At 45.7% G+C, this 124,858-nt stretch overlaps 5 protein-coding genes, 2 long non-coding RNA genes, 8 other non-coding genes and 2 pseudogenes across 21 annotated transcripts in view; 10 read left to right on the top strand and 7 right to left on the bottom strand.

Annotated features, from left to right (window-relative positions):
• ZFP57 (ZFP57 zinc finger protein) overlaps window positions 1-11,004 on the top strand; it is an 18,556-nt gene extending 7,552 nt beyond the window's left edge. For both annotated transcript variants that reach the window (XM_024764283.1, XM_024764282.1), the window contains exons 3-6: window positions 6,460-6,963; window positions 7,423-7,549; window positions 8,022-8,102; window positions 9,162-11,004. In XM_024764283.1, the coding sequence (XP_024620051.1) occupies window positions 6,619-6,963; window positions 7,423-7,549; window positions 8,022-8,102; window positions 9,162-10,396 (1,788 nt within the window). In that variant the 5' untranslated portion in view covers window positions 6,460-6,618 and the 3' untranslated portion in view covers window positions 10,397-11,004. The remainder of the gene's footprint in view (window positions 1-6,459; window positions 6,964-7,422; window positions 7,550-8,021; window positions 8,103-9,161) is intronic.
• On the top strand, window positions 185-257 carry TRNAE-CUC (transfer RNA glutamic acid (anticodon CUC)). The gene has a single exon. It is a non-coding gene; the product is annotated as a tRNA-Glu (tRNA).
• Window positions 11,005-11,015: 11 nt separating the features above from the next.
• Window positions 11,016-20,888, bottom strand: MOG (myelin oligodendrocyte glycoprotein). 4 transcript variants are annotated; one of them, XM_024764289.1, is made up of 8 exons: window positions 20,807-20,888; window positions 19,306-19,653; window positions 15,415-15,528; window positions 14,070-14,090; window positions 13,723-13,743; window positions 12,058-12,174; window positions 11,739-11,757; window positions 11,016-11,132 (listed from the first exon to the last, which is right to left on the bottom strand). In XM_024764289.1, the coding sequence occupies exons 1-8, from the start codon at window positions 20,886-20,888 to the stop codon at window positions 11,024-11,026; spliced, it is 831 nt and encodes a 276-aa protein (XP_024620057.1). In that variant the 3' UTR covers window positions 11,016-11,023. The 4 variants fall into 4 exon arrangements, with proteins under 4 accessions (XP_024620057.1, XP_024620059.1, XP_024620060.1 ...); XM_024764291.1 differs by lacking the exon at window positions 12,058-12,174; XM_024764292.1 differs by lacking the exons at window positions 11,016-11,132; window positions 12,058-12,174 and adding an exon at window positions 11,386-11,399 and having other exon boundaries at window positions 11,737-11,757.
• Window positions 20,889-37,395: 16,507 nt separating this feature from the next.
• GABBR1 (gamma-aminobutyric acid type B receptor subunit 1) lies at window positions 37,396-62,491 on the top strand. Of its 2 annotated transcripts, XM_024764332.1 has the most exons (21): window positions 37,396-37,595; window positions 38,357-38,542; window positions 39,928-39,948; window positions 41,425-41,585; window positions 44,869-45,003; window positions 45,373-45,543; window positions 46,605-46,706; window positions 47,290-47,355; window positions 47,798-47,989; window positions 51,994-52,236; window positions 52,861-52,924; window positions 54,195-54,272; window positions 55,619-55,769; window positions 56,265-56,397; window positions 57,712-57,828; window positions 57,925-58,032; window positions 58,426-58,519; window positions 59,168-59,295; window positions 59,869-59,997; window positions 60,200-60,343; window positions 61,043-62,491. In XM_024764332.1, the coding sequence occupies exons 1-21, from the start codon at window positions 37,574-37,576 to the stop codon at window positions 61,214-61,216; spliced, it is 2,619 nt and encodes an 872-aa protein (XP_024620100.1). In that variant the 5' UTR covers window positions 37,396-37,573; the 3' UTR covers window positions 61,217-62,491. The 2 variants fall into 2 exon arrangements, with proteins under 2 accessions (XP_024620100.1, XP_024620101.1); XM_024764333.1 differs by lacking the exon at window positions 38,357-38,542 and having other exon boundaries at window positions 37,409-37,595.
• A 7,749-nt stretch (window positions 62,492-70,240) lies between these two features.
• On the bottom strand, window positions 70,241-71,965 carry LOC112412593 (uncharacterized). Its single transcript, XR_003005835.1, has 3 exons — window positions 71,879-71,965; window positions 70,931-71,244; window positions 70,241-70,599 (listed from the first exon to the last, which is right to left on the bottom strand). It is a non-coding gene; the product is annotated as an uncharacterized LOC112412593 (long non-coding RNA).
• A 214-nt stretch (window positions 71,966-72,179) lies between these two features.
• Window positions 72,180-84,242, top strand: LOC112412587 (zinc finger protein 311-like). The gene is made up of 4 exons (XM_024764328.1): window positions 72,180-72,261; window positions 79,440-79,515; window positions 82,977-83,068; window positions 84,163-84,242. Exons 1-4 carry the CDS (start codon window positions 72,229-72,231, stop codon window positions 84,187-84,189), a joined length of 228 nt encoding a protein of 75 aa, XP_024620096.1. The 5' UTR covers window positions 72,180-72,228; the 3' UTR covers window positions 84,190-84,242.
• Window positions 84,243-86,428: 2,186 nt separating this feature from the next.
• Window positions 86,429-88,466, top strand: ZNF311 (zinc finger protein 311). Its single transcript, XM_024764336.1, has 2 exons — window positions 86,429-86,552; window positions 86,890-88,466. The coding sequence occupies exons 1-2, from the start codon at window positions 86,429-86,431 to the stop codon at window positions 88,464-88,466; spliced, it is 1,701 nt and encodes a 566-aa protein (XP_024620104.1).
• Window positions 88,467-93,020: 4,554 nt separating this feature from the next.
• On the top strand, window positions 93,021-94,448 carry LOC112412552 (translation machinery-associated protein 7 pseudogene; annotated as a pseudogene). Its single transcript, XR_003005829.1, has 3 exons — window positions 93,021-93,045; window positions 93,782-93,858; window positions 94,087-94,448. The product of XR_003005829.1 is annotated as a translation machinery-associated protein 7 pseudogene (transcript).
• TRNAL-AAG (transfer RNA leucine (anticodon AAG)) lies at window positions 93,517-93,598 on the bottom strand. Its single transcript has one exon. It is a non-coding gene; the product is annotated as a tRNA-Leu (tRNA).
• A 542-nt stretch (window positions 94,449-94,990) lies between the features above and the next one.
• Window positions 94,991-96,499, bottom strand: LOC112412592 (uncharacterized). Its single transcript, XR_003005834.1, has 2 exons — window positions 96,371-96,499; window positions 94,991-95,243 (listed from the first exon to the last, which is right to left on the bottom strand). It is a non-coding gene; the product is annotated as an uncharacterized LOC112412592 (long non-coding RNA).
• A 3,073-nt stretch (window positions 96,500-99,572) lies between these two features.
• TRNAE-CUC (transfer RNA glutamic acid (anticodon CUC)) lies at window positions 99,573-99,644 on the bottom strand. The gene has a single exon. It is a non-coding gene; the product is annotated as a tRNA-Glu (tRNA).
• Window positions 99,645-110,921: 11,277 nt separating this feature from the next.
• TRNAM-CAU (transfer RNA methionine (anticodon CAU)) lies at window positions 110,922-110,994 on the top strand. Its single transcript has one exon. It is a non-coding gene; the product is annotated as a tRNA-Met (tRNA).
• A 5,283-nt stretch (window positions 110,995-116,277) lies between these two features.
• TRNAM-CAU (transfer RNA methionine (anticodon CAU)) lies at window positions 116,278-116,350 on the bottom strand. Its single transcript has one exon. It is a non-coding gene; the product is annotated as a tRNA-Met (tRNA).
• Window positions 116,351-117,197: 847 nt separating this feature from the next.
• Window positions 117,198-117,279, top strand: TRNAL-AAG (transfer RNA leucine (anticodon AAG)). Its single transcript has one exon. It is a non-coding gene; the product is annotated as a tRNA-Leu (tRNA).
• A 3,728-nt stretch (window positions 117,280-121,007) lies between these two features.
• Window positions 121,008-121,079, top strand: TRNAQ-CUG (transfer RNA glutamine (anticodon CUG)). Its single transcript has one exon. It is a non-coding gene; the product is annotated as a tRNA-Gln (tRNA).
• Window positions 121,080-121,520: 441 nt separating this feature from the next.
• Window positions 121,521-121,635, bottom strand: TRNAL-CAA (transfer RNA leucine (anticodon CAA)). Its single transcript has 2 exons — window positions 121,598-121,635; window positions 121,521-121,566 (listed from the first exon to the last, which is right to left on the bottom strand). It is a non-coding gene; the product is annotated as a tRNA-Leu (tRNA).
• Window positions 121,636-122,317: 682 nt separating this feature from the next.
• On the top strand, window positions 122,318-122,736 carry LOC112412595 (ubiquitin-like protein FUBI pseudogene; annotated as a pseudogene).
• The last annotated feature ends 2,122 nt before the right edge of the window (window positions 122,737-124,858 follow it).

Genomic DNA, 124,858 nt, shown 5'->3' on the forward strand with positions numbered 1-124,858 from the left:
AAAGACTTAGAAATTCAAATCAATAGGGTAATGATACAGCCTTTGAGTTGAGTGGGATTGAAAAGTAACCTAATATATAACTGTTGGTAATTGTTTACCATGAAGATATTCACTGCTAGACCATCCTTTTGACCTATAAATGTACTCAAATCTCTCCCATCTAAATAAGCTACTATGTGGGAATTCCCTGATGGTCCAGTGGTTAAGACTCTGTGCTCTCACTGCTGAGGGCCCAGGTTCAATCCCTGGTCAGGGAAAAATCCCACAAACTGAGCAGTGCAGCCAAAAAAATTTTAAAAAAGAATAAATAAGCTACTATGCTATTTCTTTGCACTCCTTTAAAGCCAAGTCCCTTAGTCTATACCAGCTCCCTGCATTCTAGTTTCAGTGCCCATCAATCCACCAAATCCCTTTTTACGGAGTCATCAGCAGAGAGCTCCGTGTGGCTAAATCCAATGGCCAGTTAAGGGTGGAACGAAAAGGAGAAGGTGCCAACAACAGAAGACCTGCTAGGCATTTGGCAGCAAGAGGGATCAACAGTTCAAGTGTAAGAACGCATGGCACAGAAAACAAGAGGCCAAGGAAGGGTAACATTCCTTAGAATTTGGAGATCAGTCGAGGGAACCAATGGAACCCATTTAAGGAACTGGAGTAGGGTACCAAAGGAATAAGATAAACAAACAGTAATAAGACTCAGGATAAAACACAAGAATAGGAATAGAAGCACTGACAAATCCAGGACGTAGAACTATTGAGTTGGGTTCCGCTAGGGATGGGACAAGTCTGAGTCTTAGGCTGAGTTGAACCAATAGTGGAGGGTTAAGAAAGTCCAAAATAGAAACAGAGCTTATCAGGTCACAGGGGCAGGAGACAAAGCAGATAATTACTATAACCCTCATACTGAGTCTGTTACATGAGATAAGAATTTGAACTCATTAAAGCATGGCTGATATTATCTTTAACCATGGAAGTCATAGCGGCTTGAAAATTGAGCCTCAGGATATAAGGTGTACAAGGTTGGTGTGTTGTTTTAAATAGAACTAATTATAAAGTCTGTCATTGGAGTAGCACTACAAATTACAGTAAGGTTGAACAGGAGTACATTTTATCCTTCAAGGGGGATGGTAAGCAGATCAGCAAGGCCATTTAGCATATAGGCAAATGAAAGGCAAACCATTGCTGTGTTTTCTGGGAGGCCAAACACATGGCACAGATTAGTTTCAAGGGGCACAATGGTATGGATGGAGAAGGCTGGGCTAGAATAACAGCACTGTACCCTCCAGTGTCAACAGTGGTGAGGCACCACTGATAGCCCTTGAGGGGCTCAAAGAGCCAATGAAGTCCATCTGTCAGGAGCACATGAGGACAATGGCCCTTGCTATGTGGCCTCCCTCATCGTAAGACAAGTCAACTTTTGGCAGTAATTGCAAGTCCAAATCAGAAACTGGGTCCTTTACTTTGTGCCCAGTCTATGATGGTGAATGTCTTGCCATGTCTAGTATGATGATCGACTCAGGCAGCAATGGGGACTGTCTTCAAAAAACATGTTTCCATCAGCAGCTTGATTCCAGTCAATTCCATCAGCAACCAGGCTCTTCTTGTGGGCATTCACCTGAGTGACTCAGATGGTTAGATAAGCAGTTATGGTTTATTTCCACAGTTTGCAGCTCCAAAGACAGATGTCTCACCAGTCTAGTTTTTCAAGTGGCATACCACATAGGTAGGCAACAGCACAAGAGTCAGTAAAATTATAGGAAGGTTGATCAAAGAGGTTATTGGCGAGAGCTATGAAGTGGCCTTGTGTTCTGCCCACCAAGAGGAGCGACAGCATCCATTTTTGGCTCTGCATCACTGGCAATGAGGTTGAATGGCTGCATCAGCCAGGGACAGTGCTGGGTTTCAGCCTAGCCAAACCACAGTGAACCAGGGCCAGGCATTTAGGGGAATCTCTGTGAACTGAGAGCCCCATGGAACCAGCAGCTTTGCTTCAGTTGGCAGAGTAGGGGTTAAAGTTATTCCCAGAGGGATATCTGCCACTTTTCCATGTAAAGTAGAGAGGTTGAAGCCAGGCCACATCCTTAAATATACCATTTCCAAGTGAGGATTATTGGGTCCTTCCCACTTTGTTAGAAGTTGAGTCCAAGTTGACCTACCCCCAAATGTGAGCATTAAACTAGAGTGTCACAAGGCCTCCATGGGTCAGGTGTTTAGTTTCGATAGGAGCCCAGTAGCAAGCTGATGCTGCTTTTCAAGATGAGTGTACCCAGTAACCATGTTAGGAAGGTGGCAGGTCCAGAACCCTAAGGGGTGCCACTGAGCACAGGCTGCCTCCATCACCATCTCCACCAGACTACTGTCTCCATCTGACCCTGTGGGAGCCTCCTGAGCCCACCCACATGAATGGTCTGTCCACAAGGGCAGATCACAGGGTCAGGTACCTTGGGAACACTAAGAGATTTAAAACCTGCATCTGCCAGCCATCCAGTACTAACCATGGATCCAAGACTCCAGTGTACAGACTTGAAAGCAGGGGGTCTGGTTTCCTGTCCCAGTACAGCCAGATGTGGGCTTTGGCAAGGCTCAACATCTCTGAGCCTGTTTCCTCATCTGTGAAGACAGAATAACAAATTCCTACCTCACAAGATGTTTGTGAGGATTTAATGGAGGCTATGTTTACAAGCTTTTTTTTTTTGTAAATTGCAAAACCCCGTGCCAATGTGAAATATAAAATATGATCATAGGGGCTTCCCTGGTGGCGCAGTGGTTGAGAGTCTTCCTGCCGATGCAGGGGACACAGGTTTGTGCCCCGGTCCAGGAAGATCCCACATGCCGCGGAGCAGCTGGGCCTGTGAGCCATGGCCGCTGAGCCTGCGGGTCCGGAGCCTGTGCTCCGCAGCGGGAGAGGCCACAACAGTGAGAGGCCCGCATACCACAAAAAAAAAAAAAAAAAAGTATGATCATGATACAAAATGGTATATGGTAAATGCTAATTAAGTGGAAAGGAAATAAATGTGATTTCCGTTGAGCTGATTTAAAAAAAAAAAAAAAAGGCATTACTGATAAAGGTCAAATTGGGTTTGGGTAAGTGGCCAAGGTAAGTAGAACTTGACCTGAACATATCCTCTCTGGTCCCCTACCTCTGTCTGCTGTCACCATTTAAGTCACAGTGGTTTGCCTTCACTTTTCTTTCTTTCCCTCTTTTTTAAATTAATTTATTTTATTTTATTTATTTATGGCTGCATTGGGTCTTCCTTGCTGCTTACAAGCTTTCTCTAGTTGCAGCAAGCAGGGGCTTCTCTTCCTTGTGGTGCCTTCTCTTGTTGCAGAGCACGGGCTCTAGGCACGTGGGCTTCAATAGTTGTGGCGCACAGGCTCAGTAGCTGTGGCTCACGGGCTCAGTAGTTGTGGCTTGTGGGCTCTAGAGCACAGGCTCAATAGTCGTGGCCCCCGGGCTTAGTTGTTCCGTGGCATGTGGGATCTTCCTGGACCACAGCTCGAACCCCTGTGCCCTGCATTGGCAGGCGGATTCTTAACCACTGTGCCACCAGTGCAGTCCTGACTTTGCTTTTTTTTTTTTGCGGTACGCGGGTCTCTCACCGTTGTGGCCTCTCCCGTTGTGGAGCTGAGGCTCCGGACGCGCAGGCTCAGCGGCCATGGCTCACGGGCCCAGCCGCTCCGCGGCACTTGGGATCTTCCCGGACCGGGGCACGAACCCGCGACCCCTGCATCGGCAGGCGGACTCTCAACCACTGCGCCACCAGAAACCCCTGCTTTGCTTTTTTAAGGTGCTTTGTGCCTCCAAGTCTCTTTCTGGGAGCGCGTAAAGGTCTCATTTTTCTCCTTTGGGCTCTAGGTGATGGTGGTTGGTGATTATGTGTTTTAATCAGAGGTAATTTAATCCTTTTTACCCCCCAAGACTAAATTAAGACTGGGAATGAGATCCGAGCGCTAGGTGGGACCAGCGGCTGCAATTGGTAGGAGGAATGGGCTAGTGAGGCGGGGCGAGTCCTCTTCCTTTTAAGCTTCCTAGACTGTGAACTCTTGACCTTGGCGGGCCCACAAGCTTAACCCGGCAGGGTGCACGGTGGCCTTGCAGAAACCGGCGAGGAGAGCGAGGCCGGTGCCAGGCACTGGTGGGGCCGGGACGGGGTCTTGGGCAGCCGGTAAACGTGCGCTGGAGTGGAGCGGGCTCGCCGCTGGCCCCTCGGAAACCCTACGTCCCAAAGTCCCGGTCCTCGGCAGCGGCGGGTGAGTAGGACAGAGGGTAGTTGAGCTCGCGGTGGTGGAAGTTAGTGAAGGGTCTTTGTCCCGCAACCTTCCGCCCCTGACCTCGGCAGGCGAGGGGAGCATCGCGCCCCGCATCTTGGGGGAGCTTCCAACCCCTGGGGCCCATGGGGAAACCTGGGTTAGGGTATGGCCCAGGGCGCCGACCACTCCGGCCGCGTGGGGGACTCGGCGAAGAGGACGGGCTCCTGGCACGTGCTGAAAAAGTCGGGATCCCAGCAACGAAGTTTCGGGGCAGACAGGCACCGGGCAGTGCCGTCCCAGTCAACGGGACCAGTTCAGCGCACAGAAACCCCAACCAGTGGGTATTAACGAGCGTGCCACGCAGTGGTGAGCGAAACTCTCCGTCCCTGCCCGCGGGAGGCCCCGAGACCGGAGTGTGGGGCTGGGCGCGCAGTGACGGGAGGTACGCCCTGTGGGCTCGCGATCTGGTCCGGCAGAGCTGGGCAGGAGCTGCAAAGGGTCCTTGAGGACAGAGCAGAGACCCGAAGACCAAGACCGGGTGAGAAGGGCTAATGCCCGAGGGTCTTTTTGCTTGGCCGAAAGGCAGAAAACAATAGTGGCTGGAACACCACGGTGGGGGGAGGCGAGGGCGGACCCCACGAAGCCTGGCAGGTGTGGTGGGGATTTCGGTCGTTCTCAGAATTGCTATGGGAAACCATGGACGGGTTTGGGGTTAGAGAGAGATTGGGTGGACTCAGAGAACTGGAAAATGGCGACACATTCCCTGGAGGGATTTACATTCTGGAAGGGCAGGGACGGGCCGGGAACAGATAAACCGGTCTGCGCTGAAAGTCTGTTGAGTTATATCCAGCCTCTTTCCATCGCGGCCCAGCCGGCTTGAGCTCTGGGGCGTGTGGATGTAGAAAGTACTATCGAGATAAAAGTGCCAGAGGCAGGCAGCAGCTACCAGAAATGTCAGTCTCCATAGTCATGCTCCCTTCCCAAACCAGAGAACCAGCTTAGAATCTGGACCGAGGGCCTCAGGCTACCACCTGCAGCAAATGCTTTTTGAGAATGACTGACAGGGGTGGGTCTTTCCTGCGGGAGAACGGGAAAGCCAGGACCTTGAGGATACTATTACTGAGACTGTTTTGCAGTGTTACTTTCATTGTGTTTGGCTGGAGAGTAGGAGAATAATCCAGACCTGCCCCTCTCACGCAATGATTGTGGATGGTCTTGAAAGAAAGGAAGGGAGGGAGGGAAGGAGGGACTCAACTTCACCTCCCAGGAATGCACCTTTCCTGTCAGCTTTCTTTTTAGCTATCCCACTAACTCCATTGTTGAATGCCCTTTTCCTTGCTGGCATTTTCAATTCTACCACCTTTAAAGAAGTGAAAGGAAGAAAGTCAACAGGTTTTTATGTCTTCATTCTTTTCATTCCATCTGGAGGGAGGAGAAGCGGGGTGAGTGGCTGTCAGTAGGAGGAGGTGGGAGTTCAGCCACGTGTGGGCAGAGCAGGAACTTCCTGGGCTGGGCAGGCAGCCCAGCGCCGGGCTCCTTGGGAGCCCTGCAGAAGCATTTACTGTTGGGTTGTTACCATTATCATTCTTTTTTTTTTTTTTTGGCCATGCCTCAAGGCATGTGGGATCTTAGTTCCTGGACCAGGGATCAAACCTATGCCCCCTGCAGTGAGAGCTAAGACTCTTAACCACTGGACCACCAGGGAAGTCCCTCCATTATCATTCTTTACAAGTATCTGTATGTATTAAAAATCCACAGAATCGTATATTTTTGGGTCCTGGATGGGATCTTAGAGAGTCTCCTTTAATCTTACTTTCCAATAAAACCAGATCAGAATGAAGAAACTTGTACAAGGTGGTTTGTGACAGATCCAGGGCTGGTTACCTCAGGCACATGCTTTCTTTCCAGAATACCGTAATGTTGCTCTAGAGAGGGCTTTGGGACAGTGGAAATCATGTCCTCAGTGGTAGAGTCAAGGCTTTGAACACAAACTCTGCTGTGGACCGGGAGTATCCTTGAGCACATTACTTAGCATCTCTACTTTAGGTTCCTTAAAATGGGGTCATTAATTGTTACCTCATGGGGCAGTGCTGAGGGGTTTTAGGTACAAAGCAGGAGTTCAGTAACTCTTGGTGTTCCCTGACCAAATTAGGAAACTGCTGTTCCTCACTCACTCCCCCTCTTGCTGATATGATTTCTCTCTGACCTCAGGTTCCTAGAGGTGGGCACCAGCCAGCGGCTAGAAACAGGGTGAAGCAGAAGGCAGACGACGCCTTCCGAGCCCCAAGCTGGCATTACTGAACAGCGGCTGCTGAGCCGAGGGTGACCAGGTTCCTGAACTCTGTGGCCTAGGCTTGGAGAGAATCAAAGATGTTCTCAGCTGTGAAAGAGGAGAATTTGGACAGCAGGACAAAAAAGGAAGACAGCCCCCTGGAGCAGATACCTTTGCCACTGGAGGCCACATCAAACCCTGGGGCCTTTTCAAAGTCTCTCCATCTGCTCAGTCACTGGGAGGTAGATAGCCCCAGGAAGGAGCCCAGTCAGCCTTGGGGGCCAGACCAGGAGTGGATAAAGCTAGAAAGAGACATCAGGGAAGAGGTGGTGTTTGACCTGCTGAAGCCAATTGAACCTGTACAGAAGCTGCTCCCTCAGGTGGATGAGGAGGCCCTGCAGGAAGCTGTGAAGGGAGAATGCTGGTGGAAGGCATGGGTGAAGGTGAGGAGACCAAGCAAGAGACAGAGGGAGGGGCTGGGTCCTGGACTCCAGGAGCTCTTTCATCCATTATCCTGTCTACAGAACAAATGGAATCTCAAGAGTGTTCCAAGATAAACAGCACTCAGGAGAAGGGGTTTCAAGGACTTTTTTTCAGACTCCACACCACCCTGGCATCCTTCAAGGAGTCCTTGCTGAAATTCATCAGAGTGGCAGCCTTTTTCCTTTGCGTTCTTCCTACTTATATTCAGTATATACCCCTCCTTTCTCCCCCCACATTGTTCTTCCCTCCTCTCCATCCTTCCTTTCCTGTCTGTACATTAAAGTTGCTGGCTTTGTACTTGTCTTTTCCTATTTCTCCCTTCCTTCCATGTTTTTCTTTTTCTCTTAGTTGTCTGAATCTTGAGACTGGATGTCTGTCTGTCTATATACAGACTCTCTGAATCTCTCCTGTTCTTCCAGAAGCCAGTCACCTCTGAGGATGTGGCAGTGAATTTCAACCAGGAAGAGTGGGAATGTCTAGATGCCAGTCAGAGGGTCCTCTACCAGGACGTTATGTCAGAGACCTTCAGAAACCTGATGTCTGTGGGTAAGAGGCTGGGGTTCCTCACAAGCCCTCTGTCCCAGGCCTCTGGGACATCTTGTTTCCCTGGGCAGGTAGATCAGCTCACAATTAGCTTCACTGATCCTTGGTTCTATACGTTCCAGGTATGCAAGATCTGGGTTACTAGGCTCAGGGTGAAAGAAGAAATGAAAGCTTGCATGAAGGCAAAGATAAGGCTTGTGACATGATGATAATGTTCTCAAAAGTATACAAATCTGCCTATTCATCCAACTAGTATTTACTGAGTCACTCCTATTACATACCAGGCACTTTGTTAAGAGCTGGCCTTTTGTGTGTCTCCTCCCTGCACCTAAGTGTCCCAGATTATGGCTTTTAAACCAAAGATAAGGAAGAAGGTAGCCTGTTATCCCCATCAGGTGTGAAGGGGCCCGAGCCTGGGACTCCAACTCTTCCTCTCCTTCCCACTCCCCAGTCAGAATCTTTCTGTCTAATCCAGACCTGATCGCCAAGTTTGAACAAGAAGAGAAACAGTGGAGAGCAGGTCTCCGTCCCCCAAACGGAGAAGGCCTTCATTCAGGTAAGAATTGCAAAGGAGAGAGGAGGGTGAAAAGGACCCAGGACATGCCTTGGGAGGATGGAAATGACTAAGAGGATCGGGGTCTGCATACCCGTCCCGAGCCTGCATCCTTCCTGCCTGGTCAGACGTGGAGCTGGAAGAAACCTTGACATCATCTGCTCAAGTCCCCTGGCTTCAAGAAGATGAGTATCTAAAGCATTCAGGACAAATGAATATCTTCAGTTTCTAGAGATGGAGAGATTCCATGTCAGTTGCTTATGTCAGTGATACCGCCTTGATTAAAAAGTCCTTTCCGGGACTTCCCTGGTGGTCCAGTGGGTAAGACTCCATGCTCCCAATGCAGGGGGCCCGGGTTTGATCCCTGGGTGGGGAGCTAGATCCCACACGTGTGCCACAACTAAAAGATCCCATATGCTGCAACTAAGATCTGGCGCAGCCAAAATAAATAAGTAAATAATTTTTTTTTTTTTAGAGTCCTTTCCAAAAGAAAAGAAAGGGAAGGGAGATGAGCTTGATGCTGAGTTGGAGCAGGGGAGACTTGTTCTTAAAAGTAGAATAAGGACTTGAGAGAAATTTAAGTCTGAGCTGACCACACTCCTGGTTTGCCAGGACAGTCCTGGTTTATGCTTCTCATCCTAGCTTGATTGTTAATAGCACCTCCCGTCATTCAAGTGTCCCAATTTGCATGATATATTATGAGGTCACCTGTAGGTATCTGGGGTGTCTGGGAGTATGAACAAAATTGAAAATGAGAGGAATTAACACACATGGTAAATCAACTATACTTCAATTTAAAAAAAAAAAATGAAAGGAAATGGATTTCAAGAAATGTGGTTAAAATTTTGATCTCTGATATTTTTGGAAGATTCCAATTAAATTTTTATTTGCTTTTAATTGGAAAACCCCAAAGTTTATTCTTACCTCTGGTCTCTGAGGTCTAAGAGTGAGCGTGAATGTCAGGTGGGAGAGGGAAGGCAGAAAGAGGGGAAGTAGCTTGGACTGAGAGCTTGTGTTGGGGTTGTCATGGTGAATCTTGCTATTCTTCCTCATTCCCTACAGGAGGCAAGAGAGAGGAACTTCAAGAACAGAGTCAGAGTTTGGGAGATGAGGGAAATAGCGATGACAAGAAGGTCTCCCTTGCTTGCAGAAGAGCAGGCCCATCCTCTGCTCCAGCTGGGTCCCTGGACAGGACACCAGTGTTCCCAGCATCCTGGGCTGGGCCACCCTTTACCTGCCATACTTGTGGCAGATGCTTCAGCAAGCGCTCCAGCCTCTACAACCACCAGTTTGTTCACAGCTGCGGCCAGTGCGGGAAGTCCTTCCTGAACCCCAAGGACCTCAGCTACCACCGGCGCAAGCACCTTGGGGAGAGGCCCTTCTGCTGCTCACTCTGTGACAAGACCTACTGTGATGCTTCTGGACTGAGCCGTCACCGCCGTGTCCATCTGGGTTACCGGCCCCACTCGTGTCCCTTCTGTGGGAAGTGCTTTCGGGACCAGTCTGAGCTCAAACGCCACCAGAAGATACACCAAGGCCAAGAGCTGGGGGCTGGAAACCAGAAGCATATCCTGAAGATTCCAGACAACACAGCTGGATTCCAGGGGCTGGCAACTGCAAACAATGCACCAGTGGCCGGGACCCAAGGACCCTCATTTAAAACCACTGGTCCCGAGGCTCAGACCCAGCCATCTATAGACAGGAGCCCGGCACCTGCAACCAAGAACCAGGTAGTCACTGGGAAGGCTCAGCGCCCAGTCGTTACAACTGCAGAGCCTGTGACCAGGACCCAGGCAGCCAACACGAGAACCGCCTGCCTGGATACCAAGTCCAGCTCTCACCCAGGAAAGCCTTCAAGACTCAAGGTCTTCTCTTGCCCTCATTGTCCCTTGACTTTTAGCAAGAAAAGCTGTCTCTCCAGCCACCAGAAGGCCCACTTCACAGAGCAGTCCAACTGCTGCTTCCACTGTGGCAAGTCCTTCGCTTTATTCTCTGGGCTGGTCAGGCACCAGCAGACTCACTGGAAACAGAAGCTCTACTGTTGCCCCATCTGCGACGTCTGCTTTGGGGAGAAAGAGGACCTTCTGGGCCACTGGGGGGGCTACAGGGGCAAGGGGCTCTGCCTGGGCAGTCCCCATAAATGCTGGGCGATCCTGGGTCAGTCGCTTGGCTTCTTTCCCGATGCGCCCACTGTGGCAGGGGAGGAGATGGATCTTTCTCCTGGATCCATACCCTCAGGAGCGGGAAGGAAGGGAGGGGAGAAGGCAGCAGAGGAAAGAAAGCAGATAAGGCAGTGAAGGTCTTGGAATGTAAATAAATGGCCTTTCCACCCAAGGTCTTTCTCTGTTTGGTTTTCCTGAGGGCTAATCTCCAGGGTAAGGAGACTGGGGTAGAGGAAGAGAGAGGTGAAGGAATAATGAAGGAAATACAGAAAGGAAAAGGGACAAGAGGTGGCACATGGAAACTTGTAGTATTATTAATTAGCACCCAGCTTGTTTCTTTGTGTCTGACAGACCATCAAGTAGTAGTTGTTGAAGACAACAGTGGACACTCCAGTAGATATGAAGATGGGAGAAAAAAGATAAGTGGGGGAGAGAGTGTGAGGGACCCATCTGGGCCAGATGTAGAAGGGAGGCGTTTCAAAGCAGGTGTGTGGCCCAGTTCTCACCCCTTGCTCCCCTGGCGCCTCGGTAGGCTGCCTGGGGCAAGATGGAGCTCTGGCCAGTGTTTTGCGGGTTTCTCCCCATCTCCTGTTTTTGGTTAGGGCCCCCCATGTCCTCACTCTGCAGGTCACTTGGCGCTGTCTTGGATGTTTTGGACTTTTCCTGCTCCTTCCCAGCAGGGCTGAGATCTTGGAAGAAATGACCACCATTTGCAAAGTTGGTGTGCTATAATTTGCAGTGAGGAGGTTCCTGGTCTCCAGTTCATGGCAGAGACCCTCTTGTCTGTGTTACTCTGCAGCACAGGTGCCCTCTGATGGAGAGAAGAGCAGCTGCCTGGCTGTAACCAGAGAGGGCTTCCAGATGGAAGATAGACCAAGGAGTAGAAATATGTGGGCAGCATAAAGGGGGAGAGGAAGGAAGGAGCTGGGGAAAGGGAGAGACAAAGTAGATGACAGAAGAGAAGTTGATCCTATTTGGAATTCAGAGCGTTCCTGCAAGTGCAGATTGGAATGTCCCCACAGCAGAGAGGCCAGTGGGTGTGCAACTTGATGGATGTGACATCCCCGAGGACCAGTCTTTGGGCCAACCAGGCTCTTCTCCATCCTGCCAAGATGCGACATCATTCAGAAGGGGTTTCCTAGAAGGAGGAGAAAATGACTTGAAAAAGCTGTCAACAGTTTCTGTCATGAAACTGTCACACCAGGGAGAAGAAAGCCCTGTGGAGTCATCTGGCCTTGGAGGGGAGGCCCAGGGCAGCTGCTGTAGGGAGCAATTGAGAAAGGAGGCCAGCTGGAGTGGGATTCTTGCTTTGGAGCACGAAGGTGGAGGAGGAATCCTCCCTCCAGCCGGGCTCACCAGCCCTTCCTTTCCTTTGGGATTTTGATCCCTAAATAGCCCCCTCTTCCCCTTGCTGCTTTCCTTGTTTTTTTTTTTTTTTTTTGCTCTCAGCTTATAAGAAAGAGAAGAAAACTTACTTAGCTCCTCAAGAAACTGCCCTGAAAACAAAGAGAAATAGGTAATGAGTGGAAGATGACTAACTCCTCCCACATCCTCCCTGTGGAATTCATAGTCCCCCCCCACCTCCCTTTCCACTAAGGGACCCCACAGATCTCAGTAAGTGGCTCTCTTTATGGATTCTCTGAGGAGCCTGGAGTTGGCCATGTGGACAGAGCAGGAAGGAAATTCCAGCTCTGAATCTTGAGCCCTGGTTCCATCCACCCTCTTTATGTTTCTCACTCAGGGCTGGCTTGATCCCCTGCTGCCCAGTGGTCCTGTTTGCTGCCCCAGCACTGCACCTGCTAGTCGTCCGTGTAGCCAGTTGTAGCAGATGATCAAGGCCACCAGGGGTCCGAGAAATGGCACGATTACAAACAGGGTTATCTTCCAGCAGGGCACCCTCAGGAAGTGGGGATCTGAATCGTTTGCCACAGAACAAACAGGATTAACATGTGTTCCCCCTTGTGTCCCACCCACCCCTCTCCATTTATTATTGGATTTATTTTGGGTGGTGGAGGGGGTAGGTTCTTAACCTGGGTTCCAAAATAGTTTGTGGATAGAGTCCAGGGAGTTCATGAATTTGGATGAGAAAAGCATTCCATTTTTATTTTCACTAACTTCAAACTGAATTTAGCATTTTCTTACACTAAAAATGTAGCTAACAAACCAGTTATCGGCAGTACCTGTGACTTCATCACCAGTGGAAGCCACATTCCCTTCAGAGTTGTTGCAGAAATCTCAGAATACTGTTTATAAATATATTTTTTTTATATATATATTTTTTTATCAATATTTTGAAATCACCGAATTATTAGACCTGCTGCTACATTTTATTATTTAATGTATATTTTGTATTTAGTGTATATTATTTAATGTACATTTGTTACTTTATCACAAATTGGTTTATATTTCGAAAACTATTTCAAAACAATGGTTTTCTTTGTAATCCTGTGTGTTATATTTTATGTGTACAGTTCAAAACATTCTGGGAAGGGAGGGGTCCATGAGGCTTAACCAGATTGCCAAAGAGTACAAAAAGTTAAGACCTTTGTTTTTTTGAATCCTGTAAAACAAAGATCCTGTTCCTTCCCTTTGAGTTGCAGACTATGTGTGTTGTTTTTCCTGCACACTGATTAAATGCTAGCGTGGAGCCAGGGGCACCTCCAGCCTCAGGAGGAGAGGCTGTTCAGGAAGGCTGCTCAGAGCAGGGACCATCTTATAATTTCTGCAACATCCATTCAACAAATATTTGGGTGCCCTTCTATTGTAGGCATTGTCGTTAGGCACTGGACAACCTGCAGTGAACAAAAAGGACAGAGACCATGTCCTAGGGCCAACATTCTTTTTTTTTTTTTTTTTTTTTTTTTTTTTTTTGCTGCATGGCATTCAGGATCTTAGTTCTCCCACCAGGGATTGAACCCTCACCCCCTGCAGTGGAAGTGCAGAGTCTTAACCAGTGGACCACCAGGAAGTCCAGGCCAACATTCTAGTGGGGTTTGATGTCTTCACTCTTCCCCCAAGTCGCCTTCCCTGAGGAGTCACATGTAGTTACTCATTCTGTACTGTGAAAACTCATTCCTCTGTGAGTTGTCGATGATGTATATGTACTTTGTTCTCCAGTAATTTATGTATATGTATCACCTCCCCAACTAGACATCAAGTTGATGTGCAAAGGATCTGTTTACCTCCCTTTTGTAATTCCTAAAAAAAGAAGTAATGTACATAAAGTACTTGTAACTCCTAGAACGTTAACATTTGGGAAGCTGTTACAGTGCCAGGTACATGAAAGCGTAATGTAAGTGTTTGCTATTATCTAACCCATCCTAGGTGCAGATGATGACATTCAAAGAAAGAACAAGAGAGGGAGGAAACCAACCAGAAGCCAGGGGTCCTTACGTCCCCAGGTAACAGGAGCCGAGTGAAGCACCAAGCTGACCTGGGGGGCTGGGTACCCCAGGACTTACCAAAAGTCCGGTGGAGATTCTCTGAAAGAACAAATGCAAAGGGATTATTAGTATGGCACTCAAAACAATCTTTTCTCCTCTGAGCCTTTGTTATTTAGTCACTTTAAATTGTAAGTGATGCACGATGGAGGAAAGGAAGCTGTAGGATTTTACTTCTACTCTGGCTGAAGGCAGGGAAGAGGAATAAGACTCTATGACTGGTTATAGGAGTTTTAATAGTGAAGTTCCTGCCTGAAGGGAGCACAGGGTATTGGGACAGAGGCAGAGATGGTCTGAGAAAATGACCATTTCAGTTACACCAGAAGACCTGGAGGGAGGCATGGGGAGGGAAGGTGCCTGGAACTCACCCATCTCTGCTGGAAGTTTTCCTAAAATAGAAAAAGGCGACATTTTTAGTTCCAGCTCAGGCACTAGATGGGGCCCCTCCACACCCATTGCCTTGGGCCTTTGTGCAGGTTGTTTCTCAGTAGCCCATGAACACCCTTAGAGTGAGAAGAGCACCAGATTTGAAAGCAGGAGTTCAGGCTCATTCCCTGGCTATTGCCTGGTTTAAATATCGGGTTAAAGAAAGTGGAGAAGCTCAGTAGACAGCGATGTTCACCAATGCCCCCAACAAATCTAAGGTTTTATGACCGCCCCCACTGCTCTCTGCTCCTTTTCTTGCTGGTTCTCAGTTCACAATGTCACTCCACCCCGCTGGGTTGTCACTTAGGAAATCTAAAGCTACTTCGCATCTGAATGAGGAAGGAAGGAACTAAGTTTTTAGTTGAGCAGATGCTTCGCGACCGGCTCTGTACTAGATGCTTTACATAACATTATCCCCTTTAACCCTCCCATAACTTGTAGGAGGGAGGGTGTTATCGCTACTTGACTCAGACTAGGCAACTGAGGCTTGGAGAGTTCGTCATTGTCTGAACTGGATCTAAACCCAGGCTGGCCAACTCCACTGATCAGGTTCTTTCTGCTCAGCCATGTGGGCTGAAGACCTTTCTCATGTGGGAGAAGAGGTAACTGAGTAACTGGGATGAGGTCAAGGGAAGAGAAGATCCCACCAATATCCCCCCTCATATACTCCAAGCCCTCCTTGCTGCTTTATCCTCTTAAGAATGGGAGGGGAGGAGAATTGGAGGCCCTGCGGGCTTTGGCTTTGAGAACGCTTGGTGGCGGGGAGAAGTCTCAAAATGAAAGCTCTTGGGCACAAGAGAGGAGCTTCAGATGGTTGAACCCATGTCCTCAGTGTTGGATGGAAAAGGAGGAAACAACACCTACTATGTGGTAGGGACTTTTACTTACAGTATCTTTATTTAAACCTAGTAGCACAGACTTGCCTGATTCTGAAGCTCACACTCCCCCAGTTGCATGACCTGCTGTGTATGTTTCAGGGGCCAGAAGATAGGGGTTTAGGCCTGAGCTCTGCCACTTATAAGCTGTGCCAGCTTGAGTAAATCTCTGAACCACTCCAGGCCTCAGTTGCTTCCTCTCTAAAATGGGGCTATTATATATCAGCCCTACCTCATAGGGAAATGAAAGGCCCTATTATCTAAATGATATTTACATTTGGTAGGATGTAAAACTTGTCATTATGGAGTTCTGAACCCAGAAGTCCCTCAAAAATAAACGTTAGCTAACCAAGCTCCAAGAGACCAGGCACTTCAGGGAAGGGTCCCCAGCCAGCCACCCTCCAGCCTGTACCTCTGAGTCTGCGCTGCAGGCAGAGGAAGGCAAGGCCCACAGTGATCTGCAGCAAGAGCACAGGCAGAACCGCGATGAGCGCCAGCACTCCAGGGTTGATCCAGTAGAAGGGATCTGAAAGGCAGAACCGGGGGGCCCAGCACTGTGTCATCAACACCCAGCACAGTGCCCACGGCTCCATGAGTCAGGATCAAAGAAGATGACTCAGAACTAACACCTAAGCTTAGGTTTAAAGGAAAAGTAAGGGGTTATTTCTGGGAAGGGCCGGTGGTTTAGAATGACAGGAGTCGAGGCTGTGTACTGGGCCAGTCTTGGAGAGTTCTGAGCACCACTAAAGGGACTTAGAGCTGATCCTCAAGGTCACGGGGTACACTGAAGCATTTCATGCTGAGGAGTGACAAGATCTGATTTACTGACTGCAGGACTAGAGGAGGGGATCGAAGGCAGTCAATTAAGAGGCCATGGTAATGGTGAAAGTAAAACACATGAGCCTAGGACAGTGGTGGCGGTGTAGGAAGTCAAGGTGAACTTAAATAGGAAAAAAAATACGTATTTTCAGTAAACTTTAAGCTGAAATTTAGTGTTTCTTTCAATTATGTTTGTAGGCAACACTCCACAACAATATGAACAAAACCTGAGACTTTGTCATCCCTAAAAATCACAAATATTTTCATATCACGGTACAGAAATCTCAAAATATCACTTATGTTCCTTTTGAAATGACACTATTATTAGGGCCACCCCATATCTTACTTTAATATTTTGATAACTGTATTTCAGTACAAGTATGTTTTATGCATTTCAAATATCCTTCTGAGAAGGGGTTCATCGACTTTACCGGTCCGACAAAAGGGTGCATGACGCAAAGAAAAGTTAAGAACCTTTCTTCTGGAGCTTTTGAGAAAGTAAGATCCGCCGGATTTGGTAACTGAGCGGACATGGAGTAGGAAAGATAAAGAGACAGGGGATGACCTTTGGCTCTCTGGCGCCATCTATTGCCCATTCTCGAGTCGGCTCAGTGCCCCAAAGCTTTCCCTGTATAATCTCAATGTTCAGGGCCGGTCCTTGACGTCTTGTTCTCTGCGTTAGGGGGCTAGATAAAGATACTGCCATCAGGGTAGGCATTAAGTCACAGCAAACAACATCAAACTGGTTTCTTAGGTATAAATACCATCCTTCAAGCTGCGGTTTCAGGCTCTTGTCTGTTACTGTGTTCCCCAGGAGAAAACACAGCCAGCTCTACTTTCAAAGTTCTCATTGGAAGTTACCTGGAGCAACATGGTTTAACAATTACATATTTTAGTTCCTTTTTTTTTTTTTTTTTTTTTTTTTTTTTTTGTACACCTTTTATATTTTAACAAAGGGTTAGGATCACAAAAAGAGAGAAAAAGAGATATTATGAGACTTCTGATGTAAAGTGATATGAATGAAGTATATAGCATCACCTATGAAATATGCTTGACAAAATAAATCAAACCTGAATCTGATTGTTCATATCCTAATCTATAAGTTTACAGAAAATAAAAGGTACGGAACACTGTATTAAACAACATGGGAATGAAATCAGCAAAATCTAGATCGTGGGAAACTCTACAGGGCGAATGCCAGCCTGTGGATCTTGTTTGGGTTTACCAACTGTAAAAATATATTTATAAAACAATCATAAAAATGTGAACACAGACTGAGTATTGTTAAGAATTTTTGTTAAATTTTAAAGATGTAATAATAGTATTTTGGTTATGATTTTGTTTTGTTTTTGAGTTTTTCTATTTGAGACATACGGTTTTGAGGATTTAGCAATGACACGATAATGCTGCCTAGGATTTGCCGGAGGAATTCATCTGGGGAGGATGGTGATGAGTGGGGTCTAGTGAAACAGGTGGCCTGTCCTTGGGTCATAACTGTTGCAGTCAGGTGTTGGGAACTTGGAGGCTCATTATAATAATCTCTCTACTTCTGTATATATTTTAAAGTTTCATAATGAAGAGTTTAAAGAAAGTTTTACAGACAACTAGTAATGAAATCACAAAACTGACAAGAAAAATACAAAGTTGGAAGGAGAGATTAGAAACTCTTTAGAGAAAGAGGTGAGGTAATTACACCTGAAACTTGGCAATCACATAGTTACTGCATTTCAGTCCTAAATTTGTCTCAGCTTCCTCACGCTAGGTGGGTGGTCCATCATTAAACTCTCTTTTTTAAAAGACTCTTAGGCATGCAGATTATGAGAAAGGAGAAGTGGGTGGGAATGTGGAAATCCACCCAAAGGAAAACTTTCTCCCCGGGCAGTTCATTTGTTTGTTTGTTTGCTTGTTGGGGTGGGGTGGGGATGTACTGGGGGAGGCAGTTACTGAGCCAGGAAGCTACTGAACAGGAAGGAGGAAAATCGGAAAACTGGAGAGATCCTCACTATCAGACTTCCTTGCAGGTAAAAATCCCCCAGTGTAAACAGCTGTATGAAGAACATTCTGTGACACACAAAGCTGTTTTCACATCCCTGAGATCCGTCTCTAGAAATAGTGCTTTGTTATCCTGCATACAATGCCATCTTCTGGTCCCAGTACTGCAACAGTGGCCCTTGAGATACAAAAAAAAGTGATCAATTGTCTGATGTTTGCCCAGCAGGTGGGGAGGAGGGAAGGGAAATGACCTGAGGCCCAGGCCTCAGAATATTTTTGTTCCTCAGTTAAATAGCAATTAACTTTCAAATCTCCCCCTCCTTGTCCGAGTCTTAACCCCTCGCGGATAAAACAAAAAAATAAATTTCAAAGTCATCCCTCACATAAAGCGTACCACAGGGCTTCCCTGGTGGCGCAGTGGTTGAGAGTCCGCCTGCCGATGCAGGGCACACGGGTTCGTGCCCGGTCCGGGAAGATCCCACATGCCGCGGAGCGGCTGGGCCCGTGAGCCGTGGCCACTGAGCCTGTGCGTCCAGAGCCTGTGCTCCGCAACGGGAGAGGCCACAACAGTGAGAGGCCCGCGTACCGCAAAAAAACCCGACCAAACAAACAAACAAAACAAACATACCACAAATGAAATTCTGGAGAAAGAAAGAAGTGGAGGTAAAATCTGTAGGTAACATCTCTTTCTATGATTATATTCAGACATTAGTTCTACTTGTTTAATTCCTTGCAACTATGTTTACCAGGAATATATTGTTTAATAATGTTCCTCATCTAATAAAACACTACAAACACATCAACTGAGGAATTCACTGTAATAGGATTTGACCAGTTTGACTCCTTAGGAATAAGGCCCTTGTTTATAACAAATAAATGAAAAGACAATCCAAAGCAAAACAAGAAAGGAAAAGGTCCACTTGGATACTTTGATTATCTTTCAGATAAGTAATATTCCCCTCTAGTAGCACAAAATAACCACAAATGGATTATTTTGCTGCCTACATTTTTCATTTTTTCTATTTAAAAATTTTTAAAAGTTCTCTGTACGTACCCACAAATGTGCATGTTATATACACACTTTTATATAAATGGATAAATTTTTTGTTCCCTAGATTCTGTAGCTTGCTTTTATCACTCAACAATACCTTGTAAAATGCCTCCAAGCTGTCTGGAATGGCCCTACAACAATCTTTTAAATGGCTGCGTGATATTCACTGTATGGGTAACAGTGTTTACTCAGTCACTTCCCTACTCATGGGCACGGACTCTGATTCCGGCTTCCTTACATCATTACAGAATAATGATGTAACAGACAATGTGAGCATATGAATTCCCAGAGATACTGATGTGCGTATCTCTATGGAGTTAATTCCCAGGAATGAGCTGTTTGGGTTGAAGGATCTCATCTCAATTGAGAGAATGACTGAAGGCTCAAAGGGAGGTCCTGGCCACCCAACAGACAATACCTACTATTACAGACACTACTCACCTTCCACTTTCAATTCTATTGCTGCCTCCTCTTGGTAAGAATGATCTCGGAAGAAGCAGGTGAAACCTCCTTCATCTGAGAACCTTACATTCCGGATCCTGAGGGTCACCTTTCCCTCCCCAATAGTCTCCTTCAGCAGCTCCGTGCGGCCCCGGTATTCAGGCGCCTGCTCTTCATCTTGGTCCTTGCCATTTCGGTAGAGATGAACCACCCTGGAGAAGGGGGGTCGGTACCATCCCACCTCCATGCCTGTAGCGTTCTTTCCTGGAGATATGCGACAGGGCAATTCCGCTTCATCCCCCACCAGCACCCGGATGGGCTGCCCTGGTCCCATTACTCTGAACTGTCCTATCCAAGACACAAAATAAAAGAAACTGAGCATCAGAGGGAACCTTGACAAACAAACCCTTCATGGGAAGGGCTGCTTCTAAACAGGAAAAGAAGACACTTGATTTTTAAATAGAATTCTAGAGCCAGGGAGAAGCTCAATTTTTCTTAAAGGTCTCTGGTTATAGAGATACCGTGAGTTCCCTGGACAGAACATTCTAGCATGTGGTCATCCCAGCCTTTAGGTCCCACCTTGGAATGTGGTCCAGCATCTTGCAGTTTAACTGTTCCATGGGCCTCCCTGTTCAGTCTTGGCCAACTTGATCCTTCTTCTCCCCTTAGAGGTCTTGCTTTGGTCGTTCCTCCACCACCACCTCTCCATCACTTCTCAGCCCTCTGTATTTGTTCACACCCTGGTCCCAAATTCTTCTCCTCTGAGATCTTCCACCCTAGAGGTGGAGGATCTTCTTTCCTTCTTTCCTCCTTCTTCTTTTCCTCTGTATCTTCAGCCCTCTCTACAGCTCCTGGACCCTGCCCTGTACATGTTCCCAGTCTTTTTTCCTCTGTGGGATATATCTCCTTGTCAGCCTTGGAGCTACTAGAAGATGAAGCTAGTTTCTCCATTAGACCTGCAGCCATTTCCCGAGGGAGTATATGTTCTGAGCCTTCTCTGTTAGGCGGCTCCCTGAGATTGGGAATCTGTCTTCGGAGAGCAGGGATCCTCTGTAAAAACCTATTAGTGCCTGATAGTGTGAGACAGAACTCTCAAACATGATGAGACACTACAACTCAACCAACATTTATCATGATTTACCATGGGATAGGCACAACTAAGCATATTATATATACCTTACCTAATTGAACCCTGACAGCAACTCCAAGAGGCTGTTATTATGATATTCCCCGTTTGATAGGTGAGAAAGCAAAGTTGGAAAGATAGGTAAGACCAAGTTCAAGGAGAGCCCTGAGTTAAGGTCGCATGATGGATTTAGGTCTCCTTCTGAAGGCTGTAGGGAGGCACTGGTGGTATCTGAGGGGAACCATGTCAGCACATCTATGTATTGAAAAGGTAACTTGCATGGCAACTTGAGGGTGAGTTGAAGGAGGTGAGCCCAGGGAACTAGCCTTCCTGTTCTCAGGGTCTCCCCAGGGCAGGAATAAAGAGAAATCTTACCTGCAGAGCTGGAAGACAGCTGGAGGAGGAAGAGGAGGGAGGGGAGGCAGCTGGGCAGAAAGGAGCTCAAAAAACTGGCCATCTCCACTGTCAGTGGGGAAAGGGAGCCCCTGCAGCAGGGTCAGGCCAACAGAGGTGCGTGTCCCCACGGCTGAAGAAGCTCCAGGGGAGGATTGGGGAGGGCAGAGCTGCCCTGGCCCTGGTTCCTCCCCAGCAGAGTCGCAGCTGTGCTCCCAGGCACAGCCCCACGTTACCCTTGCCAGGCACTTACACAAAAGGGCTACAGAGCCAGGGGATGACCAGGGTTTGCCTTCTCCACCCCCTCAGAGCTACGGAGCAGAGGCTGCCTGGTACTAGGCCTTCCTCCCCCACTCTCTCCCGGTGGCCAGCCTTTGAGGGGGCTTCTAGGATCTGACCTGTTGGGATGGATCACTCACTGGCCCGCAGGCTACAGCTTGTCGGTGCAATCTGCAAGGTCCCTTCAATCCCTCTCCTCCAGGTATTACCCAAAAGATAGGGATCTGTGTTGGATTTTTAAAAAGGAAGGAACATTTAGACTTGGTTTCCTATTTCTGTGGTCTCATAACTGTCATTACTAGGGCATTCTTTCCTCTTGATGTCTGACCTTTCTCTCTCCCACCGCAAATCCAAACGCCCTTCCTTATGTTCAGATGTGTTGCTTGGACTTAGCTTCTCCCTCCCAAAGAATACATTTCAAAGAGTCACGGGGTTGGGACTTCCTTGGTGGCGCAGTGGATGAGACTCCATGCTCCCAATGCAGGGGGCCTGCGTTCGATCCCTGGTCAGAGAACTAGATCCCACATGCATACTGCAACTAAGAGTTCTCATGCCACAACTAAGGAGCCTGCCTGCCACAATTGGGACCTGGTGCAACCAAATATATATATATATATTAAAGTAATGCATTTAAAAAAATAATAAAGTCACAAGTCAAGTGTCAGGAGTTGATGGTCACCTGTGCTCCAAGAAGCAGGCATGAAGAAAGCAAGATCTGCAAAGTCAGCGGCTGTCAATCAATACAGGCACTGAGGACAGGTCAGCAGTCAGGACACAGCCCCCAGCCTGGGCATCGCTCTCCAATTTCCTCTGTCACAGGGGAAAGTGAGATCTGGGATGGGAATACGATCTTTCTCCTTATCCCCAGACTTGGCTGATCACTAAAGAGTGAGACCAGTATCAGCACCAAGTTTGAAAAATATATTTTCCAATCTTAAGGATGTCTCATCAAAAAAAAGTCAGGATGGACAATTTAAAGCCATGCTGTCCAATACTGTAATCACTAGTCACAAGTGCCCGTTTAAATTAAATAAAATTAAAAATTCAGTTCCTTGATTGCACTAGCCATGTTTCAAACGCTCAGTAGCACATATAGCTAGTGGTTACTGCATCGGACAGCACAAATATAGACCAGATCCATCACCACAAAAAATTACATTGGGCAGCACTGTTCAAGGGCTAGGAACAGAACAGGGACAGACATTTTCTGCTCTTGTCTGAGATGAGCATGAGGGGCTAGAAGGATGGACTCCAGTCAGCTGAGTCTGGAAGTGGTGTATTCTTTTTTTCTGCAAGGCGGCTGTAGTTTGGGCACAAGCAGGCTGGCTATTCTGAAGCCGTGAGGGTGAAAGTCAAGGTCTGGAGGGATGAATGAGGCGGGAAGAGGAGTCTCTGTGCTTGCCTGACTTCCTCTCACGTGGGGATTCTCTCCTTCTAGAACCTAACATATCCTGTGATGCTCTTCCTCCAAGATACAAGTTCAGGTTCAGGTAAGAAAGTTATGCACAAGATGCTTTCCTGGACAGGGTTTGGGGGTCATAAGGTGCTTGAATTTGTCTGGCACTCGTCCCGTTGTCAAAAGCTGGATAGGAGGGCTTCCCTCGTGGCGCAGTGGTTGAGAGTCCGCCTGCCAATGCAGGGGACACAGGTTCGTGCCCTGGTCCAGGAAGATCCCACATGCCGTGGAGCGGCTGGGCCCATGAGCCATGGCCGCTGAGCCTGCGCGTCCAGAGCCTGTGCTCCGCAATGGGGGAGGCCACAGCAGGGAGAGGCCCGCGTACCAAAAAAAAAAAAAAAAAAGCTGGATAGGAGATCAGGGTGGAGTGGAGGGTTAAAAGATCAGAGAGGGTCAGGAGCTAACCAACCAAAACCACTTATAACAACTACACCCCCTACCTCTGAAGAGCTCACCTCACTTGCCTCCACGTCCTCGACTGCCTCACATCTTTGGAAAGGGGGTGGATTTCTGGAGCTGGGGTGAGCAGTCCCTTGGATGACATGGTCTCTGGACAAGGGAAAGGGGCAGGGCTACCAGCAAAACAAAGCCAGTGGAGTTGCCATTTATAGAAATCTGGGTATAGGAACATCTGGGTTTTGCTGGGCATGGTGCATGGTGTGGACGTGTCTAACAACCCTGTGTTGTTGGTCAGGCTGGTCATTTCCTTCAGCTCTTAAAAGTTACTTTAGTTTTGTGTGGCGTATGTTATATGATCTTGCAAATATTCTTGGGTCGTTTCTTACTCTCCTCAGTAATTTCCATTTGATCTACACCTCTCACCAGGTCTGATAACAGGCCGTGTACACAGTAATGTATGCAAAGTGACATACTATAAATATGTTCATGTGTATATTAACACACTATCCGTATGTAAAATAGTAAACACTCAATAAATGGGAGCTTACCTAGATGTTACCCAATAGCAGTACTGCGTAAGCTTTTCCAGAGAATGTGTAAAATATATATCATGCCCTGTTCTGCTTCTTGTGTTCTTCTTGTGGTGTTTACTTAATAATGCATAATTCCATATTAATACATAATATAGCCCTCTTGAACTTTTGAAAATGGGTTCTTATTTATTTGTTTATTTGGGTGTTCATTTGCTTCTGTTTCCAAATCCAAAAGGTATAAAATGACATACTTTGAAAATCGCCCAGCCATCCTGGGCCAACTTGTTTTCTCTGAATCCTTCCACATATGTGCCACTAGAGGGAGCCCCACAAGAAAGTTTCTTCGTGTGAGAACTAATCTACCCTCCCTCCCTTTTTAACATAAATGGTAACAACAATTTATCTTGGAGACAATCTATATTAGTACCTAAAGAACATCCTTGTTATTTTACACAGCTACACAATATTTTATGGCATGAATGTATCATACTTATTTAACTAGTTTCCCAGGACATTTAGATTGTTTCAATTTTTAAAATATCAATTTTACTAGGTTAAATAAAAATGTATTCAATTAATTTACATCAATAAATATTTAACAGAAACGATGTGCGTCAAGCTTTATATTAGGCTCTGATTGTAAAAGTTTCAGTAAGATGAAGAAAAAAAGAATTAGTTTTTGGCCGCCCTGTGCTGCAGCTTGTGGGATCTTAGCTTCGCGAATCCCGGCCCCCTGCAGTGGAAGCCCGGAAAGCCAGGGAATTCCCAAGAATGTTCTTGCTTTCTTTGTGGTTTCACTCTTGACCTGTCATTGTGGCTTTGTTTTTGTTTTTGCTATTTAATATCACATTCCTTCAGGCAGTGGGATACTTAGGGGGGTGAATGCAGGCCTTCCCATGTGCCTGGGGTCCTGCCCCTCAACTTGGCAAGACAGGTATATATGTCTGACCCCACCTCTCCCCTGTGCCCAGGCTCCTGCTGGGAGAGGGCAGCACAGAGAGTGGCAATGGTCCCTGGGGGGAGTTGAAGGCAACTAAAAACCAGTCCTGGGGAGGCTGAGAAGTGAGATCAAGCTTGAACCTTGGCTCCAAGCCCTCAGCACATGTTGTATTACCCCATCAGACTTCACTGACAAAACACAAATTGAAAGAAAATTATTAAGAATTTCGAGATAGTGACACAGAGCATCATGGCCCAAACATAGTGTCCCTTCCTAAGCATGGGCCCTGTGTGACTGCCTGTCAAATGCCCATGAACTTCACTGCCTTCTACACAGGTGAAGTTGTTGGCTCAAAGCGCATGGGCAATTGCAGTTTTAATAAATGTTGATAAATTACCCAGCACAAAGTTGTATACTTCGTACAGGTGGACACACTATAGCTCTCAGCTTTCTCCTCTGTAAATGGGGGATACTGACACCCACCTCATTAGGGCTGTGAACACAATTACATGAATGACCCATGGGAACTGTGAATGGTACACTTACATTCTGTAAGTGCCGTTATTAGCTCTCATTTGCAGTGATTTTTCTTCTGGAACTCCCTCTAGTGGTATAAATCTCAGGAGGAAATTGATATTTTCTTTTCCACTTTTGTGGTCTTATTTTCATAGTATATGTGTATTTAAACTGGTCTGCAAAGTCCATGGAGACTCAATGACCGATAGGCTGTAAAATGTCTAATTTATATCTGTTTAGCCCCGTGTTTCATGGGTCTGCAGGAAAAATGAGAACACTGATCTGAATCAAGCTGATGCAGGTACCCAGCAAGTGAGTTCTTGTACCCAAAGGTTTACATTTTATCTATTAACATTTTCCCCCATTTTTGGTGTCTTTTTTGTTATTATTCTGAAATTTTTTCATTTTTCAAAAAGAAAAACATTCAGCTTGTTATGAATCAGGTGAGTCAAACACTTAAACTTACTTACCCGCGCCCCCCAATAAACAGGAATGAATTTGTGCTGATTTTGAGCAAAATGTTATGAGTTGTCCTATGGAAGAGGCATTAAACTGTTCTGCAGGTCCTCGTGGGGTAAAACAATTAGGTGCAAGTCCTCGAACGTAGATTTCAGTTCAATACAAAGGAGAATCTTCTCTCCATCAGAATCGTCCAGCCATGGCAGAGACTGAGGGAGCGAGCTTCCCATCCCCTGGACATCCAGCCAACATAGAATGGGAAGTTAGGCTAGGTAACTCTAAGGTTTTTCCCTAGCTATAAGACCCTACGAGAATATACATTTTCCTTTCTCGTCTTTTTTTCCCGCTCCTGCCGCCTCCTTACAATCTCCCCGACGCCTTCACTCTCCACCAACATTCCCTAAGGATCTTGCAGGGGAAGGCCCAGGAGGCGCTCCCAGTCTGCCCCGCAACAGCTGACGTACTCAACTTCCCGCCGATAATTGGTTGCCAGGAGCCCTTGGGGGCGGAGAATAAGGCGGTGACTACACATATTCAGGCAAAAGCGAGGCGCCTGCGGACCGTGCAGTGACATCCAGTTCCAAAGGGCAAACCTTTTCTTGCCCTTTCACTTCAGACCCACCGCCCTTGGTTACCTGCCTTCCTCCCCTGTCCGCTTCGTTCCTCTGCTTTTGTCCAGCCTGGATTATGGAGGCGTAAATGTTGCGGGGCGAATAGCTCAGGAGAGGGAAGACCCAGGTGGCCATTTTGGCATCTGGCCCAGTTCCTGAGAGCACCCACCAGTGATGGCCCTTCAGTCACTACAAGATTGCTCCGATAGAAGGAAAACACAGTGGTGGCCATTTTGGAGCTGGGCGACTGTCATTTTGGCCATCATCTTAAAGCCTGGCCCCTACAGCACCCCGCCGGCCCCCCAGCAGAGAAAACTATATGGAGAGAGAATTCTGTAGTATGGAAATCTTAAAGCTCTTTCAGGACTCCTTATATCCCTATTCCAGAATATGGCGGAACTGCGTCTCCATATATATATGGATATATATAATATGGATATATAATATATATAAATATATATATATATATATATATATATTTATATATATTATATATCCATATTATATATATACATATATATATGGAGACGCAGTTCCGCCATATTCTGGAATAGGGATATAAGGAGTCAATTTCAGCTCCATGCAGCTGATCGATAAACATGTCAGACTCCAGTTTACTGTCCTGTGGGAGGACTTGTTACCTTGGAAAGTAAAGAAACTTCCGTGTCTTTAACTGTATAATGGGGATTATGGGGTTGATGTGAGGATTGAATATAAGGTATGCAAAGTACTTAGGTCTGTGTCTGGCTCTCAAAAACCATAATAACACCTTTTGTGCAGGGCCTGGGCATAGAAAGTCAGGCCATGAGGGCAGGACTTTATCTTGTTTTCCCTGTATCCTCCTTGGCTAGAAGAGTGAGGAATACATAATAGAATAAGTTTGTGGAAAGAATGAATGGCAAACTGGAATCTTAACCTTCTGATCTCCAGCCTTTGTATTCTCCTTGCTTTGTAGTCTCCTCCCTTTCAGGCTGTGGGTTCCCCCTTCATGCACCTTCTTGCATTGTAATCCCTCTAGGTCAATATTTACACTCTTACTTGATCTAGATCACACCAACTTGTTAACTCAAAGGTTAGTTTGTTTTTTTGTGTGTGTGGTTGCACTGGGTCTTAGTTGAGACATGCGGGCTCCTTAGTTCTGGCATGCGAACTCTTAGTTGTGGCATGCATGTGGGATCTAGTTCCCTGACCAGGGATTGAACCCCGGGCCCTTAGCATTGGGAGCGCGGAGTCTTAACTACTGCACCACCAGGGAAGTTCCCAGAGGTTAGTATTTTTGACTTTTGACCTTGAATCCTGGATTAAGGGCTTTGTGTGATGAGGAACTTCAGGTGTCTGCTAGCCTGGAGGGAGCTATTTTGAGGGGTAGGGATGACAAATGATAAATGACTTTGGTTGATTTTCAGGGGCCAAAGGTGGTTTAGCCGGAGCCAGCATCTCCTCTCACTTCCCCCTCACCTTTCCCTTCTCTTAATGTTATTCCCCACGGCCACTTCTACTGCTTCCAAGACTCTCACAGGACCCAAGTCTTCCTCTCTGTGTCATCTTCCCTGCTGCTCCAGGAAAGGAAGACATTAGTTTTACCCACAGCAGCAATCCCATTTCTGTGTATATTTCAGGGGACATTGAGGCTTCTGGAGCCACAGCACCCAGCTGCTCAAGAATCCTTCAAGTGTCAGATGAGAAAACCGATGTCCAGATTTTTTAATCAATCAAGTTGACTCAAACTTAGTCTTTCTTGTTGAATGAGCTTTAGGACAGCCATTCTGACCAACGGGAGCAATTTGATTCCCATTTACCCTTGGTTCTCAGCAGCATTCCAAATGGTTGGTGTTGCCAAGTCATCTGATAAAGGAGGTATGTTAGGTATAGTTTTATCTCAGAAAAAAAAATGTTATAGAGGAGGAAAAAAAACTATTATGTTAATATCTTTGACTAGGATTTTTAATACGCTTCCTGAAACCGTTGATTCAGGTACTGACTTACTAACAAACCACAGAAGTTCAACCAGCTCAGTTAGTCTGGTGATGCTATTCCCTCAAAGAAGGACAAGGATTTTGAAAGGAGATGATAAACTATAAAGGGGACTGAGGCCTTAAAATTAGTGAGAGTGGAGCTGAATGTGGAGACATGTGTGTCTGGAGGTGGGCGGGGTGGGGGGGGTGGGGAATAGTCCTGGGTACAGTGGTTTTGTGTTGGGTATGGCTATACCTCTGGTGTGGCCTTGAGATATGATGGTGATTTCTATTAGCCCAGCACAGCTTTCTGCCTAACTGGGGTTAATCAGGTCTACACACTATTGTATTCAAATCAAGGCTAGGAAACTGCCAGAATTGAGACATTTCCTTTTTATTTCATACACTGTTTGATATAGTTTCACAGTGAGCATATGGCCTTTATAATTATGATTTTTTAAAAAGTTACAAAACAAACAAACCTGGAAAGTCTCCTTAGTTGGGAAAAATACTGTTTCTGGAGGGAATCTAAGGTTGCCTTGTAGCTAGTGCCATCTAGTGGTCAGGTTAAGTTATTGCTCTGAGGTTGGACACAAAGCTAGCGCTGGGAAGACACTGGGTGGAGTTCAGTCGGGATCTGCCCCAGTGAGAGTACTTAGTGGACGACATACCATAGTCGTTTGACAAAGTTGTACAGAGCTTATACTTACTGAAATATTAATGCATCAATGAACTCACATTTACTCAGGACTTAGAATCGAGAAAAATGGTTGTAGGTGCTCAGCCCATGCTAGTCGTGCTTCTATTTGGAGCCATTTCATCCTCCTTCCTGACCACCATCCTGCTCTTCCCACTTTAACCTCCAGTTTACTTTGTGCTTTTCCATCATGGGCCCCTAGAGTTAGAAGCTACATTGTTACCCTCAATCCCTTTAGTAACATGTTGGTAAGAAGCTAGCAAACTCAGGGATACTTGCTTGGTACATTCCTGCTATTTAAAAAGTTCCCCACAATAGCTTCAGTTGGGTTGGATTTAGGAAGGGAGACTTCAAAGGGCATTGGTTCTAGGATTTAGGACAGTGAGTACAGAAGGAAGATGAAAGAAGACACCCTGTCTTGCCTGCTGGCTGTTTTACAGCAACCAGGGACAAGAGGGTCACCTGTTCTCCTAAGGTCTACTGGGTCTTGGTCTCCCTCTTCTTTTTATTTGTCCCCCTCTTCTGTCCTACTTGTAATTATCAAGACAGAATGAAAGTTTGCTCCAGATACAGTTGGAAATTCTCCACCTTTGTCCCTATTTCACAGCAGGATCTTGGAATAAGACCAAGAAGGCTGATCTTTGGAAGGGCACTTCCTTAAGAGCAGCAGGAAAGGCAGCAGGACCATCTTTCTGGTAGCATCTTGCTGTACTAGTATACTGGTCTGACCTGGGCCACCATTAGAGCTGCCATGTGGGTGTAAACTTGTGCATGCACCAGAAATTATACCCATAATGCCATTAGAGGACTTGTGAGTGGTGGGAGATGAGCAGCGGTCCTGCCAGGCCTAATGCCGGTGAGGGAGCTTCAGTCTGCTAACCGTAAGGGCTACTGGGCAGTAAGGGAAGGGTACTGGGAAGCAAGGGAAGGATATGGGCATCCCAGCATTGTGGACAGCAAAACAACAGCACCTGCAAATAAGGCAAGTAAGTAGAGATATTGCTAAAAGGGAACATACAGAAAAACACTGGAGAAGTCTTCTTGGAGAGGGACCCTGCCTGTGTCCCCACCAAGCTCCCTGCTCTGTGGCAGGGTGAATCTACTCCTAACAGAAATCTTACCCACATAATGATTGCCCTGTCGGTTTTATCCACATTAGCAATGCTGATGTGCAGATAGCTCTCAGGGAGACAGACCCCTAGGTGCCTTGGGGATGCTTCCCACAGCTGGTCATCAGGATGAGCAGGGTCTTTAAAGTCAGATAAATGTTCACATCTTGGCTTATTATGTGTGAGACGTTGGGCAAGTTATTACATTTATTTGCGTTTCATTTTCTCCATTTACAAAATGGAAATAAAGATATCTATGTCAGAGAATGTTATAAGGAGCAAGTGAGACAATCCAAGTAAAGTACACAACCCCAAACTGTTTATAATAAATGCTATTGTTATGATCCTGTAACTCACAGAGTGGAAAGACCTAAACGCGTGGAGGGTGTATCACCATTATGGCCTGTGGAATAAAGTACCCATTTCACCAATAACTAGAAGGTCTTTGACAAACAACAAAGACCACCAAGAGGGTAATAGGCTTGGAAAATGGTGTGATAATTCTGTACAGTGGAGTGAATACTGATCTTTGAGTCAGAAGATGTTTTTATTGATTGATCTTTTATCAAACTTCTAACCAAATAGCAGGCACTGTGCAGCTCTTGTAGGAGGGAAAAAGTGGGCACCATAAGTCCCTGCCCTCATGGAGCTTAAGATCTGGTCAGGAAGGCAGATGTTAAGTAAATGATTCCACAATTAAGTTAATTACCAATGAGATACGTGCTTTGAATGATGAATACAGTGTGCCAAGAGAGCACCTAGCAGGATGGGGAGGGGGTTTAGGTTAGTCTGAGGAATTCAGGGAAGGCTTCCTTGAGGAGGTGATATTTAAGCTGTTAATGAAGTGAAGATGGTATGGGGTGGGGAGGTGGAGGAGGAGGAGGGCATCTCCAGGCAGAGGAGACTGGTGTCTCCTGAGTTGAAAGTACTGTATTTGAGCAGCTTAAAAAACGTAATCAGGCCAGCATGGCTGGAGCACCGTGAGTGAGGAGGGAGGACCTGAGACCTGGGTTTTTTGCCCAGCTCTGCTGTTTATTGCCTGTGTGACCTTGGGCAGGTCATTTAAACTTTCTGAGCAGCAGTTTTCTCATGTGACAAATGGAGATATTACCACACTGAAGCAGTTGAAAGGATTAAGAGAGATGTGAGTTCTTTGTAAATTATGCACCAATAAAGGTATTATGTTTCTGTGCTGATCTAAGTGCAATGAATACTGAAAGCATCTGAAGGTGTGGATGAGTCATGTTGGTTTTTAGAGTTTCAGAGTGATGGTTTGGAAGAATAGGGAAGAGTTAAAACTCAGCAGGTGTTTGTTTACTCTAGGTTGCTAAAAGCAGAGCTTGCTTCACAGCTGTTCTAGGCATTGCCTTCTGCTAGGATTTGAATGGTACATATGGTTCTCTGGACCAGGGAAGGACCCACCTGCCCCACTGTAATAGGGTCATGGTTTTCATATAGTGCCTTTATGGAGATCCTCAATGGTGTTTTTTTTTGTTTTTTGTTTTTGCGGTACGCGGGCCTCTTACTGTTGTGGCCTCTCCCGTTGCGAAGCACAGGCTCCAGACGCGCAGGCTCAGCGGCCATGGCTCACGGGCCCAGCCCCTCCGCGGCATGTGGGATTCCTCCCGGACCGGGGCACGAACCCGCGTCCCCTGCATCGGCAGGTGGACTCTCAACCACTGCACCACCAGGGAAGCCCCGTCTCAATGGTGTTTTTATGGTATTTCCATAAATAGAATTTCTAGTCTGTATGTATACACACACACACACGTATAACTGAATCACTGGAAACTAATACAACATTGTAAATCAACTATACTTCAATAAAAATTTAAAAAATAATAAAAAGACATTTCTAGTCTGTTGCCTCAGATGTGTTCATCTGACTCCTAAAAACATCTATTTGTAAAAATTTTCTCATGTTTATACAGTCGTTTCCACACATGCTTTTCTGTAATTCCAAAGTCCGCAATGTTCTGAAAACCAAAAATTTTGTTTCTAACTCATTTGGGTGGCAAAACCTGGCCTGACTTGCATCCATTTTGTGGCAAAGCCAGAGGCGACGCTATTTATAGTCTTTGTTTACTCAACCTAATGTTAATAGCCATGCATTTTACTGCAGAAACATAATTGTGTTTATTATGGGCTTGCGACCTGCATATACATATCAAATAATAAGAGTTTCCAACATTTTGTAGCTTCTAATAGAAAAATCTGGGTGATGTGTCTTTTTACTCTGAGTATTATTTGGTTAGTGTGCTAGCGTGTTTAGCATAAGTGAGAATCAATATAGGGTACATGAATTGGACATATCAGAAGAGACAAATCTGTTGCAGCAAAATAAACAAACAAAAACCCCACCAACCAATTTCATAAATGCATTAAGATGCACGTACTTTTCGAAATGGTATGAATAATTATGTATAGGTACTCATACCTGGTATATACTTAATTATATATATTTAAATAAACATAATACTTGTTTATTTTTAAATCCTTAAAAATCCAGTTGTCTCATAGTTCCAGGAGTAGAAATACACACTAAATTTGTTCGTGAGAATGGAATATTTTCTAAATCTGTTAACCTGACCTCATATACCCTTTAGAAGAGGGACAAACTTACCATTTTCCTTTTTTGTGGCTTAGGTTGACTGAGCATTTCATTACGTTGTGTTCATTCATTATTATAGAAGGGCTTATTTATGGAGAAATTATTTGCAGAGGTAACTCATGGTGTCAACTTTGTAATCTGGTTATTGGCCCTGAGATCCTGTGAGACAGTGCTCCCCGTGACCCCACAGCACCTTGTGGGTAGGGGAGGTAAGCACTTGACCAGGCATTCACAGTGTGGCTTTTTTATTTTATTGAAGTTTTGTGAATTCCAGACCAGGTTCCTCTGTATATGCCTGAGTGAAGTCCAGCATGTAAATAACTTCATGTTTGAATTTTTTTTTTTTCATGTTTGAATTTTAAATCTTCATCCCATACATGTTCTAAACAGCAAGAGCTGTGTACGACAGAAACGCCCCCCCCCCCGAAGGTAAGTCTTTCATCCTAATGTAAGAGAGCACCAATATCCTCCGTTCACACAGTTACCACTGCTGCTTTAGATGGAAGACAGAACTGAAATGCAGTTTGACCTTTGATAAAGAATGCCTTGAGGTGGGACTTGGGTGAGAGAAGTGCCTTGAGACTAAGTCTCTGAATGCCTTGGAAAGAATTTGGAAATGGAGTAAAAGACTTGAATTCAAATATTGGCTGTGTTGATTTCGTAGCTAGATGCCCTTTGATTTGCTTCTTAATTTCTCTAAATCACAGTTTACTTGGCTCCAAAATTAAAGCACTAACATCTACTCTGCATGGTTGTGAGAGAATTAACTTGGATACCATCCCCTCACCCCGAAAGCACCTAGTATCTAGCAGATCATCAATAAGTTAAGCTACTTTGGTTAATATGTTTCCAGAGCTTACAAGGTGTTAAGTTCTGGGCTCTTTGCTCTCAGGGTTGGGCAGAAGACAGGAAAGGAAGTGGAAGTATGGGAAATAAAATGAACAAGGAGATTGGTCATTCTCAGGTAATTCAAGTGGGAACACCACCATCTCTATGAAAAACAGTCAAAAACTGAGAAAAGAGGTGGTTTCTCCAAAGGCACAAAGAATACAGGAGTGATGGCAGAAGGATGGAATCAGGTCCAGGGAATTTTCCGGAGGAGAGGACTTCTGTGCCTGGTGTGGAAGGAGGAAGTGGATTGGCTGTGGGGAGGGTGGGGTTAGGGTACTCAAGCCGTGATTGGGGAAGGACCTCAATAAATGTCCCTGAGGAATATGGACCGGGAAGCTGGGAAGCTATATTGGAAGATAAAAAGTGTGAAAGGAGGAAGTTGCAGCTACTGGTGGAAAAAGGTGAGTGGTTTGTATAGTGAATATAATTGGAGCCTCTCTCCACACCCTCAAATGCCTCTGCCCACTGAATAACAGATATTGGCTAGACTGTTTCAATGTACTTTGGAAGGTTAAAAGAAAACAAAACCCAACTTTAAAAAGAGAAAGGATTATAAGGTAACCCTTGTAAAACATTTGAACAAAAATTGAACAAATATGACCAAAAAAGGTTATCTAATAATTCATGGCCCCAGAGGTAATCACTGCTAACATTTTGATGTATTTTCTTTCAGCTTTTAAACACATATTATATCACAGTTGTACACATTTTGCATTCTGCTTTTTTTCCCCCAAACTCTCATGTTTTCCCATGTAAATGTCATTAGATACTCTTTTGAACATGTTTTTATAACTATTCCTTTGAACAGACTACATTCTAATTTATTGAATCAATAAACACTCTGTGATTTGGACATTAAAGTTGTTTCCTTTCCTGGGTTAGCATCAGGAGTGTGGTGATTAATATTACCAAGATAATTTTCAAGTTCATAGAAACATAGACTCCTCTTTTCCAGGGGGGGAATTCCATCCTACCATCCTCCTCAATTCAACATAGTAAAGGACTCAGGACTTCAGGGAAGCCAGAGACAAGTTTCCAGAATGAACGACAAGGGAATTCCCTGGCACTCTCAGCATCTAGGGCCCCGGGTTCAATTCCTGGTCAGGGAACAACGATCCCAAAAGTCTTGCATGTGGCAAAAAACAAAACAAAACAAACAAACCAAAACCAAAACCAGAAAACACAAAAACTAGGTGAGGAACTTGTGGGCTCCTGAGAGAATGCCTACTCAGATATTCCCCTACAGAAAGGCCCTGCTGGGACAGGGAAGGGTGTCCTCTGGGCGCTCAACCTTGCCAGGACCATGAAAAAGCACCGAGACCAGAGAGCTGACCTAGCCCATAGACAGGGCACAGAGACAGGAAACTCTTCTTTCTAAAGCAATCTGGGAAAATTCTCATCCATATGATGCTTTTTCTGCTGCCAGTAACTTGACAAATTTTTGATTCTGCCCTGCTGAAAGAACGGCAGGTCACTCAGAGGAGGGGTTGCTATCATTTTCAGTGTTTAGAAATCCTGCCCCACTCTCTTCTTCTCTTCTGCCCATTTTCTAGCTCAGTGGTTCTCAGCCACTCCCTAGGGAACAGTTTGAAGATTCGTGGGCTTTCTTTTTGTAATTACAGTGATGAGGGGGGAACTGTGGGCCCTTATGGGTAGGGTAGGGGAATAAGATACTCTTCAAAGCACAGCCTGAACAAATGAAGAACTGTCCCTCCTCCAGATTCTCAAATGTCCCCTAGGACATTCATGTAGGTGAAAACTTGTGTTTAATTATCGGAGCCTAGAATTTAATACAATTTTAAAAGTGGTTTTAATATACAATGAACTTTCTAGGAATGCAATTACGGTTCTGCGTGAATTCAGGGAAGACTGACTTTGCTATCAAGAGTTGTTCAACATTTTGTTAAGTCACCTCATTGATGGCGACGTGCTGGAGGTAGTTGAGTCACCAACTCAGCACCTGTATCATCCCGCATTTGTAGCAGTTCCAGCCCCGTAATTCTATGGATAAGTGCAAGCATCTGCCTACTTCATGCCTTCAATACTCGTTAAAATACTGTGTATGTTCTTTTACTACAAATTACTTTTTTTCTTATGTCACAGACAGGGAATCATGTTGATTTTTTTTAAAGTTCTGTGTGTAGGTAGGTTATTTCCTCTATGAGCTTCAATTCAGCACAGTAAAGGAGTCATGACAAAATGTTTCAAGGGTTGAAGGTTGAGAACCTCAGCTCTAATCAGTCTCACAGCATTTGGCTTTTCCCCACCTCCTTCCCAGGACAAGCCAGAAAGAAGCTTTTTGTTTTACCCCATCCTCCAGAAGGCGCCCTCTCTCTCCTCTGGCAGCCCAAACTCATTCCCATGAACAATATACACACGTGCGCGCACGCACATACTCTCTCTCTCTCTCTCACACACACACACACACACACACACACACACACACACAGGCACACACCTTCCATCACCAGACAACAGCCTGGAGCCTCCGGAACTGTCAAAAGGCCTGCACTTCCCCCACTGTCTCTAGAGCTCCCAGTTCTTCCTTAGTCAAGAAATATTGCTAGGCCCTGCTGGAGTAGAGATAATGCTGGCTTCTGCCCACTTGGAGGCTCTTTATTTCCTGGTCTTTTTCTTTCTTTCTTTCTTTTTTCCCCTCCTACTTCAATTTCTCTCCTTGATGCTACCCTCTCCATCTTTTGCTTCCAATCCTCTCTCCGCCTTCCCTCCCCGAAGCAGGCGAGTAGCATTGCTGCTGGACCCACGGAGCAGCTCTGGTCTCCAGCTCTGTCTTCTCCACCCAACTCCTGTCGCGCTGAGGCGGCTCCCGGCCTTCACCCCCTCCCCTCCCCGCCCATCCCCTGTCTGACCCTGGCTTCTCCTTTCTCTCCCACCCGTCTCGTTCTCTTCCTGGCCCTCGGCCTCTGCCTCTCTCGTCTCACCCCGAACCAGGGCTGCCTTCTCTTTGTGCAGCCGTCTTTCTCCACCTGCATCCCAGATTCCCTGTCTCAGCGCCAGCTCCTCGACCTTTGGCTCGGGCACCCTCGCCCCCACCTCAGCTTCCAGTGGTCTAGCCTGCGGGTCCCCGCGCGTGTGTGCTTGTGCACCGGCGTCCCTCTCCCCTACCTCGCAGCTCCGCTCCCCTGCCGCCCGCCCCCCGGCGCTGTGGGCGGTCCAGGGCGGGGCTGGGATCCGGGCGGCTCCCGGGGCTCGGGTTGTGGGAGGTGCCCTCTCCCCGGTCTCCCCCCGCCCTGTCTCCTCCCGCACCCTCCTTCTTCCCTCCGCCCGGGAGCTTTCCCCGGTCCCCGGCGCCGCCTCCTTCCCTCCCGGCTCCCCGCTCCCGCGGCCGCCGCTGCCCCGGGGAAGGAGAGACGGGGGTGGGGTTTGGGGGAGGTGAAAGAGGAGGAGAGACCCTGGCCGGCGAGGAGCCCGGATTCGCGGGGAGGAGGGTCGGGAGGAAAAAACCTCCACTCCACTCCCCCTTTCCTCACATCCCCTCTACTATCCCGTCGGCCCTACGTAGTATCCCGGCCTGGCAGCCCCGTCTCCTCGGCCCCACTTTACTACTCCTGACCTCTTTTCCATCACCCCGCATTACTACCCAGCACCCGTTTCTCTGGCCCCCGGTTACCACACTAGGCCCCCTTTCTGTGACCCCGCATTATTCCCTCAGCCCCGCCCCTCTTTCTGGGCCCCCCATTGCTACCTCAGTTCCGCCTTTTCCATGGTCCCACCTTGCTGCCCAGGTGGCCTTGTAAGACCCCCCCCCCATGCTAATTCAACTCAGATTCTCCTTTAGCCTTTCTTAGCAAACTCACTCACATAGCATACCCTTTCACGATTTCTTAGTTACTTTTCTCCATTACCCCAACCAGCACCCTTCCCTTCCCACTTGTGAGCTCCTTGACCCTGGCTCATTCCGTTGTGTCCTTCCGCCCAGGGTCTGTACCCCTCCCCACTCTCATCCTCTCGCACCTCATCCCATCCCCTTTGTCCTCCACCTGCCCGTTGACCACGCCCTACCCTCCCCTGCCTCCCGCTGTTGACTCTGCCTTTTCCTTTTTCCCCACCATCCCTCTCTTTCCGCCTGCCTCTGGACTCACCCCCTCAGGTTGCCAGATCATACACCCGCCCTGGGAAGGGGGCATCAGGTACAGGGGCCTGACTCGAGACCAGGTGAAGGCTATCAACTTCCTGCCCGTGGACTATGAGATTGAGTATGTGTGCCGGGGGGAGCGCGAGGTCGTGGGGCCCAAGGTCCGCAAGTGCCTGGCCAACGGCTCCTGGACAGATATGGACACACCCAGCCGCTGTGGTGAGTAGCCTCTCAAAGCCCCTCTCCTCTTCAAGCGAATTCTTCTTCCTGTCTCAAACTTAGCATCATTGCTTGCAAGTCAGCACTGTAAATCCAGTGTAACTAAATTCACAAGTACATTTATTGAACAACTACTATGGAAGAGGGGCTTTGCTGTGTGCAGTTGCAGGCAGCAAAGTTAGCAGCCTGCGCATTTTATTTCATCCTCCCTTCATTAGGCCACTGCCCATTTGAGAAAATAACTTGGTTATTCATCTTGTGAGTTAGTCTCTTTGAGGATTATTAGTGGCAGATTATGCAAAAATATTCTAAAATGATTTCATCACATTTTCAAATACTTGTCTCTAACGGAGAGACCATATACCCCCAAACTAAAACCCAGTTTAACATGAGTATAAGCCAACGATAATAAGGCAAATCTGACTGTGCATCTAAAGTTACATACAGCCACACATTTCAAAGCCAAAGAACCGCCCACTGTAGCTGACTCTGAAGAGGTCCCATTTTATGTGCTTATAGCTCCATCTCGGGTTCCTAGGATGGAAATGCTTTTTCTTTTCTTTTTCTGTTTTTTGGAATGCGTGGATGCTTACAGGGTTAAGGGAGGAGTGGCGGCTATAGAGAAGCTAATCCTTTTAACACCTGCTTTCCTGCAGAGTAGGACGCTTGTGGACCCAAACTCAAATCTGAGCCCCCTCCCTGCTCCCTAGGGGGAAGGAGTCTTCTCCAACTCGCCTGTCTCTATTTTCCTGTCTCCACAGTCCGAATCTGCTCCAAGTCTTATTTGACCCTGGAAAATGGGAAGGTTTTCCTGACGGGTGGGGACCTCCCAGCTCTGGACGGAGCCCGGGTGGATTTCCGGTGTGACTCCGACTTCCATCTGGTGGGCAGCTCCCGGAGCATCTGTAGTCAGGGCCAGTGGAGCACCCCCAAGCCCCACTGCCAGGGTGAGGGGAACAGCTGCCTGCATGCAGCAGATGAGGACGCTTGTCAGAGGATGGGAGTGGGGTGGGAATGGATGGTGGGGAAACATAGGGTGCTATACAAAATGGGGGGCATGGGGGAGGCAGAGGTGAATGCTTAACACTTTCCTCCATCCACCTGCCTCAAACTTGCTGCTGCAGTCCCCCGTGTCCACTTTATCTATGCTGGTGGCTTCCTTCCTTTACCTTTCTCTTTTTTAATATCTTCCCCGTGCTCCCAATCCTTGGGTCTCACATTTTCTCCTTTCCTGTGAATCTCTCCCTCCATCACCCTTCTTAAGGTTTAACTACTCCAGTTTTCCCCAGCCTCAGTTCCTTTCTCGAAACTTAGAACTTTCTATGCATAACCTTCTTCTAGAATTGATCCCTCTCCCTTCATTATATACCTGAATTATTGTAAAGACTCAGCAATAAATCATATATCATATTTAGAAAAATCAATAATATTGAAAAGACTATCCGGGGTGGAAAATTATCAGGGTAAAAATTTAAAAGACTTAAAAGTGGGGGCAGAATTGTCAGAGTATTAAGGACAACCAAGGGATGGGGTGGGAAGAGGACAGTCCTTTTCTATACCTCCTGGACAACCTCCATCATTCCCCAAGGGAATCCGTCTTGTGTCCACCACCCCCTTTTTTCATCTAGTTCTGCGAACTTCCCCCTTTCCTGGGCACCCAGATTCTCCCTCTGCAGTCTTCTCTCCTGGGATGCAGGCATACTTCATGCTTCCTCTACCTTTGTAGACACTCTACCTTTCAAGATCCTTGGACCTGGCTTTCCTCACTTAATTATTCTGCTTGTAGTTTACCATTCCATTCTGGAAAGTGGGACTCCCAGCCAGGGGTGGATTTACTACGAAGCTAATGAAGTTTAAGCTCCAGGGTTCCTCACTTACACAGGCCTCTTCTTGTGCTCGAATAATGTAGAAGGTTCTAATAATGTGTTCACATGGTCATAGGTTTTTGTAAAAATTGCAAAAGTAAGATATTTTAACAGCAATAGTTTCAAATCAATTGCATTTGTAATTTTTTCACTTAAAGAGAGACCCCCAAATTTTATAATATTTAGGCTCCACAAAACCAGGATCTGCCCATGTTTTAGCTCTTGGCACACCTGTCTCAAATTCTGTTGTCCTATGAGCAATAAAAGAAAACCAACAAGTCCTGACCCACAGCCCCACCTTGCTCTTATCCCCAGGCACCTTCCCCTCAGAAACGCAGGCTTCTGCTCCCCCCCCCCACCCCGGTCTTCTTCGGCATGGACAGGTGTGGGAGGGGGCTGGGGATCAGGCCTGGGAAGCTGGGCACCACTGGTAACTCTTCTCTGATCCCCGTCTTTCCTGCTGCCAGTGAATCGAACGCCACACTCAGGTGAGATCGGAAACCCTCATCGCGTGCACAGCAATCCCCTTACCCTTCACTCTTCACCCTCCACCCCCAGGGATTCTGCCCCTAGGCTATGAGTTCTCATCCTTCCCATTCCTCCCCCACCTTCCCCCACCCACCCCAGTACGCGGCTGGCCCTTTCTTTCCCTACCTGTTTCCAGCCTCCAGTCCCGGTTTTCTGCGAGGCTGCGGTCCCTCCCATCTCCCCGCTTGGCTGCACGCCCCTCGGCTCCGCCTCCTCCCAGACTCCGCTTCGGCCTAATGGCAGAGCCCCAGCAGGGGGCGGCAGAGTGCTGGGAGACCCGGAGCTTCCACCTCGTCCTCCCCTGTGGGGTTCCTTCCGACCTTCTCTGGAACCTTTCCCTGCCTGCCCCCTTCCTAGGATTTCACCTGCTGACTCCATCAGCCTGGCCCAGCCATCTCACCCATTGCCAGGCCTCACTCTCCCTCCTTCAGCTCCTCCCCACATCCTTTCCTTCCCTACGCCCTTCCCCTTCTCTTTTATCTCAGTTCCTTCTCCCACCACCCTTTCTCAGCCTCTGTCCACCGAGCCCCGTGTTCCCTTCCTCTACCCCCATCACCTCCCCCTGTACCACGGCCCTCCCTCTTCCCCACCCAGCTCTCCCTCTCTCTCCAAAACCTTTCCCATCGCCCTCTCCCTCACCACCCTCAGTCCTTCACCCCAGCTATTCACACCCCCATTAAGACGCTTAGGCGCCAGCCCCTTTTCTCTCGCGTCCCACTCTCGTCCTCCCCTTCTCCATCGCTCGCCTCTCTTGGCTTCAGCCTCCCGCGGCTGCCTCCGCCCACCCCGCCCTCCCGGCACGCCCCTTCGCCTCGTTCCTCCACCAATGTTCCCTTAGGTGGGATCCTTCCCTTCCTCGTCCATCTCTTTCACCCTAGGGGTCGCATCCTCCCTCTCCTCCCCTCCTCTCACACTGTGGTTCCCACAGCGGCGCTCGCCTCCATCCCCGCCCGCTTCCTCCCTCCCTAACTCTGCCCCCCCACCCCGGCTGCCGCGCGCCGCCCTTGACGTCAGAGCCCCCTCCCAGCCCTGCATCTCCCTCCTCCTCCTCCCCTCGGTCGGTCAGTCAGTCCGCGAGGAGAGTCCGCGGTGGCGGTGGCGGTGGCGGGAGCTAGAGCCGTGGGGGCCGTACGAAGCCAACCTCCCCTGCTTCCCCGAGGCCCTGTCCCCCTCCTCCGCACAAAACCAGGGATGGAGGCGCTTCCCCGACATCCCTTCAGCAGCCCTCCCCGGGAGAAGTGTCCCCCCTGAGCTCCTCCTCCTCCCCCAGCAGCCACCCCCGCCCCCTGCCATGGGTCCGGGGCTCCCCTCTCCCCGGCTGGGGTGGCCACTGCCGCTCCTGGTGGTGATGGCGGCGGGGGTGGCTCCGGTGTGGGCCTCCCACTCCCCTCATCTCCCGCGGCCTCACCCGCGGGTCCCCCCGCACCCCTCCTCAGAACGGCGCGCGGTGTACATCGGGGCGCTGTTTCCCATGAGCGGGGGCTGGCCGGGGGGCCAGGCCTGCCAGCCCGCGGTGGAGATGGCGCTGGAGGACGTGAACAGCCGCAGGGACATCCTGCCGGACTATGAGCTCAAGCTCATCCACCACGACAGCAAGGTAGCCCCGGACATGGGAGTGGGTGGGAGGTGGGGGGCAGGGGGCCAGCTGCATGTACCTTAGCGTGAGTCGCTCCTGGGGTTGCCAGGCAGACCCCTCCCATGTGTGACTAGCAGAAGACAGGCTGGGGGTGCGCGAGCTCGGGGAGAGTCTCAAGGGCTGGAGGTTCAAGATGAGGGTCTAGGGGTTCAAGGTGGTTAATCACGCTGCAAGGCTGACCCTTCTGCTCCTGGAGACCCTTGGAAGTGCCGGGTGGTTGGAGAAACTGGGGATGGGTTTGGGGTATGAGCTGATCCAGTTCCTCCAGAGAGTAAACTAACCCTGGGATGGGTTGGGGGATGGAGGGAATGAGGCGGGAGCTGGATCTGGGGTTTACATTTACCATGGTAACAAGGTAAATCTTGGCAGCAGGTCGGAGCTGGAAGGAATAGGGACCCAATGAGCAAAATTTGGAGGGACTTGAGCGCTCTAGTTTATTTATCACAACAAACAGCAAGGTAGCTGTGGTCCCTACCTGACTCTTTCTCATCCCTTCATCCCCAGCCCTGTCGCAGATTCCTGGATTGTGGGACTATATGGCATATTATGGTTGGGGAAGGCTAATGGTCAAGGGATGGGCAGAGGCACTAGGAAAATGATGTGATTACAGGTCCACACAGGAGCCCCCGCAGAGCATGGGGATGGTGAAGAGTCGGGACGCAAGGAAGAGAAAGAGAACAGGAAAGAATGGCAGTGGGGAAGGGGGACCACCAGGAGGAGGGCTGGGGACAGCGAGAGACCCTGGGGAGAGACCCTGGGGAGAGACCCTGGGGCATCATGTGGAACTCGGCTCCTAAGTGTCTTCCCTGCAGCACTGTGGCCTCTGAGATGTGAGAAGGGAAATGGGATGTAGGGTTAGGGGGTGGGGAAGAGGGAGGGGGGGAAAGTAAGAAAATTTGGGTCCAGGGGTAGTAGGGGATAGTCCTGCAAGATTCCTTTCCCACCCCTATCCCCTACATGAATGATTGGGAGTATGGGGGAAGGATGTGGCACGTGGAAGGAAGGCGATTTGGGACCTCAAATCTATCTTCTCTCATAGGAGGCCCCGGAGACTTAAGGGATTGGGGAAGAGTGAAAGAGTACAGAGGGGAGCCCTTGGTGATCTAACACCTGGGGTGGACTGAGGATTTATATTCGTTCTTTAGAACAGCAATCTACACCTAGATATAGGTATGTGAGGAAGGTGCGGGCAGAAGCGGGGTTGAAGATAGGGCGCTTGGGGAGAAGACGGCACAAGGACTCTTAGGGAGCTCTGAATCCCTTCTGATGCTTTTACAGTGATTCTCAAACTTCAGTGTACCTAAGCATCCCCAGAGGAGTTTGTTAAAAATACAGGTTCTAAATCCTTGGTCAGGGATGAGTCCCAAGGATCTGCACTTTTTCCAGTCAAAATCCCATGAAGCTAACCCCAGGATGCCTATAGGAAGGGCCGCAGGGCACAGCAAAAGAATTAGTTAGGGTAGGAGAGGCAGGAAGAGAAAGAGGGTCAGATCCCGTGGAGGAGTCAAGCTTAGGAGAGCAAGAGAGGTAACTGGCTACGGGGGTTGGGGGGAGTATGGGGAGTGGGACAGGGAGGGATGGGTGCAGGCTTTAGAACAGGGGATTGAAGGGAGCTAGGGGAGCCCTGGGTGTGAGCTGAAACTCATGCACCATGACAGGTGATTCCCTGGAGGTGTTGGGGAGCAGATGGGGACCCAAGAGAAGGGGGGCTGGAAGAGAAAATAGCAGAGGCAGCGAGGGGGAGATGGAAAGGCAGACAAACTGGAAAGTGTCGTTTCCTGCCTGCAAATCCGGATCCTTGCTCCTTGCGAGAGCAGCAGCGGAGGAAGTCTATTGGAGAGGGGGTGAGAATCACGCGGCGCAAGGGATGTGCGGTGATGAATAGGGCGTGGAAGGGGAAAGGGGTGTAAGAGAAGGTCGGGAAGGAATGAGGAGACAGGAGAGACACTGGAGTAGTGTACATTGCCCTGTTTGCCTGTATCTTATGTGTTCTTATCTGTCCTCATTGTTTCTATTAACCTTCTCTTCAGACAAGAAAGAGAGGGCCACAGAGGGCCCTAGGGAGAAGCTGGGGGCAGGATCTGGAGTGTTAGATGCGGGAAGGTGGGACGTGAGAATGGTAAAGATACACAAAGATGCCCAAGTGGGAGGGATGCAGAACCTTCCAAACGCGCAGTGGAGCAGACACTGAGCGCTGCCCTTAGCAGGGGTGTGGGTGGGCGGGCAGCAGGGAGCTGGTTCTTTGGGCCAGCCTCCCCTGGCTCCCCCTTCTCCAACTTCCCACCGTGTCCCAAATGTCAGGCCTCAGTGGGAAGCGAGCAGGCCCTAGGGGGCCTTCTTTATTTCCTTCTGCTTGCCCCCCACCCCCATATCACCCTCCCCAGTCCCCTCTGTCTCCTGTCTGTCCCCTCTGCCCTGGCTCCCCACTGGCTTCCATTTCTTCCCCACTTCGTTTGGGGCTCCAGCAGCTTCTAAGCGCCTTGTTTCCTTTCCCAGCTCCATTCTTCTCTTTCAGGCACCCCTAAAAGCATCTGGTTTCTTGAGCATCCCATTCTATTTATTCTCCCCAGCTCTTCCCTCATCCTTGTTTCTCCCCACCCCCTTTTGCCCCTGAATGTCTTTTTTTTCTAATGCACCCGTCAAATGTCAGAGCCCAGCAGGAGGACATGGATCCGCTGAGCCAGGACCCCCTGGTGGTCCTGTCCCTGTTCTCTCCTGTTTATTTATCTCTAGCCCTGAAAAAAGAAGAGGGAGAAAAAATAGTAGGTGGGAGAGGGAGTTTGCAGAGGTGAGGGAGGACTCTTCATAATATGGCTTTAAGGAGGCTGTCTGGGGACTTGAGGAAAAATTTATTCATATTCCTGCAGACTCTTTTCTACTCACAGATGTTTGGAGCATAGAAACCTGGGGAAAGGGGGCGGGGTGATGGAGCGAAGGTAGGCTAGGGGATGTCTGAGGATGCGCTGAAAGGAGGGAAGGCAGTGTTTGCATACACACTGATGGGGGGTGTGCAGGAGAGGATGTGGGTAAGGCGCCAGGTGGAAGACAGAGAAGGGTGTTTCACGAATGAGGGGAAAGGAGACTCAGGAAGGAGAAGAAATGGTGATAATGACAAAAGGGTTTCAGCAGAGGGATAGGTAGTGGGGGAAGTAACTAGGTTGTTGGGGGAAAAGAAAAGAGTAGGTGTTGCAGGGAGGGTAGGAGCCCTGGGGGAGCTTCCCTCATCCCCTTCCTCCTCGTTCAGTGTGACCCAGGCCAAGCCACCAAGTACCTGTACGAGCTACTCTACAATGACCCTATCAAGATCATCCTCATGCCTGGCTGCAGCTCCGTGTCCACGCTCGTGGCCGAGGCTGCCAGGATGTGGAACCTCATTGTGGTAAGCAAGGCCCTGGGGGCCAGAAGGTGGGGCTGTCCCCTGGGCTGTACTAAAGAGGGCGGGTATTGCAGACCACAGCGGGCCCACTTCCGAGATAGAGTCCTTTGCAGACCTGAGCTAGTTGGCCTCCTAGCAACACTGGCCTGCCAGGGCTGCAGATGACCTGCTCTCCATCAGAAGGAGTGGAAGTCAGCTCAGTGAAAGGGCACCCTGATGGAGGGGGCTTTTGAGAATCACTTTTCCTTGGGCAGAGGTAGGGAGACTTGGATAGAGTGAGAGAATCCCAGAGGCGGGGAGGGGTTGAAGGAATTCTCGGCAGCTCTTAGTGAGGCTGCCGTAAACATGCCATCCTGTCCCCATCTCTCGTAGCTTTCCTATGGCTCCAGTTCACCGGCCCTGTCAAACCGGCAACGCTTTCCTACGTTCTTCCGAACTCACCCGTCAGCCACACTCCATAATCCTACCCGGGTGAAACTCTTCGAAAAGTGGGGCTGGAAGAAGATCGCCACCATCCAGCAGACCACTGAGGTCTTCACCTCGGTGAGGAGGCACAGGGTGAAGGGAGCCTTTGCTCAAATCCCAGCACAGAGAGATGTGACACGGGATTCATTGGGGGGGCAAAGACCTTGATTCTTTATCAAAACCCCACATTCCGAGTGGGTTAAGTGCATGTTCTTCCTGTAGCCGGAGGAATGAACAAGTTGAGTTTCTGGGACCCTCTCCAACTTTCTGGTTTTAGGATTTTTTTTTTTTCTTCCTGCTTTGAGGCTCTGTCCCGCAGACAGAGAGATTCCAAGTGACCCAGTTCTATTAAAGTAGGTTCACTCTAAAGTTGAGGCATGATAAGGGAGAGAATATGAGATAAGAACCTGTGGAAGTAGTAGATTCCAGAGGCACTCAAGGGGAGGTGGTGGGCGTGTGTGAAGAGAAGAGAGGGAAGAGAGAGGGAGGACGGAGGGAGAAGGAGAGAAGAGAGAAGAAAGAGGCAGACAGACGCATGCATGTACATGGTCTGGTAATTGATTCAGAGATGCGGACATGCAAGGAGAGGTGGAGGGGAAGAGGGAGACTTGTGGGGGAAGAAAGGAAACACCTGGCTCTGTACCCAGAGAAGACAGTCTGCTCCCTCTCTTTAGTTCTGTTCTTTGGGTCCTCTATTCACTCTCGTGTTCAGTGGCTCTTTAATCCTCCCCCCAACCTTCTCTCAGTGACTCAGGACATTCTCTGAGCCTTTGCCTGTCTGCCCACTTGCCTCTTGAGGTTGACATCATCCTGCCTGTACTAGACCCTGCCTCGTCTTTTCTGGTTCCTCTCTTTTCCTTTCCCCCATTTTGGCTGTCAGGTAGGAGTGGGGTGATGGGGTGACTTCCCTGGGCACAGATCCTCAGGAGGGGCTCACCAAGCACCTTCCCAGCTGGAAGCTACATCTTAAGACTCCAGATGCTTTCCTTCGAACTCTCCCCACCGGGGACAGGGCTGTTGAAGGGAGGTTCAGAACGTCTCTTCCTTTGCTCTGAGAACGCAGCCCTCTGTACTACCTCCGGTCTTTACTCCTTTGTGCACCCTGTGTCTTTTCTATTTGCTCCTCATCGCCACCCAAGACTCTGGACGACCTGGAGGAACGGGTAAAGGAGGCTGGAATCGAGATTACTTTCCGTCAGAGTTTCTTCTCAGATCCAGCTGTGCCCGTCAAAAACCTTAAGGTGGGATGGCAGGGGGTGATGGGCCCAGCCTGCAAGGGTCTGGGTGGGGAAAACAGTGGTGGGTTGGAAAGGAGAGTCACGCAGGGACAGGTTTTGTTTTTTGTTTTTTTTTTGGTATTGAGGTATAATTGACATATGACATTGCGTAAGTTTAAGAAGTACAACGTGTTGGAACCTCCCCGGAGGTTCAGGGGTTAAGACTCCGCGCTTCCAGTGCTCCCACTGCAGGGGGCGTGGTTTTGATCCCTGGTCAGGGAACTAAGGTCCCACAAGATCCCACATGCCTGCACGGCCAAAAAAAAAAAAAAAAGTACAATGTGTTGATTTGGTACATTAATCTATTGCAATTTATTACCGTTGTAGCATTAGCTAACACCTGCATCATGCCACATAATTTCGATTCTGTGAGGCAATAGCATCTCCTGGGGAAGTTTAGCTCCATCTTCTGGCTGACATTTATCTACTACCCATTGAACAGAACCCTGCACTAAGCACTTAGGGACAGGAAATCAAAGCTGTGAAAGTGCTTGGCTTAGTCCCTTCCGGCGTCCCTCAGAAGCTCTGTTCTCTCTCCATTCTGTAGCGCCAAGACGCCCGGATCATCGTGGGACTTTTCTATGAGACCGAAGCCCGGAAAGTTTTTTGTGAGGTGGAGTTGGAATCTGAGGATGGAGGGGCACTGGGTGGGCTCTTTGCCTTGGGTGTCTCCTGGGCTGTCCCCTCTGCATCTCTGAACGAATGATCGGAGGTGAGGATTAATACGAAATCCCTATCTGTTGGCTCTGACTCCACACTTTGTCTTCTCACACATGTGACACTCTCTCCAGGTCTTATTTTCCTATCGCTTTGTGTTTATGGAGGAGCCTGTGAATCCCATCTTCCCTGCCTGGCTGGAAAAGACCACTTAAAATAGAGACTGGGGAGGCACTTAGAAGGAGGAGGAGTCCAGCCTTCCCTACTACCCCCAGACTTGTAGATTTCTTGTTTCAATTCTCTGCTCTTCTCTGAATCTGAAGAGGCTGCATAGTGTCAAGTGAGATAAGACAAAGAAACAAAACAAAGACCCAGCCCCCCTCCTCCTCTGCATTCAGGTGTACAAGGAGCGGCTCTTCGGGAAGAAGTACGTCTGGTTCCTCATCGGGTGGTATGCCGACAATTGGTTCAAGATCTATGACCCGTCCATCAACTGCACAGTGGACGAGATGACCGAGGCGGTGGAGGGCCACATCACCACTGAGATTGTCATGCTGAACCCTGCCAACACCCGCAGCATTTCCAACATGGTGAGTGTGTGAGGACTTGGAAGCTGGCACCTGGGCAGATGGAGGGGACTGAAGGGGTCTCTTAGGTGAGGGGAACAGGTATGGAGTTTGGAGGTCTAGGAAGGCAAGGGGCCTCTGCCTACCCAGAACTTGTTTGCATCGCGTTTCCTGTGGATTCCACCTCTGCTGTGACTTCCGTGGGCAGAAAAGAGAGAGTTATGAGAGTGGTGTGTTCAGTGGGCCCCTGATGAGTTGCAGAGCTGTTACCTTGGAAATAAGGAGCAGTCGGCAAGAAGTCAAATGAGGGAGAGGCGTTAATGACAATATAGATGCTGCATCTGCAAGCACACCTTTATAGGAGCGCTGTTCCTGGGCAAAAATTCGTTTTATTTTCTTGGTGACTTCAGAGCACTTTAGAGTTGCTTAATATTCACTCCTGACTGATACTCAGTTAGCTTGGCTTCTGATGCTTTTTTAATGATTCTCTTTTAGAATTTTAGAAGTAGAAGGGACTTTTGAAACCAGTTAGCCCCAGATAGCTGGTTAGTGACAGACCTGGAGCTAAAAGACACACTCTGGTGTGGGAATCAGCCTACAGGTGAGGGGCACAAGTGAGTAGGGTGTGGTGTGGCGGGGAGACCGCTTTCTTGCTCTGCACTGCATCTTAAAGAGTACGAGAATCTTGGGTGAGCTTGATAAGGGCAACCTATGTGTCTGCTTACTATTCCAAGTGTAGCCCCAGGTCTGGAATACCTGCTTTGGAGAGCATGCTAGGGGCGAGTGAATGACTGTAAAGCCACCCTAATATCTTATTTGTTAAATGTTGTAGTAATAATCAGTTGTAGTAATAAAACCAGGAGCTTAGATACATGATTTCAGTGATCCTCATTGCAATACTCTGATGTAGACTTTTCATTTCCATTTTATAGACCAGGAAATTGAGACTCAGAGAGGTTAAGTGATTTATTGCAGGTCACCAGCTACTGAGTGGTGAAGCTGGAATTGAATTCTAGTTGAATCTAACTCCAAACCCTCTGCTCTATCACCTCCCATGGAAAACCCTGAAGTCTCACTAACAAGCTTGTACTTTTATCAGCTAACACTGTTTAGCAGATGACAGTTTTTGAGCAAGGGAGAAATAAAATCCAGGAATTTTATTCTGCCGTGGATTGTGATGGAAAGGTCAGTTGCCACAGGTACTCTGATCATGGATACTGTCCTGGGACATTTCCAAGGGATCTTGGTTGAAAAATACGATGGAAAAATTCTGCAAGATCACTTCCCTGTAGAGCACCTGAGAAGTGAGTTGTCCCTGAGAACCTGTGGAGGTAGAGGAGCTGGTAATCAAAGCCAGAACGGCTTGTTGGTACCCTGAGCCCAGGACCTGCCAATAGTGGCTTCTGCCCCATAGCAGGGAACTAGAGGAGCTCCTGGTAGGACACAAGGATTTGGTTGGGGGTATAGGGGGACTTCTGGGCTTTTGAACAGGATGAGCTGAAGGGTCTCTTTCTGGCTCTTCATCTCTAGAGATGGTGTCTGCCTTTGAGGTCTAGAGCTACTGCTAGGCCTGCTCAGTAGCCTAAAATGCCAGGTGAAGAGGCCAAGAGTTTTCAGAGGGTAGATGCCATCTTAACAATTGACTAGAGAAGAGGCTGTAGATGAATCAAATAGGACCAAGAGAAGTGGACCAGAAGCAAGGGTCGAGTCTATGGCCCAGAGTCAAGGAGATTTAGAAAAGAAGCAGAGTTGCCTTCACTCTGTAAGGATGGCCTTATGTTTAGATAAGTAGTTCTCAAACTTTAGCTTCTGTCAGAACCACAACTGGGCTTTTCCCTTGGAAGTTCTGATTCAGTGGGTCTGGGGTGGGGACAGGGACTTCACATTTCAACGGGCTCCCTGGGGATGTAGATGCTACTGGTCTGGGGAACACACTTTGGGGACGCTTAGGGCGGGGGTTTTCAATCAGAGGTTGCAATGTTTAGGGACAATTTTGGTTGTCACAACTGGTATCTAATGAGTAGGCCAGGAATGCTTCTAATCAACCTGCAATGCATAGGATCGTCCCTACAACAAAAGATTATCCCGCTCAAAATGGCAACAGTGCAGAGATTGAGAAACTCTGGTCTAGAGAAAGAGTTTTTAGGAGCCAGATACGGGAGAGTGGATTAGAGTGGTTTCGGAGAAAAGTAGCTCTGGGTTGGAGCTGTACTAGAGATCAGGTACGAGGCAGCACACCTGGGGGTAAGATTGTCAGTAGATTCTGATTGGGACAGAGGTCCCGTCAGACCTGGGTATGATAGAAAATAAAAATCTACCTCAGGATACACATTTTAGATCACCATTGGGCACCTATTCTCATGCAGAGAGACAGCCAGACAGGGCTGTTAAAAATTTAGGGTCACAAATTTGTACTTGGTCAGTTCACTAATTTCTATGGGTTGCAGAATTTGTGTTCAGTTTTCCTTAAGCCGCCTTGTAACATTTGCATTTGAAAATTTACAACCATCTTTGCTGACCCAAAGGGGAGAGATTTTTTGGTAATTTTAGTCATGGGTGGGGACAGTGGTGCCCCCAGTGGCCAAGTGTGTTAGTGGTGGTGACCTGGAGCCAGCAGAGAGTATGGATCTGGGCAGGGGACGGTGACATGCGGAACAGATGATTCTCTTCCCATCTGGGTGATTTTTGGATGCAGTGTTTACTTTGAACTGAAGGTCGGATGGACTTGGAGGCTGAAGCATGACTCAGAAAGTCTCAGGCTATCTAATGTCTGTCAACGGGTGCTCTCGGAGAGAGACATTTCAGCTTACAGAGACAGTGTAGGGTAGTTGGAAGAGTATGGACTTTGAATGGGTTTAAATCCCAGCTCTTCCACTAGCAGTATAACCTCAGGCAAGTGAAACTGTTCTGTGTCTTAGTCTCCTTATCTCTTTCTAAAATGGGCATATAATAGTATTTACCTCATTGGATTATTTGAGAATTTAATAAGTTGATATATGTAAGGCCATATAAATGTTAGCTATTATTATGATTAACATTATTCTGTTTAAGGAGTGGTGATATTAATGAAACATTTCAACAAAAGAATTAAGAGGACTTCTTCATTAGAGTATGTTTGTATATTAATAAATTCCAAATCTAAACAGAGTTGTGTAACGCCCCTGTGTATTACCTGTGCCGTGCCAAGAGGTGGCCACTGAACCTTTCCTCGTACAGTTTCTGGGAGATAAAGAAGGGCAGAAGTGATTTTCCCCATTATATGGAAGACATTTCCAAAAACGGAAGCAATTTACTTACAGTCATTTAGCTAAACAATGTTACTGCCAGGTATAGAAATTCAGGTCTCTTGATCCATTTCATGACAGAGCTAAAGGAGCTATTATTCTTTTTAGCTTTCTTGGAAAAAAAAGACGGAGGGTTGGGAAGGGTGTGGGTAAGGATTGAATAATTGACTTCAAATGTGTGAAGGGTGTTCCTGCAGTCCCAAGTCTTCTGAAAACCCTCCAAGAGACAGTGAACTGAAAGCACGCGAGGTTGGCAGGAAGTTAGCATGCTAAAGAAAAATCTTCCTGGTTGACAGAGTGAGGAAGGCTGTGGTGTCACCTTTTCCGGGCTCTTTCAGAATTGGAGGAGCTGTTAGTTCCTGCGTCAGCTCTATTGGGAAAGTCTGAAGGCTGACAGAACACCAACGCTGCCACCGGTCACTGGCGTAGCCAGGTCTTTGCTTTGCCCTCTCTGCTTTCTGTCCTTTGCTGTTCACTATGCAGAGCATCTATTTATTAAACTTCTCTGCTTGCAGTTCTGAGCTAGCAGCTGCGCACACTAAGGCCATCGGACCCAGCTAACTCCTGCTCTAGTCTAGTAGCTTCTGATCTGAGACAGACACGTGGGTATAGTTAAAGATGTTGAATGTACATACTCTCAATCTGACAACGTGCATGCAAACCATCCTTTCAAGTCGAAGTGCCGGAGCAGAATCAGAAGCCCACCCCCACTCCAATCCTTTCCTCCTGTTCTTCCCTCCCCAGACGTCCCAGGAGTTTGTGGAGAAACTGACCAAACGACTAAAAAGACACCCTGAGGAGACGGGAGGCTTCCAGGAGGCACCCCTGGCCTATGATGCCATCTGGGCCTTGGCATTGGCCCTGAACAAGACGTCTGGAGGGGGTGGCCGTTCAGGAGTGCGCCTGGAAGACTTCAACTACAACAACCAGACCATAACAGACCAAATCTACCGGGCAATGAACTCCTCGTCCTTCGAGGGTGTTTCCGTGAGTTACAGCAGCCCCTCACTTGCCTCTGTCCTCCCATCCAGAGAGACCCCTCCCAGCTCCTTCTCCTGGAGACATGCGTTCTGTCTTTCTCAGTTACCTCTCTGCAATAATCGGTCTCAGACCAGGGAAGTAGGAGCCCCCAAACCAGAAAGCCCCGTGGAAGGCTAGAAGGGAAATGGTATATTCCGTTTCTTTCAACCTCTCCCCTCACTTCTCTTCAGTCCCGATATTTATGAGTCAGATGAAAATTATAGGATTTTAAAAGAGGAAACAGCGTGAAAGATCATCTACTTATTCCTTTTAAAGTGGGGGAAAACAGCGTCCAGAGGGATTTGGTGGCTTTCTCGGGTCACACAGCCAGAAGCCAGGTCCCCTGGTGCTCTATCTGGGGATTTTTCCCATTCAAATCTCCTGGGTGAAGCTTCTTTTCAAAAGAATAATGTTTCTAAAATCTAGGGTATAGGCATCTGGGGTATGTCCTATATGCAGGCAAATGCCATAAATAGAATTCATTCAGAAGCTCGATTACATCAAAAACATAAGGATTCAAAGAGTTCCTGATGTTCTTTTTTGCTCTTGCTTTTATCACTTTGCCTTCCTCCACATGTTTCTCCCCCTCAGGGCCATGTGGTGTTTGATGCCAGTGGCTCTCGGATGGCGTGGACGCTCATCGAGCAGCTACAGGGTGAGCACAGGGGGGTGAGGGAACGGGGAGGTCGGGGGCCAGGCTGGGGCCGGGCTAGGGCACCGTCTGGGAGGAGAACACCAGGAGGAGACATCAAAAGATTGCCTTCGTGCCTCCCTACCTCCTGCCCGCTCCTCTAATTGTTTTCATCAAGCTTCTAAATAATAATAATAGTAATAATAATAATAATGATAATAAAAAGCTTAGCTATGGGTGGGTTTCTCTGAGTTGCAGTGGTTGTGCATGCAGATTGAAAACAGCCACTCTCCTTCCCCAGTGGCCCCCATTTTGATTTGAAAGATTTCCCTTCGGTGGCTTGAGTTGAGGGGTTCATGAATTGTTTGTGGCACACTCATGGACTCAGGAAAAGCCGAATCGGGGAAACCTTCTATTTTTAAAGGGAATCCATTGCATTTCCTTGATTTGTAAATAATTATTTCTAATTTTTCTGTAGTGAGTATAGTTTGGCTTTTCTAGATGATATTTTCTTATACCTTAGCGCACTTCACGTATTTGCAAAACTTCTGAATTCGTTTTTCAACTCCACCCCCATCTCAGCCTCTTAGAGCAGGGCCAAAAGAACCATTTCTTGGCCTCCTGTGAAAAGTTTCTTTCTTTCCTTCCCCCCACCTCCCACACCCTGTCAGATCTTCTTTGTAACCAGGACAAGAGGGAATAGACTTCAGTCATGGTCAAAGGGGTGTGAATTGGCTTTAGAAGGGAGAGTTATGGTAACTGGGGCAGCTCTAGAAATCTTAGGAGTGACTGAATTTCACTTCGTGGCTTTTTAAGAGGCAGATGCAACTTGTCTAAGGAATTAGAAGCCAAGTCAACGGAAGAGAAATTTCTAAAATTAAAATGAAAGCCTCTGGGAAAATAGATCCTGTGATTCTGTCTATCATGAGAGGGGGGAATAAGCAGAAACACGTTGAAAGGTTTAGAAGCCAGAATCACAGTGAGAGACATCTTGCTGAGGTGTGAGCCTGTGGAATGGGTGGCAGACATACTGTACAGCCTTCTTCACTGAAGGGCTTTAAGCATATAAGATACTCTTATTTGTTTGCGTTGCCTTGGAATCCACCCTATAGTGCTTTTAAGTCAGATTGCTGATTCAAGTGACCCCCAGGTCCTCCCAAGTATCCTTCAGGGGCTCAGGTGAAGGGAAAATCAGATACGGCCATGGAGAACTACTTTAGGGAAGTGGGAGGTTGAGAATGCCTGGGATCGGCTCTTCACCTACCTGTGGTCACTCCTATGATCGTCCATCCAGGTGGCAGCTACAAGAAGATTGGCTATTATGACAGCACCAAGGATGACCTTTCCTGGTCCAAAACGGATAAGTGGATTGGTAAGTGGATCCTGTTTATACTTTCCTTCAGCCCCTCTGAACAATTCAGAAAAATGGTGTTTGAATGAGTGTGGGGTGGTAGGTGCCATTAGGTTGAAATATGCCGGGAGATGGGCCAGGGGCTGGGTTTCAGAGAAAGGGAATAAAACCACCAAGACGTGGGTAGGGGAGACTGGTGTATTTGGAGAGGGAATAGGCGGTTGGTAGCAATGCACTCTTAAAAATAGTACCTTGCTGGGATGACTGGGGATTAGAGGCAGGGGGTGGGAAATGGAAACTCCATTTGGGTTTCCCAGATGTTCTGGTGACTTGAGGTATCTAAACCAGCTACTTTAATCCTAGAGTTGCCTCTTCAGCTTTGATAGGAAAATGGTTGCTTAAACTGTAGGAGAGGCTGCAAAACCTCATTGAATTGTCTTCTGCTGAAATGTGCTTTTTAAAGAGAAAAAGGAAGCAATTATGTTCTTTGTGTGCTTGGTGAGCTAAATGATAGGAAGTGGGAAAGATACTCGAGGTGGGCGAAAGGAGGGCTCTATTGATCAAACAAAGGTTTGGCATCTTGAGGAGGGAGGGGAGACACAGCCGTGGAAGACAGCTGCCATCTGCCCTGCCCAGCTGAAATCTAGTAGTTCTCAGTACTGCTGGAGTTTGGAAATTTTTTTTATAATTTGAATTTAGGACAGTGTCTGTATTGCTATAAATGCTTCATGGCCTAAATTACGCTTTTTTTAAAAAAAGCTAAGCAAATTGAAATTAGTCTTTTTTTTTTTTTCCTTTTTTTGAACTCTTTGACAAGTTTGAGCTTCCCTTTAATAATAACTGAAAAACACCTTTGGGAATATCGCCCCGACAGCAGTAAAATCATGGATCCATTTTTGAAAAAAATTTCCTCCTGAGGTTAGGAGGCCAGACTCGGTACTTTGAGGGACTTTAGCTTCATGGTTCTATGATTGTCTTTTGCAGCTTTGGATTTGAGTTGTAAGAGACCTCATACCATTTATTTCTCAGTATCCCCTTCTTTCCCCTCTGTTTTCCTTTGCCACAAGAAAGACAGAAAAACACAAAGAACAAACAGTAACGAAAAAAAAAAAAAGACTACAACTTCAGTGATACAGCTCAGCTTCTAGCTCCATCTTCTAGTCTCATTTCTGATTGTTTCCTAAGAGCCCCAGCATCAAAGAGCATTTGACCTGCAGCGGCCCCTATTCAGGGCAGTTAGGGTCTCCTGTCCTCAGAGCTAAGACCTGGGTGCCCATCAGCAGCTTTGTCCTTCTTCCCTTTCTCCCGTCCCACCTTCATCCCTTTGTCCTCCCTCCTTTCTCGTCCCCCTCCCCTGTGCCATGCAGGAGGGTCCCCCCCAGCTGACCAGACCTTGGTCATCAAGACGTTCCGCTTCCTGTCACAGAAACTCTTTATCTCCGTATCCGTTCTCTCCAGCCTGGGCATTGTCCTAGCTGTTGTCTGTCTGTCCTTTAACATCTATAACTCCCATGTCCGGTAAGTTTCTCTTCTGACATTTCCCTGTCCTTTCTGCTTCTCCAAGATAACAGTCATTTGCTTGAAGGGAGTGAGAAGGAAACTGTGTAGCTTCTGAGGCTGTGTATCCTTGAGGTTTCCACTCTGAATTATTGCTTTCCCAGTGACCAATGGGAACAAAAAAGGAGAAACCAGCTATAACTCCCATCCTTGCTCCAAAGCAACTAACGGGGAAAAAAAAAAAAAAGCCTTTGGGACCGGGTAGCACAGTGTACGGCTCTAATAGATTGTGTGTGGCGGGGTCCCGTGCAGGAAGCCCTCTGCAGCCCCGCCACGACCCAGCTGGCTTTGTCTCTCGAGGCTCCGCTGCCTGCTCCAAACCTGCCTTCCTCTGCCCGCGGCCCTGAGGTTGGGGTCAGGCCCTTGTAGGGCGTTTGGGGAGCTGAGCCTCCCTGGAGAGGAGGGGTAATTCTGCTCTTCTCCCTCTCCCACCCTCTGCCTCTGCCTCTGCCCTAGTTACATCCAGAACTCACAGCCCAACCTGAATAATCTGACTGCTGTGGGCTGCTCTCTGGCGTTAGCTGCCGTCTTCCCCCTCGGGCTGGATGGTTACCACATCGGGAGGAGCCAGTTCCCCTTCGTCTGCCAGGTGAGGAGGGGGTGGCAGGTCCCTTGCGGAGCATGGCTCTCCCGGCCCCTCAGGAGTGCCTTCTGTGATGCGCCATCCCCTGCCTGTCCTTCTCCTTGTCTTTCCCTGACCCTTGTCCCAGTTCCTTCTCCTGGCATCGCCCCTCTGGTCTCTGTCTGGCTCCGTCCCTTCTTTCTGTGCCTCCAGAAGTTTTCATTCTGGAGCTCACTTGTCAGTTCCAAGGTTGCCATGGCATGTCTTGCAGAGAAGAGGGGGAAGGTATCGAAGGCGAAGGAAGGGGGTCTTGCATAGAGAACCCTTGGACAATGGTGGCCTGTCTGTGGCATGGGGGCTGAGAACAAGAACTGGGGACTTCCCGTGGGAGCCTTAGTTGTGGTTCGGAAGGACGGAGGCGGGGATCTGAACCAACAGCAAGGAGAGCTGGGGGAAGGGACCACTCTCACACAGGGAGGAGGCCTTGTGGGACTCTTGGTACGTGGAAGGTTCTGGGGCTGCTTCAGCAACAGTATTGGTTTGGTTCTCTCTTATGCTGGTGGGAAACACCCACCCTTTTCCCTGCCCCTCCTTGCTCCTTTCTCCTCTGCCCTGTGCCTGTCCTGATCACACACATGGCATTTGTGCACACATACACCTACAGTTCCTCAGAGGCTCTCTGTCCCCGGTGAGACCTAATGCAGTGGGAGAGCAGACAATTAGCTGCAGTGACATATGAGATGCTTCTGCTGTGGGAGCAAAGAGAAAGCAGCTCACTGTGAGAGTAGCTGGGCGGACCTCACCAAAGGCGGCATTTGAATAGTGAAGGATGCAGGGGATTTTGTCAGCTGGAGAAATAAAGGATGGTTACTCCAGGAGCAGAGGGAGCATCCTATGGGTAGCAAAGACTCAAGGGTGAGGGCGAGCAAATGAGCAGTTCAGCAGGGCTGGAGCACGGGGCAGGTGAGGGCCTGGGGGGAGATGAGCCTGGGAATTTAGGTGGGACCGTGTTGTGAAAGGCCTCTTGCCACATCTGGAGGTGTTCAGGCTGTGAACACATCAGGAGGTGTTCACCTGTAGGCACTGGAGAGCAGTCAGAAGTGACTAAAACCCAGTCTTTTAGCACGATCACCCAGGTGGCAAAGTAGCAAAGGTGGATGGGAGGAATTTGTGAAAGGTAGGGAGACTCGCCACCACCCCGCTGCTCCCCTTCCCCCCGGCCCCCCTACCGGCTGCGTCCTGCCTTCCTTGTCATCTGTCCCCTCCTACAGCCTGCCCCATCCTGGCACAGTCCCACCTGTTGCCCCGCCCTGTTCTTTCCTGCCCTCTCTCCTTTCCTAGGCCCGCCTCTGGCTCCTGGGTCTGGGCTTTAGCCTGGGCTACGGCTCCATGTTCACCAAGATCTGGTGGGTCCACACGGTCTTCACAAAGAAGGAGGAAAAGAAGGAGTGGAGGAAGGTGAGCTGCTTCCGATGCCTCGGTCCCTAGCGCCTTGGCTCTCGGGGTTTGGAGGACCCCCACCCCAACACGCCTGTACTCCGTGTGTTCACCCAGACCCTGGAGCCCTGGAAGCTATATGCCACGGTGGGCCTGCTGGTGGGCATGGACGTCCTCACCCTCGCCATCTGGCAGATCGTGGACCCTTTGCACCGGACCATTGAGGTACCGCTTGGGAGAAGGCCCTGTGGTCAGGAGGCCGAGGGGGGCTCCGGCGCTGCATGTGGTCTTGAGGAGAAGAGCCGCTCGTGGGAGGTGTTTTCCAGCCCAGTGCCTCTCAGCAGCTCTACCTCCTTCCTGGAGGGAGCTGCACCAGAGGCTCTGGATTCCTCTGAAGAAAAGAAGTGGTGGGGAGCTGGCAGGATGTGCAGACTTCAGATATCATGGAAAGTGGGGGAACAAGCACTTTTAAGGTGTTTAGGCAAATGCTCCCGGGATCTGGCATCAGAATTGAGGATCTCATCAGAAAGAGGGGGCAGAGTTGGGAGTCAGGGATTGAGCAGAGGTGGGAAGGGGAGGATGGCAACCGTCTTTCCTGTGGCCCTGTCTCTCCCTTAGACTTTTGCCAAGGAGGAACCGAAGGAAGATATCGACGTGTCTATTTTGCCCCAGCTGGAGCACTGCAGCTCCAAGAAGATGAATACATGGCTTGGTGTGTGGGACGTGGGGGAAGATGCCACTAAGGCAGGGGGTGGGGTGGGGCAGGGACAGTAGCTTTGGAGGGAGAAGTGTCTTTGGAAAAAGGCAGAGAGCTCACGTGCACCCAGTGCGAATGGCCTCCTGTTTGTCATTGCACTAATCTTTTCTGAGAATGGGGAGAGTTGGTCTTTTGCGTGAGGAGCTTAGGTCTAACGCAGAGATGAGGCAGAGCTTGGATTCATCAGAGGGATCAGTGATGATGCCTCACCCTCATCTCCAGACCTGACACCATCTCTGTCTGGTCAGCTCCCTGAAGTAAGACCGGGGCTGTGAGGGGTCAGGCCCCCTTTGGCCTTTTTAGCATCCCTCTGACCTATGAGCACAAATGGCAAACCTACCCTCAGTGTGGAAAGCCGTCTTCCCACCTGGAGAATAAGGGAGTGAGACACTGTGTGAGTGAGGTCGGGGCGAGTTGGGTGGACAGTGGGGGCAGCGGACAGGGAGGGGTGTGCTAGGTCAGAACGGGTGGATTGGAGAGGAGGCCCCCTTTTCCTTGTGGGGCGACCAGGAGGAGTAACAGCAGGTGGAGAGCACAGAGAGCAGGGGAGTGAGTGCAGCCTGAAGGTCTGGTCGCCCGCGTGACCCTCTCCTGCCATCCTAGGCATTTTCTATGGCTACAAGGGGCTCCTGCTGCTGCTGGGTATCTTTCTTGCTTATGAGACCAAGAGTGTGTCCACCGAGAAGATCAACGACCACCGGGCTGTGGGCATGGCCATCTACAATGTGGCGGTGAGCTCCCCGGACCCCTGGCATCGACCCTGGGGACGGACTATAGCAACCCAGGTGGAGTGGCCTGGGACGAATCAGGTGCCAGATGTGGGGTCAGCTGGGTGGAGGTCTTCAAACGTTTTTTAATGTCTCGGATTTGTTAAGCACTTTACAGTCTATAAAGCACACATTAATCTTCATACAGCCACCCAGTGAAGTGGATATTAGCATCCCCACTAGATAGATGAGGAAGCAGAAACAGGTGAAATTACTTGTCTGTGGTTCACAGGCTGGAATCTGGGTCGAGATTTCCTGTCAGGGATGCCCAGGGACTGGCTCTCGGGGACTCTGATGTGTGTATAGAGGTCCTGGGAGCTCCTGCCTTGAGGGAGGGGTTGACCTAGAGCTGAAGCTGGGTTGGAACAGTTTGTTTGGCATTCTTCTCAACCTTGGGTTGAGGACGATCCTGACTTTGGGTCCTTTTCAAATGGAAACTTCCCCAGGAACCTGTCACCATAGACTCTCTCCCGGGGAAAGACCTCGGCTCTTGTCTGAGCCGGCAGATCTGCGACCCCAAACATGTTCTGCCCCCAGGTCCTGTGTCTCATCACGGCTCCGGTCACCATGATCCTGTCCAGCCAGCAGGATGCGGCCTTCGCCTTTGCCTCTCTCGCCATAGTTTTCTCCTCGTATATCACCCTGGTTGTGCTCTTCGTGCCCAAGGTGTGGTTCTGGGTGTCCTCCTACCCTCTCCAGCCCGTGTCCCCTCCACGCCTTCGTCGCATGTCCCCTCCTCCCACTTTATCCCTTGTTTCGGGCCCAGCTTGTTCCTCTTGTTTTCGTTCTTTTCAACTGCAAGCCAGCGTCAGCTAAGCACTGACACAGTCCCTGCTCAGCCATCCATGCCCCTAACCTCCACCCCCAGATGCGCAGGCTGATTACCCGAGGGGAGTGGCAGTCAGAGGCGCAGGACACCATGAAGACGGGGTCCTCAACCAACAACAACGAGGAGGAGAAGTCCCGGCTGTTGGAGAAGGAGAACCGTGAACTGGAGAAGATCATTGCTGAGGTGTGCGGTGAAGGCAGGGCTGGTGGCGGGTCGGGGAGGCCCACGTCTCAGGTCCGGCTTCTGGAGGCAGAGTCTGAGATCAGCCTTCCGGAGCCTGTGGTTTACCAAGGGAGGGTCTCAGGAGACAAGCGGCCAGGGAGTGAGCGGAGGGGGACAGGGAAGGGGAAAGGGTGGCGCTGGCCTCAGGTAAAATCGGGTGCTAGCCTCGGCAGGTGGGGGCAGGTGGGGGCGGCTCTGGAGCACAGCTGCACGGTTGGCTTCACCTGCGGAGGAGCCGAGGGGGTGGCCCTGGGCTGGGGGTGGCTGGCTGCGGGCCTTGAGTGTACCCTCCAGTGAGAGGGGTCTGGGCAGGTCCCCAGGGTGTCCACTGTGCCCCCGCTGTAGCTAGAGGCCAGCGCAGTGTCAGGCTGGGGGGTGCTCAAGCTGGGTTAACACCAATCTGTGCGTGAGTTACTGGAAGCTGTGTGCACGGACCTGTGTCCCCTCCCCCCAGCCCCTGTGTCTCCCTGATCTCTTTCCGTCACCTGGTGCCCCACTGTATTCTTTCGGCTCTCCCTGTTCTTTCCCCCATGCCTCGCGTTACTTTCTTCTGCCAGTCCGCCCCTGCGTCTCCCACACAGTTTCCTCTGCCTCTCTTTCCCTCCCCCAGCCCTTCCTGACTTCCTGTCTCCCAGTCTCCCAATTGTTTTCTTCCTCCAGAAAGAGGAGCGAGTCTCTGAACTGCGCCATCAGCTCCAGTCCCGGCAGCAGCTCCGCTCCCGGCGTCACCCTCCGACACCCCCAGACCCCTCGGGGGCCCTGCCCAGGGGGCCCCCTGAGCCCCCCGACCGGCTTAGCTGTGATGGGAGTCGAGTCCACTTGCTTTACAAGTGAGGGCGGTGTAAGGGGAGACAGGCCAATAGGCGGAGGGAGAGGGAGAGGGAGAAGGGGAGGGGGTTGGGAGGAAGCAGGGGATACCAGCCCCAGGTGGGAAGAACACTACTCCGTCCCACCTCTTGTAAATACCTGCCCCTCTGCAAGCCCCGGGGTTTTCTGGGTCTCCAGTACTCCCGGAGCCAGGCCCTGTTCTCTCATTCGTTCGTATGATTTTCTATCTCTACTTCATAACCTAGTTTGTACCTGGCCTGAAGCTTCTCACTCACTGGCTCCTCAGCAGCCTCACTACGTACACCCTTTTCTTTTCCTCTGTCTCGTTGCCACGGCAACCCCACAGCTCCCTTGCCTTTGTGCTCTGCTCCCATCCAGCAGGGGTCTCCCCAGAGTGCTCTCTCTACCCTAACAGGGCCTGGCCATTTCTCGCACCATCCTAATCTCCTTCCAACCCACTTGCCCCTCCACACATCCACAAGTTTTGTTCCTCTTGAATTTTGCTTCTGCAGGGCACTCATTCTTGTTGCCAAGGCTCACATTCTCCTCTCTGCCAGACACACATTCATCCTCCCCTCCCCTGCTCGTTCCCACTGCACAGGCTCCTGTGTGCACACGCGTTTCACACGTGCTTTCTCCACCCTTCCTGTGGCCGCATGTGCTCCATTGTATTCCCTTCCCTCAGGGCTGTGTGTGCCCCTCTCATGGTCATGGGTGTGTCCTCGTGAGGGCATGTGTGGGTGGGCGTGTGCCATTTGTCTAGCATGTCTTCCCTGTGTGCACACATCCAAGCTTATCCATGCACTTTCCCTGTGTGCCCTCATGGTGCCTCGCGTACCCTCTTCTTTCTGCACCTTAAAATCATTCTGTTCTTCTAACAGAGTCATATGCACCCACCCTGGCCACTGTTATGCACTTTTCCCCAATTCATGTTTGGTGTGGCTGCCCACATCCTCTCTTTGTCACACTTGGTTTCCGCTCGCACTCTCCAGCCTCTCCTTTGCGCTCATGGACCACCCTCGGTCCACACTCACAATCGTCCTCTCCCAAGAGTGCTCCCTTTGGTTTTGTGTTTTTCTGGGGGAAAGAAAGGAGAAGAAATGGGGGCGGGTTTGGGGAGCTGCTTCCAGTGGATATTCGGTGAGAATCCTGACCAAAGGAAGGCACCCCTGACTGTTGAGATGGAAGATGGTCCTATGGGGCGGGAGGTAGCGTCCCTTTTGCACTGTGGTGTCTCTTGGGGAAGGAGCTCCCCAAATCTCAATAAACTAGTGAACGGAGTGACTTAGCACCTTGTTCTTTACTGTGAACAGAGTGGGCTTCAGCCCAGGGAGGGAGGCTCGGGAGACTCCACGTTGATGAAAAGGCACTGCAGTGGAGGGAATGGAAAAAGGTGTTTTAGTGAGGGCTTAGCAGGGCAAAGCAGGACACTATTAGGACTGAGATTAGTGAGGGATGACGTTAGTGGTTAAAAGTGTGGGCACTGGAGTCTAACTACCCGAGCTTCAGATTCTACCACACGCAAAAAATGTCCTTTATTCTCCAAGTTCTCGCTTATGAAGATAAGACTCATCACCATCGTCACCATCTTCATCACCCAGCCCTCCGCAGGGTGGTTGCAAGGACAAGTGCTCACGATGGTTCTCGGCTCACGGAGCATGTTGGGTAAACACTAGCCACTGTTGCTACTGTTTAATGAGTTCTCTGACAGTGATGGGCAGGTATGGGAGCCTGGAGCATTTGGCTGAACAGATGTGAGGAGTCTTCTTCCTAGGAATTAAGAATAACAAAAAAATATGACTGCTAGGAGGCAGCAGATGAGATGGCCCCTGAGTGCTTCCAGCCTTAAAAGTCTTTGTCTAAGAACTCTGAGCATCTTGGCAGGAACTGGATATCCACATGAAAGAAAGTATTGAATGGCCAATGGAAAACAAAACAAAACATTGCTTGGGACTTTTGTAATTCTTTGTGTCCTCTTGGAGAAATGCCTTTTTGAAGCTCAATTTTTCTCTTTCCCCATAGTACTGATTTGTTTAAAGTGGATTTTCATTGTTTTGCAAAAGAGCTGCAAGGATTGGATGGGCCCTCATTTCACCATCCTCTGGAAGAGCCAAGTTCTGAAGTTCCCTGAGAGCATGGGTGGTTAAATCTTGGACCAGCAGTACTTGAAAACCATTCTACTGTGATTATCCACATTGGACCAATAGGACTTGATTTGAGTTTCCCCTCTTCCCACAATAGAATATTCTCGAGAAAAGGGGAAGAAGCCTGTGGATTAGGTAAGCCTTTAGTGTGGAAAGTGAACAGTTGGCTTCAGAAGCAGCAGCAGCAGGTATATCCCAGGCCTGGGCAGAACAGAAGAGACCAGAGTTACCACCTTGAACTTTCTTTGCACTTAGCGGAGCTGCAAATTACAGAGGGTCAGTTCTACTGTGCCAAGGTCAAGCCAGACCTTCTTTGCTGGCAGGAGCACAGACAGGGACCAGGTCAAATGGTAGGGCCAGCAGAGGCTCCTGGTGTGATGAGGTTGTGTTGCCGGGTGGTGCGACCACCACTCAGCAGTTCTGGGAGGAGCTGTTCCCTTGGCCTCTCCAGCCCTGCCTCGGTCAGGATGGGCTTCACCCTCAGGCTTCAGATCTCCTCCTGACTATAGAGCACTGTGGGCTCTAGACTGCTTGCCAGGCCTCAGTGGCTCCAGCTCTGCCCTGACTTGGCCTCTTGCCTCCCTGCCCTAGTCATTTACTAACAGAAAGAATTTTGTGAACACTTGGCTACTATGTTAGTTTTGTTATTTTTTTCAATCAATCAAAAGTTGTTTTATTTTTTAAAAAATTTTTTGGCTGCGTTGGGTCTTCCTTGCTGCACGCAGGCTCTCTTCAGTTGCAGTGAGCGAGGGCTTCCGTAGTTGTGGCACATGGGCACAGTAGTTCTGGCGCACGGGCCTAGCCACTCCACAGCATGCAGGATCTTCCCAGACCAAGGATCGAACCTGTGTCCCCTGCATTGACAAACAGATTCTTAACCACTGCACCACCAGCGAAGTCCCAATCAACAACTTTTGTTGGGGAAGTTTCTGTGGCAGATGCTTCTAGGCCCTGGGGTAGAGCAGTGGGCAAGATGGGCTTTCGTGGGATGTACATTCTCAAAGAGGGAAGATGAAGTATAAGTAAGTGGGCAGGTGAAATAAATAAACAAGGTAGCCTGAGAGAACAGCCAGGAGTGTGGGCATCTTGCAGTCGTTACCTCTGCTGCTCAGGACAGTGCTGTGGGAAGGTGTTATGCACTCATGTCTGTTACCTGGCAAGGAGACTGCAGCTCGGAGAGGAAGACTCTTGTCCAGGGTCACACAGCTGATGAGGAGAGCCAGCATCCAGGCTGAGTGAATTATTGTCAGTTGCTGCACAACCTGTTACTGTGAAACGCTGGCTTAAAACAATAATCATTTATTATCTCTCACGGTTTTGTGGGCCAGGAACTCGGGGGACAGTGGGGAGATTTGAAGGCTGGGGGCTGGAATCATCAGAAGGGTCTAAAGATGGGTGTTGGCTGAGACTTCAGTTGGAGCTGTCAGCTGGAACCCCTACACCTAGCCTTTCCATGCAGCCTGGAATTTCTTACAACATGGTGCCTGGGTTGCAAAGGCAAGTGTCGAGAGCGAGAGCGAGAGCGAGAGAGAGAGAGAGAGAGAGAGAGAGAGAGAGAGAGAGAGAGAGAGACACAGACAGAGAGAGAGAGACAGAGACACAGAGAGACAGAGAGAGACAGAGACACAGAGAGACAGAGACACAGACAGAGACAGAGACAGAGACAGAGACAGAGAGATGTATCCCATTGGTTTGGGCAGTCACAAGGCTGTGCCCATATTCAAGGAGAGGAAACGTGGACCTCACGTCATGGTGGGCTGAGCATCAGTCCCACTGTGAAAAGAACACGTGGGATGCAATAAATATGTTGCTGCAGCCTTCTTTGGAAAGAATGATCCACTGCATCTGGTCTGCCTACTCCAAAGCGAGCGTTCACTGCACCTCGCACGCTGCTGTCTACTCTCGCAGGTTCATCACCCAGTCTTGTCTATTTGCTGACTTTCAGCCTCTTCCCAGGTCTATTGTAATTTTAGGACACTCTGGATAGAGTTTTTTCTCTCCGGTTTTTGAAGCAGGGAATTCTGTTACTTTGTACTTCAGGGTCCATTAACCCGAGGGGAATCGGAGGGTGGGCTTCATATCAGACAGTCCCCCCCCCCCCAAACAGGGGTGATATTCAAAATACTTAACCAATGAGGCATCCACTTACGCGGCCCCTGGAGCCAGGAAGGGAACACTAGAGACGGTCGTGGGAGACGAGACCTGTGTTGCTGCCGTGAACCGCACGGAGGCTTCCGCGAGGGGGCGCTGTGCCGGAACTGCGACGTCGTGGGGAGAGGGAACCGAGGGGCAGTAACACTAAGCAGCGCACAGAGTGTTCTGGGGGGTGGAGGGGAGGACAAATAACCTTTCTCCCCAACCCATCTTAGGTTCTTTATTTAGCTGGGGCCTTGCAAGTGGAGACCAGCAAAAGACATTAAAAAGAGAAAAACTGAAGTTTATTAACACGTGCATCGTAAATATGCTTGGGAATACTCAGTGCTGAGGAACTCGGAGGGGTGGCTAGAACTGGGGCTTATATACCATTTTGAGCTAAACAAAGGAAAAGGGGTTAAGGGGTTTGGGGCTTCTGGGTAGTGGAGGCCAGCTTTGGGAAGGTGATCAGGAAAAGTGTGGTAAATAGGGATTGTTTAGTAAGGTTTGTTATGCAGATTTGTCTGTGCCTTCTCCTTAGATAAGAGTTGTTAAGAGTCCTCCTCTTCCTGGTACAGGAGAGGGAGACACCTTTAGAAAAGTAAATTTACAAAAAGAAAACTTGTGGCCTGTTTTAGAGGTTTTCTTGCAGCTGCTGGTTCTCAATGGGCCTTTAGCTTAAAATAATCCATATGCCAAGGAGACATATTTTGGGGTGGCATATCCTGGTACCCTTCAGGCATGAGTGACTAATTCTGCACAGGGGAAACAGAATCTGGGCCCTGTGCTTCAGGGCCTATTCATGGTTCAGTGAGCCCTTCAGAAGTGAACTGGTGATTACACCCTGAGGTTCTTGAATAATGTCCCCTTAAGTGCTTCCAACTCGTGTGTTGTATTGGATAGGGAAGTGCCCACACTCACAGGACCTAAATCCTGTAGTCTTTAATCATCTGCAAGGGATCCCCTTTTCCACTTGTATCCAATTCAGTAGCTTCTCTATATTTCGAAAATAATCCATACTTTCCCCTTAAACCATTTGGCTCCCTGGTGTAACTCCTTCCCCCACATCTTCCCATCTTAATGCACAACATATGTATGCCAGCTCTTTCCACACAGTAAATCAGCAAATATTTCATATTAATATTGTTCCCTCTGCTGTGTTTGAAACCTCAGGGAAGAATTCTCTGATGCCCACACCACCCAATGCTCGTACACTTTATTCTTTCATTCTCTATGCCTTTGGCCTCGTACTTGCCCCCAACTCAGTTGTGTAGTGGTTACTTATGTTGGAATTGTGTCTCTGACCATCGTGATCTGCTTTGGACAATTTGAGGGTTGTGACTGAGTAAGCTTGTGCTGGGTTTCCCCCTAGGGTATCCAGTAGATAACTGTCCACACAGACTGAATGCATTCAGAATAAGATGTTAGTCCTAAAACCTCTGTTAATCCACTTATTCAACAAATCAGTTTTCATTAAAACAGATTGTTTACACTGCTTCATTTAATTCTCTGTTGTATTTCCCCTAGAGTCTGTCTAGAAAGGATTTTACTGTATGAGAACATTAGGGCCTCTGGGCACAGGGAGCTGATAAACAGGCCAAAAAGGTAGAGGCTTCCAGGTCCCAGTGAGAGAAAGAGGATAGAGGTGATCATGATAAAAATGTATTACATAAGTGATTTGAAAAGTAGAACTAGGGTTAGCATCTCTTGTAGGGTTGAGATCGGGATTATTAAATATAAAACAGGGGATCTACATTTAGTACAGGATACAATCAAATTAGGAGGTCAAGGAGGCAAGAAGATTTGTACATGAATGGCTAAAATGAAGATTAGGGTTAAAATAGAGTTAATGCTGCTGTTCTGTGCTGATGCCAGAGTAAATGCTGAATCAAAGCCATTTTGTGTTGGGACTAGAATAAAACTAGGATTTCCTTTTTTCTTATTTCATCAGCATGTATCCGAGAGAATTTGGTATTGTTGCCACTGCCATGGGGAAAGCTGGGAGACAGCATCTGTGAGATTAGGACCCCAGGAAACTTTACACATTTTTTGGAGATATTTCTTCATTCATTCACTCGCTCATTCATTCATTTATAGAACTAATTGGGGGCCAATTTTCTGCAACATTCTGGTCCTTGCTTCTATGAGTCTGAAATCCAGAGGGGGAGTTAAGCCAGGAACACACTACATGAACTAACAAAACTTCCTCCAGGCAGCTATGTTTCTTGTTCTCAGGGGATGCTTTGGAGCATCTAATAAACTCTTACTCCAGGGAAGCAAACCTCCTTCAGCTGGGGGGTCTAATAAATTAGACATATTTCTAGAGTGGGATGATTTCCTCAAAGTTTACTGAGAGATATGAGACTTCTCACCCGTGCTGGGGAGACACTATTTGTATTCAAGCACAGGGTTAAGAGCCCGGAGACTTGAATCAGCCCTCCTGGGTCCAAATGCCTGAAATTGTTAAGCTGCTACTAAATTCTGTGTCTCAGTTTCTGCATCTGAAAAAGGATGGCGATATTACCTGTTTCATAGTGTTGTAATAGAGATTAAATGAGTCAATGTGTGAAAATTACTTTAACTGGTACCTGGGATATAATAATCACTATATAAATACCTAATAATAACAATATGATAAATCACCTTTCTGAGCAAGAGTACAAACCTGATGACCTTAGAGAGGTCTTAGGTCAGGAGTCTGGAATGCCAGTTGTAATACCATATACTGCCAGTCGATGGCACCAAAGCCCACATTGTTAAAACTGTCCTGCCGGCATAAACATTTTGAGGTCTCCCTCTCTGTCTGAGCTGTTTTCGATTTGTGGGTGCAGTAGAAGATGAAACACTAGAACTGAAGAAGTTAAGCTTTCTACTAAGGCTCTGTTCTGAATTCCAGCCTAAGGATACTGAAATATTTGACGACGGTATGAAAGCAACAGTGTGTATTTGAGAAGTTGCCTGATGGAAGTCACCAGGCCTGGGTTTTAGTCCTAACACTGTATGTCCTTGGGCAAGTTTCTGAACCCCTGGACTTCAACTTCCCCCCTTCCTTGCTGTCATTTGGGGCATAAAATAGAACAACAATGCAAAACAGACACTTAAGGAAGTGGAAAAAAAACCCGAGGGAGAAGTAAAGAAACTATGGTAGAAATGAGAAGTGGAGGTAAAGAAATAGTAATGATGTGACAAGGAGGTGAGTTGGAAATGGAAATGATAAAATTGGGGAGATCACCATGGAGGTGAAATGTATGAAATACAAAATAGAGAAAATATTAAATTTGATTCATATGTTTCATACAGAGATAAGTACTTCCCCTTAGCACATTTTCAATCTCTGTGTCTCTGTGTCTCTCTCTCTGTCACACACACACACCCACACTCACACTTGCATGCATGCTCACACACGTGGCTGTCATCCATTTCTGTGACATGACGGATGTGAGGAGAGCAGAGGTGCGGGGAACACAGACTTCCTGACAAAACCATGAAGAAGTTGCTCTCACTTTTCACGCACATCAAGCAGTTCTTGCTCAGCTCTCCCTGGAGTCCTCGTCCTTCCCCAGCAGCCTCCTGAGTGCTCTCTTTACCTTCTTGTTCCTCAGGGTGTATATGAGAGGGTTAAGTGAAGGAGCGCCCACTGAACAGAAGAGACCAAAGAACTTGCCCCTCTTCTGGGCATAGGGATTTTGGGGCTGGAGGTAAACGGAAATGACTAAACTGTAGAAGATGGTGACCACAGTGAGATGGGAGGAGCAGGTCCCCAAAGCCTTTCTCCGTGCTATGGTAGAGTTAATCCTCAGCACTGCCCAGGCAATGGCACCATAAGAGATAAGAATGAGGGCGAGTGGCATGACCAGGAAGATGACACTGGACACAGCTAACTGAATTTCATTGTAGGTGGTGTCTCCTCCTAACTACAATGAGGTACCACCTCACACCAATCAGAATGGCCATCATTAAACAGTCTATAAATAACTAATGCTGGAGAGGGTGTGGAGAAAAGGGAATCCTCCTACACTGCTGGTGGGAAACACTATGGAGGTTCCTGAGAAAACTAAATAAAAACTGAATTACCATGTGATCCAACAATTCCACTCCTGGGCATATATCTGGACAAAACTATAATCAAAAAGATACATGCACCCCATGTTCATAGCAGCACTATTTACAATAGCCAAGACATGGAAACAACCTAAATAGTCCACTGTATATTACTGCAGTGATGCTATCTATAGACTGTAGACAAGTGGTGACACCTAAAATAAGAGACTGGTATACACATGGGTTTTTTCAGTGATCATACAACAGATATTTATTAAACATGAATCATATGTCACTGTGTTCTAGGGATAACTACAGTCCCTCACTTCATAAAGCTCACATTCTAGCACAATGCTTCTCAAACCCTTTTCTCTTCTGTACCCTACACATTTACTCAAACATAAAGCCAAATATTTTATTCCCATTTTATCTCTGACCCTACTCTCACAACACCCTGTACCTGCTTCTATCACAGTATTCATCACACTGGACTGTTATCACAGATGTCCTAGTCTGTTTCCCCAACCAGACTGAAGTACCTTGAGGGCAGGAGCCAAACGTCCTTCAACTTTATAGCTCTACTGCCCAGAATAATTATCTGGCACTAAAAATATATTCAACAAATGTTGTATGAATGAATGCATGAATTAAATGCATGAATAAATAAATGAATGAATTGTTTAGCATCTGCTCCAGATGTACAAGGGGCTGACAAGGAAAGCTGGCCCTATAATACTGAGGGCTGGCCTCTCCTCCCATAGATATATCAGGTATAATACAGCCCAATGTTCACTTAGTTCTATTTTTTTTTAATATTCATATGTATAACAACTAAAAATCAGTTCTTGGTACCATAATTTCAAAGATATGCTCTGGCTCCTTTTCCACCAGAACTCACCTTATAAACAGGATGACTGCTAGCTCCCCACCTCTCTTTTGCAGGACCCAAGAAAAAGGAATGACGTTTTCAGGCTGGATGACTATGGGCCAATGTTGAATAACTGGTGAATCGAAAGCTGATGCCAAAATCTCACATGACAAGCTCTGCCCTTCCTGGGCACTGGATGGAACCTAGATGTAGGAATGTCATCAAAGGGAAAAGCAGAAGGGATTATTTACATGTTAAAATTAAAATCCTAGGAAAGATATGACAGCGCAATCTCTCTGGACTACAGAGAAAGGGAAAATCCAATTCTCATTCCATTTTATAAAAGACAGAGGAAACGCACAGTCTTTCCTACAAAAGCATGCAACTTTAAAGACTATCAATACAGTCAATAACAAAGAGGTTAAGGAAGAAACTCAATTGAAGCACTTAGACACTATTTTCTTTAGCCCTTAAGAAAACCACATCATTCACTGTTTCTCTTCCCTGGCCAGTAGAAACACTGCCTCCTCTTACCCATTCTTCTCAATCCAGATCTCGCTCTTCATCTCCCATCACTACTGTGACCTTCTCTCTGCTAGGTGAATCATGTACCCACATCCAGTCCCATCTCTCTCCAGGTAGGACTTCCAGGGCCTGCTGCTCAGGACAGGTCTCCTCAAGGGGGCCAAACCCCTGTGAACACCCATCAGAAGTAACTACCTTCTCCCAGTGACTGACATTTTGAGCCCACGGGCAGGAGCTGCTCTGCACTTTTTTTGCCCATTGGCAGTATGGCTTTAGATACCAGTGAAGTTCAGTGGCTCCACTCTGCATGTTAGGTTACTGGCCTGAAAGAAAAGGGCAGGAAAAAAAGAGAGAGGGAGGGAGGGAAAGTCATGAATGGGAGTAGCACCACATCAACAAAAATCACAAAGAACCAAGCAGCCCGACGGGGAAAGAAACTGGCAAAGAGGAAGGAAGTTAAAGCTCTGATGAGAGTTTCAGAATTCGTGAGAAAAGCCTAAGAGCACCCATATCGTTTGGGTTTCCTCTCCTCACCTTACCAGCTATGCGACTGTGGGTAAGCTTTTAGCATATCTAGGCTTCAAGCTGCCTATCTAAAAAGTGGGGTAGTGATAGTACCTACCTCATTGGGTTGTTTGAGAATTAAACGAATGAATATCAATATGTATACTACACTTAGGACAAGCCCTGACCCAGAATAAGCGCTATATTCACCAGTTTGCCAAATAAAAAAACTTTAATTGTAATATTAAAGGATGGCGTAAAGGAGGAGGAGAAGGAGAGAAAAACAGATTAGAAGAGGTAAAGATAAAATATGCTCCAGCAGGCGGGCCCTCCTACGTCCCAACCCATCCAATCCCACCTCCGACCGCAGGCCCCGCCCCTCCCCAGAAGGCCAGCGAGGGGCTCCCGCCAGAACCCCGGGCAGGGCCTCACAGACCTGCCCCGCAACCTCACCTTCTCCGCCGACCTTGCGGGTCCTGCTTTCTCCGCGGTGGGGCCGAAGGAGCGCAAAGGCCTCCTCAGATGAGGTCCGAAAAACCCCACCCGCACCTCAGAGACGAGGGGCTGAACTCCAAAGTGCAGACAGAGCCTTTCTATTCCGCGGTCTCCATGGTAACGCGCGGCTCGCCCTTCTAGGACCCCCGGAGGACTCTTCTCTTTGGTCCAGCACTACAAACCCTGAGAAGCTGGACGGTTCCGGTCCCTGCTTGCTAGTTTGGACCTGTTGCCACTTGGAGAACAGATGAGCTTGAATATGAAATTGATCTTCTTCAGCGTGTGAAGAGGGAAAACAACGAAAGAAAATGGAAGCACGAGTTAATCAGAATTACGTGAACGTAAGCTCCACCACGCAGAGATCTTTAACTGTTTTGTTCATTCCTGTATCCCAAGCTCTTATAACAGTTGCTGAAGAAATTCTTGTTAAATGAATGAATTGAAACGATTCTGAAAAAATATTGCTGCAAAGCATCATTGACTAATATCAGTATTTGCCTCTGATCAGTAGCTTTATTTAAAAGAGAATTAACTATGTGTCACATACATTTAAATATCTTATAATTTGGGGATTATGAAAACCCACAAGCATGCATTATAAGTAATGTATGCTGTATTTTCCAAAATATTATATTTCTAAAGTATTATATTTTTCTATAATATATTTTCAGTATGTTATATTTCAGTATAATGATTAGCAGTAGAAACTTGAAGAGAAGTAATTAAGTTAATTACTTAAGTAATTAAGATAAGCACAAAAGATATATTTAAAAATTTGAGGAAGTGGCAAATACTTTTTAGGTTATTCTTTCCTACACTAGAATATGAACTGGCTAGCATAAAATTATGGGACATAACCTTTTTAGAAGGGGAAACTCCAAGAAAATTATTTCAAAAAGACAGCCAATATAAACAAAATGAAATCCATAAACTCAAGGACAAAAAACAAATGCTTGCTAAAGTTCTGAGTTGAACTGAAAAAGTAATCAGAATAATGAACAAGACTGTTGGAAGGAAAATGAAAAATACCTGTGACAGATAAGATGAATGAGCTAAGGATACATTTTTCATTAAGGATATATCTCAAAACCATGAAGTTGAGTATGTACAAAGTACATAATAACCTCTATGAAGCATTCTTGCCAAAAATATTGAACCTAAATCAAATCAAACCTTTCAAACTTAAATATGTACAGAGTGAAACTATTTGTATAAAATTAGGGAAACGTAAATTATACTATAAAATGTTTATGGCTACCCACATATGTACTAAAAATATATAAACATGCATCGGAATAATAACATCAATATCAAGATAGTAGTTAACCTGAGAAGGAAGAGGAGAGGAATTGGAGCGGAGTAGACAAGGGGATATAATTATATCTGTAATATTTATATCTTAAGATAGATGTTAAGTGTTTTTTTTATTATTGTTTTGTATGCCTGCAATGTTTGTTATTTTTTTTAAAAAGCCCCTGGAAATGAATTTGGTAATTTCAACAGACAGCAGAGGGGCCATAGAATTACTTAACACCAATCAGGCTTCTGTTTCTCCATCAAGGATCATGACCTTCAAATTGGGAATGGTAGGACAAACATTAATATGAGGAAATTATATTTCAGGACATACAAGGAGATAGTAAAAGAGTAACTACTTGCCTTAAATGAGTGCAAGTCTTCGTACCCAGATAAAATTGCTTGAAGGATCCCGAATTTCAGGCAGATTAGCCACAGGGCCCCTGGAGGCCATTTTTAAGGAGTGTGACTCATGACTAAGACTGGCAAATATCCAAATTTTCAAAAACTGAAAAAAGATGAACTGTGGAATTAGGCTGAAAACTTGACATGGATCCCTGGCAAAATTCCAGCATTAATTATTTTAGGAGATTATTTATGAGGTTTTATGAGATTGGGGTTAACCAAGAAAAATGTAAATAAATTATATCTCAACTGGACTAGATTATTAAAGTCATATACTAAGGATCTGCTGTGGAAGTAAAGTATCTTCATATCAGCAAAGGTTATAGCAAAGCCTCTCATAAATATACCCTGTGAGTATATGTGTACTGGATGCTAGTACTGTTAAGTAGATTGATATCAGGAAGAAAGACTACAGTCTGAAGAGTGGGTGACCATGCATAGCATCTTTCCTGCAGCCTCTTGCTCAGTGCCTTTGTGCAGTATTCACTGAACTCAGTTTCAGAATTAGGGACTTAGGGATCAGTCTAATCAAAACCCAATTTCCTTTAGAGGAGAAGAATACATTTGTATTAAATTGGAGGATTGAAGGAATTTTTTTAATATAATAATCATTATTTAGCAATTATTATGAGCCAGGCACTTTCATAAACCGTATATTGTACTTTCACTCTCACAATGAGCTGAGATTAAAGGATTTATTGTTACTGTTTTACAGATGCAAAGGAGTTAAATGACTTGACCAAAATATCAAGCTAGTGAGTGGCAGAGCCAGGAATCAGGTCTTCAGAACATAAGATTGATGAACTTTCCATAATACCATTTTATAACTAATGTGCCTAGTACTTTCTAACCTCTTTTGTTTTTGAATAAATAAAAGCCCTGATCAGGCTGGAGGGACTGCTTTTTATCAAAATAGCCCAAGTGTGAGATCAAAGACTCTGGAGTCATTAGTTTCTCTTCTAATTTTATCCTCCTTTGTAGTTTTAGACAAAATTATAATCTCTTGGCCCTCAAGTTTCTCAAGTGTGAAATGAACGAATTGTACTTGGTCATCACTGTGGTATCTTTCAGACTTGCAATTCTATTATTCTAATGATGAAATTTGATGCCAGGTGATGTGTTAAATGATTTCTGTATATTGTCTCATTTAATCCTCATAACGACTCTGAAAATTAGATATTCACCCTGGACCTATTTTACAGTTGGGGAAACTGGGGCACGATGTATACCTTGCTTAGGTTCTCATGCACACAGGTACCAAGTGGTTTAGCCTGGATTCAATCCCATAATTAATTTTATTTCATTTTGATAAGCTTTAAAAGAAGTTATGACCAGTCACAAAGCTATGCAATCACTCTTCCCTCTGAAAGGAACCAGGACTCCTTGGAGAAATGGCTGATTCCAGGTCTGGAGCAGGAAATATACAAAATGAGCCTGAAATATCTTGTGCTGCCAGAAGGCAAGAAAACCATCAAAGACTCTTAGAGTTAGATGAAAGGGCACAGGAAATAAAATAAAGGGACTCCCACTGGCCAAAGATGGAATCATTTGAACATCAAGAAGAAAAAGAAAAAAAAAAAAAAAGAAAAGTGCAATTGATTAAGAGTCCTTGAATGTTCTTTAAAAATCCATGAGTTAATGATGCTCAGAAAGAGGAAACAACAAAAAATATTAGTTACCAATTGCTGCATAACAAACTACCCCCAAATTTAGAATTGAATATTTATTCTCTCACAGTCTCTACAGGTCAGGAATCTGAGAGCAGTTTAGGGGTTGGTTCTAGTTCTGTCTTAAGGTTGCAGCCAAGATGTTGACCCAGGCTGCAGTCAACTGAAGGCTTGACAGGGAGCTGACGGATCCACTTCTAGACTCACTCATATGGCTGTTGGCAGGAGGCTTTAGTTCCTCACCACCTGGGTCTCACTTTTCAGCCTGGCAGCTGGCTTCCCCTAGAGTGAGTGATCTGAGAGAAAGGGAAAAAAAGAGAGACCAAGATAGAAGCCACAGTTTCTTTTTCTTCTTCTTTTTTTTTTTATTGGGGTACAGTTGCTTTACAATGTTGTGTGTGTTTCTGCTGTATCAGCTGTGTATATACATATATCCCCTGTTTTTTGGATTTCCTTCCCATTTAGGTCACCACAGAGCATTGAGTAGAGTTCCCTGTGCTATACAGTAGATTGTCATTAGTTATCTAGTTTATACATAGTATCAATAGTGTAGATATGTCAATCCCAATCTCCCAATTCATCCCACCCCTCCTTTCCCCCCTTGATGTCCATATGTCTGTGTCTCTATTTCTGCTTTGCACATAGGTTCATCTGTACCATTTTTCTAGATTCCACATATATGCATTAATATACGATATCTGTTTTTCTGACTTACTTCACTCTGTATGACAGTCTCTAGGTCCATCCATGTCTCTGCAAATGGCACAATTTCGTTCTTTTTTATAGTTGGGTAATATTCCATTGTATATATGTACCACATCTTCTTTATGCACTCTTCTGTTGATGGACATTTGGGTTGCTTCCATGTCCTGGCTATTGTAAACAGTGCTTCAGTGAACACTGGGGTGCCACAGTTTCTTTTATTACCTAATATTAGAAGTAATATAACATCATTTCTGCCATACTCAATTGGTCACACAAACCAACACTGGTAAAATGTAGGAAGGAGATACACAAGAGTATGAATACTCGAAGGCAGTGCTCATTGATGGCCATTTTGAAGAATGGCTAATGTATCAGTGGCCTTGGCACCTAGGGCACAACTTTTTACTCTGAAAATTAGCAATTAAACAGAAAAGTAAACATTTATTTTGTCTTTCCTGTTTGAACTGACATTTCAGGATAACCAAATAACCCTGAATTGATAGGTTAATGAGATAAAATCCTTGTTTAAAAAGGAATTCCGGGCTTCCCTGGTGGCGCAGTGGTTGAGCGTCCACCTGCCGATGCAGGGGGCGCGGGTTCGTGCCCCGGTCCGGGAAGATCCCATATGCCGCGGAGCGGCTGGGCCCGTGAGCCATGGCCGTTGAGCCTGCGCGTCCGGAGCCTGTGCTCCGCAACGGGAGAGGCCACAACAGTGAGAGGCCCGCGTACCACAAAAATAAATAAATAAATAAAACAAACAAAAAAGAAATTCCAACTCATAAATGTGAAAAAAATATTGAATTAGAAAATCCCAGTTCTGCAATAAAATGGTTGATTTAGGCAAAGATCATCAGTGGATGAAACCACCAGATAAAAGGTTGATGAGGAGCTTTACATGGAGGGATCCAACTAGCAAGTGCTGATTCATTGATCAATCTTAGCATCACAAAGAGTGAAATAATGACATTATATGCCTCCTGATATAAAGCAAAAAGAAGTACGTAGCACCACGTAAGAATGCTTACCCATAAAGGTAAACCAAACTCTAAACCTTTAGAGCTAACATCTAGTTAACAAATACAAGGCTAGAAAAACAAATCATTAAATGAGGATGCAAACAGACAAAGCCAGCATGTGGAACATTCAGGACAAATGACCCAATTTACTCAATGCGGGGAAAAGTGAAAGATGGAGGAGCTATTCTAGATCTAAATTAAAAGAGGATTAAGAGAAATAACCAAATAAAGTATGTAGACTTTAGATCTTTATTCAAAAAACCAGCGTATTTTATATATTTGGGAGATTTTAATATGGACTCAGTATTAGATGGTACCCAGGAATTCTTTTAATTTTGTTAGGTGGGATAATGACATTGTGGTTCTGTTTTAAGAGATGCATTCTGAAGAACAGGAAATAACACGTTTGGAGTCTGCGGAGGCTTTCTAGGGAAATTCCTCGACCAGCGAGTTGAGGTTTCCTAGAAAGTCACCGGAAATGATTATTGAAGGACTAGGAAGTGGAGCTAGAATAGGTTTCTCTATTTTCTCGTTTTTAGAGGAGAATGTCGGCAGGAAGGTCTGTGTCTTCAGCCAGCGTGGGACGGGACTTTAGCCGAGGGGCTCCCAAGCTGCCACTGGTGTCTCCGAAACCGCCGAGGTGCGGCTGGGAGGACCCTGGCACCACCACCTGGTTCACTTAAATACACCCCTTCCCTGGGGCCCGGGACGGCTGGCGGGGACGGGGCGGGGCTTTGGAGCCCGGTACGCCGGGAGCTGGGGACCGCCGCGGGTTCCTGCCAAACAAGGGCCTTTTCCTCCTGCATTCCTAACTCCCTCCCGCTCTTCTTGGCTCTCAGCAGCCTCTTACCCTTTTTTTTTTTTCATTTATTTTCCTCCCCAGCATCCACTCGTACATTCATTCATTCAGCCAATTTCTAGCTGAGCGCCTACTGGTGCAGGCACTGTTTTAGAAGTTGGGAATACAGCAGTGAACAAAATAGACAAAAATCCCTGCCATCAAAAGCCTGGGAGCCTACATTTTAGTGAAGGAGAGATCTACAATATACAATAGAAAGAATATAAGTTAACTTATGCACCATGTTGGAAAGTGATAAAGTGCTATATAGGAAGGTAAGGCATGTCAGGATTGGAAGGAGGGGGTAGGCTGTAATTTTAAATAGGGGACCTAGAGTAGGTTTCCTTGGGAGGATTATGTACAAGCAAACAGTTGAAGGAAGCAAGATTATTCATCGTGAGGGTAGCTTGAGGTGGAGGGAACAGCCAGTACAAAGGCCCTAAAATGGAAATGTGCCTAAAAAGGAAGAGAAAGGTCTGTGTGACTGAAGAGGGTTGAATGAGGGGGAGAATAGTAGGAGAGGTAATAGCACACCCTATAGACTTGTATGCCATTGTAAGGACTTAAGCTTTTATTTTGAATGAACAAGAGAGACTCAAAAGGCACATTCTTTAGGGCCTTTTATGTTACTCTTTATTTTGAGAAAGATGGACCCATTGAGGGGTTTTAAGCAGAGAGATGAAATAATCCAACTTAAGTTTTAAATGGCCTACTCTGTTGTATTGAGGATAGAAGCAGGAGACCAGCTGGATGGCTAACGTAATACTGTAGGGCAATGCAGACAATGGTGGCTTGGGACAAGATAGTGGCAGTGGAGGTTGTATTCTGGATATATTATCATTTTCAGTTTATCTTCCCCTGCTCCCTCATCTCCCATAGATACCTCAGATTCTCTGATTCCTTCTTTTTGCTTTGGTCACATTCCTCTGTTTTCTCCTCCCTTCATCAAATATGCAGGAAAATAAGGTATGGATTACCACTAGCTTAGTACTGCTGATGAACCCCAAATCCAGGGCAGTATTTGACACATCAAGCCAAAAAGCAGCTGCCCTGTGGGTCAGGAGAGGCCCTTTGGCTGGCACCACCAAGGCTTAAATCCCTGAAAGGAGGCTGGTATCCACTGGAGCCACTTCAAACTGGTCCAGGCAAAGCCGCGATTGACTTGGAGCTGGATCCAACCAGCAGAGAAGAAACTGGGACAGTGTTAGAAGACTGGAAAAGAAAGCTGGGTAAAAAGATGCAGCAGGTAAAAAGAGGAGTGTCTGCAGTATATCACAAAGAGGAAGAACCGAGCCCAAGAAAGGAGGAAAGCAGTGGGAGTGTGGTGGGCCTGGATTGACCTTGTGGAAGTGTTCTCCTTCAAAGTACTTTTTTTCCTGGATGGCCTGGTGATCATTTTACATTATAGAACAATTGGATGCCATTTCTGTTTTTCATAAGGTATATCAGGGACTGAGTCCCTGATTTTCTCACCCCTCTTGGTAGTTCTGGGAGTTGATTTCCACGAACAGAACTTCATAGTTGGTTGCAGCTTCCCCTACATTTTCCATCCCTCCATAACCTCTCCAAATGTATTCTTTTCCTTGCAATAGGTGGTGGTATCAGATGAGACTCCAGGACTATCAAACCAGCTTTGTATCTGTGATACCAAGCTCCTGCAGGAAAGAGGTAATGCACACAGGGTATTGTGGCAGGAGTTATGGCAGCTGAAAATGGGGCAGGGACACAGACTAAGTGGGGGATGCTTCCTGGGGCCTGGAAATATGCTCATTATTGAGTATTTATAGGAAATCTGTTATTTCTATACTAGGCTTGGCTCGGTATTGAGAGGAACTAAATTGTTAGGTTTCTACCCTCATCTTAAACCAAATTTGGAAAAAAATAAAGATTCATAAAAAGAGATTCTTCAAAGCAATTTGTGAAAGATATTGAATGTATTCATTCACTTATTATATGTACAACTTTATGTATGATAAGTAGCTTACATATGTGTACATGAATATTTCCACATATAAAACTTGTGGTATAATACAGTAACTCCTCCCAACCACAATTTTACCAACATGTAAAATTTGAGTGTAGGTAATTTTATTTCTGTACCTGTGTTAACCCTGAGATTTTTAAATTAAGTATAGGTATACCTGAGAAATAGAAGATAAAGCCATGGCAAAAGAAGGAGAAAAGGTATTGTCATGAAGCTTTGAGAAGAATAAAGGAAGATGGGGAAATGTGGGGCTGGGCTTTAAAAATGCTCTTTGGTGGCATATATGAAGAGAAAAGTGGATAAGATTTGTATAGAAGTGGCTGATGGTATTTAACAATTCTGGAGTCATAAAATTAGACCCTGAAAGGCACAGACATTTAGAGGACTAGGCCCCTGGACACCCCAAAAATAGGCTTTTAGTATATATTACCTACAAAGAAAAAATACGTAAAATGAATTTCTAAGCATATTATTGGAACTTCCAGAAGAGAAATCTTGAAATTTCCACTGTATAGGTAATCATAAATGAAAATTAATAATATAGGACATATTTATCACAAATTTAGGAGAGGTAGAAAATAATGAATATTGCTTAACTTCGTTGTTCATTTTATTTCATTTTTTAAAATATATATAATTTTATGGTTCACATCTGACCTGAGTATCCAAGTCCTCTTTTTCTCAAAAGATCTTGAATTCTCTTCTTATAGGTGATTTTCAGGGCCATAAAGTTTACAGTTACTTAACATAAAATGTAAATGAGTTAATCTTGCCCTGGATAATATCTATACACTGCTTTAACAAATAGTTTTGTTATGGGCTGAATGTTTGTGTCCCCTCAAAATTCGTATGTTGAAGCTCTAGCCCACCCCGCAGTGTGATGATATTTAGAGGTGAGACCTTTGGGAAGTAATCATGTTTAGATGAAGTCATAAGGGTGGGGACCCAGTGATGAGATTAGTGTCCTCAGAAATGGAAGAGACCAGAGCTTTCACTCTCCCCCACATGTGAATTCCCGCTAGGGAATTCCCCCAAGTTCATTTTTAACTTGAGGGCAGAAACTGACCTTTCAAATTCTGAGGCTAAAAAATAAAGTTTAAGAATCACTACAGTGGGGGGAATTCCCTGGTGGTCCAGTGGTTAGGACTTTTGCTGCCGTGGCCAGGTTTGCTTGGGGAACTAGGATCCTACAAGCCTCAGCGAGGCTAGGAAAAAAAAATCACTGCAGTGGTTACCAGGGGCTCGGGAGAGGGAAAAATAAGGAGTTGTTGTTTAATGGGTATAGAGTTTCAGTTTCGCAAGATGAAAAAGTTCTGGAGATCTATTATGCAACATTGTGAATATTTTTAACACTATTGAACTGTACACTTAAAAATGGTTAAAATGGTAAATTTCACATTATATGTTTTTTACCACAATTAAAAACAGTTTTTAATGTGATGAACACTTAGGGGAAAAGAAGCCATGACAAGGTAACAAAACTTTCCTAATTTATGAAGAAGATGTGGTAAAAATCCAACTGGATGTATATGGAGGAGAGTTTGGGTTAGATAGGGTGTGTGCTTTGTCAAAAATTTAAGACTTGTACATTTTACTGTATGTAAATTTTACTGTATGTAAATTTTGGTAGAGACTCAGGAATGTAAACAAATATTGAACTCTAGTTAATGATATGTATCATAAAGTGTTAGGGGTGAAGTATGCTTATGTCTTCAACTTACTTTGAAATGCAACAAAATATAAAATGAATTTATGGACAGAGACAGGGATAGTTAGATGGACAGATACGTGATAAAGCAAATATTGCAAAATGTTAATTGTAGAATGTAAGTGGTGAATATATGGATGTTTCCTCTACAATTCTTTCAACTTTTCTGTATATTTGAAAATGTTCATTATAAAATGTTGATTGAAAAAAACCCAATTAGGAGGTTTAAGTTTATTGATGTTATAAGGAAAAGAACTGTTATGGAACATTTGAGAGCAAAACATGTATCTGCTGTGAGCTCTGTGCCTTCCAGGTGGTTTGGGAACTTTTTGAGACAAAGAGTTATAAAGTAACAGGCTTTCAGAGGAGATAGTGAGAAAACTGTGTGGAACCCACAATGATTGAACACAGGCCTGTTCTTGATCAAAAGCTAAGGGTGGCCTAGACCAAAGAAAAGTCTTCTTGGCCTATTTCTGTGGAAAGAAGCCAGTTTACTCCTAAATTGAGGTTTTGGTAAAATTGAAATGATAGTTTTGGGGTCCTGAGGCCAAAGGGTTATCCTAGAGACTTACCAGTAGATGATTTCAGACCAGAAAGAATGGTCTTGGACTTGGGAATATGTTGATGACTATCAAGAAAGATAAACCACCATAAACACTGAAGCTACAGAGAGGCTGAGCTGGATTGCAAGGAATAAAACAGGGCCCCATTAATCAGTAATGTGAAACTGTACTTCTTGCCCAATCCATATGAATTATACCTAGTCACGTGTACACTCTGAGAAAGTTTCTTTTGCATTTTAAAAGCTGTGTGTGCTCTGCTATGCTGGGAGGGCAGTTGGGGGGAAGCGGAATCACTTAATACTAGGGAATTAACAGGAAAGAGACTCAGAATCAAAGGGGGAAAGTGATTTTCTCTAAGAAGAACAAGGGAAAAATTTTTTCTAGTAAACTAACTTGAGTTTGACCAGCCATTAAGTTACCTAAAGAAAAAAGCTTTGGGCCTATCCCTGGATATTTCTGATCCATACCTCTCCTTCATTCCTTTCCCTCCACCTCCACCCCAAGTCGTTTTGGACAAAATGACTTCAACGTTCTAATATAGGAAGCCAGGTTATCGTATAAGCTGGGAGTCAGTGATCTGGGCCATTTGCGGAGGGTGTAAGGTATTCTAGGATGAAACGAGACCAGAGAAAAAGGTGTAGTAGGTGAGAGAAGAAGAACGCACTTACAGTCGGCTTGGCTGCTGGCCAGGGCCTGATACCCCAAACTGGAAACTGAGACTAGAGGAATAATGGAGAAGGAGGATACTGTAATGCAGTAGACTTAACCCCTAGGTTAGAGCTTTGGAAGCTTCTACATTTGGGGAGGAGAGGATGAAAGCAGAAGGTTTCAACACTGTGCTGAATTGACTCTTGGCTTATTTCTCTTCTCTCAGCTCTGCCATCTCCTCATTGTCCTGCCTTTGCCAAAGATGGAAGCCAAGGAAGCCTGCCAGGAGCAAAAATCATACTGATGAGCCAGTCTCAAGTGAGCTAAGACCCCTTCCTTCCCTCCTGGAAATATATCACTGCCTCCTAAATGTGGCCTTATTTTCACTGCCTTCCCTGGCTATGCACCTCCCAAGTCCACGTGCTCCCTCTCATAAGGGATACTTTGTTGGGTGACAAACCATTTGTGGATTGTTTCCTCTTTCGTTATTTTTTGCTATTGAAAGCTGATGCTACCTTTCACCTCATCCCCAAATATACACGAAACAGTAACAGCCTTTCACTTCTGTAAACCTCCCTACAAATTCCTTTCTTCTGCCTCTGTTTCCTGAGGGAACTATGGAGTTTTCTCCAGGACAGCAGGGACATATTGTTTCAGGAGGCAGTGACATTTGAGGATGTAGCTGTGAATTTCAGTAATGAGGAGTGGCAGTGTCTGACCCATGCTCAAAGGCACCTCTATAAAGATGTGATGTTGGAAAATTATGGAAACGTGGTATCACTTGGTAAGGACTTTCCCTGTACTTGGCTTAGTACTTTCTCCCTTCCTTTTTCTTTTAATTGCTTTATTTATTGATGTGTATGGGGTCTCATATTGAAAATCAGAGCTCTCATTCCATATCATCAATATCTTCCCCCAAATTAGTTTTGAGTTGCCCCTGTTACATAGCAAGATAATTTTCTGGCTAACCTAGTTGTTTTCTGATTCTTTGCAATGAAACTCTCCCTGGGTGAAAAGGAGACACTTAACGTCTGTTCTCCCTGGATTCTCGCCTCCTCAGGCCTCTCATTTTCCATTAACTGCTCTGTATTCAGCTCTTAGTCATGAGCTCCTTCCTAGTGGCTGAAAACAGATTAACCTCCCTCTACAGACTCCCATCCTCCTAAAAAGAACAGGGAAAATACAACCGACTATTTCCCAGAATCTCCTTCTTTGCCCTTCTGAGTATTGACTTCTCTGAGAAATTTCCTAGACCTGTTTATTTACATGTTACCAGACCCCTGAATAAACCCTTTTCTTTACCCAAATGGACATTTCTTTCCTGTTTCCATATGCAAACAGAGGGGTCAAGGTAAGCGTTAGCACAGTTCTCTGTTGCTCTACACACTGTCTTCTTCCTTCTCTACAACCAGGATTTCCATTTCCTAAACCTCCTTTGATCTCCCATCTGGAGCAAGAGGCAGAGCTCTGTGTTCAGAATGGACAGGACAGGGAGTTCCTGAGCTGCTCCCACCCAGGTGAGTGCCAGAGAAGCTGTCAGTCCCCTTCTGTGTTCCATGTGACAGAATGGTTATAGAATGTTCTTAGTGGTGGGTCATCCATCCCGAAGGGCCCAGAAGGAAATCTATTTAGGAAATCTTAAGGCAGAGAAAACAAACAAACGGTTTGGATAATTATTCTGTCATTATCTAATTGGCTGTTTGCAACCTATCTAATATAGGCTTTTTGCAATTTAGTCCTCCAAAAAGGCTCAGACAATTCATCTCCCCTCTGTGTATCATTTACTCCAGTGCTCAGAGAGCATTGCCTTTCTGCCTCCAGTTGTTTTCTTTTTTTTTTTTTAGGACCTTCCCGCATTTGGAGACCTGAGCCTTTGACCCTTGCCTTTTCTATTCTCTCTTATTGTGAAGTTAGTTAGTTTCTCTCATGGCTTCAGCTCTTAGCTCTGATGCAGATGCCTGCCACATTGATAATGCTAACCTTTACCTCTTTCCTGGGCAGCAGTCTCATGTTTCTAACTCCTGGTTTTTATTTGAATATCCCATTGTCAGCTGGAAAGCAACCTATCTAAAGTCAAATTCATCTCTCCCTCCAAGGCTGTCTCTTCATTAAGCTCTCCCTATTTCTATATCTGGTTCTACCTCTTTCTTACTTTGTCTTTCCATTCCCTGAACCTCTTATCTAGTCAGTCATGAAATATTACCAGCTCTTCATTCAAGCTATTTTCTGTATGTGTCATTCAAAAAAAAACTTGTCCTTTGTTTCTAGGCCAACTCCAGCTGCTGTGTCCACAATGCCTACTCTTCCTTCCTCCCTTCCTTCCATCTAAAAAACATTTATTGAACAACTATCATATGCCAGGTACATATGAGCAACTATCATATGCAGTCAGATAAGATATGGGCGAGCCCTGACTTACGGAAGCTTATTTTCTAGTGGGGAAGGCAGGTAAGTAAATAAGTAATTATATAGGACAGTATGGTGGGAGTTCTTGGGATATGTAGATAGGGATATGTACCTGGTATATACAAACATAGAGGAGAAGCACCTAAATCTGACCTGGGGACCAGAAGACTGTGGAAGGAATGACAACTGAATTAAGTTATGTAGGATAAGTGAGGTCATTTAGTTGAAGGAGGGGCAGAGGGGAATAACAAGGAGGAAAGTATTGAGGAGTAAAAGAATGTGAACTGTGAATAGTTCAGTGTGACCAGAGCCAAGGACTTGGAGTAGCCAGTGGGGAAAGTACAGGAGCAGTAGACAGGGGCAAGATCGTAATTGAATGAGCTTTTGATAAACTGCAGACCTTTAACTTTATTCTTATAGTAACAGCTAAGATTGATTAAGTACTTATTTTGGTGTTGGAAGTGCTTTGCATACATTGACTCATTTAATTATTGTGGATAGTCTAGATCCCATTTTATAGATATAGCAACTGAGAGAAGTTACAACATCCTCCCAAGTTTGCACAGGTATTAGGTGTCAGAACTAAGATTTGAACCCAGACAGTGAGCTGGGGCTCTTGACTGTACACTTTACTTCCTTTCTGTCTGGTTAACTATGGAGTGCCATTGAAGTGTTTAAAGCTAAGGAGTGATGTCATTAGATTTGATTTTTAGAAGGAATAATCTAGAAGCGATGTAGAGGTTGGATTAGAGGGGAGGCAGACTAAAGGACATTTGAGGGTTATTAAAGTTAGCTGGTGAGAATGCACTGGCAGTAGAAGTGAAGGAGACGGGATAGAGTTAAGAGATTGATTTGGACTCTGGTTACCAACTGTAAAAAGTAACTCCAGCTAGCTTAACCAAAAGAAAGATAATTTATTATTCAGGGTGTGTCAGGGAACTTAAGGGCAGGTATACATGAGGCTCAAGAAGGGATTGGAATGCCGTCAGGCCCCACTCTCCAGCTGTCTTCTCTGCTACGCTGTGGGTCTGCTTCATTCTCCCTTCTTAGCAGATGGATCTTCTCTGCTTCTCAGTCCCGATGGCAGAGCATTCCCTCCCCTACACGACATACCATCCCACCACCACTGGTTCTCAAATTTAAGAGCTAAAGCTCTAGCTCTCTTCAGAGCCTGGCCTTACCTGCTTTCACATCATGATTCCAAAGTTCATGAAGAGAGAATCTGTCCTGGTTTGGGTCAGGTCTTGCCCAGATCTAATCTGCCCTACCCAGATGGGTGGAGTTACACCACAGAAATATGGCTCTCCAGGGCCCATTCTCAGGAGCAAAGCAGACAGACCCCTAAAAAGGAGACTGCGCTGGCACTTGAGCCCCCGCTTTGCAGCTCCCGTCACAGGTAACATTTATACAATGTTAGTGAGTACATATGAGAAGTTGAAGATGATTTCCGGTTTCCTGTCTTAGGTGACTAGGTGTATGAAGTTGTCATTCACTAAACTAAGAGATTCTAGAGCATGAGTAGATTTGGAAGGATTTTTGTGAAGTTTACTCAGTTTTAAATATCTTAGTACTTTTCAGTAGTTCAGCCTATTTTGACCTTGCCATAATGTTAGCAATTTTTCAAGCATGGGAAAGTCAGTTACTCTTCCAACAGCTTAACCATTGCTTCACCTCTGCTAGCCCACTTATTTCCTTTCCTCTGAACATCTGACATTTTTATTTTCTTGTGTAAGTATCAGCTGCCAAGACACGGCCTGAGAATGAGAAGGCAAGTTCAGAACAGGCAGTTTTTGAAAATGGAGAAGTCTGCTGGGTGAAATTTAAAAGTCTCCTAAAAGTTGTTTCCCAGGATCCAGAGGTTGGAGAAGTTTGTGTACAAGATGTCAAATTAGAGAATCAATGGGAAATGCCTATGAGGGAGAAACTGAGAGAAGAGAAAGAACGCTGTGAGAAAGTGACCTTCAAGAAAGGAAAGAACCAGAAGGTACTTAGAAAAAACTCAAAATGCATTCCATATAGGGTTCTTACAGAAAAGAAACTCCATGAATGTGCCAGGTGTGACAAAAACTTCAGCTGGCATTCTGACCTAATTCTCCATGAGCGAATTCACTCTTGCCAGAAACCCTATGTGTGTAATGAGTGTGGGAAAGCATTCAAGACCAAAAATCAGCTTTCTATGCACCAGATAATCCACACAGGGGAGAAACCCTTTAACTGTAGCCAGTGTGGGAAGGCCTTCAACAGTAGATCAGCTCTTTGCCGACATAAAAAAACGCACAGTGGGGAGAAGCCTCACCAGTGCAGCGACTGTGGGAAGGCCTTCAAGACCAGGAACCGTCTCAGGATGCATCAGATCGTCCACACTGGGGAGAAGCCTTATGAGTGCAGTGGCTGTGGGAAGGCCTTTCAGTTTAAGCATTCCCTTATCATCCATGGCAGAAGCCACACTGGGGAGAAACCCTATGAGTGTGAGGAGTGCGGGAAGGCCTTCAGCGGGAGTTCAGACCTCATCAAACACACAAGAATCCACACTGGGGAGCGACCTTATGAGTGCAGTGAGTGTGGGAGGGCCTTCAGCCGAAGCTCAGACCTAAGCAAACACACAAGAATCCACACTCAGGAGAAACACTGTGGGTGCCCTCAGTGTGGAAAAGCCTTCAGCAGCAAGGCAGAGCTCACCAAACATAGAAGAAGCCACACTGAAGAGAAGCCTTACAAGTGTAAGGAGTGTGGGAAAGCCTTTCGTCATAACTGTAAACGCAGGGCTCATGAACGAGAACACACTGGGGAGAAGCCCTATCGATGTGGGGATTGTGGGAAAACTTTTCAGGATCGGCACTGCCTTACCATCCATCAAAGAATCCACACTGGAGAGAAACCGTATAAATGTTCAGAGTGTGGTAGAGCTTTCAGTGGGAAATCAAACTTGACCAATCATCAAAGAATCCACACCGGAGAGAAGCCTTACAGATGTGAGGTGTGTGGAAAGGCCTTTCATCATAGTTCAGTCCTGAGGCAGCACAGAAGAATCCACACTGGTGAGAAGCCATATACCTGCAGTGAGTGTGGCACGTCTTTCCGTCAGAGCTCAGCTCTGATTGGACACAAGCGAGTTCATACTGGGGAGAAACCTTATGAATGTGAGGAGTGTGGAAAAGCTTTCAGAGTGAGCTCAAATCTTACTGGACATAAGAAAAGAAAACATAGAGTGTGGGGAACCCACAAACTTGATGAGAATGGGAAATCCCTCTCGCCAGTAACCCGTTCTCAGACCTTTTCATTCATCAATATTTTGACAACCAACACTTGAGGGTAGTGATTCTGGTGTTTACACTTTCACATTTCTCCTTCTACTTCTTATACTGGTCCCTCTTGTCTCCTGTATTGGTTCTTCCTGGTTCCCTGACCCCCTAATTGTGAGACCCCACCAAGCCTTTGTCCTTGACCTTCCTATTCAGTGTCTCTTCAGTGAACACATTCACTTCCAAGGCTTTGTCTATCAATAATAGTACTGTAATAAATAATAGTGCTTGACACATGCCAGGCATTATTCTTTACAATTTTTAATCATTTAATCCATACAACATCCCTATGGGATGAGGAAATTGAGGCATAAAAAGAAGAAACCTGCTGTGGATCACTTAACTGGTAAATTCTGAACATATGCTCACTGAATGCTTGGACTTAGCTGAGCAATTTCCATTATCCTGCACCACATCTCTCGGATATGAAGCTATACCTCAGTTCAGCACAGAACATTTTTAAAATTGATAAACATTGATCATCTTTAGCAGGTTTTGCTTTAACTTAAAGCCTGAATGGTACTTCTCCTTAACGGATCAGAATTGCTGAGATTCGGTGGGGGAACGGAGGCAGGGCAAGGGCAGATTTTAAAATTACAGATAAGCAGAAATCAGGTATACACTGCCGAAGCAGCAGTGTACGTATGGAAAAAGCATGAAGCCTGACCCACTTTGTTATAAATACACTAAAAGGTCTTCAAGATGTTGATTTCTTAAATATTTGCTATATCTGTTTGCATGATATATGAAATGCTCTTTCAAATAGATTAGTAAATTTATATCTATCTTTTCAAGTCTTTCAGTGTCTAACATCTATCCTTTCTCTTGCAAATGTTACAGGTCCTTACTTCAGACAGAATTAAATTAAATACCCACATGCAATAAGGCTGTTAAAATAGAAATTGAAAATCCTAGAAGAGGATGCAAATGTGTCAACTTAATTAACATAATGACCATAATTGAGAATTAAATTTAGTTCAAAGTTCCCTGACTGGTAAAGAGATGAGCAATGGGTTCCCCAGCATTTGTCAAAAGTGTTTTACAAGCTAATGTTTTTAAAAAATAATAAGTTTGAGAAATGCTGGCTAGGTGGGGGTATTTATTCCCTTAAAGACTTCTCAGGGTTTATACTATGCTAATGTCCTTTCTGAGTCTTAAACAAAGGAACTGTAAGAAGCATTGCTTTCCCAAAGTGATGGACGAAAGAATTCTGTTTGGAGGAGCACCTTCATGGACTCTTGTTTCACAGAAAACATCTTGGGAAATGGTTACACATTATCTAATATGCAAGGAGTCCAAGATACACAATTTTCTAGTAACAAATTCCAAAGGGAATTACATGACTTATTATACAAAAGACAGATTAAACATTGTTTCTTATGTTCAGTTTCTACAGGAAATTAGAGCATGTCCTTTATATGGCCATTTCTTATATATTTTTTTGAAGAAAACCAAGATGAAAACATTTAGGATATAACTCTAAAATTGTCTCTGTGGAGGATGACACTCTGTATATGTGACTTTTGGCTGATATAACGTGACTTAAGGGCAGAGTTTAGGATATGTCTGGAGAATTGGCAGTGCTTTTCCAATCTTTTTTGACTGCAAGGACCCCTTATTTGATGATCAATAAATTTTACCGACACTCTCTCCCCCATGCATACACACACTACAAGTAGTTTTACTTTAATGCTTGATGGCAAAATGTTGTCATGTTCTCCTAGAAAATCTGAGGTTTTGTTAATTACAACAGCATGTATATGCTTTTGGAAAATGTATACACATGTTCAGGATGCTTTTTTACCCACAGGCCATGAGGTTCATTTGGATTTTGGACTCAAAGTCCTTAGCCCATCATGAGAACCCTCCAGTGCATCCTTTCAAGTCACTTCTTCAGTCAGTCTTTTAACAGAATCTGGCAAGATTTCAATTCCAGTTTAAATTCTGGACAGTCCTGGAGTGTTGATGTTTTGTGTTATTGATCAGAGAGTCATGTTCTTCAGACACCAGTTAACTGGAGGGGGTGGCAAGCCTGACATTCCTCTGTGAAAGTTGAGAAGCCTCTGTACTGAGCCCAAATAGAAGACTTTTAGACTTCATCCTCACCAGTCCACCTTCAACATGACCATTGTCTCCCTAAAATATTCCTATGATCTTGACACCTGCTTTTTTAAAAATTTTATTTATTTTTATTGAAGTATAGCTGATTTACAATATTTTGGTTGTTTTAGGTGTACAGCTGCTTTTAAAACTCCCAACTGACTCTCAGTCCTGCAGTAAGAAATCCCAAATTACTAACTTGAACTCCAGGAATCTTTTGATACTTCCTGGACACTTAAAATGAACATTATGAAAAAAAACACTGAAGGAGTTTCAGATATTTTACCTGTGGAAAAAATCATTTAGAAGGGATCCTAACGTGGAATAGACTCTGCTATACAGTTGTAAGTTTGGTAGACAGGCATAATGTAGAAGGAATTCAAAGATCAGATGCATAGTTGAATAATCAAACATGTTAGTGTTTCTTGAAACCCTAAGATTCTTGTAGTTCTAATTGTGAAGTTACTAAAACAAGAGTTGTTGATTTAGTTATTTCTTAGAAAAATCACCAGATAAAACTCACTTTTTTAAGCCTAATTAATTCTAAATGGAAAGACAGAAAAATTTCACCATGAACATTGATACCATGAGATTGTTTTCACTTTACCTGTACAGAAGAACTAAAGAATGCCCATTTCACTCAGTTTTTAAAAGGGTGATAAAATACAGATTTCAGAATTAGAACCACAAATGTACAGAAGTGTCTTTCTTAGCTCCTACCTATGGACTGTAGTTCTATGCCCTGGGATAATTGCAGAGTAAGATTAACCCATTGCTCACAAGGTAGTCCTTCAAAAATTTCAAGACAAAAGCTTCTCTTTCCACCAGGTAAAATATCTGAAATTTCTTCATTGCCTTTTCACAATGTTCATTCTAAATGTTCAGGAAATATCATAAGATTCCTGGAGTTCAATTTAGGGTTTCCTACTATGGGATTGAGAGTTAATGGAGAGTTTTTAAAGCTGGTGTCAGGATCATAGCAATAGGAAGACAATGATCATATTGAAGATGGGTTGGTGAGGGTGGAGTCTAGACATCTTGGCCTTTGTTCCATTTGTCTGTTGTCTAGCCCTACACCAATGCAAAACTGCTTAATTACTATAGCTTTAAAGTATCTTGACATCTGTAGGGTAAGTCCTACTGCTTTGTTATTATTTTTCAAGACTGACTTGGCTATTTTTGTCTAAGACTATACTTCTTCATGGATTAGAAGACTCAGTGTTATAAAGATGTCAGTTCTTCCCAAAATTGATCTATACATTCATTGCAACCTAAGTAAAAATCTCAAGGGTGCGTTTTTATGGTAATTGACAAATTGATTCTAAAATTTATGTTGAAATGCAATATAATTCTTGGCCAAGGCGGGAAGAGTGGGGGAAAGGGATAGTTAGGGAGTTTGGCATTGACATGTACACACTGCTATATTTAAAATGGATAACCAACAAGGACCTACTATGTAGCACAGGGAACTCTGCTCAGTATTATGTAACAACCTAAATGGAATAATATATAACTGAATCACTTTACTGTACACCAGAAACCATCACAAGATTGTTAATCAACTATGCTCCAATATAAAATAAAAAGTTTAATTAAAAAAATATATAATTCTTGGCCAAGAATAGCCAAGACTGTAAAAGGTAAAATTTTGTCTTTTACAAGTAAGTTTTGGAAAATATTTGTATGCCCTCAGGTCCAGACAATATTTCTCAAACACACCAAAAAAAGGTTAATTTTAAGGAAAGTAATTAATTTAATTTTCTGATAAATTCAACTAGATTAAAATGAAGAATTATTTTTTCAAAATCACCATAAGGAAAGTGAAAATTAAATTTTCTCATGAAATGAAAAGATACTTGGAACAAATATACTTGGCAAATTATTATCTAAAATATTTTATGTTGAATCCCATGAATTGCCTAAGAGGTTGAATAGTGGCAATTTAACATGTTTCAACTTAATATAAACACTCCTAAGAGTCAATAAGCAAAAGACAACCCAAAAATAGGCAAAAAGCATGAAGTATTTCACAGAAAACTGAAAAACGATGATGACCAAACAGAAAAATTGTCCAATCTCAGTAATTAAGGAGTTTTGACCACAATGATATGCTGTGAGATACCTACTAGGCTGACAAATTCTCTTAAATCTGGAACTTCATTCAAAGTCCTCACATAGAGAACTTTTTTTTTTTTTGGTAGAGACTCAACCATATTTGGGCAATAACTTATTACATGAATCCCACTACGCTGTAAGTTCCATGAAGGCAAGGAACTTGGAGCTGGCAGGAGGGAGAGGGGGAGATAGGGCGGAAACAATTTCCAAGCTAAGTCCTGGAGGATGAGAAAGAGACACGAGGATCTGCTCAGAGCAAAGAGAGCGCCCACCCCAAGCCACAGAGGTGTTGGATGCAGCTGAACTCGAAAGCGCCCAGAGGGGCGAAGTCACCTAGCGCTGGTGCGATGTGTCCGGCAGCTGCGGGACGAGGTGCTGGCGCTTTCCAGAGCCTTTTCTCGCGTCTGAATAACTAGGGTTCCAAACACAAAGTGCGCTGCAGAGAGGCTGGAGGAAGAACAGTGATTATTTTGAACATAAATTATTCCTCCGGAGGCACTGGCAGGATTTGTACTGAATTACAAGGGCTTTCCCAGGCATCTGACGCCTATTCATTTGTTTGTAATAAAGACTGTATGCATAAAAGCACTTTTTGTTCGTTACTTGATTGCTGCATCCGCAGGGCCTAGATTATACTGGCTGCTCAAATAGACAAATAGATTATTTGAACGGTTATTTTCGGTTGAGCATTGTTCTAGGGCAGTTATCTACGGCCCCTGGGTAAACAGAAGTCAAAAGAGGGGAAGATAGGGACCGACTTTGTAGTATGTTAGAACTGTCCACATTGGGCGTGAAGAAAGGACGTCTAACACTAGGAAGTTTTAAGAAAGAAAAATACACACTTGGCAGCGGTGGGATTCGAACCCACGCCCCCGAAGAGACTGGAGCCTTAATCCAGCGCCTTAGACCGCTCGGCCACGCTACCACTTCCGGCTTGCTCTTCTTTCCACATTTTCCCTAGGAGTGAAAGTCCTCCCCTTCCAACTCCCACACACGTTTCCCACCCGGGACACTTTTCTGGCGTTCTTCCCACTAATACTTCCATAGAACTTCTGCCTGGTGTTCAGCCACCACCCATCCTGACCCCTGACACCCTGCTTCCCCACAGCTGGGAGTAGGGCGGGAGGAAACCAGGGCATCCGAGACTCCCGCCCCTTTGGGCCGCGGGGCCCGGGTGGGTTTCAGGTCCGCCGTGGATGGGGATGTCCAGCCCGAGCCGCGACACAGCTGAGTGAGTCCGGGAGTGGTTTGGGCTCCTCCCGAGGGGACTCTAGGAAAGGAAGGCAACCCGACGAAAGGCGCAGAGAGCACAGTCCTCAGGAGGACCACGGTCTCTGCAGAAGGGCCCCCAGGACCAAAGGCGTTGGGCGGTTCATTTTGAAACGCCAAGATTCGAATCATTTAAAAATATAGTTGCGGTCGGGCCGCGAAGGTGGCAAGAAGAAGCCCCTGAAGCAGCCCAAGAAGCAAGCTAAGGAGGTGGACGAGGAAAATAAGGCATTCAAGCAGAAACAAGAGGAGGAGCAGAAGAAACTCGAGGAGCTAAAAGCGAAGGCAGTGGGGAGAGGCCCCCTGGCCACAGGTGGAATTAAGAAGTCTGGCAGAAATCTGTAAGCTGTTCCTGGTGTCTGAAGCTTTGATGATCCTTAATTCCATTCCTGTTTAAACATCTGGATTCCCTGCCATAACATCTGTTGCCACCTTTAGCTAGAATGAAGCGTTGTCTTGGAACCTACTGTACATTTAATAATAAACTTTTGTAAAAAAAAAAAAAACATACAGTGGCTCATCTTGTCTTTCGTTCTTCTCAGCCATTGCTGCCTTAGCTATGAAATCTGCATAAACCCAGCCCAGAATCCTGCCAAAGTGTGTTTTTAAGTCTTTGTTCTACCCTGAATTCTGTTCCACCTGGAATTAAACCAATTCATTTGAAATGGCAAAATATATATACGTAGTTGCCGTCATAACATAATGCAATACATTGATAAAGTTGCTGTCTTAGGGCAGACAGTGGGGCGTGGGTCTCCCTGACCTAAAAGTTTTGGCTCAGACAAGGGTGTCATAAAACAAGAACACATTGTGCAGATTATGTCAAAAATAATATCTCGATAGAGAAAGTTAGCTAATGCTGGAGTTTCTGTTTGTTTTGGCATTCATCTCCAAGAAAGTCAATGCTGATAGTGTATTTATCCACTATTCCAATGAAAACTAGGCTTTCTTACAAATTCCTATTCTAGAGTTGCTCATATGGAGTTTATTGCATAGTGCATGGGTGTTCATTTCCTGTGCCTACTGTAACAAATTAGCACAAACTGTGTGACCTAAAACAACAGAAATTTATTCTCTCACAATTCTGGAGGCCAGAAGTCCAATCTGTATCACCTCCCAAGTCAAGGTGTCCTCAGAGCCAACCTTCCTCTGGAGACTCTAGGGGTAAATCTGTTTCCTTGACTCTTTCAACTTCAGGTGGCTGCTGGCATTCCTTGGTTTGTGGCCACATCTCTCCAATCTTCAAAGTAGGCATCTACGAATCTCTCTCTCTCTGCTTTGTCTTCAATGGCCTTCTCTTTCTAAGAAAATAAAAAGTAAAAAATTGATTTAGTAGTATCTCATTATGCTTAGCTGCAATACTTTAGCAACTACCAGTGTTATTTCCTAAGGAGATTACCTTAGGAAAATCACTAAGAAAAAGGATTCTCAAGAGAGTAAAAGCAACATAGTTACCCCTACGCTTGCTAAAGCCTCACTTTCCCCAGTTTCTCCATATATCCCAAGCTAGGAGCCTCTTTTCTCACCTGCTGTGTCATTCTGAGCCTTCTCCCTGGTTCTCTTTCTCAGTCCCTCACAACAGCAGTCTCCTCCCCACTATGAGACTATGTACTCCCACCAGTTCTGGATCTCTGAGGGCAAGATGGACAGAGTTTGATGGAAACTGACCACTTTGTGACAACTTTAACCCTCAGAGACACAGAATGGTACCCTCCCGCTAGGTGCTAACTGGTTCAATGCTTCATCCGCGTCATCTTGACCCATCGAAGGCATCAATTCAGAGACCAATTTTCTCTTTCTAGTGCTCACATTCCTACATGATAAACCAAGAGGGGGGAAACAGAAAAATGAAGAAATAAATTGAGATAAAGTGACTATATCAAGGAGTGGGCATCAGGAGTCCACTCATTCATTCAACAAGTATTGACCAAGTGCCTACTGGGTACCTGGGCACTAAGCTGTGCACTGGATATTCAGCAGAAACACCTGACCATTGCTGTCCTCACCCTAAGAGCTACCAGGGAAGGCAAACATTCATCTAGTTATTACAACTCAGTGTTGTGAATGAAGGAGGGCTGGGTTCGCACTTGGCTGAAGGAGCTAACTTAGTTCTGGAAAGGCCTGCTTGGAGGAATTTACGAATACGCGGAGGAATGCGGGGGCTGGAGTGAGACAAGCCTGGCGAGAAGCCTAACAAGGAAAAGTTTGGGTGGAGGGCGGCTGGGGTCGGGATTGCACCTGCAACCCCTTCCCCACCCCACAGGCCCGCTCCCGGAGGGAAGACACAGATTCCTGAAGGAGCCAGGGGTGAAAAGTGGAAGAAAGGAGAAAGAGGAGAAGGAGAATGAAAAGAAGAGGAGGGCTTCTCCCAAAGCCCCCACGGTCCGGTCCGGGTGATGGTGGTGAGGCCCCCGTCAGCTGCCGCTACCTGACAGTTTCCGGATCTATGATTCTAACATTCCGAGAAATAATGAGCCCAACCGTGCTCCTCAGGTGACAATCCCTGCAAGGACTAAAGGCCTACGCCACACAGAACAAAGAATCTAAACGGTATACAAATATATCCCTCTTCCTGTTCCCTGGAGAGGCACTTTCTAGTACCCTCTATCCAACTGTCAGCTCAGTGTATACTCTCTAGGAAGCGGGGAGGACTGCCTCTCTCGCTGGTTCTAGTTCAGTCTTGGGGAACCCACAGCTTCAGTCCGACAGTTGGGTAGGCCGGGCGTCAGAGTGAGATTTGGAACCACCCTCACAGGTTCCTGGAAGTCGAACAGGGAACTCTGATGATCTTCTCTTTAGAGACTAAATTGATGGGAAAGCATTTAAAATTAGTTCCTCGGGACCGACCGACTTGAGAAAATGTCTGGGAAGAAACTATGCACCTTTAGGAGGTGGATTTGTCAGCAGTTGCCGTCGGAACATATACAGAAGTGTAATTCTAGCTTCCCCGGGTATGGCCAGAAAGCTTGACATTGAAAACGTATGCCACCCCATCAGTAGCAGAGAATTTCCAAATTTTAGTTCAGAATTCAAAGAGTTCGGATTTCAAAGTCCTGAACGATCCAGGAGCTTTCACAATTCCGCGCTTTGCTTCCCCTGATCCCTTGTCCTGATGCCGGTCTCCTCCTCATTCCCTCACAGAAACCTTGCTCATTCTTCAAAGCCCACTTCAAATAAGTCAGTTCTCCACCCTGCCTCCGAATCTCTCTCCCTCTCTCTCTCTGTCTCTGTCTGTCTCTCTCTCTCTCTCTCTCTCTCTCACACACACACACACACACACCACCGTGGTTTTCCACACTTTTTTTTCTTAGCAGATTACTCTTTCTGCCCAATGGAAAACTTGTTCACAATATATGTCTCCTCCATTCAACCTAAGCACCACAAATGTAATAAAAAAAATAATAATGAAATCATATGGATTAGGATAACAGTAGGGCTGAGCACTTTTTGCGCATTACTCCCCATAGCAAATCTATGAGGTAGGTTTTTTTTTTTTTCTGCGGTACGCGGGTCTCTCACTGTTGGGGCCTCTCCCGTTGCGGAGCACAGGCTCCGGACGCGCAGCCTCAGCGGCCACGGTTCACAGGCCTAGCCGCTTCGCGGAATGTGAGGTTTTTGCGGAACTGGGGCATGAACCCGTGTTTTCCGCCTCTGCGGGCGGACTCTCAACCACTGCGCCACCAGGAAGCCCTATGCGATAGATTTTTTATTCCCTTTTTACAGATGGGAAAACTGGGGTTTAGGGATATTAATTGAGAGATAGGAGCGTGTTTGCTCATTTTTCATCTTCCATAGGGACTAGTGTAGTGCAAACCTACCTTGGCCCTGAAGATTGATTTACTGACCCCCAATTGTTGTCCTTTTTCTTATAGTCATTCAAGTTCTCCCTCTTTCCTCTTGTACTTATGTGGATTTTGGTTTTGTTATATTTTTGCCATTTTCTCTCTGAGTTGACAAGTAATTAGGTAGCAGTATCACGAGCACAGAACCTACTGTGCTAAAATACAGATTAGAGATTTTCCCCCCCATGGAGAATAAGTAACAGCTCATAACAGAAGAATAAAAAAAGAAGTCACATCACTTTCGAAGAAGAATCCTTTGTCTCTAATCCAATTAGGTTTATGTAGGAAAGTTTAAAATTTAGAAAACGATTAAACACATTCAGGGGTTCTACCCAGTCTCCTCCCTAAAAACAGACATATAAAACTAAATGAAGCAAAGGATTCTTGCTGCATATAGAGGAGACAAAATATGACATCATTAAAAGAGGATGTTGTTCAGGAGTGATTGCCATCAGCCCTATAAGGTTGATTTCCTGTGAAATACTAAGCAGAAAGAAACAGAACAGCTTCAGTATATACAGAAATTTGACAAACTATACTACTTTTATACTTATGGCAAAACAAAATTTCTTAGACAAATTGATCTTACATAGGTGTCAAAGTGTATTAGCTCAAGGAGAGTATTGGCAAGATGACAAAGGAGTGTCCCATCTCAAAGAGGTTTTGGAATTTGTGGATTTATATATGGGGGTTGGGGGAGAGCAGGGAATGTGCAATTAGAAAAAGAGTATTACTGTTTCATTTAACATGATCATAAAAACATCGTGTCCCCATCTGTTGGTAGAGTAAGATCAGGGTCACCATGATCTTTGTTTGGAAGCTTGTGGAGAATTCAAATGTGCATTGAACTTTTATAAGAAATGAGAAGGAAATAATAAGCAATACTTCTGTGGCTGCTATTTAGACAAACTAAGTAACAAAGATTCGTGCCCCAATACTGTCAGACAGGAGCGAATTAGCACAAAGGCATCAAACCTTGTCAAAAGTCAGAAGGATAACAGAATCTGCTTTTTCTCAAGTAGCTGTCAGTAAATTTCTCAGGTGCGCATTCAGAGATGCTGAATACATCGTTTGCGTGTTTCTTAGTTTTTTGACGGCAGTTTTCCTTTAATAATATGGCCTTCCCCTATTTCCTCTCTTAGAAAACCCCAGACAGATTGTAAATTCAGAGCGGAAAACAGGTGGAGGCGCTGGGGAGATAGGCAGTCCGGAGACCGCCTTGATCCAAGATTAAGTTACCGTGTCAGTATTTCTAGGCCGATCCCCCTTCTCCCAGCTGGATCAGTGAAACTAGAAAACCCGCCGGAGAGAGTGGGTTTCACAATTCCAGCCGCTTTCGGGAATTCAGAAACTCGCCCACAACCAGCCAAGGCAAACTTCCAGGAAATAACTTCCCGATTTCTTCCCTCTCATCTTCATTCGTAACTCTCTTTACAAAGTGTTATGCTAATCTCAACCTACTCCTAAAGCTAATCAGTTGCCTCCGAAATTTTCTGCTCACTGGACCATCCAACTGAATAAAATTTTGAAGCATTCAGGATAGTGGCGAGCTTTTTGGTCAATGTCAGGTAGCGTGCTCATTAACAAAATTTTGTAAATAACTGAAATTTACATCATTTGTGATTTTGCGGTTGGAATATCAAAAACGTTCCAGAGTTTCTAGGCAGAAACTGCCTCATATGAAAATTAAACTTGTATACACTTCAACATTTAGTATACACTTCGACTTTTAGTCTTATTTACAAGTTTCCCCCTTGGTTTCGCGAAAGCCGAGAGGAAAAAAACGGTTTCCCTGACCGGGAATCGAACCCGGGCCGCGGCGGTGAGAGCGCCGAATCCTAACCACTAGACCACCAGGGAAGGCACTAGAGTGTTGTCAAAATAAGGCTACAAAGCTAATGTCCATACGTATGACTGCGTCACTCCTTTTCTGAATATTCAATAAGGCAATGCAAGATCCCATTCGTTTTATACATGAACCTCCTGTTCCGCACCAACCAATGAAATCTGGACAAGGGGAAGATGTGGCAACGCCCAAGAAGGAGTAATCGGGGCCACGTAGCTGCATAGAGTCTCCTTCCCTGCTCCAGACGTGTGGATTTACTCAGGAATAAATGTAGATTTAACTAAGTCGTTACGGCAGTTCTTATGACATTAATTTGTAACTGTCTTCTTATCTTTCTCCTCATAAATTGGTGAGCCATTCGAAGATGAAAACCGTTTTTAAATTTATCTTTGGTTTCCTCAAAGTGTTTATGATGATGCTTATCAAATTCTTTATATTCAGTGAATAAAAAGACAGAGGATAAAGTCATAAGACATTATTTGAAAACGAGGTGGGCGGAGTCGAAGTAGCTCAGCTGGGAGAGCATTGGGCTGAAAATGTAAAGGTCCGTGGTTCAACACCGGCCTTCAGTGTGTCTTTTTTCCGAAGCTACATTAAAACACTGACTGAACAGATTGCAAACAAGAACATACCGAAACACTAGGCAACTTTTTTCTCCAATTCATAAAGGAAGACAGAGGGTTGTGCAATAAAACGATTCTTCCAGTCAGAGTAGCCTAGGGATGGGCTTCTACATCTCACAAAATAAAAGAGGTAGATCCAAACGTGCAGAAGGAAAACTACTTTCCCTTCTTCTTTGTAATATTTAGTGTGTGTCTTCTTTCTTGGTTCGGGCTCTGTTCCACTCATGCTATGTTCCTCTTTCTTCAAACCTATCCCTTCTTCATTCCCATGGAATTATTCCAACAACCGTAAGCCAAAGTCAAGAGACCCCAAAGTACTCCTCTTTCTCCTGTTCATTTCTACTTCATGATCTCCCTTTCCCCCAATCTTATTCTCTGCCAGCTTCTAATGCAAAGGAGACAGGTCATCCAGATAGAAATGGAAAAAAGAAGTTTAATATGAGGAATACCAATTGCATTTTATTCTCGACGTCATGTTCCTTCAATAAATATTTATTAAGTGGACTCCTATGCAACTCTAAAGAGAAAGAGAGAGGCACGACAGGAGAGCTGAAGGAAAGATTCCTGGAAAATGAAGTCATCTGAGTTGAAGAGGTGGCTCCTGGCTGGAAGGGCGGTGGCGGGGCGGCGTGCGAGGTGCGTGGTAAACTGAGCCTGAGCCTTGAAGGAGAGAAGAGAGTCATGATATGCCTGTAGCTCCCTTTTCCCCTACCTCCTAATTTCGTAGTTCTTCACATATCCCAACCTCTTCCTTCCTACACGGAGGAAAATTTTCCCTCATTTCCAAGGCTAATAGATATGCCATCTGAGCTTTTGACCCTTCTCCCAATTCCATTCTGCCCTCGTGTCTTTGATTCTCCCTCTTACCTGCCTCTCCTCAAACTACAGAATGCCTGCATGTCCATCTTCAGACAACAAAAAAGAGAACACATGCCCTCCTGTCCGGCCCTCATGCTTCTTCCCCAGAATCTTTCCTTCCAGCCACCACCAAACTTGTTACAGAACAGTATTTGCCTCCACTTCCTTGCCTCATCTGTTGCTTGTCAGCTGAGGTCTACCTTCCAAACCTAGGAAACCATTACCATCAACTTCCCAAGTTTCTAATGCTTTGTCTCTTTTTTTGGCCCTAAACTTAATTCTGTGCAGGACACAAACTATTGACAACTCATCCTTCATGAATCAGTCTTCCTTGGACGTTTTCTTCCCTGTATTCTCCAGCTGTTCTGCTTCCATCTTCCCTCTCCCCCACTTCTAAGGACTCTTTAGAAATGGCTGCGTCTCAGCGTCCTGACCTCTGTCTTTTTTAAATTCAATTTTTAAATTATGCATAATTGTAGATTCACCTGCAATTATAAGAAATAATACAGAAATATCTCATGTGCCCTTTACTGAGTTGCCCCCAATGGTGACATCTTGCAAAACTATAATGAAATATCAGGAGCAGGGTATTGATATTGAAAAAGTCAAGATACAGAACATTTCCATCACCACTAGGATCCTCATGTTGCCCTTTTATAACCACACCCACTTTCCTCCTGCCCCCCCAACATCTGGCCGCCACTAATCTGTTGTCCATTTCTATAATTTTGTAATTTCAACAATGTTATATAAATGGAAACATATAGTATGTAACCTATTGGGATTGGCTTTTTGCACTCACTGTAATTCTTTGGAAATTCATCCAGGTTGTTGAGTGCTTCAATAGTTCATTCCTTTTTATTACTGAATACTATTCTGTGGTATGAGTTTACCACAGTTTGAACATTCCCCATTAAAGGACACTTGGGTTGTTTCCAGCTTTTTACTATTATGAATAAATTATGAATAAATCTGCTATAAATATTTGAGGATAAATCTTTGTATAAACATCAGTCTTCATTTCTCTGGGTTAAATGTCCAGGAGTGCAACTTCTGGGTGGCATGGTACTTGCATGTTTAGTTTTTAAAGAAACTGTCAAAGTGTTTCCCAGAGTGGCTGCACCATTTTACATTCCCACTAGCAATGTATATAGCCTCGTCAACACTTGGCATTGCTACTACTTTTAGTTTAGCCATTCTGATAGGTATACAGTGACATCTCATTGTGGTTGTAATTTGCATTTCCTCAGTGGCTAATGATGTTGAAAACCTTTCCATGTGCTTATTTGCCATCCATATATCTGCTTTGGTGAAATGTCTCTTTAGGTCTTTTGTCCAATCCAGGAAGAACATTTGTGTACAGGTTTTTGAGTGAGAAGTTCCTGAAAAAACTTGGAAGTTCAGACCTGTGGCAAATCTGTCTTGGATTATACAATTGTCATGCAATGCAATATAATGCAGCAGTATTTACAAAATGCAGTACAGCCTTACTGTTTTGGGAAAGGCTGATTGCAGGGTGGAGAAATTCCCAGGATAATAAATCACTAAGAAGAGCTTCTTCCAGTGTGGACTGACTACACCACCCTTTTGCACACCCTTTGTGTGCAAAACCTAAAGATAAAGTATACACTAGTGTTAAAAAAAAAAAAAAAAGACAGGCCCAAAATGGAGTCATTTATGGTAAGCCTCACTGTCACCAAACCTAGATCTAAGTAGGGCCTCTGCCTCCTAGAAATGTAATCTAAAACCATTCAATCAGGAATCACCTGATCAGCACTACTAGTTAGGTTATCTGCCTGATAGACTCCTGCCACCCCCCTAAAGGAAAGTAACCTAGCAATAGCCAACCTGCTTTTTTGCCTAGTATAACTTCCTTGTTCCTGCTCCCTTCTGCCTACTAAAGTCTTTCATTTTGTAGGGCTCCCCGGAACTCCTTCCTACCTGCTAGATTGGATGCTGCTCGATTGGAATCGATTTTTGCTCAAGTAAAATCTTAAAAATTTTAATATGCCTCAGTTTATCTTTTAACAGTAGTATGTACGCCGCCCCGTGTACTCCGTGAAGTTAGGTGGTCTGCTGTGTGCAAAAATAATGCTGGGGCAAAACGAGTCTTCAAAAAGAGAATCCAGGGAAGATTAAACAAAAGAGACCGGGTCTCGTCGGATGTCCGGGCAGAACTGCAGGCACTGCTCGCAGGCGCGGTCCCACCGCCGCCCAACACGGGGAGTTTGACCTGCTCCGTGTCCGGCCTGGGCCGGGTCCCCCCCTCCTTAGACAACCTGGTACCCCCGGGCTCCCCCGGGAGCCCCCTGTAAAAAGCCGTGCTGCGCGGCGCGACCCGCGCGGCGACTCCCCTGTGCGCAGCCCACTACCCACTCTAGATTGCTAGAAGGGGTTGATAGAACCGAGCTCAGGAGACGCAGAAAGCCCTTGCAGAGATGTGAATAAGCTCGGTTTATCGTGTCGTCCTCGGAATCTTTGCAAAAAGGTCTGTTAAACAAATGGCCGTAAATTTAATAAAGGAAAGGGTGAAGGACTGTATTGAGGGTCGTGTTCTTCGCAAACTTCCATACGCATACAAAATCATGGGGGCGAGGGGTCTCGCTAAAATGCAGGTTCTAATGCTGTAGGTCTGGGGTGAGGTCTGAGAGTCTGCATTTCTAAGAAACTACCAGGTTAAGCCAATCAGCGGTCCGTGCTGCAAGTGACAAGGCTGTTGACGCTTTGGAACCAGATGTCTACACATTTTCATTTATTTTAACAGTGGCAGCATTATGATATTAGAACATTAAAGAGAAAAATAAAAAGATACCCACAGTTCTGCCTTCCCAACTGATTATGGGCATTTCCCTTCCTTTTTAGTTCCCGCCCTCGTGCATACATGATTTTGTGCGTGGTTGAAACCAGGACATTTGTACAATGTCATGTTGGGCACATTTTCGTTTTGTGGGAAGTAATAAATATATGCAGAGAATTGTTCAATTACTACTCTGTCAGCCAACATTTACTGAGACCCTTCTTTGTGCCATCTATACTAGGTCCATCTGGGGAATCGGAGAGTACAAAATGCACTCTTCTGAGGAGCTTATGGCCTGATTTTTTAAAAATACAGACAAGTAAGTCAGTGAGAATTAAGACACACTCGTATTCTTCCATAGATGTAACGGCAGGATGTTGTGTAGAGAAAATCATCATTACGGGCACCTAACCTAAGATGGGGATGGTTTACTGGAGGAGATGATAGCGGAAATGTGTCTTAAAGATGAGCTATAATTAGGCGGGTAAGGAAGATGTGATCGTTGTGATTTATAATAAATATTATTTGGTCTTCCTCACACTTCTGGCACACAGTTCCTAAAACACTGAGACTTTCCTAACTGTTGAGAGCCCTAAAGGTGCCTTTTGTTATGTTAATGAGGAGACTTTGGGAAAGCCCCAGAGATCTCCTAAGGGTGGGCACAGGTTGCCAGGGGCACTAACCGTGTGATTGGAGGGTTGAAATTTTCAGTCCCACCTCCTACCTCCTGGGAGGGAGAGGAGCTGGAGATTAAGTTAAATTACTGATGGCCTACGTTTAATGAATTGTGCCTATACAATGAAGCCTCCATAAAAACCAAAAAGGACAGGGTTTGAAGAGTTTCTGGGCTGGTGAACACTTGCAGATGTGGGGACAGTGACCAGCTCAGAGAAGGCATGGAAATTCCATCCTCCCTTTACCCATACCTTGCCCTTTGCATCTCTTCCATCTAGCTGTTCCTGAGTGATAGCCTCTTACAATAAACCAGTAATCTAGTACATAAAATGTTTCTCTGAGTTCTGTGATCTGCTCTAGCAAATTAATTGAACCCAAGGAGGGGAGTCTGTGAAAATTCCCATCTCTAGTCAGTCGATCAGATGCACAGCTGACGACCTGGACTCATGTTCGGAGTCTGTGGGCAGTCTTGTGGAGCTGAGCCCTTAAGTGGTAAAATCTGATGCTACCTCTGGGTAGGTAGTGTCAGAACTGAGTTGAACTGTAGGACACCCAGCTGGTGTAAAGAATTGCTTGGCGGTGCGGGGGAAATCCCACATGTTGGAATTGTGTCAGTTTTATAGGGCGTGGGAAGATTCTCTCCATGAAGCATCAACAGGTGCAAAGCTGAAAAGGTGTGAAAATCCCTAGTTCCTAGTTCCATTAGACCTGAGCGGAGCATCAACGGTGCATGGGCCAAGAGGACTAAGATTAAGATGAAGCTGCTGATGAAAAAAGAGTTACCTTGTGTGGTAGCTAGTCTCCCAGAACTGACCCCAGCGTAGCAGGTCTCTCAGTAATCACACCTGTGTGTAGCACATTCCCACAGTGAATCTTGGTTGACCAAGTAGAAGTTCACTGAAGTGACACTTTGCCAGTTCCAGGCCTGCCTGAGTCATAAGAACCCTGGCAGCTTCTGACTGGGTTTCTTGGAATGCTCAATCTGGGAAGCTCCCTCTCAGAACCCAGTCACTGTACTGTGAGAAGTCCAAGCCACATGGGAAGGTCACAGCCAGGCACTCTGGACAGCAGTCTCAACAGAGCTCCTAGCAGGTCACAAACACTAACTGTCACAACCAGTCACGTGAGCAAGCCATCTTGGAGAGCTCAGCCCAGTCAAGTCCTCAGAGGTCTGGAGTTCTTGCTGACACCACACGGAGCAAAATTGCCCAGGTGAGCCCAGTGAACCCACAGAATCAAGAGAGATAACAAAATGGTTTTCTACTGCTATCACAGCAACCTTAATGGCTTTAAAAAACACTAATTTATTATCTTAGAATTTTTCAGGTCAGAAGTGACGGGTATGGTCTCACCATGCTGAAAGCAAGGTATTCGCAGCCTGCATGCCTTTCTGGAGGCTCTAAGGGAGAATCTATTTCCCACTTCACACTGTTTATAGAGTTTGTTTCTTTGTGGTTGTATGACTGAAGTCTCTGTTTTCTGCTGGCTTGAGCTAATGGCCACTCCTGGCTTCTAAAGACCGCTACAGTCCTTGGTTCTTCAAAGACATGAATGATGGGTCAAGTCCTCAAATCACATCCCTTTACCTACTCTTCTGCTTCCTCTGCCACTTTTAAGGACTCTTGTGATTAGGATCATCTCCCCATCTCATGGTCCTCAATCTTAATCACATCTGTGAAGTCCCTTTTACCATGTAAGGTAACATTCACAGTTTCCAGGGATTAGAGAATCTTTTGGAATGTCCATTATTCTGCGTACCACAAGTCACTGTGCTTTGGAATTCTGTTACATGTTAGTAGATAATGAGAACACATTGTGAGCTGTATCTTCAATGACTTTGAACTTTACCTCAAAGGCTTTGGAAAGACAAAGAAGTACCCTTCTGAACAGAAAGGCCAGTGTAACTGGTATCTTTTGCAAGCTTGTCCTGACTGTACTGCAGAAGTGGGGCCTCAGCTAGCACACAGAGTGCCTTTGTGCAAATTATGTAATAACGACTCATATTGGTGGATGAATAACAGAAAGGCGACCCTCGGGGCTGATAAAGTACAAAAAAAGGAAAATGCCACCTCTGTCCAAGGCTCATGGCTTGACTCTCAGAACTCAGGCCAGACTTCAGCTCCTATATACCTTCTCCGCAAGTGTCTTTTATAGGGCACCTGTGTATGACAGCCCTGTGTAGACAAACTATGGGAGACAAGCAAGGTTAGAAGCCTAGAAACCAGATTGGAGGCCACTGCTGTAGCAGAGGAAAGACACGGAGGCAGGATGAGGAGAAAGAAAAAGTAAAACAGTCGTAGTAATCTGGTATGGAATAAAGGAGACTGATTCAGGAAGTACCAAGGAGGTAGAATTCACGGGACTTGGAAGCTGGTAGAATGTGAGTAAAAGAGAGGAAGGGATTAAAAAGGATGCAAATGTGATGATGCTATTCACCTGCTGTTGGAGGAGAAGCAGGTCTTCGCCAAGGTGATACTTTTCTTACGGAGAAGTGGGATTTGAAAACCAGGGAGAAAACAATGAGAATGACAGGCCTTGAGTCTGGTGCCCTTAACACAGTTGTTCATGTAGATGAAGAAATGCTATTGCATGCTAAAATATTTTGAAGCCCTCAAGGTCAGCAAGACTGGATGGAGTTGAAAGAAACGAAGGCTACAGAGCTGATGAGGATATTTTAATGAGAATCTTCTCATATTTGAAGAGAATTGACTCAGAATTTAGAGATCTCAGAAACTGAGGATGGGATAGGAAAATGGGGAGAAAAACAAGAGAAAATGTATCCCCTTCCTCCTCACGTCTTTACTTCCCTCTTTCCACAGCTTAGATTTCATGATTAATTACCAGCATTACGAGCTTGTATAACCTTCATCTCCTGTGCCCCACTCCCCACCCTAGGTCAAATCAAACACACCACCACTTTCTCCAAACCTGAATCTGAATAGCTGAATGGACAGAGCATACCCCAAACTGTGCTCCTCCGTTTAACCCACTCTAAACCAAAGTTTTATCCCCTCTAACTCCACTGAAACTCCCTTGTCGAGTCCCAGCAACCTCCATCTTGCAGATTCCAACAGTCAATTCTCAGTCTTCAATTTGCTCAGCTTCTCAGTAACACTTGGCCCAGCTGATACTCCCTCTTTATGGAAACACATTCACTTGATTTCTGGAACACCACTCTCTCTTGGTTTGTTTGTTTGTTTGTTTGTTTGTTTGGGTTTTTTTTCCCCACTTAAATGTAGCTCCTTCTTTATTTCCTCCCAGTCTCTAAATTTTGGAGTTCTCTAGGGTCCTGACCTGAGTCCTCATGTATTCCCTACATACACCCTCTCCCTATCTGAGCTCACCTGATCACCTGGCTTTCAATACCATCTATACCTTGAGAAGTCCCAGACTTAAACTTTCAACACCATCTCTCCATTGAGCAGATCAAATTACATGACTGACATCTCCACTGAATGTCTAAAAGGCATCGCAAACTTAACATGTTCAAAGATCTCTTGATTTCTTACCCATCCCCCAAACCTGCTCCTTGCTCAGTTCTCGTCTTGATAAAAAGCACAGCAGTAATTTAAACTTGTGAAATAAAACTTGGATTCCAAATAAGTTATACTTTCAGCAAATAAGTTAAGAAAGTTGTGTTTAACTTGACTACTTGGCTGTCCCTTTCTGGTATTATTATTAATTATTATTATTATCGTTGTTGTTACTTATTATTTTGTTCTGAAGCAGTCATATTTTCCCCCAAATAAATCATTTTTTTAGTTTATGAGTTTTTGTCCCAATCTACGTAACATCAAACAATACTGGAGAAAGAGCATATATACATTTCTGTTTTACCATAGTACTTTTCTCCATTCCCATCCTCAAAGTATTTCCAAATTAGATAAGGACATTCTTTTTACCCCACACTTTGAAAATAAAGATTTTACAGCAGGCCAATATTTTAAAGTATTTTCTATGGCCAGCAACAGTGATAGCCACCTTGTAGGCACATGCCTAAAAGGCTATCTCATTCCATTTCTGTGAAGTAAAAAAATCTCAGTAAGTGCTTCTGCACATTCTGAAGAAAATAAAAACTGACCATAAACCTCAATAAACTATGAAAGCCTCAATATCATGAGTAAGCAAACCACAATCCTTTAAAGCAATGTATGTGTACAAGGAGTGCAGGACATTTAGCAGATAAGATCTTTTTATTTTCTTTGGTAAGGCTAAATGGGATTTGCCAAAATTTACTTTTGCACTGTTGCCAAATGTGCAGATAGATGAGCATGGCCTAGTTTGTATTTGAACAAAATATCAACAATCTTCTGTTTTATGTATCTAGTGGTTTTATTAAATCTACACACAAATCAAGAAGACGATTTTTCGACACCATGTTTCAAATTAAAGTCGTAGGAGCTAGGGGAAACATTTTTTGCTTGCCTAACTTGACACATCATTTGAAGTTGTTATATTGTAGAGAACAAGGTCATCCGACAGAATCGGCTTCACAGTACAAGAGGCCAGTACATGGTATCAAAATTTCCCTTTTTGTTTGCCCTCGGGACAACCTTTGAATCAGGAAATAGAGAATGCGAGTTCTTTTCAGGTATTATACACAACACTATTTTTGACTGAGCATTGGTTTCATTTAGAGAAGAAGAAAAACCTCTGATTCGAAAGTTCTCGCCCGTCTTAACCCAGACTTGGGAGATTCAGTCTCCCCTTGTACTGTCACACCTCCTTCTCCACTATGCCCAAATCCAAATCCTTTTCTACATATTGTGCAGTACTCTGTTTTGGTAATTTACCTCCCTACTCCAGTTATATGTGTTCTTCCATCTGCCATTTAGACTTTTTCGGTGAGGTCTGGGTCATGCTGGCATTCACATGGTAGTCGTTTGTTCTCATTTTCATTATCTAGACTCAGGACACATGGTCGAAATATCCACAATGTTAAAAATTAAGATAACATTATTTCGGGGCTTCCCTGGTGGCGCAGTGGTTGAGAATCCGCCTGCCGATGCAGGGGACGCGGGTTCGTGCCCCGGTCCGGGAAGATCCCACATGCCGCGGAGTGGCTGGGCCCGTGAGCCATGGCCATTGAGCCTGCGCGTCCTGAGCCTGTGCTCTGCAACGGGAGAGGCCACAACAGTGAGAGGCCCATGTACCGCAAAAAACAACAACAACAAAAAAAGATAACATTATTTCGATAAAAAGCACAACAGTTAATCTACAGGCAGAGGCAAACTGTTAACGTTCACAACTACAAAACACCTATTTCGCATATTTAGGTTACAGCACTCAGAGGGATGCAACACTGGACTGCCCGTTACTGCGAACCAAAAATTCCGGTTGCCCTCATCAGCGGCCAGGGGAAAAACAGAGATTGCAACTACAGAAGTCGAATAATATGTGCCGCCTCAATTTGGCAATAAAATCAGTGTTCCTCTCAGCCCTCCAGGGGCGGGGGCGTCAGCGGAGGTAAAGCTGTCGTAGGGTTTTTTTGGTACTTTGCCCAGCCGTCCGCAACCCATTTCTGAAACCCTGACTCTTCTCAGCCCGGAAAGAGGTTTCCCAGGTGCGGCTTTCCCAAGACATTCCCGGGGCAAACCAGGAGACTGGGTAAGCCAAGCTTTTCACCTGTTCCTGTTTCTGTAACTACAGCTCTCTCATACCAGCAGATTCCCAAGAGTTTGCACCAAGGACACCTTATTCTTTAAAGCATCAAGTCCCATATGTCCAGGAACCCCCTTTGGACTTCTTCGGGACGGAGCAGTGGTCAGGGAAGATTGTAGTCTGTTAAGAAACTGATGGGACTTGGGGAGGTGTTTTCTTAAAATGAGGACAGACCGCTTTATGGGAAATTTGCCTGCGAAGTGGCATAAACGAAATAGAGCGACAGCCTGAGACAGAGGCGCCGAGTCAAAGGAAGTGTTTTGTTATTTAAGGTAGTAAACACTTTAACGTGTTTGAAGTACTGATGAGAAGAATCGGGTATGGAAAGAGAGAGGGAGAGTGAGAGAGGAAGTGGGCCGTTTTCCTCTTCCCTAGAGACCACAGGGATGGACGCAGGTATAGGTTAAGTGCAGGTATCTGGGCAAGAAGTTAAGGAAACTCTCCTTCTGTTGTGAGAGGTGAGGGTCATCAGTTCAGAACGAGGGGAGCAAAGGCAGTGGCATCGACAACTACTTTCCTCATCTGATTCAGGTTGTAGAAGTTGTTGCACTTTTAAGACGTTGCAGGGGAGCATTTCATTTTCAGATTTTAAAGTAAAGGAACTACAGAGCAAGACAGAAGTTTAAACAAGGTAAATTCCAGTGCTAAAGACATTTGATGAGAATGCTCGGCTGTATGCCTCCTTAGCGCAGTAGGCAGCGCGTCAGTCTCATAATCTGAAGGTCCTGAGTTCGAACCTCAGAGGGGGCAGTTTGGTTTTTGCCCTCGCCCTCCATCAACCAGTTACCGCCTTCGTCTGGCAAAAGTCTACTTCCTAGTGACTGGGCCAGTTGTGTGCTGGTCAAAAAGCTCAAGCCTAAGCTGTCTTCCTCCTGATTGGTAGGTGCAAAAATATGGAAAGATGTTGTTTATGTATAATGACTTGTTATCTTCAGCTCCTTCCAGTGGACAACCTCTTGTCCAAGTTCCTCTGATTGCTATTTCTTCTTGGAACAGTATCCTATTGGCGCAATCTAATTTATTGGGGAAAAATATTGAATGGACAGATATATGAAAATCTGACATTCAGTTTTCTCAGTAAGTCTTCTTGTTTCCTCTTCATATATACATGCCATCTCCTTGCCCTGGCCTCCCTATCTAATCTGGTCCTAACTGGTTTCCCATCTGTACTACACTGAATATTGTTCCACAAAAATGTATGCCCACCCAGAACCTCAGAACGGGAACTTATTTGGAAATAGAGTCTTTGCAGATGTCATTAGTTAAATTTACATGAGATCATACTGGATGGGGGTGGGGGTGGGGCTTAAATTCAGTGGCTAGTGTCCTAAGAAGTATGTCTGTTTTATCCACTCCTGTATTTCCAGTGCCTAGCACAGTATCTGACAAACAATAAACACTTGTCAAATAAGTCAGTGAATTAATTAGCATATTAAACGTTACTTTGTTTTTGTTTTGTTTTGGTTTTTGCCATATTCCCTACCGCTATATTACTCCAGGCGATCAACATCTCAAATTTGGATTTTTGCAGTAATCCCCACGGGAGTCACACCTACTGAAGTTCATCCTGCAAGCATACTTCTCTGGCCCAGTCCGTGCTGGAAAAAGAGAGGGCAATACTTAGGCTGCTCCTGCTAAATATCTGGACCTGTATTTCAGGACAGTTCTCTCAACAGTTCATTCTGGTGCAGAATGAAAAAGGTATATACTAGGGAACATGTTAACAGTGTCTTCTAGACCCTCAGCCTCTGATTCCAGGAGCCTACATCTGCTGCAGTTTAAGAGCTGCAGTTAAGGACTGTAGAGAGGCCAAATAGCTGGATGGTCTGGCTGTTTGGGCAGTTCCTTAGAGAATCTTGATTCTTGTTGGAGCCACTATTCTGAATCTGTTCGTCCTCTTTGTAGAATCAGAAACTATTTTTTAATTCACCCAGATTTTTTCAGGCTTACAGGACTGACTCGCAATAACCAAATGTCAGAGACATTCCAAGCCAGATTATGAACATATTATAGCCGTACTGATGGTTGATCAGCATATTCTTTCCCTTGTAAAATAAACTCTATAGTGGAAAGCAAAGAACATTAGAAGATTGCTCTGTGAACCTATAATCAGAGTAAGGAAGTAATAAAATATTAATGACTATGATATTAGGCAATGATGGTCTGGCGCATTCACCACCAAAAAGCCAAGCCAAGCCAAGCTGTGGGTTGGCTGCCTCTGGGAAGAGATGGAATTCTGATCATAGTATATTTCTAAATAAAGTTACATTATCTCTGGTTACATATTCTTGTTACCTTTATGGAAATTTGATGTCCAGAAAAGCCTCCTCAGCCACTCATTTACCAACTCTTACTTCACTCTTAGGAAATTATTTGGTTCTGGTACAAAGCCATGTACTCTAAGGCTCTCCTTAAATGCTAGCTCCCTTCATCTTACAGTAAAGGTCCCATCTATTCACCTCGGCGTTTGCGTTTGCCTGAGTCACTTACACATACCGTGTAAAGAGATGGATGGTTTGCAAGGGCGGAGTCAGAACTGGATGGTAAAAGTCAAAAGCGACGCGTGAACAGGGGCTTGAAGCCTAGACTCTTAGATTAAAGGTCTGATGCTCTGCCGAGTGAGCTACCCGGGCCTCTTTCATCACAGCATGTTTCCTGTACATCCTAATGTGAAGAAAAGTACATGAACAAAGTTCCAATTCTGTTCATGTTCCTTTTCTTTATTCCTAATTCCATTCCTGCCTCTTTGAATATGGCTCACAACTACTTCTGCCCCAGGTCATAAGAAAAAGATAACGCTCATATTTGAGTAATATAAACAATTACTTCTAAAAGTTGTATGTTACTAGAGATGTAATCACCTGGACCGTCTTGTGCTTCATCTTCACAATTTGTGTTCCAGTCTCCCCCCAGACCTTAAGAATGCCTAGCAGAAAAAGCTCTTAACAACTAGGTTTTGAGAACTTATTCTGAGCAAGGAGCTCTGCTTTGCCCCTGGTTTACAGCAGTGGAAAGCCACCACCTCAGCCTTCATGGAGTTTACCCTTTAGAAGGGAGAGTCAGCCTTTTAAACAATGAATTACACCATAAATGTTTAAACAGCCATTGTGATAAATGTTCTTAGGAAAAAGTACAGGTTACTGAGGTTTGTAGAGAAACAAACAGGTATAATCTCATGACCAGAGTTTCCAAGTTAAATGAGATAATACACGTAAACTTTTGGAATAGTGTCTGGGTCATGCTAACAGTTCAATGAAAGTTAGGTGTTATCATCATTATTATTTTTATTATAAAATAGATGAATTAGAAAATCATATTTAATTGGTTGGTTGTGCCACCTTAGACAAATTACTTAATCTCTCATCCACTTTCCTCCCTTAAATCCTGCAACAGAAATTTCTTCCTCAAAGGTTGGGTTTACCACAATGATACGTAGTACATTCTAACTTATGTATTTATTCATGCCACTATTCAAAATAGATTTGAGGTGGTCTACACAACTTCACTGTAATAAGATAAAATGGAAAATGTTAATAGACTTAAGTAGGGATAAAGGGAGCATAGAGGTAGAAAATTAAGATAAACGTATGCAAGCTATAGGTGTTCCCCACCCCATATCTCCAAGACAGTGGATTATAGAGGGAGGTGACCTCTTCCAGGGGGTAAGAGAAGACTTTTCCCAGGACATGGTGTTTAAACTGAGAACCAACAGTTTAACAGTAATAGATTAGACAAAAACATGTCTCCAGCATTTTAGGAAGAGCAAAAAAGCAGAATACTTTCAGAGAACTTAAAGAAGGCCTGAGGTGCTTGAGTGCAGATATCTTGGGACAATACTGATGGAGGTGGGGGGCAAGGTAAACAGAAAGGCAGGGACAGATGAGAGACAGACAGGCTCAGAGGTTATGGCTAGGAGTGCAGAGTACAAACTTCATCCTTGCAGCAATATAAAGTCACTGGGGATTTTAAGCAGAGAGGAACAACATGGTCAGAGATGATTTCAAAAATATTATGTTGGTTTCATGTAAAGAATGTGTCAGCGTGAGGCAAGAGATGATAGGAAAACACAAATTAGGTTACTGTGTAGCCATGTAGACTTGACCTACTGACTATGTGGCAGTGTTGGGGAATGGTGCAGAGACTGGGAACATTTGGAAAGAAGCAGAAGACTTGGGCCCAGACTCTCCCTGGGCACCTAGAGAGGAAGAGGTGTCAAACTAATCCATTTCTCTCAGTAGGGCATTGCCTTAATAAACCCTTTACTTGGAAAGGCAGCAATAAAGCAGAATAAGAAAGGGCACTTTGGATCTTTTGAGAATTCTTTGGAAAGCATGGAGTGTTTGCTCTGTTCTTGATCTGACTTGTGGATACCTGAGGGTACTGCCGCCAGTTCTGATCAGCAGGCAAGCCGTGAGTGATCAGACAAAAAAAAGAGAATCTTGGGAGGAAGTGACCTTCCCCACAATAGTCAATATGAGATAACTGGATATGTGCAGAGGGATTCCAAAAACTTGTTCAGCTGTGCATTCAGATCTGATCTCCTGAGGTTGCTGTTAAAAATTCAGATTTGCAGTCTACCATGTCCCACTCAAACATAGTGAAGTCCATGAGATCAGGAGCAATTTCTGTTGTGTACGGTGTGGTATCCCTAGCCCCTATGTATCAGTCAAGGTCTAGTTCAGAAACAACACCAGGTATTTCAACTGAGAACACTGTGGTAACCCAGAGATAATAACTATGGAAAGTAGTTACCACCTTCTAGGGCGGAGGGGAAAAACGGGTAGGGGTTGGGCCTCTGAGGAAGAGCACAAAGAGAATGGTGGCTGGAATCAACTACCATTGTTGGAGCAACCCTGACTGGAATAGCAAAATTCAGAAAACAGTTCCTCTTCTCTTCTCTTGCCTCCCCGGCTCCTTCTAGTTCCTCTTATTGACAGAACCTAAGAGAAAGCCAACTGACAAAGTTTTAGATATGTAATTTGCAGATGTCCAGAGCCAACATCACAGAGGAGGCTGAATTTGAAGCTGAGCGGGAATGGATTAATAGTAAGGGACACAGCTTTGAACAGTGCTTGGCACATAGCAGGTGCTCAATAAATATCTGTTCAATACCTCCCACTCAACAAGCTGAGATGTTAAGAGCTGGATATTAAATATCAATCTTGCTTTTTTTAAAATTAATTTTTATTGGAGTATAGTTGCTTTAAAATGTTATGTTAGTTTCTGCTGTACAGCAAGGTGAATCAGCTATACATATACATATATTCTCTCTTTTTTGGATTTCCTTCCTGTTTAGGTCACCAGAGAGCACTGAGTTCCCTGTGCTATACAGTAGGTTCTCATTAGTTACCTATTTTATACATAGTAGTGTATATATATCAATCCCAAGCTCCCAGTTCATCCCACCCTCCCTTCCCCCCTTGGTATCTATACGTTTGTTCTCTGTGTTCTTATTTCTGCTTTGATTCTTGCTTGTTTTTATTTGAGCCAGGTGCTTATCCTGTCTCTCTAAATATCACTTCTTCTTTCTTCGTTTCCTGCTTCTCTTGTTACTCTTTCCTGTATTTTGCAGTTTGGATGACCTAGAGACCCAGTCAAGAACACTGGAAGCAGGAAAAGAAGTCCAATGCAAAGAAAATGGGGGGGGGGGGGGGGGATTTTCATGTAGGATGGCGTTTGTGATCTGGTGGTAATTCCAGAAGAATGGCAAAAGATAATCAATAATTAATAGAAATGTTTTGCACATCATACTGCATCTTCCACATCCCCAGTGTAACCCTCCATCCCCTTCTCCCTCTCAACCAGTAAGTTTCTTGACCTTAATGTTTTTGTAACAAGTCAGTCTAAAAGTCTCCTAGCTCTATCTACAATTGATATAAAAAGATTTTTGGAGTATTTAATCTTACTGAAAATTACTATTTTGTATCTGAACCGTACACGGTTCTGTTAAACAAAAAAATTCCCTTTTAGTTTTATCAAAACAATTTCCTCCGAATTTTCCTTTTATACGCAAACGGAAGAAAAGGTTGATGTTGCCCCCTCTGAGGTTCGAACTCAGGACCTTCAGATTATGAGACTGACGCGCTGCCTACTGCGCTAAGGAGGCAACTGCGCCTGCTACTCATACACCACATCTACCAACTGTATTAAAGGACTCATTTTAGAATTCTCTGAATCACAGTGTTTCAAAGGAAGGCGGAACCATGGTTTAATTCGCCTCTAAAATATTCGAAGTTTGGATGGCAAAGCCACACAGAACAAGGTAAGGGCCCGACTACCGGCCCAGCCCCGTTTCCCCTGCAAACTTTCCTGCGAAGACTTTAGGGACGGTGAGGGCAACTGAGTGCGGACTTTGCAGAAGTTCTGCTGGGTATGACCGGGGCCTGTGGAGATGGGCTACCTTCTGAAAGGCAAACAAGACTTAAATAACAAGGACCGTACTCTTTGCCTCCCTCGTGAGGTTCCAAGGAGGAGCTTGGTCTCCTGAGATAGATGAAGGAGGGCGAGGAAGGGAGGGGGCCTCAAGATTCTTTCCTCATTTCTCCTTGGCAGCTCCCGGGCTCAAGCCAAACGCCCAGACTTGCTCACTCCTGAAGTCCGGGGGCTTACTCCCTGAAGTCCAAGTGGATCTGGAACCCACAGCATCCACTGGAACTGTCAGTCTGCGTGACTCCTTTTTCCTATGCTGATGACAGACGGGGCAGGAGACTCCTCCCGCGCCACCTGCGCCGTCGCCGTTCACGGTGAACCTGGGAGCCATGAGAAAGCAAAGTGTCAGGCGTCAGGGGGTTCTCGGGTTGTGCTGGGAGTGGAGCGGGGAACGCTGGAGGAAGGGCCCGCGGAGACAGCTCAGAGTGGCGGGGGCACGGGTGGGGTGGGGGGGAGAGAAAAAGGACCTGAAACGGGCGCAGTTTGGGTCAGATGAGATGCATGTAAAAGCGTGTGTTGTAGGGGGTAGCGTGGCCGAGCGGTCTAAGGCGCTGGATTAAGGTTCCAGTCTCGTCGGGGGCGTGGGTTCGAATCCCACCGCTGCCAGTGACCTTTTGCCCTTCACCGTTGTCAGAGTAGGTACTCTTTCATGTACAATATACACCGTTCTCACAGGCTCCAAGTTCAGGTAGGTTCCTCTCCTACCACTTCTGCTATTCCCAGAGGCCAGAGATAACGCCCATATGCACTGTCCCCCAAAACAGTGTTCAACACATGACAGGCCTTCAACTGATTATTTCAATTAACAAAAAGTTAATGAGCATCTACTCTGCGTGGTACTTACTCCGTTATTGTAGTTTCATCACCCAATAGTTTCGAACGTATAACAGACCTTCATTTAATTCATTCGTTTATGTAAAAAAAAAGAAAAGAAAAGAAAAGAAATCAGCTCCTACTATGTGTTACCTACTAGGTACTTAGGCCCCGTAGATACAGTTCTTACTTATTACCTTATTCAATAAATGGTGGAACAGTGAGTAGCTGTCAGCCTCCCTGAATCCACTTGCAACTGGAGACAGGTCCTGCCCGGCCGCGGTTCTCAGCATCCCCGAAGCCTTCTCATTTCACATTTTGAATCCTAATTATGCTGATCTGAGCTGTGGCGACTCTACGCAAGGCGCCTCGCCTTGCCACTCAACTGCCTCTCAGGTCACATGGTCTAGAGGCGCTTCCCCCCTCACTGCGCGCGTCTCTGCGTCTTCCATTGGGCGCCCTCAGTCTCTGCTCCAAGCAATTCTCTCTGCCCTCAAAGCTTTTTATCCTCTACACCTCAGCAAGGTAGTTGCTCTCTCCTGGAAGCCTCCCTTGATCTCTCCCTCCAGAATTACAATTAGGCACTGAGGAGCTGGAAGGAAACAAAGGAGAGGGTGTCTGCCCTGGTGCAGTGTAGAGAAGACAAGCATTAGACGCATAATGGCCCCAAGATGATACAATTTCTACGGTAAAGAATGCAACTGAACTATGAATGACATTGTAGATATATAGTTACCAAAATAAAGGACGGTACGACAGTACAATGTATAGAAGAACACACTTCAACGTTTCCAGTGATAACAGTGTCAGAGGATAGGGAAGGGGGAGATTATAAATTCTACTTTAGGCACTTTTGTTTGAGTTGTTAGGATGAGTAGATATTTATTTCATAAGTCGAATAAGTGAATCCACGAGTCCACAAATGAATTGTTCAAAAAAATCCCAGTCTGATAAATACCGCGAAAGAGAAATGGAACGTGCTGGGGAGCCTGTAGCAGGCCTCAGCTTAGCCATCCCTTCTTTGGCAGGCTTTCCTCATTGCTACCTGCCCTTAATTGGGTATTCCTGTTGGTATGCTTTGGCCATGCTCTGTTATCACTTGATCCATCACTTATTTTAGCATTTATCATAACTTTGGGAAATTTTTGTGTAATCATCTGCTTTTCCCCATGTGTCATAAGCTTTGTCAGATATAGAACCATATTTCTCTCACTTCCCCACATCATGAAAACTAAATAGATATTTGTAGTAAGTATCAGTGAATAAATATATAAATACATGAAAGAATATCTTTCTAATTGTGAAATGAGCAAGGTACACAGAGCTGAGGATCCCGGAAGACGTTGAGGTCTTCAGTTTGAGGTAGAGTCATGTGTTCTGAAGCCCCATTTCTACAGGACACTCCAGCTAAACTTGGTTCTTGACTCTGATTACGCCACACTGACTTGCTCTTTCTGGATTCAGCTCTGCTACCAGGTTACTGCAAATCATTCTTGCGCAGATTGCCAGGGATCACATTACTTCTGTATTGTGGGTCCCAGTCATCTCTTCCCCCAGTCATTCCCCTCAGCAGTCTTTGTTTGCATTCACCTTGCAATATTTATGAACCAACGATGAGCGATTCCAAGTGAAAAGTGTAGTCTTCTGAACTCCACACTCACAAATAAATAAACCAACCCACGGCCATCTGTACTATCTTCCAGCTCTATACTCCCTACCCTTTCCTGGGATATAAATGTGCTAAGATGAAAAACATTCATTTACACCCCTTCTGCCTTGCCTATCCTCAGAGAGCAGTTTAAAGCTTATAATTGAATAGTGGGCTTTTGAGGTTCTGGTGTAATTTTAAAACCAATGGACATTTTTCTTTAAGAAATAAGCCTGTGGCTCATGGAATAAAAAGTGTGCCACCTATACTGGGGAAGAAAGACTTGGTCCATTATTCAGCTGGATCTGAGATAACTTAGACCGTCTTTTAAGGCTAGGAGACTCAAGAAGATAGAACGGAGAGTTTATGTGCATGGAGGGAAGGAATAGACACTTAGGAGAACTCTATGGTGACCTGGCCAAAAGTCTTTGAATTTCACTGCTTCCCTCTCCACCTTCCAAAAGATATATGCCCTTCAACCCATATTTATTGAGTAGCTATTTCTTGACAGGCACCTTGCTTGGATGGAGTTACAAAAAAAGGATGAAAGCCAGAAAATGATTCAGGGATTCCTAAGCAATTCAGCCTTGGGAGACTACCAGAGGCACATGAAGAATGACTGGCCAGTAATTAATATTTAGACTGACTAAAGTAGTAATTTATACCTGAGTGTTTCTTCCAGTGATGCTACATGTATGATCTCTTTATTATATGTTGTTCTTAACAGTTAAATAATCATGCTATGTTAATAAAGTTAAAGTTTAGAGAAATAAATGACTATACCCAGCACTATGACGTCCTCTCTTGGCCATCCACATTCGAGGACATATTTGTGTGGCCATATGAACACTGGAATGTCCACCTGGGAGCTAGGACCTGGAAAGGAGCCCCTCACCCCCAAAAAAGCAACAATCATGCCCTTTAGGCTTGTCAGATTTAGCCTATGGAGAGAAGGAAAAAGAAACATTCAAAACAGTCCAGCGCTGGGCTACCTGATTATTTATTCACTCGTTCGTTCATTCATGCATGCATTCATTCATTCCACCTTTCATCTAGGCGTTCATACAACTAGCCATTGATTAAGCTTCTACTATGTACCAGACCTTAGGGTGTTAAAGAGGAATGAGAACCGGTCCTGCACTTAAGGCATCTCGGAGAGGGAGGACAGATTTTAAAATGGCAAGCCCATGATTACAGCTAAGCAGGAAGCACCAAGAAACTCCAAGTTGCTCTGGAGGCAAGTATCCTAGAATGAATAAGCGAAGCTGTAGAAAAAAGATGTTAATGTTTTTCTCCCTTTTGAACGACAAGATTAAAATCCAATTTGCCTTTGCGTGGGTCGGAAATGAAGGCAAAATCAAAACCTCCAGAGGTATCCATTTTCTTGGATCAGGATCCTGCCCTGACCCTGACATCAAGGGATGGAAATCTGGGAAGCAGGCTCAGTGGAAACAATCAGTGAAAGTCCCCTCCCACCCACCTCCCATCCTTGCTTTTGGCTTCTCCGTCGCCCTTCGGCTGAAAGAGCAGAGATTTTCCATCCCTCCAAAAAACGCCCCCGTAAATGAAAACAAACAAACAAATCAATTAGGAAGAAGAGGCAGAGCTTTCGGTTAAGCTGGCACGTTTTGTTTTAAATTGTTTTCTATACATCTCTCTCATCAAAAAAATTTTTTTAATTAAACAGCACAAGGATAAAATAATTTTAAATGAAGTACAATCTATAACAATTTTGAATCACTATGTTGTATACCTGAAACGAATATAGTATTGTAAATCAACTATACCTCAATTGAAGGAAAAGAAAAAAAAAAATAGAAAGCACAAAGAAAGAGATATCAGATGGACAGTGTAGAAACATTGATGCAAGAGGGGTTCCATGGTGTAATGGTTAGCACTCTGGACTCTGAATCCAGCGATCCGAGTTCAAATCTCGGTGGAACCTTACCTTTTGTTTTCACATCCCAATCCTGTAACAGACTGAACCACGCTGCTTTCAATTTCTGCACTTTAATTTTTGATGGGTTCGGGTAGTGAGAAAGGACGTGAGATTACGATGCTAGTGGCCCGTGAGCTCAGGAGCAGCCTATAATCACCGAGTCTGTGTACATGTCTTTCTGTTCCCACCAGACTCATTTTTCTCCCAGGACTCCCCAGGGTTAACGAGCGTTTAGTAAAAGCGCCTTTAATGAACAAACCAGAGTGCAGAGCAAAACGTGATCCGTGATAAGCAGCAACCAAAACGGAAAAGAAAGAGTCTTTCTTTTCCTAATTGAGGGTCCGTCGTTAGGACTGTAAAAGGGAAAGTAGAGAGAAGAATGAATGGAAACAAAAAATGGCTGAGAAAGTGGTAGTGGTTGCTTTTAGAGCAGGAGGAAAAACAGTCTGTCAGAAGTGGGATTCGAACCCACGCCCCCATTCGGGGACCAGAATCCTCTCTGAAAGGAAGCTTGAAGACTACAGCTTGAGTCTGGCGCCTTAGACCACTCGGCCATCCTGACAGCCCAACACGGCTCTCCCAAATGAGTCAAATCTGCAATTCTGCTGAACGTGCACTCACCATGGGCTGTTAAATTCTTTGGCAGTCTAGGGTTTATCCGAAAAAATGGGAATGTAAATCCTTAAAAATTAACTGAACCTTCTTTCTCAGTAGAGCCAGCAACTTTGACTGAACTCGCGAGGCTTTCCTCTCAGTCCAGGGTATAATTTGGCATTTCTCTCCTCTCCCTTCTTTCTGCCTTTCCCTGCGAGCCCCGGGGCACTGAGGCTCAAGGATCCTAACAACCCGGAACCGACCCCGGACTGGACAAGAGAGAACTCCCTTTATTCATTCCCAGAAAGGACACAGAGCACGGGCTCTGTTCCCGAGAAGATGCCTGGCAAACCAACCGAATTGGCGGGAGCTCAGCGGGGAAGAAGTGAGCGAGCCAGTGTAGACCTGGGGAGAAAACCGGCGAGTTAGTATAGACCAGAAAGGGGCATGGTGAGTGCGGTTTAGGGGCCTAGAGCATGAAGACTGGATGTGGATGTGAGTTGCAGAAAGTAGTAACCAATAAGAAAAAAAGATGAAGTGGAATTCATCAAAACTAAAAACTTCTATTCATCAAAAACGCCATTAAAGCTCTTTCTTCACGACTCCATCTTCGCGGTAGCAGCAGTGGTGCCCACGGTTCAATGGCCGACATGCAGTTCTGTGTCTTCGCCTGGGAGCTACACACTCTTGAGGTGACAGGCCAGGAGACAGTCGCCCAAATCAAGGCTCATGTAGCTTCCCTGGAGGGCATCCCTCAAGTCGTGCTCCTGGCAGGAACATCCTCATCCTAGAGGATGATGCTACCGTGGGTCAGTGTGGGGTGGAGGCTCTGAGCACTCTGGAAGTAACCAGGCACGTGCTTAGAGGTGAAGTCCATGGTTCCCTGGCCAGTGCTGGGAAAGTAAGAGGTCAGACTCCCAAGGTGGCTAAACAGGAGAAAAAGAAGATGGGCCGGGCCAAGAGGTGTATGCAGTACAACTAGGGCTTTGTAAATATTGTGCTCACCTTTGGCACGAAGAAGGGCCCCAATACCAACGCTCAGGTCCTTTGTAATCCTGGCTTTCTCTAGTAAAGTCACTTAGCCCAATCAAACAACTACAACAACAAACACCATTAAAAACGTGTACAGGAGGGGCCCTGTGAGAACACAGAGACAAGGTGGCTGCCTGCACATCAAAGAGAGAGGCTTCAGGAGAAACCACCCCTGCTGACACCTTGACCTTGGACTTCCAGTCCCCTGAAAATATACCGAAAACATTAATTTGTGTTGTTTGAGCCACACAGCCTCGTCTTTTGTTACGGCAGCCAGAGCAGACTAATACAAACGTCTTCCATGGTGGCTGAGGACTCTTAAGAGTCCAAGGCAGAAGATGTCAGTCCTCTCGTAGGCCAGGCCCAGCATCAGTGTAGAATCATTCTGCCATACTCTCTTGGTCAGAGACGAACACCATTAAAAACGTGTACAGGAGAGGCCCTGTGAGAACACAGAGACAAGGTGGCTGCCTGCACATCAAAGAGAGAGGCTGACACCTTGACCTTGGACTTCCAGTCTCCTGAAAATATACCGAAAACATTAATTTGTGTTGTTTGAGCCACACAGCCTCGTCTTTTGTTACGGCAGCCAGAGCAGACTAATACAAACGTCTTCCATGGTGGCTGAGGACTCTTAAGAGTCCAAGGCAGAAGATGTCAGTCCTCTCGTAGGCCAGGCCCAGCATCAGTGTAGAATCATTCTGCCATACTCTCTTGGTCAGAGCATTCTAGGCAAGTCCAGATTCAAGGCAAGAATAGGTTGTACCTCTCGATGACGCATGTCACATGCATATGGAGAGGAAGGAAACTGATGGTGACCATGCTGGAAGTAGCTACCATCCCTGCCCCCACCTAGCCCCAGTGGCCTGTAAACTTCATAAGCGCAGGAAGCAGAGGGTATTTACCAGGCACCCTCCGCTCATATCAAAGTGCTGGTATTCAACGAAATCCCCCAAACCCTTGTTGTTTGAAAGAATGGGTCAGATTAGCTTTTCCCCCCACTGTCTCCAAAGATTTTATCCTCAGGAAATGGAAGACAGTTAAATGTCAGTAAGCTAATTGCCAATTCAAAAAGAATTAATATTCAGGGAATTCCCTGGCAGTCCAGTGGTTAGGACTTGGTGCTTTCACTGCTGGGGCCCAGTTTGATCCCTGGTCTTGGAATTAAGATCCTGCAAGTCGCACGGTACAGCCAAGAAAAAAAAATTTTAATGACTAAAGATAATCACATTTTTCAGTGACAGCATTACCTGAGTATGCCTTGAATTCTTCTATCCTGTATCATATCTTAGATTGCTCTTTAATCTAGGACTCTTTACACTGGTCACTAAAGTAATAACCTACACCAGGGAATGTTGTTATGAGAATTAAACGAACTCAGCAATACTGGTATCTGATTAAAAAAAAAAAGTTGTCTAGCAGAGACCTGGGTCAGATAGAGAGGCCACTTACTGTAGTGGTTAGAGCTTAGACTCTGGAGCCAGTCTACCTGGATTCTAGTCTTGGCTCTGTCTTTCACCGACTCTGTGACCTTAGACAATTTAGTTAACAATTTCCCCAGCCATAAAATAGAGATCATGATACTAGCACTACCTTGTAGGATCTGGAAGGATTTTGTGCTTTAATGAACAGAGCCCAGTATATACTAGCTTCTAAATAGGTACTTACTAAATGAAACACCCATCTCTCCTTCTCCATCAACCTGAAGGAATAAGAGGAAGAATATGCAAATCAATTATTCTTAAAAGTTTCCTGATTTTTTCCCTCTCCTCTTTATTCTCAGTCCTCCTTTAGATCCATAGTAGTCCATCCTGAGAGTTTTCCCTATGGGTTCTGTTTCAGTGCGGTTGCTGGGAGCTGGTCAGAAAACTACAGAGCCACACCTGTTCAGAAGGAGATCTCTTCCCAAAGTGCAAGCAAATTCCTCTCCTTTATCAGACGTCTTACTCTCTCTCTCTGCTTCCTGCTCACTTCATGACTGCACACCTCTTAATTTCTCTGTTTTAAGATGACTCTCTCCTCCTTGCCTGTTTCAGCTTCATTCTCCATAGAAATAGCTGAGAATGGCACTGAGTCTCCTGATTTTTTTCCTGCTTACCTGCCCATTCCTGTGTTTCTATTAGCTCTTACCCCACTAATGTCCTCTTGTGTCATTATTG

This window comes from Neophocaena asiaeorientalis, unplaced genomic scaffold, assembly GCF_003031525.2.
Source record: "Neophocaena asiaeorientalis asiaeorientalis breed wild unplaced genomic scaffold, Neophocaena_asiaeorientalis_V1.1 scaffold239, whole genome shotgun sequence".
In the NCBI taxonomy this organism is placed as follows: domain Eukaryota; kingdom Metazoa; phylum Chordata; class Mammalia; order Artiodactyla; family Phocoenidae; genus Neophocaena; species Neophocaena asiaeorientalis.

Excerpts from the sequence above, each read along its gene's own strand:
- MOG (XM_024764289.1), bottom strand. The coding sequence starts at position 20,888 with ATGGCCAGTTTTTTGAGCTCCTTTCTGCCCAGCTGCCTCCCCTCCCTC. Across the intron at positions 14,091-15,414 it reads CCTGCAGCGCAGACTCAGAG|GAAAACTTCCAGCAGAGATG; the intron begins GTACAGGCTGGA and ends TTTCTATTTTAG. Across the intron at positions 13,744-14,069 it reads AAAACTTCCAGCAGAGATGG|AGAATCTCCACCGGACTTTT; the intron begins GTGAGTTCCAGG and ends TTGTTCTTTCAG.
- ZNF311 (XM_024764336.1), top strand. The coding sequence starts at position 86,429 with ATGGGTGGAGTTACACCACAGAAATATGGCTCTCCAGGGCCCATTCTC. Across the intron at positions 86,553-86,889 it reads CTTTGCAGCTCCCGTCACAG|TATCAGCTGCCAAGACACGG; the intron begins GTAACATTTATA and ends TTCTTGTGTAAG.
- GABBR1 (XM_024764332.1), top strand. The coding sequence starts at position 37,574 with ATGGACACACCCAGCCGCTGTG. Across the intron at positions 38,543-39,927 it reads CCCCAAGCCCCACTGCCAGG|TGAATCGAACGCCACACTCA; the intron begins GTGAGGGGAACA and ends TCCTGCTGCCAG. Across the intron at positions 59,296-59,868 it reads TGGCCATCTACAATGTGGCG|GTCCTGTGTCTCATCACGGC; the intron begins GTGAGCTCCCCG and ends TTCTGCCCCCAG.
- LOC112412587 (XM_024764328.1), top strand. The coding sequence starts at position 72,229 with ATGGAAGCACGAGTTAATCAGAATTACGTGAAC. Across the intron at positions 72,262-79,439 it reads TTAATCAGAATTACGTGAAC|GTGGTGGTATCAGATGAGAC; the intron begins GTAAGCTCCACC and ends TCCTTGCAATAG. Across the intron at positions 79,516-82,976 it reads CAAGCTCCTGCAGGAAAGAG|CTCTGCCATCTCCTCATTGT; the intron begins GTAATGCACACA and ends CTCTTCTCTCAG.